General features: G+C 37.9%; 1 protein-coding gene and 1 long non-coding RNA gene across 2 annotated transcripts; both read right to left on the reverse strand.

Moving 5' to 3' along the window:
- Nucleotides 1-28,114: 28,114 nt before the first annotated feature.
- Nucleotides 28,115-105,645, reverse strand: LOC100667245 (putative serine protease K12H4.7). The gene is made up of 5 exons (XM_064287394.1): nucleotides 105,413-105,645; nucleotides 88,544-88,728; nucleotides 82,778-83,010; nucleotides 73,810-73,945; nucleotides 28,115-28,438 (listed from the first exon to the last, which is right to left on the reverse strand). Exons 1-5 carry the CDS (start codon nucleotides 105,581-105,583, stop codon nucleotides 28,396-28,398), a joined length of 768 nt encoding a protein of 255 aa, XP_064143464.1. The 5' UTR covers nucleotides 105,584-105,645; the 3' UTR covers nucleotides 28,115-28,395.
- Nucleotides 36,676-39,737, reverse strand: LOC135231525 (uncharacterized). The gene is made up of 3 exons (XR_010322223.1): nucleotides 39,671-39,737; nucleotides 38,395-38,485; nucleotides 36,676-36,740 (listed from the first exon to the last, which is right to left on the reverse strand). It is a non-coding gene; the product is annotated as an uncharacterized LOC135231525 (long non-coding RNA).
- Nucleotides 105,646-144,179: the final 38,534 nt, after the last annotated feature.

Genomic DNA, 144,179 nt, shown 5'->3' on the forward strand with positions numbered 1-144,179 from the left:
AGTACATAAATAAAACAAAAGCACCCATGATCTTACCAACTTACCCAGAAAAGATATTTGAAATCTCCAACACCCATTCCTAATAAATACTCTCAGCAAAATAGGAATAGAAGGGAAACTCCTTGACATAATTAAGGGGATTTATACAAAGACAACGGCCAACATCATTCTCAATGGAGAAAGATTGAATGCATTCTCCTTGAGAATAGGAACCAGACCAGGATGCCCTTTATCATCACTCTTATTTAGTATTGTGCAGGAGATCATAGTTAGAGTGCTAAGACAAGAAAAATTATTAAAGACCATCCAAATTGGTAAGGAAGAGGTAAAACTATCCTTATTTGCAGATGATATGACCTTGACCTTATACCCAGAAAACCCCAAAGAATTCAAAATAAAGCTACTGGAACTTACAGAAGATTTTGGCAAATTAGTAAGATACAAAATTAACAAAAATCAGATGGATTTCTCTACACCAACAAAGAGAAATTCAAAAAGGAAATAATTGGACCAATATCATTGAAAATAGCCCCCAGGAAAATAAAATACTTAGGAATAAATCTAACCAAGGATGTAAAAGAACTGTACAAAAAAAATTACAAAACACCATTGCAAGAAACCAAAAGAGATCCAAGGAAGTAGAAAAACATACCATGCTCATGGGTAGGAACACTCAACAATGTGAAAATGTCAATTCTACCCAAATCGATCTACAGATACAATGCATTCCTGATCCAAATTCAACAACATTTTTATCAAGAAGAATAAAAAAATCACCAACTTTATAGGGAAATGGAATAAGCCCTGGATAAGTAAAGCATTACTGAAGAAGAAGAACATAGTAGGAGGCCTCACAGTACCTGATCTTAGCAGTTATTACACAGCCACAGTAGTAAAAATAGGCTGGTACTGGTGCAACAACAGACACATAGACCAACAGGAGGGAACTCAGACCCCAGACGTAAATCCATCCATCTTTTAGCAGCTGATATTTGAGAAAGGCTCAAAATCTGTTAAATGGAGAAAAGTCAGTCTCATTAACAAATGGCACTGGCATACACGGTTATAAGTGTGTACAAAAATGAAACAGGGACCATACCTCACACCATAAACAAAAACTAACTCAAAATGGATCAAAGACCTAAATACAAAATCTAAAAGATATAGATCATGGAAGAAAAATGGCATTAGGACCCCTAAAGATGTCCTTATTTTTCCTTCCATGATCTTTATTTTTTTAGATTTTGTATTTAGGTCTTTAGGGGCCCTAATACATGGCATTCCCATGTGTCTATCACTTTGTCCTACTGTGGGGCTTGTGTGTTGTTGTGATGCTGAAAGCTATGCCACCGGTATTCAGACACCAACAGGATCACTCATGGCATACAGGTTTCAACTGAGCTTTCAGACCAAGACAGACTAGGAAGAAGAACCTGATGGTCTACTTCGGAAAAGAATTAACCAGTTAAGCCCTTATGAATAGCAGAGGAACGTTGTCTGATATAGTGCCAGAAGATGAGCCCTCCAGGTTGGAAGGCACTCAAAATACGACTTGGGAAGAGCTCCCTTCAAAAAGTAGAGTCGACCTTAATTTCTTGGATGGAGTCAAGCTTTGGGGATCTTCATTTGCTGATGTGGCAGGGCTCAAAATGAGAAGAAAGATTTGCAAACATCCAGGAATAATCAGAACCTGGAATATAAGAAGTGTGAGCCTAGGAAAATTGGAAATCACCAAAAACAAAATGGAATGCATAAACATTGATACCCTCTAGGTATTAGTGAGCTCAAATGTACTGGTATTGGTAATTTCAAATAGGACAATCGTATGGTCTACTATGCTGGGAATGACAACTTGAAGAGGAATGGTGTTGCTTTCATCATCAAAAAGAACATTTCAAGATCTATCCTCAAGTACAACGCTGTTCGTGATAGTATAATATCCATATGTCTACAAAAAAGAAGAGTTAATTTGACTATTATTTAAATTTTAACACCAAGACCTGAGTAGAGGCAACTGAAGATTTTTTACCAACTTCTGCAGTCTGAAATTGATCACACATACAATCAGGATGCACTGACAATTACTGGTGATTAGAATGTGAAAGTTGGAAAGAAAGAAGAAGGTTTTGTAGTTGGAAAATATGGCCTTGGTGTTAGAAACGATGCCTGAGATCACATGATACAATTTCGCAAGACCAATGACTTCTTCATTGCAAATACGTTTTTTCACCAACATAAACAGCTACTGTACACGTGGGCCTCACCAGACGGAAAACACAGGAATCTAATCGACTACATCTGTGAAAAGAGATGATGGAAGAGCTCAATACCATCAGGCAGAAAAAGACCAGGGGCCAACTGCAGAATTGACCATCAATTGCTTATATGCAATTTCAAGTTGAAACTGAAGGAAATTAGAACAAGTTCATGAGAGCTAAATTATCACCTTGAGTATATCCCACCTGAACTTAGAGACCATCTCAAGAATAGATCTGATGTGTTGAATACTGATGACTGAAGAATAGAGGAGTAGGGGAATGACGTCAAGGACATCATACATAAAGAAAGCAAGAAGTAATTAAAAAAGACAGCAAAGAAAGAAAAGACCAAAATGGATGTCAGAAGAGATTCTGAAACTTGCTCTGGAATACTGAGTAGCTAAAGCAAAAGAAAGAAATAGTGAAGTAAAAGAAGTGAACAGAAGATTTCAAAGAGTGGCTCGAGAAGACAAAGTAAAGTATTAATAGTGACATGTGCAAAGTGCTGGTGATATAAATCCAAAAGGGAAGACCAAGCTTGGCATTTCTCAAACTGAAAGAACTGAAGAAAAAACTCAAGTCTCGAGTTGCCATAGTGAAGGATTCCATGGACAAAATATTAAATGATGCATGAAGCATCAAAGATTATGGAAAGAATACACACAGTCATTATACCAAAAAGAATTGGCTGACATTCAACCATTTCAAGAGGTAGCATATGATAAGAAACTGAAGTTACTGTAGCAAGAAGTCAAAGCTACACTAAAGGCAATGGCGAAAACAAAGCTCCAGAAATTGACAGAATATCAACTGCAACAAATGTATCCAGTGCTGGAAGCAGTCATTTGTCTATGCCAGGATATTTGGAAGACAGCTACCTGACCAAATGACTGGAAAGGGTCCATGTTTATGCCCATTCCCAAGAAAGACGATCCAAACAAATGCAGAAATTATCTAACAATATCATTTATATCACATGAAAGTAAAATTTTGCTGAAGATCATTAAAAAGCAGCTGCAGTAGTATATCGACAGGGAACTGCCAGGAATTCAGGTTGGATTCAGAAGAGGACGTGGGACCAGGGATATCACTGCTAATGTCAGACAGATCCTGGCTGAAAGCAGAGAATACCAGAAAGATGTTTACCTGTGTTTTATTGACCATGCAAAGGCATTTGAACTTGTGGATTATAACAAATTATGCTTAACATTGCAAAGAATGGGAATTCCAGAACACTTAATTGTGCTCGTGAGGAATCTGTACATAGATCAAGAGGCAGTTGTTTGAACAGAACAAGGGGATACTGTGTGATATAAAGTCAGGAAAGGTGTGCATCAGGGTTATATCTTTTTGCCATACCTTTTCAATCTTTATGCTGAGAGATAATCTGGGAGGCTGGAGTGTATGAAGAACAATACTGCATCAGAATTGAAGGAAGACTCATTAACAGCCTTCGCTATGGAGGTGACACAACCTTGCTTGCTGAAAGTGAAGAGGACTTGAAGCACTTATTGATGATGATGAAAGACAACAACCTTCAGTATGGATTACACCTCAACATAAAGAAAAAAAGAAATTCTCACAACTGAACCAGCAAGCAACATCATGACAAATGGAGAAAAATTGAAGTTGTCAAGGATTTCATTTTACTTGGATCCACAATCAACACCCATGAAAGCAGCAGTCAAGAAATCAAGGAACACATTTTGTTGGGTAAATCTGCTGAGAAAGACCTCTTCAAAGTGTTGAAAAGCAAAGATGTCACCTTGAAGACTAAGGTGCACCTGACCCAAGCCAAGGTGTTTTCATTCGCATCTTATGCATGCAAAAGCTGGACAATGAATAAGAACACTGAAGAATTGACACCTTTGATTTGTGGTGTTGGTGAAGAATATTAAATATACTATGGCCTGCCAAGGTCAAAAACACAGTCTTGGGGGACATCAGAGTCAATTCACACAGCATAGTTCAGAAAGTAAATATTTTACGTCTCTCCTTGATGAGTAGTGTCTGGGATCTAAAATCTTGCAAGCGGTCATCTAAGATACAATTATTGATCCCATCCCACCCATAGCAAACAAGAATAAAGAAAACCAAAGACACGAGGAAAATTTTAGGCCAAAGGATTAAAGGACCACAAGGACCAGAGCCACCACCAGCCTGAAACCAGAAGAACAAGATGGTGCTTGGCTACCACCAATGACTGCTCTGACAGTTATCACAACACTGAGTCCCAGCTAAAGAGGGAGAAAAATGTAGAACAAAATTCAATTTCATGAAAAAGACCATACCTACTAGTCTGACAGAGACTGAAGCAACACCTGAGACTATGGCCCTGGGTACTCTGCTAAGCCAGAGCTGAAGCCATTCCTGAAACTCACTTTTCTTGAAAGATTCGATAGGCCAAAAAAAGAAAAAAGAAAAATTACACATGAGTCGTGCGCTTCTTAGTTCAATATAATATATGAGAAAAAATGGACAACTCCAGTCCAAAATCAAGACAAGAAGGCAGAAAGGGACAGAAACTGAATGAATGGACACAGGGGGCATGGGGTGGAGAGGAGGAGCATTCTGTCAAGTTGTGTGGATTGCAACCAAAGTCACAAAACAATAAGTATATAAATTTTTCAATGTGAAATTAACTTGCAACAAAAGTGATATGGGCCAGAACTCCCCACAAGGGGGTTGCTGGCCAATCCAGGATTTCCCTCTCAGAAAAGCATATGGGCAAGACTTCCTTATATGGGGGTCACTGGCAAACCTGGGATTTCTCCTGCAGAGGCCTCAATCCCACTCACCATTTTCTTGGACTCCAGGCAGGCTCACCAATAGTCCAGGAATGGACCAGTAACTGTGAAACTTGACTCCAAAAATGGAGGGTTCTGAGAGATGGAAGAAAGTTTTAGCCAAATCCAGTGTGGTGGTGAATGAGTTTATTAAGGCGCCTTACAGAAGAGGCAGTCCTAGGCGGTCACAGGACAACAGCAGATCTCTGCACTCCACAGTGAAAGGGTAGAGATTTTTAGGTGCAATGGACAATAGTGTTTACATGCCAGGGATTTATAGAAGACTGAAAACTGAAGTGAACTGGTGGAAAATACGAAGGCGCTCATACTTAGCCTTGCAAAGCCTGTTTCCCCTTCAGTTCACCAGCCAAATCTGGCTCTTAAAATCTGGCACATTTTCTCTCTTGTACTGTGGTAGGAGAAACCCCATTTCCCCCCAGCCGGGAAAACATACAGAAGTGGGGTTGGCCAGGTGCCCTATGGTGCCCACACGTGTGCAAGAGACAGAGACAGTTAGTATTGTTGTTAGGCAACATCAAATTGGTTCTAACTCATGATGTCCTTACGTGCAACAGAATGAAACACTGTCAGGTCCTGCACCATCCTCATAATCGTTGTTATGCTTCAGCCCATTGTTGAAGCCACTGTGTCAATCCAACTCATTGAGAGTCTTCTTTTTCACTGAACCTCTACTTTGCCAAGCATGATGTCCTTCTCCAGGGACTGGCCCCTCCTAATAACACACCCAATGTATGTGAGACTTAGTCTTGCCATCATTGCTTCTAAGGAGCATTCTGGTTGTGCTTCTTCCAAGACAGATTTTTTCATTCTTTTGGAAGTCCATGGTGTATTCAATATTCTTTGCCAATGTTATAACTCAAAGGTGTCAATTCTTCTTCAGTCTTCCTTATTCACTGTCTAGCTTTTACATGCATATGAAGCAATTGAAAAGGCCATGATTTAGGTAAAGTGCACATTAGTTATCAAGGTGATAGCTTCACTTTTTAATACTTTAAAAAGGTATTTTGCAGCAGATTTGCCCAATGCAATGCATCCTTTGATTAAGCTTATTTACTTCACCATTTTTTCCATTTGCTGTACCTGCTCTACATTCAAGATTAAGTTTCAGAGTCTATTCTGATATCCATTGTGGTCTTTTCTTTGCTGTTTGTTTAAATACTTTTTTCCCTTCTTAGTGTATCGTATCCTTGATGTCATTCCATAACTCATCTAGTCTTTGGTAAGTAGTGCACAATGTGTCAAATCTATTCTCGAGATGGTCTTCTTCTGACTGATGATATTGAGTTTCTTCGTTGTCTTCATCGTCAATTCGATTGCTGTATATTCCATTCATCCAAACCCACGTGTATTGTCACTGCTTATGATGATGCAAAAAATGTTTACAGTGAAGAAGTTTTTGGTCTTGCAAAATTCTGTCACATCATTTCTGGCATCTTTTCTATCTCCAAGGCCCTATTTTCCAGCTACACATGCTTCTCTATGTTTCCCATTTTTGTATTCCAATCACCAATAATTTCCAATGTATCTTGATTGCATGTTTGATCAATTTCAAACAGCAGAAGTAGGAGAAATGTTCAATTTCCTTATCTTTGGCATTTGTGTTTGGTAAGTATTTTCGAATAATAGTCATACTAACTGGTCCTCCTTTTAAGCATATGCATATTATCTTGGCACTGACAGCATTGCACTTCAGGATAGAAGATGAAATGTTCTTTTTGATTAAAATGCAATGATGTTCCTCTTCACTTTGTAATTCCTAGCATAAATAGACTACATAACTCTCCAATTCAAAATGACTGATACCAGTCCATTTTGGCTCACTATTGCCTAGGATAACAATATTTATGTGATTTTTATTAATTTCTTAAACCCACGGAAGCAAGAGTCATGAAACCAAATGACATATTTCAGTGGGCAAATCTGCTGGAAAAGACCTGTTTAAAGTGTTAAAAACAAAGGAGTCATCGTGAGAACTAAGGTGTGCCTGGCCCAAACCATGGTATTTTCAGTTTCTTCATATGCATGTTAAAGCTGGACAATGAATAAGGTAGACAGAAGAAGAACTGATGCCTTTGAATGATAGTGTTGGCAAAGAATATCGAATATTCCATAGACTGCCGGAAGAACAAAGACATTTGTCTTGGATGCAAAACAGTCAGAATGCTCCTTAGAAGTAAAGATGATGAGATTTCATTTCACATATTTTGGACATGTTATCAAGATGGACCAGTTCCTGGAGAAGGACTTTCTGATTTATAAATTACAGAGTGAGATAAAAAAGGGGAAGACCCACAACAAGGTGAATTGACACAGTGGCTGCAATGATGGCCTTAAACATACCAATAAGTGTAAGGATGCTGCATTACCATTTACTGTTTCATTCTGTTGTGCATAGGGTTTCTGTGAGTTAGAACCTAGTCAAAGGCAACCAACTATGACAAAAACAACAATGCATTTAAGAAAGTGGTCAATTGCAAATCATATGAATCATCGGGAAACGATGGCTCAAGCAAATGAGAAAAGTAAAAGGATGGAAAACCATAGTGACGACAAACTGAGAATAGAAATTCCTGACAAATAATTCAAAAGACTGTCATTTATGTTCCTCAAAGAAATCAAGAACACAAACACGCACACACAATCACACACACACACAAAGTAGAAGAACTCAAGAAAACTATATAAGAGCAAAATGACAAATTCAACAGAGAAATGGAAGGCATATAAAAACAATAAGTAGAAATTCAGAAGCTTAACATTAAGATACCAGAAATAAACTACCTTTTGGAAGCACACAGAAATGGAGTTGAAATAATGGAAGGAAGAATCATCGAAACAGAGGACAAATCCCGTGATACTAAATTGTTTGAGCACCAAGAAAAAATGATGGAAGAAAAATAAAGAAATCTTAATCTTTAAAGACTATGTGGAACACCATCAAGAAAAATAATATATGCACATTAGAAATCCCAAAAAGGTAAAAGAAAAAAAAAGTGTACAGGGTGAATTTTTGAAGTCATATTTGCAGAAAATTTCTCAAGTGTCATAAGAGGTGAGACAATTTCTATCCAAGGAGCTCAATGGGTGCCATAAGGGATAGACTTGAAATGAAATTCAACAACACATACTGTAAGAAATCTTTCCAGAACCAAAGATAAAGAAAGAATTTTGAAAGCAGTTCTTGAAGAGCAAAATATCATACGTAAAGGGACCTGAATAAGACTAAGCACCAATTTCTCATCAGAAACCGTGCAAACAAGAAGCCAATTGGATGACATATACAAAACTTAAAAAGAAACAACTGCCAACAGAGAATCACATATCCATTGTCTTTCAAAAACAAGGGCAGAATTAAGACATTCAAGACAAGCAGAAATTAGAGAATTTGTCACCACTACACCAGGGAGAGTTTTAGAAAGAAAATCAACATCAGGACTGCATCACAAAAGAAAAGTTGAAGAGATGGAGTAAACGTGGCACTATAGACGGAAGCCCAGCAAAGACCTGAAAAACTAAATAAAACAGAGATAAATGTCAGTCCTGGAACCCTAAGAGTCAAATGAAGAGATAAAGAACTCAGCGAAGCACCAGATTCACCATCTTGGATGCCTGTCAGAGATCAGCAGACAGGGAGTATGCAAAAGCAGGTTCACGGATCTACCGGTAGGAGACAGAGCACCCAGTAAACACTCATATACGCTTTCCCATACCCCACCCATCTCCCCCTTGCTCTACCTCTGCAACTTCCTAGCTGAGAGTGGTAGCTCAGCTTTCTGGGAAGTGCAGGTCTGTGCTGCATGGATTAGCCCTGCCCACATTGGAAATCAGCGGCCAGGGAGTATGGGAAAGCAGCTTCATGGAGCTCTAAACAGGAGACAGAACAACTGCTGGACCTGCCCTGCTGCACCATACCTGAGTGACTGGCCCTGATCATCGGAAAAGGAGGTGAGAAGTTTTGTGCACACAGAGAAGCAAAGAAAAAGAACACAGCCCACCTGCTTGCAACCAAATAAAACAAAAAAGAAACAGCTTTACAATCAATAAATGAATAAAATAACTACTGATTGTCCTGAAAACAGCAGACAATAACTAAACATAAAAAAGATAGGATTTGCCCAGTAGGCATCTAGAATAAAACACCAGATGACTTTCCAGTAGAAGAAAAGGCACTAGAACTACCTGATAGAGAATTCAAATCTCTAATATTCAGAATTATCCAAGAGTTGAAGTTAAAACCAGACAAACATGAGGAAAAAATAGAGAAACTTATGGAAAGTCACACAAACTCATAGAAAATAGTAAAAAAAAAAAAAAAAAAGGAACAATTGAGGAAAATAATACAGAAAAAAAAGGCCAAAAGAAATTCACAACTAGAAAACATACAAAAACAACAATGAGAAATCTGAAAGATAAACAAGATTTCTGAAATGGACAGTGTCACAGAAGGGCTGAGGAGTAGGTTTGAAATGATAGAAGACAAGATCAGAGAAATTGAAGACAAAAAATTGGATACAACTATCTTTGATGAAAAATCAGAAAAAAAGAATGAAGAAAAATGAAGAAATCCTGAGAATTGTGTGGGATACGATCCAAAGCAAAAGTGTGGGAGAGATCAGAGTTCCAAATCAGGTGCAGAAAGCAGAAAACATAGAGAGGATCATTAAAGAATTGCTGACAGAAAACATCCCTACTATTATGAAAGATCAAAAGTTGGAAGTCCAATATACTCAACAAACCCTGTATAGAATAGAACTCAATGAAAATCAACAAGGTAAATCATAATCACACATGCTAAAATCAAAGACAAAGAAAGAATCCTGACAGCAGCTGAAGGAAAACAAAAAGTTACATTAAGAGGAGAAAAATACTAAGATTTGATTATTTGGCAGAAACCATAAGGGCAAAAAGGCAATGGGTTACCATATATAAAGTTTTGAAATTAAAAAAAAAAAAAATGCAAACCAAGAGTTATATATAGTACAAAAGTCTCAGTCAAATATGATGGCAAAATTAGGACATTTCCAGATGAAATGAAATTAAGGGAATATGTAAAAACCAAACAAAACTTACCAGAATTATTAAAGGGAGTTCTACACTCTGAGAACAAATAACATCAGACTACAGCCTAAATCTAGGATGCAAGAGTGTACCAGCAAGATACCAACCCGGGACACGGCATCTGAAGGACTATCCAAAACCAAAAGAATTATATCAGGGAACCAGGGAGCTTAAACTGGAAATGAGAGCATCGTCAGAAAAATAAAAGAGGGAATAAACTGTGTAGGTATAGAACTATATAACGGAGAGAAAGGCAAGGCAATACCAAGTAATAATAGACTGGTTTAAACCTATGAAGATGAAGCTAAATTTCAAGGTAACAACAAAGAAAGTTAACAAACCTACCCTTCAAAATAAAGAAGAAAAACCTAAAGTCTCAGTAAAAAGAAAATCTCTAAAAACAAAATAAATGAAAAAAAAATTCACAAACAAAAGGAATTCAGCTCAGGCGAGTAAGATAAAAAAAGAAAATGTCAGCACCACACCAAAAAAAAAAAAAAAAAAAGCACCTCAAAGGACAGTAATAAACTGAATCCTGTTAATAACTCCATTGAATGTAAATGGCCTAAATGCAGTCATAAAGAGACAGAGAGTGACAGAATGGATTAAAAAAACAGGATCTGTCAATACTCTGTCTACAAGAGACACACCTTAGAAAAAAACACGAAAATTTATTAAAATTCAACGGACAGAAAAAAACTATACCAGGAAACAGCTACCAGAAAAAAAGCAGGAGTGGCAATACTAATCTCAGACAGAATAGCCTTTTTAAAAAAATCCACCATAATAGACAGAGAAGGGCACTATAGAATGATTAAAGGGGTGATCCATCATGAAGACGCTACCATAACATTTATGTATTCAAGGACAGGGCTCCAAAGTGCATAAAACAAATTCTAACAGCACTGAAGAGAGAAACTAACAGTTCCACAGTAATAGTAGGAGACTTCAACACACCACTCTTGGTTAAAGACAGTATATCTAGAAAGAAACTCAACAAAGATGCAGAGTTAAAAGGCACAGTCAGTCAATTTGACCTCATAGTCATATATAGAACATTGCACCCAACATCTACAAACTACGCATTCTTTTCCAATGCACATGGAATGTTCTACAGAATAGACTACATCTTAGGCCACAGAGCAACACTCGACAAAATACGAAACACTGAGGTGATACAAAGTATCTTCTCTGAACACAATACCATTAAGGTAGAAATTAACAAGAGGAAGAGCAAGGAAAAAGAAAAATAGTTACACGGAAACTTAATAACGCCCTGCTTAAAAATCACTGGGTAGTAGAAGAAATCAGAGATGGAATCAAATAATTCCTACAATCAAATTAGAATGAAAACTCATCATAGCAAAACCTTTGGGTCATAGCAAACGCAGTCCTCAGAAGTCAATTTATAGCGATAGATGCATACATCAAAAGAAAAATGAAAGAAAGAAGGAACAAAATGAAAACATTAGCTACACAACTCAAACAAATAAAAAGAGGACAACAGAAAAAGCCCACAGCCACAAGAAAAAGGAAATAATAAAGATCAGAGCAGAAATAAATGGACTAGAAAAACATTAGGAAAAAAAAAAAAAGACCAACAAAATCAACAAACCACTGCCCAAACTGACAAAATAAAAACAGGAGAGGACACAAAGACATCACAAAAAAGAAAATTACAGACCAATATCTGTCATGAATATAGATGCCAAAATTTTGAACAAAATTCTACCCAACAGAATTCATCATCATTTAAAAAAAATCATGCATTACGACCAAGGAAGACTCATACCAGGTATGCAAGGATGGTTCAATAGCAGAAAATCAATCAACATAATCCACCACATAAATAAAAGGAAAGAAATGAATCACATGATAATCTCAATCTACTCAGAAAAGGCATTCAACAAAGTCCAACACCCATTCCGGATAAAAACTCTCAATAAAATATGGATAGGAGGGAAACTCTTCAACACAGTAAACGGCATCTATGCAAAACCATCAGGCAACATCATTCTTAATGAAGAGAGGCTGAAAACATTCCCCTTGAGAACAGAAACAAGACAAGGATTCCTTTATTACCACTCTATCTAACAGTGTGCTGGAAGTCCTAGCTAGAGCAATAAGACAAGAAAAAGAAATAAAGGCCATCCAAACTGGTAATGAAGAAGTTAAACTGTCCCTATTTACAGATCAGATGCTACTATACACAGAAAACCCAAAAGACTCTATGAGACAACTACTGGAAGTAGTAGAAAGATTCAGCAAAATGCAAGATACGAGACAAGCGTACAAGAAATCATTTAAATTCCTATGCATCAATAAAGAGAACAATGAAAAGGAAATCAGAATAACAATACCATTTGTAATAGTTCCGTAAAACAATAAAATATTTAGGAATAAATCTAACCAGGGATGGAAAAGACTTATACAAAGAAAACTGTAAAACACTACTGCTAGAAACCAAAAGAGATTATACCTAAATGGAGAAACATACCATGCTCATGGGTAGGTAGACTCAACTCAGTGAAATTAACAATTCTACCTAAAGCAATATACAAATACAATGCAATCTCCATCCAAATGCCAACAACATTCTTTAAAGAGATGGCGAAACTAATCTTTAACTTTATATGGAAAGGGAAGGAGCCTGGGGTAAGTAAAGCAATATTAAAGAAGAAGAAAGTAGTAGGATTCACACTATCTGACCTCAGAACCTATTATACAGCTACTGTAGTCAAAACAGCCTGGTATGGTAGAAGGACAGATACACTGACAAATGGAACAGAATTGAGAACCCAGGTGTAAATCCATCCACCTATGGTCACCTGATCTTCCACAAGGGCACAAAGTCCATCAAATGGGGGGGAAAAAATGCAGCCTTTTTAACAAATTGTGCTGGCAAAACTAGATGTGCTTCTGCAAAAAAAAAAAACAAAAAAAAAAAACAGGGCCCATACCTCACACCACATACAAAAACTAATTCTAAATGGATCGAAGAGCTAAACACAAAGCCAAAAACTATAAAGTTAATAGAAGAAAAAATAGGATCAATGCTAGAGGTCCTCATACATGGCATTAACAGGATACCAACCATAATCAACAGCACACAAACTCCAGAAGATAAGGTAGATAACTGGGATCTTCTAAAAATTAAACACTGATGCTCATCAAAAGACTTCACCAAAAGAGTAAAAAGAGAACCCATAGACTGAGAAAAAAGTTGGATGTATTACATATGAGACAAGGTCAAATCTCTAAAACCTAGAAGAAATTCCAACACCTCTACAACAAAAAGACAAAAAATCCAATCAAAAAATAGGCAAAGGAAATGATCAGACACTTCAACAAAGAAGACATTCGAGTGGCCAACAGACACATGAGGAAACACTGGTGATCACAAGCCATTAAGCCCGTTGTCATCCCGTCAATTCTATCTCACAGGGCTCCCACAGGACACAGTAAAACTGCCCCATAGGGTTTCCAAGGAGCATCTAGTGAACTTGAGTGGGCGACCTTTTTGTTATCAGCTATAGCTCTTAACCACTAAACCACAAGGGTTTCCCAGTAGCCATTAGGGAAATGCAAATCAAAACCACAATGAGATACCATCTGACCCCTGCATTACTGACACAGATCAGAAAATTAAAAAAAAAAAAAAAAAAACCTAACAAAAGTCGGAGAGTTTGTTGAGAGATTGGAACCCTTATGCACTTCTGGTGGAAGTGTAAAATGATACAACCATTTTCAAAAACGATATGGTGCTCCTTTAGAAAGCTAGAAATAGAAATACCATATGATACAGCAACACCACTCCTAGGAATATATCCTAGAGAATGAGTCGTCACAAGTATAGAAATATGCACACACACGTTTATTGTAGCATTGTTCACAATAGTAAAAAGATGGAAACAGCCTAGACGCCTATCAACAGAAAAAAAAAAGGAATGGATAAACAAACCATGGTACATACGGCAAATGATAAAGAACAATGATGAATCTGTGAAGCATTTCACAACTTGGATGAATCTGGAGGATGTTATGCTGAGTGAAATAAGTCTATCACGAAAGGACAAATATTGTATGAGACCATTACTGTAAAAACACATGAAAATGTTTACACACAAAAAGAAACAATCTTTGATGGTTATGAGGGAGGGGAGGGGTGGGAATGGAAAAACACTAAATAGACAATAGATAAGTGCTAATTTGGTGAAGGGTAAGACACTACTCAATTCTGGGGAAGCCAGCACAATTTGCACAAGGCAAGGTCATAGAAGCTCCATAGACACATCCAAGCTCCCTGAGGGACCAAATTACTGGGCTGAGGGCTGTTGGGACCATGGTCTTAGGGAACATCTAGCTCAATCAGCATAACATAGTTTATTAAGTAAATGTTCTACACTCTACTTTGGTGAGTAGCATCTGGGGTCTTAAAAGTCTGTGAGTGGCCACCTAAGATACTCCTTTGGTTCACCCCGTCGAGAGCTAGGGAGAGTGAAGGAAGCTAAAGACACAAGGGAAAGATTAGTCCAAAAGACTAATGGAGCACGTCTACCACGGCTTATACCAGGCTGAGTCCAGTGCAACTCGATGGTGCCAGGCTACCATCACTAACTGTTCTGAGAGGGATCACAATAGAGGATTCCAGACAGACCTGGAGAAAAATGTAGAACAAAATTGTAACTGGTAATAAAATACCAGACTTACTGGCCTGACAGAAACTGGTGAAATCCTGAGAGTATTGCCTCCAGACACCACCGTTTTAGCTCAGTAATGAAGTCACTACTGAGGTTTACCTTTCAGCCAAAGATTAGAAAGGTCCATAAAACAAAACAAAACTACGGGGGCACAACAAACCAGGGGCAAGGCCTGAAAAGCAGGAATGTACAGGAAAGTTGGTAATAAGGAACCCAAGGTAGAACAGGGAGAGTGTTGACATGTCATGGGGTTGTTAACCAATGCCATAAAATAAGTTGTATACTAATTGTTTAATAAGAAACTAGTTTGCTCTGTAAACCTTCATCTAAAGTATAATTAAAAGAAAAGAAAAGGTAAGAAACACCCTAAGACCTCATCAGTGGATGAATGGATAAAAAAAAAATGTGCTGTATACTTACAATGCAATATATACAGCCATTAAGAATAATGACTCCAAAACATCTTATAACGTGGCTGTATATAAAGGACATTATGACAAGTTAAGTAAGTCAAGCATAAAAGCACAAATATTATATGATATCACTTGTATAAAGTGATAAAAATAGGTATAAATAGAAATATGCATTCTTTGGTGGTTACTAGGGTGGGAGGGAGAGGGAGAGGGAATCACTCTCTAGACAGCAGATACTTTTTAATAGTGATTTAGTGGAAACTATGCAAAAGCATTCAACTGTTTTGCATAAAAAAAAAATTTTATGCAAAAGCATGCAACTGTGTGGATCAGAACACATTATGGATTACATCACAAAGAATGGGAATTCTTGAACACTTGATTGTGTTTATGAGGAACCTGTACATAGATTAAGAAGCAGTGATTCTAACAGAAGGGGATACTTTGTGGCTTAAAGTTAGGAAAGGTGTGCGTGAGAGCCGTAACCTTTCATCATGCATATTCAATCTGTTTGCTGAACAAATAACCCGAGAAGTTGGACTATATGAAGGAGACGGGGGCATCAGGATTGGAGGAAGACTTATTAATAACCTGCAATATGCAGATGACACAACCTTGCTTGCTGGAACTGAAGAGGAGTTGAAGCACTTACTGATGAAGATCAAAGACCAGGGCCTTCAGTATGGATTACACCTCAAATAAAATATATAAAATAAAAAAAAAATCTGCATCTGGACCAATAAACAACAGCCTGGTAAACCGAGAAAAGATTGAAGTTGTTAAGAATTTCATTTTACTAGTATCCATAAATAGCTCCCATGGAAGCAGCAGTCAGGAAATGGAAAGAGGTTTTACATTCAGCAAATCTGCTGCAAAAGAATTCTTTAATGGGTTGAAATACAAAGATGTCATCTTGAAGACTAAAGTGCTCCTGACGTAAGCCATGGTGTTTTCAATTGGCTCATGTGCATGTGATAGCTGGATGATGAATGAGGAAGACTGAAGAAAAAATGACACCTTTGAATTGTGTTGTTGGAAAATATTGAATATACCATGGACTGCCAAAAGAAGGGTCAAAGCTGTCTTTGAAAATGTACAACCAGAATGGTCCTTAGACGCAGGGATGGCGAGACTAAGTCTCATATACCTTGGACATGTTATCAGGAAGGATCAGTTAGTTCCTGGAGAAGGACATGGTGCTTGGTAAAGCAGAAGGCCAGTGAAAAAGAGGAGGACCCTCAACAAGATGAATTGACACGGTGGCTAAAACAGTGGGGTCAAGTATAACAACAATTGTCAAGATGGCACCTGACTAGACAGTGTTTCCTTCTGTTTTATATAGGGTTGTTATTAGTCAGTACTAACTCGACAGCACCTAACAATAATGAGTACCTACAGAACACATTAGTTTCTCATTAAACAATTAATACACAAATTGTTTTGTGGCACTGGTTGCCAACTCTGGGATATGCCAACCCTCTCCCCTTCTCCACCCCAGATTCCCTGTTTCCATTCCTTCAGTTTTCCTGTCCTTTCATGCCTTCTCGTTTTTGCTTTTTGGCTGGCATGCTGATTAGTCTCATACATGATCGAACTATGAAGCATATCCCTGCCGGCCCTGTAGACATGTCTTATCTTTGGCTGAAAAGTGAGCCACTAGAGTGACTTCAGTTCTGAGTCAAAAGGGTGTCCTGGGGCTACTCAGTTGGCATAAATAACGTAGTCTATAAGGAAAATGTTCTACATCTGACCGTGGTCAGTAGCCACTGACGTCTTAAAGCCTTCAAGCAGCATCTAATGTACATCTACTGGTCCCATCCCAGCTGGAGCAAAGGAATATAAAGAAGACCAAAGACACAACAGAAAGGTTATTCTAAAAGACTAATGGACCACAACCGCCACCAGACTGAGCCCAGAACTACTAGATAGTGTTAGGTTATCACTACCAACTGCTTTGGAAGGGATCACAATAGAGGGTCCTGGACAGGCCTACAGAAAACTGTTGAACAAAATTCAAAGATGCCTGTTAAGTTTGGAGATGGGAAAGGCAACTCTGAATGTGTGTTATGTGGGCACAGCTTAATCAAGGTAAATGATGACAATAAGAAATACACAAATTATTAGTAAATGCTGTAACATGTATGATTTGGCAACAACAGCTATAACGACAAAGAAATGTATATATATATATATATATATATATGTATGCAGTTACATCAAACCAAAAAAAAGAAAAACCCGAAAAACAAACCCATTGCTGTCAAGCTGATTCTGAATCATAGCAATGCTATATGATGGAATAGAACTGCCCCATAGGGTTTCCGAGGAGTGGCTGGTGGATTTGAATGGCCAACCTTTTGGTTAGCAGCCATAGCACTGTGCCACAGGTGGTTACATAGGTAGATATATATCCATGTATGCATATAGCAAGATATATGCCTGTATATATGTGTGCACATATGTTTTTTTCTATATGTGTGCATATTTATCTATATTTGTAGACATCCAGGGAGCACTGGTAGCATATTGATAAAGCATTTGGCTGCTAATCAAAAGATCTGCGGTTCAAATGCCCCAGCTGCTCCTTGAAACACTTCGAGGAAGTTATACTCTGTCCTATAGGGTTGCTGCGAGTTGGCAACGACTTAATGGCAATGGGTTTGGTTTTCTTGGTCTTGGTAGGCAGAGATATACATGTGTTTGTGTGTGCTGCATGTAGATTAATATATATAACAAAGCACAAAGGGGGCACAGCCACAGACACCTCCCATATGTAACCAAACACCTCGCAGGATTGATTTACTGGGGTTTGAAGGTTTAGGACTGTACTCTCCTGGGACAATTTGATCCATGAGCAAAACATGATTCATGAAGTTTATAGCCTACATCCCAGTATGGTAAATAGTGTCTGGGATCTTAAAGGCTTGTGAGTGGCCATCTAAAATACAACTATCTGGTTTCTAGTTGTCTGAAGCAAAGGAGAAAGAAGAAAACTGAAGACTTAAAGGAGAAACTAGTCTATAGGACTAATTGCCTACAAGAACCAGGGCCTCATCTCTCCAGAGAACAGAAGACCTAAATGGTCCCCAGATACTACTACTGACCACTCTGACTGGGGATACAATAGATTGTTCCAAAAAGAATGGGAGAAAACTGCAGAAGAAAGTTCTAATTCTTAAAAAAAAAAAAAAGGCCAGATTTACTGGAGTAGTAGAAATTAGAGGAACCTCCAAGACATTTGCCCTGAGATAACCTTTAAATGATGAACTGAAACAACTCCCAGAGGTCACCTTTCAGCAAAACAGATTGGGTCATAAAATAATCAACGTCACTGGTGATAACTGTGTTCTTTAAAAAAACAAAAACTCTATGAGACCAAACAGCCAACTGTTACTCTAAAGCACAGATGAGAAAGTCAGAGGGGCAGGGAAGCTGGATTAATAGAAGTGGAATAACCTGAACAAAAATATTGAAAAGGTTGATACAATGTGAAAAATGTAACCAATGTCACAGAACAATATGTATAGAAAATTCTTAAATGGGAATCTAATTTGCTATGTAAACTCTCCCAAGTGGGATGCAGAATGTTTTCTTAATAGGTTTTTTTATGCCAATTGACTTAGATGTCCCCTAAAACCATGGTCCCCAAACCCCCACCCCTGCTACTCTGGCCTTCGAAGCATTCAGTCTATTCAGGAAACTTCTTTGCTTTTGGTTTAGCCCAATTGTGCTGACCTCCCCTGTGTTATGTGCTGTCTTTCCCTTCACCTAAAGTAGTTCTTATCTACAATCTGATTAGTGAATACCTCTCTCCCACCCTCTCTCCCTCCCCCATCTCGTAACCATCAAAGAATATTTTCTTCTCTGTTTAAACTATTTCTCCAGTTCTTATAATTGTGGTCTTAGATAATATTTGTCCTTTTGCAACTGACTAATTTTTCACTCAGCATAATGCCTTCCAGATTGCTCCATGTTATGAAATGTTTCACAGGTTCATCACTGTTCTTTATCCATGCAGAGTATTCCATTGTGTGAATATACCATAATGTATTTATCCATTCATCCGTTGATGGGCACCTTGGTTGCTTCCATCTTTTTGCTATTGTAAACAGTGCTGCAATAAAAATGAGTATGCATATATCTGTTCGTGTAAAGCTTTCTTATTTCTCTAGGATATATTCCAAGGAGTGGGATTAATGGATCATAAGGGAGTTCTGGAAACCCTGGTGGCACAGTGGTTAAGCGCTATGGCTGCTAACCAAAGGGTCAGCAGTTCGAATCTGCCAGGTGCTCCTTGGAAACTCTATGGGGCAGTTCTACTCTGTCCTGTAGGGTCGCTGTGAGTCAGAATCAACTCGACAGGCACTGGGTTTTGGTAAGGGAGTTCTATTTCTAGCTTTTTAGGGAAGCTCCAAATTAATCTTCAAAGTGGTTGTACTATTTTCCATTCCCACCAGCAGTATAAGTGTTCCAATCTCTGCACAGCCTATCCAACATTTATTATTTTGTGATTTTGGATTAATGCCATCCTTTTTGGAGTAAGATAAAATCTCATTGTAGTTTTGATTTGCATTTCCCTAATGGCTAATGATCGTCAGCATTTCCTCATGCATCTGCTAGCTGCCTGAATTTCTTTTTTAGTGAAGTGTCTGTTCATATGTTTTTCCCATTTTTTAATTGGGTTATTTGTTTTTTCGTAGTTGAGTTTTTGCAGTATCATGTAGATTTTAGAGATCAGGTGCTGATCGGAAATGTCATAGCTAAAAACTTTTTCCCCAGTGTGTTTAGGTAATCTTTTTACCCTTCTGGTGAAGTCTTTGGATGAGGATAGGTGTTTGATTTTTAGAAGCTCCCAGTTAACCAGTTTTTTCTTCTGCGTTGTTGGTAATGTTTTGTATACTAGTTATGATATGTATTAGGGCTCCTAAAGTTGTCCCTATTTTTTTCTTCTACCACCTTTATCGTTTTTTTATTTTATATTTAGGTCTTTGACCCATTTAGAGCTCGTTTTTGTGCATGGAGTGAGGTACACGTCTTGTTTTATTTCTTTTGCAGATGGATATCTACTTATGCCAGCACCATTTGTTAAAAAGACTGTCTTTTCTCCATTTAACTGTTTTGGGGCCTTTGTCAAATATCAGCTGCTAATATGTGGATGGATTTACGTCTTGATTCTATTCTTTGTTCCGTTGGTCTATCTACCTGTTGTTGTACCAGTACCAGGCTGTTTTGACTACTGTGGCAGTATAATAGGTTCTAAAATCAAGTATAGTAAGGCCTCCCACTTTGTTTTTCTTTTTCAGTAATGCTTTGCTTATCTGGGGTCTCTTTCCATTCCATATGAAGTTGATGATTTGTTTCTCCATCTCATTAAAAAATGTCATTGTAATTTGGATCAGAATTGCATTAAATCTATAGATTGCTTTTCGTAGAATAGACATTTTTATAATGTTAAATCTTCCTATCCATGAGCAAGGTATGTTTTTCCACTTATGTAGGTCTCTTTTGGTTTCTTGCAGAAGTGTTTTGTAGTTTTCTTTGTATAAGTCTTTTACATCTTTGGTAAGATTTATTCCTCAGTCTTTTATCTTCTTGGGGGCTACTGCAAATGATATTGATTTAGTGATTTCCTCTTTGATGTTCTTTTTGTTGGTGTAGAGAAATTCAACTGATTTTTGTGCATTTATCTTGTATCCCGAAACTCTGCTGAACTCTTCTATTAGTTTTAGTAGTTTTCTTGAGGATTCCTTAGGGTTTTCTGTGTATAAGATCATGTCATCTGCAAATAGAGATACTTTTACTTCTTCCTTGCCAATCTGGATGCCCTTTATTTCTTTATGTAGCCTAATCACTCTGGCTAGGACCTCCAGCACAATGTTGAATAAGAGTGGTGATAAAGGGCATCCTTGTCTGGTTCCCGATCTCAAAGGGAATGCTTTCAGGCTCTTTCTATTTAGGATGATGTTGGCTATTGGCTTTTTATAAATGCCCTTTATTATGTTGAGGAATTTTCCTTCTATTCCTATTTTGCTGACAGTTTTTATCGTGAATGAGTGGTGAACTTTGTCAAATGCCTTTTCTGCATCAATTGATAAAATCATGTGATTCTTGTCTTTTGCTTTATTTATATGATGGATTACATTAATTGTTTTTCTAATGTTGAACCATCCCTGCATACCTGGTATGAATCCCACTTGGCCATGGTGACTTACTTTTTTGACGTGATGTTGAATTCTACTGGGTAGAATTTTGTTGAGGATTTTTGCATCTAAGTTCATGAGGGATATAGGTCTGTAATTTTCTTTTTTTGTGCTGTCTTTACCTGGTTTTGGTATCAGGGATATGGTGGCTTCATAGAATGAGTTTGGGAGTATTCCCCTGTCCTTTTCTATGCTCTGAAATTCCTTAAGTAGTAGTGGTGTTAACTCTTCTCTGAAAGTTTGGTAGAACTCTGCAGTGAAGCTCTTCTGGCCGAGGCTTTTTTTTTTTTTTTTCCGGGGCGGGGGGGGAAGTTTTTTGATTACCTCTTCAATCTCTTCTTTTGTTATGGGTCTGTTTAGTTGTTCTACCTCTGTTTGTGTTAGATTAGGTAGGTGGTGTGTTTCTAGGAATTCATGCATTTCTTCTGGGTTTTCAAATTTGTTAGAGTACAATTTTTTCTGGGAATCTGATATGATTCTTTTAATTTCTGTTGGGTCTGTTGTAATATTGCCCACCTCATTTCTTATTCAGGTTATTTGCTTCCACTCCTGTTTATCATTTTGTTTCTTGACTACTGCTCCCATAGGCTTTGACAACTTCTGTCTTCTGTCTTTGGCTGGGTTCTTTAGAGAAGCAAATCCAGTAAAGCATATAAGCATATATAGAGAGAGATTTATATCAAGGAAATAGCTCATGTGATTGTAGAGGCTTGAATGCTCCACGTCTGTGGATAGGGATAGAGGCCTCTACTAAATCACACAGCTGCAGAAGCTGGCTAACCCAAGATCAGCAGGTAGGAGAGTAGAGCTCCTGCTCACAGGCTGTGAAGGTTGTTAAATCTCAAGAATCTTTTCTGATATCCATTTTGGTCTTTTCTCTCTTTGTTGTCTTTTTAAAGACCTCTTGCTTTTTTCGTGTATGATGTCCTTGATGTCCTTGCACAACTCATGTGGGTTTTTTTTTTTTTTATCAGTGTTCAATGTTTTTGAAATGGTCTCTAAATTCAGGTAGGATACACTCAAGATCGTAATTTGGCTTTGTGGGCGTGTTCTAATTTTATCCATGTACAAATTTAACTTTCATGTGAGCAATTGATGATCTGTTCCACAGGAGGCCCCTTGCCTTGATCCGACTGATGAAATTGAGCTTTTCCATCATCTCTTTCCACTGATCTTGTCAATTTGATTCCTCTGTATTTCTTCTGGGAAGGCCCATGTGTATAGTCAGTATGTATGTTGTTACAAAAAGGTATTTGTAATGAAATGATGCAAAATTCCATCATGCAATCTCCAGCTTCATTTCCATCACCATGGCCATGTTTTTGAAGCACTGATCCTTTTTCTGCATTCCAAACCCCAGTAATTATCTACGCATCTTGATTGCATTTTCGATCAATTTCAGACTTCAGAAGTAAGTGAAAATTTCCTCATCTTTGGCTTTATTGGTTGGTGTGTATATTTGAATGATACTAGTACTAACTGGTCTTCTTTGTAGGTGTATGGATGTTATATTACCACTGACCGCATTGTACTTCAGGATAGGTCTTGAATAGGATAGTTTTGTTTGATGATGAATGAGACACCATCCCTCTTCAATTAAAATTCCTGGCATAGTAGATCATATGATTGTCTGATTCAAAATGGCCAATACAAATCCATTTCAGCTTACTAATGCCTAGGATATCCTTTTTGGATGTCCTTTTTTGGATGACTTTTTGAATGACTTGAAATTTTTCTTCATACTTTGTACATTCCATGATCCTATGATTAGTGTATGTTTGCAGCTTTTTTTTTTTTTCCCATTTTAGTAATGCCACATCAGTAAATGAAGGTCCCCAAAAAAAACTGGACTCCTTTCATGTCATTAAGGTCAAGTCTACTTTAAGGAAGCAGCTCTTCCCCAGTCATCTTTTGAGTGCTTCCAACCTAAGGGGCTCATTTTCTGGCGCTGTGTGAAACACTGTTCTGCTACTAATCATAAGGTTTTCACTAGCCAGTTTTTTTTCAGAAGTAGACTGCCAGGTTCTTCTTCCTACTCTGTCTTAATCTGGAAGATTAGATGAAAGCTGAGCACCAATGGTGACCTTGCTTGTATTTGAAATACTGGTGACAAAGCTTCTAGTATCACAGCAACATTTGAGCCACCACAGAACAAAGTGTCAAGCACGTACTGGATATACATAAAAAAAAAAAAAAATACATACACATATGTAAATTCACTAGATATAGGCCATTTCTATATATTTAAGGAAGAAGCCTTGCTGTATAGTGGTTCAGCCTTTGGCTGCTAAATGAAAGGTCATCAATTCAAATCCACCACCTGCTCCCAGGGAGAAAGATGTGACAGTAGGCTTGTCTAAAGAGTATAGCCTTGGAAACCCTGTGGGGCAGATTTACTGTTTTTATAGCGTCACTGTGAGTCAAAATCTACTAGATGGCAATGGATTTAAATACCAAGTTATAGTCTATCCTCTTCAAGCACAGATTAACTTTTAGTACTCTTTGCCCTGAGAATTTGGAACAAAAGAAAAGGAAGTTTTGCTTCAAATGAGGACAAATAAGACTTAGTACAAATATGTCATCCAAAAGTCCAAGGAATTGGTTTAAAAAGAAATAAATAAAAAAAGTGAAATATTTGACTTCAAGTAAATCATATGCAATAGCAGAGTATCAGATATTTGAAATTAAGAAATTCCATGACTCAAAGATGGCTAATGCTGCCATTTAAATCTCCATATTGGTCTGTTCAAAATAAAAATTATGACATTTCTAGATGTTATAGATGATGTAAAGAGTGGATAAAAACAGTACAAAATGTGTCAGTTTGCATTATGCATTAGAATACGCTTATAATTCAGTATGAAATTCCAGAGCAAAAGCAGATTTGCAAAAGTTCACCAAATTATTTTCATTGCCAGTCAGTATAACATGTCTTAGTATCCACTACAATTAAGAAATTAATCCATCACAATTAATGACCACAACTTATTTGTTAATAAACCATTTTAAAACAATTTTAGGTTTACGTACAATTTGCAAAGATAATACAGAGATATCACATATAGTCCTCTCTTGAAGTTGTTTTAGGTGCCCTCAAGTTGGTCCTGAGTCACAGTGACCCGAAGTACCATAGAATGAAACACTGCCCGGCCTTCACCATCCTTACAATCATTATATTTGAGCCCCTTGTTGCAGCCATTGTGTCAATCCATCTCATTGAGGGTCTTCCTCTTTTCTGCTGGCCCTGTAATTTTCCAAGCATGATGTCCATCTCCAGGGACTGATCTCTCTTGACAACCTGTCCAAAGCATGTAAGATGCAGCCTCACCATCCTTGCTTCTAAGGAGCATTCTGGTTGTACTTCTTCCAAGGCAGATTTGTTTGTTGTTTTGGTAGTCCATGGTATATTCAATGTTCTCCAAGACCACAGTTTAAAGGCGTCAGTTCTTCTGTCTTCCTTATTCATTTTCCAGCTTTCTCATGCGTATAATGGAATTGAAAATACCATGACTTGGGTCAAGCTCACCTTAGTCTTCAAGGTGATATCTTTGTTTTTCAACAGTTGAAAGAAGTCCTTTGTGGCAGATTTGCCCAGTGTGATGCTTCTTTTGGTTTCTTGACTGCTGCTTCAGTGGATGTTGATTGTAGATCCAAGTAAAATGAAATCCTTGACAACTTCAACCTTTTCTCTATTTATCATGATGTGCCTTGTTGGTCCAATTATGAGAATTTTTATTTTCTTTATGTTGAGGTGTAATCCATACTGAGGGCTGTGGTCTTTGATCTTCATTACTAAGTGCTTCACGTCCACTTCACTTTCAGAAAGCAAGGTTGTGTCATTTGCATAATGCAAGTTTTTAGTGAGTTTTCTTCCAATCCTGATGCCCCATTCTTTTTCATATAGTCCAGCTTCTTAAATTATTTGCTCAGCATACAGATTGAATATATATGGTGAAAGGATACAACCCTGACACACACCTTTCCTGACTTTCAACCACTCAGTATCCACTTGTAATGTTGGAGCAACTGCCTCTTGATCTATGAACAGTTTCCTTATGAGCACAATTAAGTGTTCTGGAATTCCCATTCTTCATAATTTTATCCATAATTTATGGTCCACACAGTCGAATGTCTTTGCGTAGCCAATAAAACACAGTTAAACATCTTTCTGGTATTCTCTGCTTTCAGCCAGGATTTATCTGACATCAGCAATGATTTCCCTGGTTCCACATTCTCTTCTGAATCTGGCCTGAGTTTCTGGCAGTTCCGTTGATATACTGCTGCAGCCACTTTTGAATGATACTCAGCAAAATTTTAATTTAATGTGATTTTAATGATATTGTTCGATAATTTCCACATTTGGTTAGATAACTTTTCTTGGGAATAGGTATAAATATGGACCTCTTCCAGTTGTTTGGCCTGGTAGCTGTCTTCCAAATTTATTTTCATAGACGAGTGGGCACTTCCAGCACAGCATCTGTTTGTTGAAACATCTCAATTTATAGCCCGTCAATTCCTGGAGCCTTGTTTTTTTTGCAAACACTTTTAGTGCAGTTGGACATCTTTTTTCAGTACCATCGATTCCTGATCATATGTTACCTGTGGAAATGGTTGAACTTTTACTAATTCTTCTTGGTAAAATGGCTCTGGGTATTTCTTCTGTCTTCTTTTAATGCTTCCTCTGTCATTGAGTATTTTCCCCATAGAATCCTTCACTATTGCAAGTACACGGTTGAATTTTTTCTTCAGTTCTTTCAGATTGAGAAATGCCGAGTGTGTTCTTCCTTTTTGGTTTTCTATCTCCAGCTCTTTGCATATGTCATTATGATACTTTACTTTGTCTTCTTGGGCCACCCTTTGAAATCTTCTGTTCAGTTCTTTTACTTCATAATTTCTTCCTTTTTCTTTAGCTGCTTGACGTTTGACAGCAAGTTTCAGAGTCTCCTGTGGCATCCATCCTGGTCTTTTCTTTCTTCCCTGCCTTTTCGATGACATCTTCCTTTCTTCATGTATGATGTCCTTGATGTAATTCCACAACTCCTCTGGTCTTCGGGCCATTAGTGTTCAATGCATCAAATCTATTCTTGAGATGGTCTCTAAATTCAGGTGGTATATATTCAAGGTGGTATTTTGGCACTCGTGGACTTATTCTGATTTTCTTCAGTTTCAATTTGACCTTGTATATGAGCAATTGGTGGTCTGTTCCATATTTGGCCCCTGGCCTGGTTTTGACTGATGCTATTGAGCTTTTGCATCATCTCTTTATACAGATGTAGTTGACTTAATTCCTGAGTATTCCATCTGGTAAGGACCATGTGTATAGTTGTCATTTATGTTGGTGAAAAAAGGTATTTGCAATGGAGAAGTCATTGGTCTTACAAAATTCTATCATTCTATCTCCAGCATTGTTTCCGTCACAAAGGCCATATTTTCCAAATTCTCTTCCTCCTTCTTGTTTCCAACTTCCAAATTCCAATTGCCAGTAATTATCAATGCATTCTGATTGCATGTTCGATCAATTTTAGACTGCAGAAGTTGGTAAAAATCTTCAGTTTCTTCTTATTTAGCCTTAGTGGTTGGTGCATAAATTTGAATGATAGCCTTATTAACTGGTCTTCCTGGCAGATGTATAGATATTATCCTATCACTGAAATCATCCTTCAAGATGCTTCCAGCATCACAGCAACATGCAAGCCCCCACAGTAGACAAACTGACAGACATGAGGGAAACGCCTCACATGGTTCCCCCAAATATTAATAACTGATAATACATTCACCAAACTAAGAAACCAACATTAGCACATTAATTATAACTAAACTTCAATTGTATAGAGTAACTAAAAAGCTACTCAAGTAATGAGATCAATAACATCTCACTAAACAGAAAATAGATAAGTGGTAACTTTGGTGAGGCAGGAGGGGACAGGAAAACTGGTAATGGGAAACCCAAGGTTGAGAAAGGGAGAGAGTTGACAGTTCAAGGAGTTCAAAGTCAATGTTACAAAACAATATGTATATTATTTGCTTAATGAGAAACTGATTTGCCCTGTAAACCTCCATCTAAAGCTCAATAAAAATAATTTTAAAAAGAGAACATCTCATGCCCTTTTTTAAGGAAAGAAAAAAGATACCACCTTGACTAAATAATAATACTTTTGAAATAAGTAGACATGTATCACTATTTGGAGTTCTCTTCGGATGAATTGAAAATATTCTAATTTGGACAGGAGTTATAATGAAATCTCACATGAGAGCTATAATAATTTCCACATTGAGATTAACTTTAATTTATATTAGGCAGAACAGTGCCATTTTTTTAAGCACTAAGGGACTCCAGGAAAGGTTGGTTGGTGGAGCCAGTTTTTCCAAAGAGATTTTCATCTGCCTCAAGAATTTTTTTTCTTTTTTTTTTTACTTCCAAATTCACTCAAGTTGTGTCTATCCCTAAATTTCATTAACAAAGATAAGAATTTGTTATTTGGCAAAGTATTTTGTCTTGTTTATGTATTAATAGGTATCTAAAAGTAATCAAAACATTTATATTTGCATGTTATGAATAGCCTTTATTGAAAAGAATAAGAGTTGATGAAATAAGTTTGTTCTGGAAAACATAGATTGTATAGCTTCCATCCCCTGACAACCAACTGAAATTTTGTGCCTGGTACTCCAGCGTAATTATTTCTTGTGTGCTGGATGATCTGCTCCTTCTCAAGGTCACCAAGAAAGGAGGAACAAGATGATAGTCCATGAAAACAAAACCAACCTAAATCCTACAGAGAGGAATTAGGCTTTTGAGATTGCTCTAATTTCACCCTTGTAGGAGATTTAGCATTTGAGCAATAAAATGGGAGTCCACATTGCAGGTTCTGTTGCTCTTCTTTCTCAGAGAGATCTATTTCTTTAGCCATTTTCGTAGAATCCGGAAGATTTTTTCTAGTGCTTGAATTAGTTCAGCTGAATCAGTATCCTTTTGTTCGAACACATCTGCACAATGTACCCCACCTAAAAGGAGAAAGATAAATGTCAGAATACTTACATACCAAGCATCCAAAGACCAAATGTCCTTAACCCCCAGCTACATGTTAGACCCACTTTGAACCCTGTTCAAACAAACCAATACCTGACCCCATTCTTCAGAGGTTCTAATTTAATTCGTCTGGGGTGGAGGTAGGTAACAGCAACTTTCAAAAGCTGGTTAAAAGGTGATTAAAATGTGCAGCCATAATTGAGAAAGAGAATTAATTTACTAATATAATGGACTTTGAATCAAAGAAGTAAGCTCCTTTGTAGATTAAGGAATGGTAAATGCATGATATTTATTAAAATGAGTTATTGTTGATGTCTATGTAATCCTCTTGTGCTACAAATTAATGAATGGTTAAAGGTAGTAGATTTAGAGAGTAATGATTTTAGTTTCCTTTTTGTTCAATTCAAGTGTGATATAACTTAAGTTCCATCTGAAGAAGTTACACAGTGTGAATCTCAGTGAGTTTCATTTTAGAAAGCTTTCCCAGCAGTCTACTGGAGTTGCAGGGTACCAGGTCCAAGAGCAGACTGTTCAACTTTGAGACATTCTGCAACCTGGCTGTTATACATACAGTAAGCTTGAAATTGGTCTTGATGGGAATACTTACACCATGAAAATCAGCAGAGGCTAAAAAACTCAGTGTTTTTGTTTTTTGTTCACCTTGAGAAGAACGGATTGATAAACATATAACATGTAAGCATAAGATCAAACAGACAAAATTTGATGAGGACTTAAATATTTGTCAAATCCTTCATTTTGCAGATGTGGAAACTACATCTCAAACAGTTTAAGTGACTTGTTAAGAACATTGCTAAGGATTGAGCCCAGATCACCAGAAGATCTGTCACAGGCTGGAGTATATAGCAAATGCTGTCAAATTTGAGCTCAGGGTTTTACAAATAAGCATCCAACCAAAGCAAAAACATAACAAAATGGAAAAAAAAAATTTGCCTTAAAGTCCAACTCATGGTGACCCTATATATTTCAGAGCAGAACTGTGCTCCATAAGGTTTTCAATGGCATGATCTTTGGGAAGCAGATGGCCAGTTCTTTCTTCTGAGGCATCACCAACCTTTCAGTTAGTAGCTGAACACGTAACCACGTGCACCACTCAGGGATTCCAAGCATCCATCCATTCAGCATTATTTATTTTAGGGCAAGGTGTATTTGCTATTACCCACAAATTTCCTTGCTGTCGAGTCAATTCTGATTAATTGTAATCCTTCTGGAAAGAGTAGAACTGCCCCATAGGGTTTCCAGGGCTGTAATCTTTAAGGAAACAGACAACCGGATTTTTCTCTGCTGAGCAGCTAGTGGGTTTGAATGATGGCATTTTGGTTAGCAGTTGAGTGTTTAACCATTGCACCACCAGAATTCCTTATTTTTTCTTAAGACAGTGGAGTACTATTCACCCACTGAGAAAACAATAAGACAGACTTCTATATACTTAGATGGAGAGATCGCCAGTTAATACTGGTAAGAGAAACAGGGAAGGTATCAGACAGTGTATATATTATGCTACCTTTTTCTCAAATGGATGAGAATATATATGATAGTATTTGCCAAAAGCCGAAGCCCTGGTGGCACTGTGGTTAAAGCACTCTGCTGCTAACCAAATCTGGCAAGTTTGAAACCAGCAGCCATTCTGCTGAAAAATGATGTGGAAGTCTGCTTCTGTAAAGTTTTACAGATTTGAAATCATTTTGAGGAAGTCCTACTCTGTCCTAAAGGTCATTATGAGTTGGAATCAAATTTCTGGCTATGAGGTTTTTTTCATTTTGATTTGAAAAAAATAGAAATACTAGAAAGATGACCAAGAAACTAATAGAGATGGCTCCCTAACAGCTTAGGAGGGAAACAGGGCAGGAAATTTAAGCCTTCTATTTGTAGAGAAATAAGCAAAGCCCATCACAAATGACAGATGGTTACAAACTATGGAGTTTCCTATAAACATAAACAATTTCACGAAATTTCAAGTTCAGATTAGGTGACACCTGACTGTGATGAGATCAGGTAGAAATAAGACGTACTGTTATCGTTGTGAGCATAGATGAAAACAATGACACCCTGCATCCATAAGGAGTCCTGGTTGATGCAAATCATTTGCCCTGGCCTACTAACTGGAAGATTGGCAGTTCAAATCCACCAAGAAATGCCTTGGAAGAAAGAAATGGCAATCTACTCCCAGAAGATCACAGCCATTGAAAACCCTATGGAGCACAGCAGTACTCTGAAACACTTGGGGTCAACATAATTGGAAGCCAGAACTGGTTATTATTATACAGCCAAAGTAACAACCTATCCTTTTCTCCAGGCTGACATGCATAGCTACTACTTTTCTGCCTTGACAGCTCTAGCCCCTCTTTGTTCCTCCTGCCTGCTGAATAAAAATTATGATTATTGATCACTGAATTGCCTCAACTGACTTAAAGCACTTAATTTTGACCAATGGCCAAATCTGAACATGCCAGTATATGAAATGGTAGTTCTGATGCATACTGAAATTATGAATATCCAAGAATACATAAGGAAATTTTAAAAAAAGTAGGTGATTATACCAACTTGATTTTATTATCTAATATAAAGAGTCATAAAACTGTATTTTCAATGACCACAAAACACTAAGTGAACACAAGACCCATTAGAAATGGGATAATAAGAGATGCAGAAATGGAAGTGAAGTGGAAGAGGCATATTTCTCTAAAAAGTTTTGTTCAGTACTTCAAATTCTACTCTAGTTATAGATTTTTTTTTTTTTTTTTTTTTTCCGGCTAACGTGAAGAACCTGAAGATAAGACTTTGACATTCTTGCTGGGCTCTCTTAACTTCATTTCTATAATTTCTCATTCAGCAAGTAGTCTCTGAACATCAGCCATATAATAAACACCATGGATTCAAAAATGAGTAAGATCCATTCACAGCGATCTGGGAGATTGGTTCCTAGAGGATGAATCCTAAACTTCCCCTTTGCTTTCTCAATTCTGTCTAGACATCTGTGATCCAGGAAAGCTTTCTGTATAGTCGTTTGATCAATGTCTGTCTCACATGTATGATGAGTAGCTCCTAGGGGCAGTGACTGTGTACACCCTTACCCCCCTAGTGTCCAGCACAGCATCTACCACAAGTAGACCCTCCGTAAATACTTTTAAATGAATGAATTTGAGTACTCCATCTTACTAAGTTCCGTGAAAAATAAGGATTTACAATAGCTTTCTCAGGTTTTCAAGGCCTTTTTGAAATCATAAGAACTTATATCTCCAAAAATCTTGGAAGGCGGGTGGCACAATGGTTAAAGAACAAGACTTTTAGTGAGACTCCTTGACTTTGAATACTGGTCCTATTACTTATTACACTCGGAGTCTTAGTCTGGTTGTCTTAACCTCTGTATGAGTCCTCTGGTGGTAACATCAGAAAGGTTGGAGGTTCAAATTCATCCAGAGGTACAACAGAAGAAAGGCCTGACTATCTCTCCAGAATAGATCAGTGATTTAAAACTCTACGGAGCATAGTTCTACTGTGACACACATGGGATGCTAAGGAGTCAGGGACAACTAGACGGCAACAGCTTTATTAGTTTTAAGTTCCATTTTCTCATCTGTAAAATGCAAAGTGTGTTAACAATTACCCTTGATTTTTAGGAGGATATAATGAGATTACACTTGTAAAGTGTGACCTGCAGTGTTGAATGTGGTAGCCACCATGAGCTACATGTGGTTTTCTTGTCACCGTTACGTGCCGCTGACAAAGTTCTGACTCATAGTGATCCTGTGTACAACAGAAAGAAACATTGCCCTGTCCTGCGTCATCTTCACAATTGTTGTAATGTTTTAGCCCACTGTTGCAGCCACTGTGTCAGCCCATCTTGTTGAGGGTCATCCTCTTTTTTGCTGATACTCTACCAAGAATGATGTCCTTCTCTAGAGACTGGTGCCTCCTGATAACATGTCCAGAGTATGTAAGACAAAGTGTCACCATATTCGCTTCTAATAAGAATTCTGGCTATACTTCTCCAAGACAGATTTGCTCATTCTTCTGGCAGTGCAACGTATATTCAATACTATTAGACAACAACATAATCCAAAGGCATGGACTCTTCTTAGGTCTTCCTTATTCATTGTCTAGCTTTCACATGCATATGAGGCAAGTGAAAACACCATAGATTGGATCAGACATACCTTTGTCCTTAAAGAGAAAGCTATGATTTTTAACACTGTAGAGAGAGATTTTGTAGCAGATTTGCCCAATGCAATGCATCATTTGATTTCCTGACTTCTACTACCATGGGTGGTGATAGTGGATCCAAGTATAAAGAAATCCCTTACAACCTAAATCTTTACTCCATTTGTCAGGATGTTGCTTATAGATACAATTGTGAGTTTCCTTGTTTTCTTTATGTTGAGGTATATAATTCATATGGAAGGCTGTGGTCTTTGATCTTCATCAGTAAGTGCTTCAAGTTCTCTTCACTTTCAGCAAGCAAGGTTGTATCATCTGCATATCACAGTTTGTTAAGGAGCCTTTTTCCAATCCTTTTGCCTCATTCTTCATATGGTCCATGTGTGGGTATAGATCACTTGAAATATGGCTCATTCAAATTGATATGTGCCTTAAGTAAAATACACACTGGATTTTGAGTGCTTAGAATAAAAAAAAAGTAAAAATCATGTTAACTATCCTCTTATGTTAATTATATGTTAAAATGAAAATACTTTGAATACATTGTGTTAAATAAAATATATTCTCAAAACTAACTTCATTTTGTGTATGTTTGCATTTACTTGAAAATTTTATGTTCTTCAACTGTATAGCCCAAATTATACTTTTATTAAATAGCATTGGAAAAAATGGTGGCTAGCCCTGGTGGTGCATTGATTAAAGCACTTGGCTGTTAACCAAATGGTTGGAGGTTTAACTACCAGTGGCACCATGGATGAAAGAAGTGGGGTCTGGTTCCATAAAGATTTACAGCTTTGAAAACTCTCTAGGGCAGTTTTATTCTGTCCTGTATGGTTGCTATGAGTCAGAATCGACTTGATAGCAATGAGTTTGTTTTAGTTTTTGGTAGGTACAAATCAAATTGGATTCATTTAAAAAATAAGTAGAACCATTGTAAAATTTAGTGTTAGGCATTAATTCAGAAGTAGAATACAAAAGATTTGTGTTTGTATGTTAACATAGTTCTATGTATAAGAAGAGTTGTCTAGTGCCCTTGGTATATTATCATTGCCTATTCCAAGCTATTTATGTATTCTTTCTCAGAGTTACCAATCAGTAAGCAATTTTTACATGTCAGGCTCTATAAGAAATATTTTATACTTACCATTTTATTGAATAATATAGTCCTATAATTTGTGAATCTACCACCTGTCAGTTTGTCATCCTGTGGTGGCTTGCATGTTATTAAGATTCTGGAAGTTATGCCACAGATATTTAAAATACTAGCAGGGTCACCCATGGAGGACAGGTTTCAATGGAGCTTCCAGAGTATGACTAGAGAGAAAGACCTGATGATCTATTTGTAAAAGTAGCCAATGAAATCTCTATGGATCACAATAGAGTTATTGTCTGATATAGCACTGGAAGATGAGTCCCCTAGTTTGAAAGACAACACTAGACTCCAGAATACCAGTAATCATAATGGTTCTTTTGTACACGGCATTGCTATGAACTTTAGCCTACTTGATGGCAACTAGCCATAAAGTTTGTGATTAATATACGTAATGTGTAATACATAATGTCTTTTATTTCAAGACCAACTTCATGGTTTCTATTATGGCATTATACGTCACCCATGTTTGACTGTGAGAGAAATGGTAGTCAAAGGAAGTATACAGGAATTGTATGTTACCATGTCACAGCTAAAGTGAGCACCTCCTGCCTCGGTATATCCATGGGATTGTAACTCAGTTCTGAACATTATCTGATATGTGTTGGTGGGGAAAGCGCAAGGATACCTTCAGAGAGAGATCAGAAAACTAGAAAATCTTCTAACGTCTGATGTTTCTGAAAGCAACACTGATCCTTTAAACCTTAAAACTCCCTGACCTGCTCTGATGGAATAAGAACTTGCATTAATCATGTTTCTTCTCATTTGTCTTCATTAAGGCGTTGAAAATATCCTCCCACCTATCTCCTTGACATTTTAATTAATCTCTAACAGAATTATAATTTTCCATTAAGATGTGATCTCATCCTTGATATCTATGCAGAGGCAAGAAATGGGCAAGAACAAAGTATCAGTCTTGTTCCTGTTGGGATCACCTTTAGGCTGTGTCTACTTTACAATACAAGAAGGGACATGAGACTGTCTTGGTACTGAATTTGTAGTCACCAAGCCAAAAGGACCGAAACCATTACGAGGTTTGGAAAAGGCATTACCCTCCGCAGCAGGAATTCTTGTTAGGATCTCATCTCTGGGAGGTACCATAGCAATAGTGCCTTCGGTTTTCACTAGAAAACCAAAATGACCTCATCCAACTTCTTATAAGTTAGACTTTCAGGCAAAAATTGATTACTAGCAGCATATACACTATCACATACACTCATACATACACACACAATGTGAATGAGAGAAATTTCGGATTAGCTGGAGTGAGAATAGATGAAGGATACTGCTTGAATGTCTTTTGAACTATTGCAGGAGAAGATACAGAGAAGTTTAAGAGCCAGGTAACAGAAATTTGACAGTGTCCTTGATTTGGGTTGGATAATTGTAAGAATGGTTACTTCAATCCAGGAACTTTCTCAAATTCCTGCCTCTAAGACTATAAACCTACTGTGTTTTCCCTCATGCTTAAGTTACTTGCTCCTTTTACAGTAGAGCCACCTGTGAAGGCAGGTCTCCCGTGAGTTGCCCGACCCTTTCTTTTCCTGACTTCCTTTAGTATGACATCTTTCTCCTTAATCCTATTCCATTCAACAGTAGCTTTTTTTTTTCTCTTCCACTCCTCACGGTCAAGGTGTTTAAGATGGCTGTTTCTGTTTCTTCAATCCCTCTATTTCAATATGCTTTATCCTGACTTCTACTGACTCATCCAGAATAACACGCAATGAGAGTGGTCAAAGTGACTAAATCCAATGACATTTTTGACGTTTTCATATTAAATTTTGAGGGTTTTTAAGCCAAAAATCACGGTGAAGGCTTCTGTAAATGTTACGTTAGCATAATAAACAGCAGATTGTATTTTGCAGTGAAAATACTCATTTTATCCAGGACTATAGATAATTGATATTATTTTAAAACGAATTTCAGTAACCTCAGCAGGTAAAATGGATCACATGGAAAGATGGTGTGATCCAAGAAAGGTTACTAATGTAAGAATCAAGCTGTTGTGCTGGTGGGCACTGATTTATCTAGTGTTCAGAGCCTTTAGACAAAACAACTTCTTTTAATGAGCAATTACATTCACAAAAGAAAATGACCTTATATCACTTGATTATATGAAACCACACACACTTCTTATTTAAAAAAAAAAAGAAAACACATGGACAATAGTACTCAAATGGTTAATTTAACAGGCACATTAGACGTCTATGTTAATTACTACTTTTTAACGTGTTCTATTTTAGAAACCAGCCAGAAGTTGAAATACTAGTGAAGACTAAATGACCTACTTATCACCTGCTTAGAAGTATTTTCTGCTTTTTGTCAATAACAACATCAAAAGCAAATTATTAACGTTATTAATGGCTAACAGTCAAGTCTGCCCCAAACTCTTGGAGACCCCATACACAACAAAACTAAATGCTTCCTGGTCCTGTGCCATTTCTGTGATCAGTTGCAGATCAAACCATTGTGATCCCTAGGGCATTCATGGGCTGATTTCTATAAATAGATCATTTTAATCTGGAAGTTCCATTGAAAACTGTACATCATAAAACGCACAAACCTTTAAGGACAGGTTGGTAGTGGCTGTGCATTATGTGTATTGTCAGGGAATCCAAACCTGTTTCCCCACAATGAAGGCAAGAATTCAACCACTGAACCAATTTAGCCTCCTTCATTTGTTAGGCCGTGCTGATATACTTCATCCTATTTATAGGTCTTTGACTATTTACAATGTGTTACCTTTAATGAAGACAGCAGGCAAATCTTTACTGATATCCTTTGTGATTCCCAGAACATGCCAAGGATCAAAGGAACCACTGGAAAAGATGATTTTGCTTCCTGTCACGTTGAAGCCACCATAGTGCGCATTGGTGGACAAAACACCCATGTTCAGTGAATCATAATTGAACTGAGGGCCAAAGAAATCAGAACATTGTTGAACAAAATAACTGCAAAGAAAATGAGACACAATTTTAGGTGCTGGAAATCAGGGTTCAGGTACGTAGGAAAGACATCTACGCAAAGAGTGTGTGTTATTTATTTAGTTGTTTTGTTTTCCCCTGAGAATCTGAGTTACTTAAAATAGCTAAAGAAGGATTTCTTCAGTTTAAGAGAGAAATGTATCTATTGATGTAGCTAGCTAGCAAGCTGTCTTTCCAAGTCCAGCCTTTCCTCCTGTGAGGTCTTTGATTCAGTAAACACAGAGGAATGTGGCCAAAGACGTACTTGTCTGTTGGACTGTCCGTCAAGTTAATGCACCACCTTAGCAAGGAGGCTATAGAAACCACATGCTATGGTTTTCTGGAATCCACCCAGGGATTCAAAACAAAAAAGCAGAAAACACTGTTCTTTGTCTTCCCAATTCCATACTTGAACTTGGAGTAGTACCACTGTGGAAGGAAGGAAACTGAATGCACAGGCTGCCAGCCTGATAAAGAAGAACAGACTACAGAGGCAGTGAAAGTGAGAGACTACCTCCAATGCAGAGAGGCAGGCCCCAGAGCTACTGGAACCCACCCAATTCTAGTTGTTCTAGCCTGAGTGTTTAGAACATCAAACAGAGACTAAAAAAGGGGACCAATCAAAAGGAAGATTTCTCCTCCTGTGTCCTAGGAGCAAAAGCGATATGCAAAGAAACAAAGGGTTGAGAATGTAGATGGCCTTCTCTCCACACTGGTGGAATAGACACCAAAAGAAGTGAGGCTACAGTAGGTGTTTGCCCCAAAACAGGTACCTTCACCATAGACATCACTGTTAAAAAATATGGTCCACTTGACATAGGCTAAGTCCTAGCACTTTTCCTCATTAGAGAATTGGACCTTTGGATTTTGATAGGAGAAAATATAGACTTCATGTCCGGAATCATATCTTGCTCCACAAACCCAGTAAATATGAACAAAGGATCACAAAACAATGAAAATAAAGTTTACTAAGAGTTATCTGTCTTGCTTCATACAACTAGCAAAGCTTCACTAACCAAAATCCAAAAGTGATGGAGAACTTGCTTTCTTTAGTTGCAACTTTGCTGTTACCAATGACCCTTAATTAGATTTTTCAAATGAACACTGAAAGTATGTTCTTGGTTAAAAAGTGCTAGATAAAATGATCTTCTAATGCCAGCAGGTAAGACTGACGCTCCTAGTATATTTATTCTTATTCATGCTCTAAAGCCTATAGAGTGTTTTCTGGCTGCTATTAGTTAAGTCAGATTTGGAAATCTGAGATTTGGTTCTACATATATTATTGGAATTATTTTTGATTTCTCAAACTTCCATCTAAAATATTTCTACCTTAAGTTTTATCAATCTGAAATTCACCAGTATGATCAATTCAAGTCAGGAAAAAAAAAGGAAGAAGAAAGAAGGACGGAAAGAAGGAAGAAAATGAGGGAGGGAGGGAGGAAGGGAGGGAGGAAGGAAGGTAGAGAGGAAGGAAGGAAAGGAATGGAGGAAATGTAGACAGGAAGGGAGGAAAGGTAGACAGGAAGGGAGGAAAGGTAGACAGGAAGGAAGGAAAGGGAGGGAGGGAGAGAGGGAAGGAAGGAAGAAAAAACCTGCAATCATGGTTTCTAGTGACAAACAGAAGTCAAAACAGAACCTTTACCGGAGAGGCATCCCAGTGAAGGGCTGGTTCTTTGAATCCGTGGTGTGAAAGAACCCAAATTCAGTGCAACACTGGTAGAAGAATTGCCTGTCTAGAAAACAAAACATCAATTGATTTAACCAGAAATGATATTTTTGTCAATTACCAAATAAAAACTTAAAAGATTTCAGTACACAAATTTACATGATGTTCGTGACATTCTAAAACATATTTGATCTCATCATTATCTATACTTTTAGTCATATCCAACATTTCCAGAGCAAGACCTGAAACTCCGTCCAATGAGAAAGAGATTCTGGCAAGGTCCCCCCATGCTCCTAAAGGAATCCTATCTTTTTTCCTCAGGACCATCTTCTTGAGCACCTAGATTCTGTCCTTCTTTCCGCCCTCGATTTCCAGCTTCTACTGGAACACGCTCCATTCTGTCTGTATCTGCCTCTAGTTAACTCCCCTTCAGGATGTCACAGGCTCTTCTCCACAAAGTTTCTTGAAGAAAGGATGCATACGCAATGCCCTTGTGCCTCACCATCTCTACATCTTCAGTCGTGCTATAAGTACAAGTTCTCCCCCAGAGGTTACCAATATTGGTGGGATGATATAGACCAATTCATCAACTTGTGGATAATAACTGAGATGTTCAGTTTATTTAAAGTCTAGCAGCTATGTTAAGGATTCACGAGTCTTTGATCAATTTAGTTAAACATATTAAAAACTATTCACACTACAAATAGCTTGAAGTTGTAGTTACATTTGATGTTAAACAGGCTAATGATAGAGAGAGGGTTCCTGGGTGGTGCAAAGGATTTTTACTTGACTACTAACTTAAAGGTTGGCAATTTGAACCCATCCAGCAGTGCCACACAAGAAAGACCTGGTGATCTTGTCCTATAAAGATTACCGCCAAGAAAACCTAAGGTACATTTCTGTTCTATAACACATGTGGTTGCCATGAATCGAAATCCACTGGACGGCAACAGATTAGGTCATTTCAGAGTGCAACCACATTTGGAGAACTACTCTATATAGAATTTGGAGTGGTGTGAAGTATTTCATTGGCACCAGTGATGCTAGATTAGTGTTGAAAAGTACTAAGGGTCACGTTTCTGTGTTCTGCTTCTTGCAATCCTAAGCATTTGGTATGTCTGAATCTTTTACTAAAGTGGTTTAATCTGTGTATGTCCAACTCCTCTACTTATTCACTCTCTGTACCCATGCTTGAGGAAACCCTTTAGCCCTTGTTATTTTCACTTCTCATTTTCACCAGATAATACTTTACCTATTCCAGGATTGTCGTAGTTGATGGAAGAGTCCAAGTAGACTTCCAGTTTCCTTCTGTAATGTGCAGGAAAGCAAAGCAAATATTCATGCTTGTATATTAAACGTGCAATTCTAAGGTATCTATAGTATGGTGAACCCAGTGAGGTGTTAGTCATCGTGTCACAAAGTTCATCCATGCTGAATGAAATCTGTTCACCCTGCAAAAATCAAGATTCCAGTTATCCTTAAGACAATATACATGAGATGGCTTTCGGCTCCAAATGGAAAAAAGAGCTCCAAAATTATTTTCAATGCTTTAAGTGATTGCTTTCAATTCAAATAAGTTACAAATAGTCTTTGGTGACTTGGCCTAAAGATCAACTCCTGAAAACTATCAGCTCACTTGTATGGGTTTGCAGAGTCTACTAGAAGCGAGTCAACCTCCTTTGTGCAAGATACATATCTCATAAAAGCACTTGGTTTAACAAAGACTTTTGTATTCAGGTAGCTATTTTGTTTGGAATTGGTAACAAATAAGCAAGCTTTGATTTAGCATGCAGTATCTTGCCAGATCAATGCTAGAAACTGTGGGAGGTGTAAAAGGTGAGTGCCAAGGATCTAGCCTAAGAAGACAAGATACATAAAATATGAAAACAGTAATAAGTGACTCCGGGATTTCTGAGAGAGTTTTGTGAGGACTAAAATCATGAGAAAAGCTTCTTGAGGAGGTAGGAATTGATGTGGACCTGGAAGATGGTATAAGGTTTAAATAAACAGAAGTAGAGTGCATTTGTATGATTTTGTTAATATGAAGTATCTCGAATAGACACAGGTGTAGAGATAAGGGTTTAATAGTGTTTAAAGGCAAAGGGAAAGAAAAAGGGGAGAATAATTATTTAGGTAACACAGAGTTGTTGTTTAGGGGGATGGAAAATTTGGCAATGCATATTGGTGATGGTTGCACAACATGCTTAATGTTATTGTTTTTTACTGAATTGTACATTTGAGAAATATTGAGATCCAAGTGTTAGGTTTTTATATTTTTATAATAATAAAAATTAAAAAAAAAAAAAAAACTAGCATTCATTTTAGGCAAGGGGAACAACATGTCTGAAGAAGTGGTGGCAAGGATGTGCAACGTCTATGAGGATGATGAGTAAGCCTGGTTGTGTGACACTGAATTAGCTACTTAACTGTCTGAGCCTTAGTTTGCTCATGTGCTCCATGTAGACAATAAGAAAAAGCTACTGAGAATAACCGATAAGTTTCCTGAGAGCATTAAATGAAAGCAGTCCTTAGGATAATGTCTGGAACAAAAGTCTTTCAATAAGAAGCAGCATTGTTTTCATTATAATTATTATATTTCTTCCTCCATTTTTCTTTTTTTAATTGTGGTAAGGGTATAGGAATTAGAACATATGCCATTTCTGTCATCTACATATACATATAATTAACATTTATTAATTACAATTACCACGTTCAATAAAACAGTTTTTTTGTTTTAGTCAAGAAAACTAAAACAAAACAAAACTGGAAATATCTATTTATTGTAGAATGTGGTCAGATATAGACCTCTTACATTTTTATTGATTATCATTTTCAGAGTGTTCAAGGTCTGTGTAGAAAAGCTTTTAAAGGAACAATAACAGTTTTCATTTCAAATATGCCACCTATTAAGAACCACAAAAGTTTTAACGTGGATGAAGGTCAAATCTGTTGGCAGAATTATACTTCCCGATTGACACTTAGTGAATTGTCTGTGGATTTAGGAATCTCTAATGCCATTTTTTTTTTTTTTTAATGCCATACTTGGAGTTCCTGGGTATTGCAAATGGTTAACAGGCTCAGCTGCTAACTACAAGGCTAGAGATTCAAGTCCACGCAGGGGTGTCTCAGAAGAAGGGTTTAGCAATGTACTTCCAAAGAATCATCTAACGGAAACTCTGTGGGTACAACACTACAGTGACACACACAGAGACACTATGAGTTGGATCGACATGACAGGAACTAGTTGATTAAACCCTACATTTGTACAGGAGATCTGAAGCTGGACACCAACACAGAAAGGGTTGCTAGAGAAAATGAGTGTGAGAAAGGAAACATAAAAAAAAAAAAAATCAAACCCAGTGCCGTCGAGTCGATTCCGACTTACGGCTACCCTATAGGACAGAGGGAAACCCTGGTGGCGTAGTGGTTAAGTGCTACAGCTGCTAACCAAAAGGTCAGCAGTTCAAATCCGCCAGGCGCTCCTTGGAAACTCTATGGGGCAGTTCTACTCTGTCCTATAGGGTGGCTATGAGTCGGAATCGACTCGACGGCAGTGGATTTGTTTTTTTTTTTTGGTTTTTATAGGACAGAGTAGAACTGCCCCATAGAGTTTCCAAGGCGCACCTGGCAGATTCGAACTGCCGACCCTTTGGTTAGCAGCTGTAGCACTTTACCACCAGGCCTCCAGGGTTTCCAAAGGAAACATATTTACTCTTTATTATCTCATTTTTCTCACTTTTCATAGGACTTTCTTATTGTAGGATTATGGGGAGGGGTAAAGAGAGCCCTGGTGGTGCAGTGGTTAAGAGCTCTTCTGCCAACCAAAAGGTCTGCGTTTCAAATTCACCAGCCATTCTTCAGAAACCTTGTTGGGTGTTCTACTCTGTCTTATACGGTTGCTATAATTTAGAACTGATTGAACGTCAATGGGTTTGACTTTCTGTCTTTTTTTTTTTTTAAGGATGGACATTTGCAGTTAGTATGGACGACAGAGTCTTAAATTCCACTTAAATTCCGTAAGAATCTCATGAAGACCTGATGCCTGCTTCCCACTCTAGAGGTTTGGCAGTGAGGACAAGGAATCTGCATTTTTACCATGCCTTTCAGGTAATGTGCTGCAAATTGGTCCTCATCACAATTTTAGAAATTCTAGTAGAGCTGAACCCTCTTAGATGCTAATATTGAAAGAAGAAACTACTTTCTCCATGTGGTCTATACAGTGGCATTTCAGGGGATTTGGCTTGATTTGGCATAGCTGTTGAAAGGCCTGTTAAAAGACGGAACAGATTTGCAGTGTTTGCTTGAGTAAGGGAAAAAGCCTTGAAAAATCCATAATTTCCTGAGCGACATCTGAGTTCATGGCCTCACATTAGGTATCAAGGGATTAATACATATTCCTCTTTTCTACTAGGTTCTTCAAAGGGCAAATATAAATATCAAATTTCTTACTAGAGTTGTATGTTAGTTCAGCAGAAAAAAAAAAAAAATATGTATTTCAATCCACTTACCTTCCCCTATAGCATATAAAATTTTTCAAAATCTAAGTTTAGTGTATTATCAGAAAAAAAAAACAACTGGATTTTTGCATAAGACAATTCTATGCTGTAAAGGTTTTAAATGTGTAGTTGCCAATCCACATATTTCTAAGAATGTTCTAATATTTCAGTCATGAAGCAAAAGGTAGAATAAAGTCTCTTATAAACAACAATAACCTTGGAAATGTAAAAAGACAAAAAAAACACATTAAGGGTCTATCCTTGACAAAGCCATATCCAGTCGCTTCATAACTCAAAGCACACCTCAAAATATTAGCAGGTGTTATTCATTAAAATCACCAAGCCAACAGGTACTGAGGGAAAGAGCCTGCCTTGTGAAGATTTAAGTTTCAATTTTAGTGAGCACATGAGCTTCCTTTAAAGGTTCTTTCAGGAAGACACTATACTGCCATCACCTGCAAAACAGTCTTGCATCTTGGCTCTGCCTCATTTTGTCTGTGTGACTGTAGGCCAATCACTTGGCCTTTCTGAGGATCAGGGTCCATATCTTTAAATGTGGATATAACAATGCCCACCTACAAGAGTATATTAGAGTAATTGAGATAAAGAACACGCATGTGTCCTATAATATCCTATGCATCATTAAAAAAATGATCATAGTTGTGATCATTAAATGTGATATTTTCCATGACAGAATTAACATTTAATTTAGGAAAAAGAAAGAAAGAAGAAAGGGAAAAAGGAAGGAGGGAAGAAGAAAAAAAAAGCCATGAGGATAAATTTGTTAACTTAATTTGCAATCTTTTTTAAAAAGAAGTTAATAAAATGTAATGTTGGGAATGTATATATTATTACAGTAGTCAACATATAGGTTTTATTCAGAGAAACTCACACTGAAATTCTGATCACCCCTCAGTAGACTTGGGTCTTTGGGCAAGTGATTTCAAACTTGGGCTCTTCATTTGTAATATAGGACTAAAATAGAGATACTGTAAGAATTTCTAGTAGAAAAAATATACATTACTTAGTATAAGGTCTGGGGCAGGTTAAGCCCTTGGCCTGTGGAAGTTGTTATTACTATCATTATCTCATTATTATTGTTATTATTCGTTAACAATATGGAATAAGTCATGGCCCTTGGATGCTCATTTCTAGGCAAACTTATTTTGGTACAAGTCCTTATATTTGCAAACGATCAAACTGCATGATCTTGGGCTGACAAAACAACTACCAGCCTCAAAAGTAACCTCTAAGCTGTTTTCCAGACCATTGGGGGCTAGCCATATCATATTTGGCTTCTAGGTCCTGGAATGTTTGTTATCTTTGCTGAGAGTTCCTGACACCCAAGTTGGAGACCAAGCATACCAGCTACAAAGTCAGGAAATTCTCCAGTGTGCTGAGTAGAAAGGAAATTAACACTTACACATTAAATCACAGACAAATATCTGTACGTATTATTTTAATTCTGGTGAAAAGTGGGCATAGCATACCCTTTTAAAGATTAAAAAAATGTCTATAGAATAAATAAGCATTAATTATTAAGTAATAAAAAAAAACTCATGCATGATCTCCAAATTAGAAAACAGATATACAAATCACAAGCCCCGTCTTTCCTTAAACGATCCTTTAGAAATAATCAAGAATTTTCTCCACAAATAATTCCAAATATGATAGGGAAGAAAGCCTGACCCTCATCCCTTCTGTGTGACTAAAATTTCCAGGTGTGGAGGAGGGTGGGTACCAGAAATTCGATGTGGATGGTTCTGTTATTTTAGGCCCTTAGTAATTGTTTTCGGGGAAAGAAGCCAGTGGAAGTTTCTGCTCCCCAGCCTGACCTCGTTATTCCCAAAGTGTTTTGCCAAGAATTAGGGGCAGCTCCCTTCCAACAAGGTCTTCAGCTTTCAGTGGATTCTGAACTCAAGTGGTCTTAGGTTTCTTAATCACTAAACCAAAAAAAAAAAAACTCTAATTCATTCAAAGTCAGCCATAATTACAATTTCTATTTTTCCCTTCATAGAAAGATGATTTTCTAACAAGACTTTAAGGTCTAATTAAAAATATATGTATATTTTCTTTGCTAGATATTCGACATATACTATTATTGAATGCCTATTTTGAATTGAATTTTGTCCCTCCAAATGTCAGGTTGCAGTCTTAACCCATGATTTCCGTGAACATGAGCTCATTTGGAAATAGTGTCTTAGAAGATGTTATCAGATAAGTTAACATGATATCCTAGTAAAAAAAAAAAAAAAAAAATGGGTGAGTCCTAATCCAATATGAGTGGTATCTTATAAAAGAGGGGAATAGCCACAGACAGACAGACATGTAATAATGAAGGGGAAAGAGAAACGTAATGATGGCCCTATGATGAGGCTGCAATCCAAGGAATGCCTAAGGTTACCAGAAGCTGAGAGAGATTAGAAGGGATCTCTCCTAGAGCCTTCAGAGAGTACACGGCCCAGGTGACACCTTGAATTTGGGCTTCTAGCCTACAGAACAGTGAGACACTAAGTTTATGTGGGTTATAGCCACCCGCTTTGTGATACTTTGTTAAGGTAGTACAAGGAAACTACTACAATACCCCATGATGTAGATGCATTAGGCCCAAGAGCTTTGGAGCTAGTAGTACCCACTTCATGTGATATTCTGCTATGAGTCACATAGATAACAAGAAAAAGAGACTGTGGAGGAGGGGCATGCAGATCAATCTTGACCCAAAACAATGTTCCTTCTCTGGATAAAAAAGAAAAACTAAATGGGAGCCAGGCAGACTCTCTGTTCTAAAGAAGGGTATGATCTAGCAGCAGGAATGTGCCCACAGAGCACCAAATGAGGTGGGAAAAAAAAATACATATACAACAAGATCACACATAAAATGCTGGGAACGGGGAGCAGTGGTTAAAAATAAATAAATAAAAAATGTTTCTATCACCTTGATGTAATCAGGGGAGATTTCATGGGCGGTGGCTTTTGAAATGCACTTAATGTATTTTCAGGGTATCAAGGATGGGGGGCATTCCAGAAGACTAGAGTAATACGAGGGGAAATGTTCATGTGAATACAAGAACAGCTAATTGTAGAATTTGGCTAGAACGTGGAAAACCTGGTAGCTTAGTGGTTAAGTGCTACAGCTGCTAACCAAGGTGTTGGCAGTTCAGATCTGCAAGGTGCTTCTTAGAAACTCTGTGGGGCAGTTCTACTCTGACCTATAGGGCCCCTATGAGTTAGAATAAACTGGACAGCAGTGGGATTGTTTTTTGTTGTTGTTGTTGGCTAGAACATAATTCATGAACTTTGGAAGATTGGGATTTGTTATAATAGCAGACTAAACACTTTTTGTAGGAGTTCATTCTGTTGATGAAAAAGAGTTTCTTAAGGGTTCTTTAGAAAGAGAGGCAGCGAGATAAGGGGTGTGTTTTAGGAAGATTAACCTAAAATTTGGTATACAAAGAACTGGATTGTGGGCAGACAGAAGGCTGGAAGACAGATCAGAAACCATTAAGAATCAGACTGAGAGTAAGGGAGGGCTAACAGCGAAGGAGGGCATGGCCATAGCTGTATACCTTTACCAATCTTTCCAGCCACATAGCACCGTGCTGGCACTAAACTGGCCCTCAGTGTGGGAGGATGGAAACAAGGTAGGATGAAAGAAACAGTGTTACAAGGAGGTAGGGAGATGGTGCAGGAAGGAGGAAAAATATGAGAGACATTTTCATTTTGCCTTTGGAAACTTGTGTGCAATATTCTCAACTCATAATTATGAAGCCCCACCCCCCAAAAAAGCAAAAAAAAGTGTATGCAAATTTGGTGAGATCCAAGTAAGATCTGTAGTCTAGCTAACTGTACTGCACCAATATCAATTGGTTTTTATAATGTACTGTATTTACCTAAGATGCTAAAGCTGTTGCTGTCGAGTCCACTCCGACTCATAGCGACCCTATGTAAGATGCTAATATTGGTTAAAGGTGGATGAAAGGAACATGAGACTTCTCAGTATACTTTTTGTAATCCCTTGTGAGTCCATATTTAGTTCAAAATAAAAAAGATATAAAAAAAAATCAATGCAAGTCATGAACCGATTTATCCCCTTGTTCTACCAGATGTCTGTCCTTACTCTTTTTTGCAGTTAAACTGGCTGGGTTAAAACACGGTGATCTGGGAGGTGAGGCTGCCTTAGTTAGGTACCCCAGTCTCTGGAAATGTTCCTTAATTTCTGGCATTCCTCAAAAAAAACTTTCCCTAATCTTCCCAAAAAGTTGTGATTTTTTTCCAAATATATCAAACTTTACAAGTTTTCCTTTTCAAAATCTATCTTACTCCATGACCCAGTGGATCAAAAGAGTTAGAAATGTTATCATCTGCATATTCAAATTTTCTTTTAAATTTCCTGCTTCTGAGAGTTATTCAAAGTATCGAAATTCACCCTGTCTTTTTCTTCAATCCACACAAGAAATAATTTCATTTTTTTCTATTTGCTTATAATTCTTATTATCAAATAGGTCAGACTCAGAGTACCTCCTACTTAATGGGGCAGCTTTCTAAAATTTTGGAAATGAAAAATTTTATTGAAATAGTTGTATTCTCTCCTACAGTGTACCCATTATTCCATTTTTAAAGAGTTTCCCAGTGTATTTAGAATAAAAGATGAGTAAGATGAGGAAGATGTAGCATGTTGATAATTCGATAGCTGACATGCTTCATCATTTAGTTTGATTCTCACAATGGAAAATTTTATGTATTGTTTGAATTGTTAAAAATACACCCACACCATGGGTGTTTTTCTCTGCAACTAATTTATGACACGTAGACAACTGGTAAATACCTACTTGAGCTTTACTTTCTTCATATGTTCTCCTCCCCTCTTTTTCCTTCATTTTTTTTTTTTTTACCTTATCGTTCTTTTTATTCTCATTATACTGAACAGCAATCTTTACAGGAAACATCAGAAGATCTAGAAAAGTGGCTTTGTCCATTGCAGAGTAAAGTTTCATAGGTTTACATAACCTAGGGGAAAAACAGAAGGAAGTTCCATTTCAATTCAACATCAAAACCCAAATGTAGGAAATAATCCAAACTGAATTAATACTAGCTAGATTTCTTCAGAACATTTAAACTGTGGAAGGAGAAATAAATTATGGTCCCTACTTTAATTTTTCAAAATATGTCTACAAAAATAATTCCATCCAACATTTATGTAACTCTACTGTTATCAAAATTCTTTCATTTAAATCAATGCATTGTACCACAAAAATCCTAAGAGCATTCGGAGACAGTGGCTTTCTTTGAAAAGCTAATATTGCAGAAGACTCATTTTTTAAGGGATATGTCTCTATAATATACAATAATTTGAGATTAAAATGATATTTGATGCTCTTCCCAATCACACTAACAATATACTTATATTGATCCCATTTCTACACTACTACACACACACATGCACATATTACACATATTATACATTTTTATACACAGTACATATTAGCAGGTAACTAACTTTGAAATAGAGATACAGAGAAATTCTAAGATTATAGGGAAGAATCACAAGGGTTATCCATTTTGCCTCTGAGACTTTATTCTGCCTAACCCAGTCATACATCTCAAGTCTGCTAGCCAGTTATGTTATGGCCCTAGTCCTTTGAACTCTTCTTTGCCTTTCTGAGAACCTTTGGCTTCATAGCACTGAACTCCATTACATCTCTAATCCAAAGACTTGCTGTTTACCAGTACTCTATTGTGTTTGAAACTTGGCCTTTCCCTGTGGCTATTACCATGGCACAGAGTTCTGAAGGAATTCCTTATCCAGCTCCAGCCTTTGGAAAAAAGCCATATGTCTAAGCCCATCTCTTCTGTTAGTGACAGCTGGAGACATAGTGCCCACCAGTGTGGGTTAAATTATGAAGAAAGGAGAAAGGTCTAAGTGCCAGAAACCTACTAAACATGCCGTGAGGACTGGAAACTCCTACTTGTGGACAGAAGATGATCCAAAGCTCAATGACATTATTTATGTCAAAGCAATTTATGCCAAAGAAGAATGAACAGAAGGATGTGGCTGCCTCTTGTGGGATTTATACATCCAGATTCAATAAAAATGAATTTCAATCTGAGAATTAGAGGGAAATGTATAGTTCCATATGAGCAAAGGGAAGGGGGAAGACAACATTCATAACATTTCACCCCTCTCAAAAAAGCAGGCCTGTGGCACAATGTTTAAGCTCAGGACTGCGAACTGAAAAACTCAAGGGCTCAAACTTATCAGCTGTTCTTCGGGAGAAAAGCTCCGGCAATTTGTTCTCTTAAAGACTGCATCCCAGCAAAGGAGAATGAAGAACACCAAAAACACAAGGAAAATATTAGCCCAAGACACGGAATGGGCCACTAAACCAGAGGCTCCATCAGCCTGAGGCCAGAAGAACTAGATGGTGCCTGGCTACCACCAATGACCAACCTGATAGGGAACACAACAGACAGTCCCTGATGGAGCAGGAGAAAACTAGGGTGCAGAAATCAAATTCTATTAAAAAGACTAGACTTAATGGTCTGACTGGGACAGGGGGAACCCCAGAAGATATGGCCCCAGACTCTCTGTTATTCCAGAGCCAACTCTTCAGACAAAGATTAGACTTGACTATAACACATAAAGTGATACTCGTAAAGAGTGTGCTTCTTAGCTCAAGTAGATATATGAGACTAAATGGGCAGCTCCTATCCAGAGGCAAGGTGAAAAGGCAGGAAGTTATAGGAGCTGGTTGAATGAACATGCAAAATCCAGGGTGAAAAGGAGAATTGTGCTGTCACATTATAGGGGGAGCAACTAGGGTCATGTAACAATGTGTGTATAAATTTTTGCATAAGAAACTCACTTGAGCTGTAAACTTTCACTTAAAATGCAATATTAATTAAACAAGAAAAGAAATTGCATCCCAGGAAACCCCCTATAGGACAGTTCTTTCTGTCTTACAGGATTACCATGAGGGGGAATTGATTTGATAGCACACAACAACAACAGTAACAACCTCCCAAATAGGGGAAATCTGGAAAAGGAGTGGGTGCTGCCTTTGTAAATAAAGCGTCAGGAGGAGGGATGAGAGGTCATTGCATCCTAAGATGATAACCTTCCCAAGTAGCAGAAATCTTCAGAGACTATGAGTCTCATGATGAGAATTCTATCATTTTGAGATCATTGACAGACCCAGCACAGATGATTAATTTGTCCACAGTCTGGTCCCCCATCTTCTGAAACCCTCCCCAGTGTACATACAGAATTGTGCCAAAAATCAAGACATATTAATGGAAAAAAAAAAAAAAAAACCTTCCCTTCCACCTTCTGTTGGACAAGCCAAGCACCAGTTTGCAAATGATCAGCAAGTATTGTACGTGTCTGTCAGTTTGTCATACTGTGGGAGCTTGTGTGTTGCTGTCATTCTGGAAGCTATGCCACCGGTGTTCAGAGAGCAGCAGGGTCACCCATGGAGGACAGGTTTCAGCTGAGCTTCCAGACTAAGACAGACTAGGAAGAAGGACCCAGCAGTCTACTTCTGAAAAGCATTAGACCCTGAAAACTTTATGAATAGCAGGAGAACATTGATATAGTGCTGGACGATGATCCCCCCAGGTTGGAAGGCACTCAAACGGAGACTGGGGAAGAGCTGCCTCCTCAAAGTAGAGTTGGGACCTTCATTTCCTGATGTGGCACGACTCTAAATGAGAAGAAAGAGCTGCAATCATCCATTAATAATTGGAACCTGGAATGTACGAAGTACAAATCTAGGAAAAATGGGAATCATCAAAAATGAAATGGAATGCATAAACATCAATATCCTAGGCATTAGTGAGCTGAAATGGACTGGTATGGGCCATTTTGAATCGGACAATCATAGAGTCTACTATGCTGGGAATGACAGCTCAAAGAGGAATGGTGTTGCATTCACTGTCAAAAAGAACATTTCAAGATATATCCTGAAGTACAATGCTGTCAGTGATAGGATAATATCCATATGCCTACAAGGAAGACCAGTTAATATGACTATTATTCAAATTTACGCACCAACTGCTAGGGCCAAAAAGGAAGAAATAGAAGATTTTTATCAGCTGCTGCAGTCTGAAATTGATCGAACATGCAATCAAGATGCACTGATAATTACTGGCGATTGAGATGCAAAAGTTGGAAACGAAGAAGGATCAGTAGTTGGAAAATATGGCCTTGGTGATAGAAACAATGCAGGAGATCGAATGATAGAATTTTGCAAGACCAATGACTTCTTCATTGCAAATACCTTCTTTCACCAACATAAACGGCAACTATACACATGGACCTTGCCAGATGGAACACACAGAAATCAAATTGACTACATCTGTGGAAAGAGACGATGGAAAAGCTCAATATCATCAGTCAGAACAAGGCCAGGGGCCGACTGTGGAACAGACCATCAATTGCTCATATGCAAGTTCAAGCTGAAACTGAAGAAAATCTGACCAAGTCCAACAGAGCCAAATTATGACCTTGAGTATATCCCACCCGAATTTAGAGACCACTTCAAGAATAGATTTGACGTATCGAACACTAGTGACCGAAGACAAGACGAGTTGTGAAATGACATCAAGGACATCATCCATGAAGAAAGCAAGAGGTCACTGAAAAGACAGGAAAAAAGAAAAGACCAAGAGGGATGTCAGAGGAGACTCTGAAACTTGCTTTTGAGCGTTAAGCAGCTAAAACAAAAGGAAGAATTGATGAAGTAAAGGAACTGAACAGAAGATTTCAAAGGGCCTCTGGAGAAGACAAAGTATTATAATGACATGTGCAAAGAGCTAGAGATGGAAAACCAAAAGGAAAGAACATGCTCAGCGTTTCTCAAGCTGAAAGAACTGAAGAAAAAAGTCAAGCATCAAGTTGCAATAGTGAGGGATTCCATGGGGAAAACATTAAATGATGCAGGAAGCATCAAAAGAAGATGGAAGGAATACACAGAGTCATTATACCAAAAAGGATTAGTCGATATTCAACCATTTCAAGAGGTGGGATATGATCAGGAACCGATGGTACTGAAGGAAGAAGTCCAAGCTGCTCTGAAGGCATTGGCAAAAACAAGGCTCCAGGAATTGATGGAATATCAATTGAGATGTTTCAACAAACAGATGCAGTGCTGGAGGTGCTCACTCGTCTATGCCAAAAAATATGGAAGACAGCTTCCCAGCCAACTGATTGGAAGAGATCCATATTTATGCCTATTCCCAAGAAAGGTAATCCAACCAAATTGGAAATTATAGAACAATATCATTAATATCACACACAAGCAAAATTCTGCTGAAGATCATTCACAAACGGCTGCAACAGTATATCGACAGGGAACTGCCAGGAATTCAGGCCAGTTTCAGAAGAGGACGTGGAACCAGGGATATCATTGCTGATGTCAGATGCATCCTGGCTGAAAGCAGAGAATACCAGAAGAATGTTTACCTGTGTTTTATTGATTATGCAAAGGCATTCGACTGTGTGAATCGTAACAAACTATGGATAACACTGCAAAGAATGGGAATTCCAGAGCACTTAATTGTGCTCACGAGGAACCTTTACATAGATCAAGAGGCAGTTGTTCAGACAGAACAAGAGGATAGTGATTGGTTTAAAGTCAGGAAAGGTGTGCGTCAGGGTTGTATTCTTTCACCATACCTATTTAATCTGTATGCTGAACAAATAATAGGAGAAGCTGGAATACATGAAGAAGAATGAGGCATCAAGATTGGAGGAAGATTCATTAACAACCTGCGTTATGCAGATGACACAACCTTGCTTGCTGAAGGTGAAGAGGACTTAAAGCACTTAATAATGAAGAACAAAGATCACAGTCTTCAATATGGATTACACCTCAACGTAAAAAAAAACAAAAATCCTCACAACTGGACCACTGAGCAACATCATGATAAATGGAGAAAAGATTGAAGTTGTGAAGGATTTCATTTTACTTGGATCCACAATCAACAGCCGTGGAAGCAGCAGTCAAGAAATCAAAAGACGTACTGCATTGGGCAAATCTCCTGCAAAGGACCTCTTCAAAGTGTTGAAGAACAAAGATTTCACCCTGAAAACTAAGGTCCGCCTGACCCAAGCAATGGTATTTTCAGTCGCATCATATGTATGTGAAAGCTGGACAATGAATAAGGAAGACTGAAGAAGAGTTGACGCCTTTGAATTGTGGTGTTGGTGAAGAATATTGAATATACCATGGACTGACAAAAGAACGAACAAATCTGTCTTAGAAGAAGTACAATCAGAATGCTCCTTAGAAGCAAGGATGGCGAGACTGCGCCTTACATACTTTGGACATGTTGTCAGGAGGGATCAGTCCCTGGAGAAGGACGTCATACTTGGCAGAGTACAGGGTCAGCGGAAAAGAGGAAGTCCCTCAACGAGGTGGATTGACACAGTGGCTGCAAGAATGAGCTCAAGCATAACAACGATTATAAGGATGGCGCAGGACCGGGCAGTGTTTCTTTCTGTTGTGCATAGGGTGACTATGAGTCGGAACCGACTCGACGGCATCTAACAACAACAATACGAAGGAGATCACAACTGTGAAAAATTCATGGGTTATAAACCTAGACTCTGATGAAGACTATCACGTTTTCTCTGGAAAATGAGCATGTTCACTCACGTAGAATTTTATACACTTTCAAGATTTCAGGAATTTTTTTTGAGAATTTTTGTATAACTAAATTGCCTTGAAAAAGGTTAAAATTCATGGAAAAATAGGAAATCCTTAGGGTGAAATTCAGAATACTTAAAAAAAAATAGGTTAATTGAAAGTGAAAATAGGAAAAAATTAATAACAAAATGAAAGCCAAGTATAATAGTTTTAGTAAAATAGCAAAATCACATTGGACCCCACTTGAAATGGAAAAGTAATCTTGGAAAGTTAAATGCTACTCAAGGGTGCAATAGAAAGACTCCAAATGGTAGGGTGGGGTGGTGGTGGAAAGCTACCCTTTATGAAATACAGAATGAATATGAAGAAGCTGCACTGACTATGCAAACAACCAAAATACAACTTCAAATTGCACGAAGAAACTTGGTCACTTTACCCAAGAGAGCACATGTAGATACCAAGTAATTGTGATAGAATCAGAAAAATAAAACCAGAAATAAAATGCAAATTGTAGGACAAACAGAGCCAAACCCTAAGTTATTTGAATATGTGAAGAATGGGAGACAAACTATTGGGATGGTGGTCTTCTATATTTCTTCTTAATAAATAGCAAGAAAAGTCTCATAAGAACTTACATCTGAATGAGGATAGATATTTTAAATTTCCTAGCAGTAAATTTTAATAATAATGATAATAGTCATAATATTACTAATATGTCATTATAACACACAATGTTCGATGGCATGATCATGAAATTTTGTATTCACTCCTTCATTCACTGCTTCAACAGTAATTGTCTAGTGTTTTAGTGGGCATCTTAAATTGTCAATACATATAAAGTTCTCCATAAAAACTGTCTGTAAATATTTTGATTGTTATCAGAGATTTCTGCTTATACAGCATCCATTCCCCCAACTCTGGTAAGAGAACCCCTTTTTTATCTTTGGAAATCATTCTCATTCTTCTTTTAACCCATGTGGGTCAGGAGGGACTTACATCTTCTCTTAGTTTCTGGAATGTCTCCTGACCATGACTAAGGCAGTCAGGAAACCACACTTCTAAGCTAAGGTGGTACATTCATGGGTAGCCCATGTCCCGCGATGACCAATGAAAGCTCTGTTTGGGATAATTGCTAAAACAATCTCTTTCTAAGGCTAGAGGTACCAAGCATCAGATAAGTCTGGAGCAATCAGTACGATCTTGGCCCCCGCATGAGTAGAATATAACTACAATAAAAGCAACAAAAGGTGAAATCATCCTAAGGCCATGAATGGAGTCCAGGGACCCAACTAAGATGAAAATAAGCACTCAACTCTATCTCTGGACTTTTTGGTTAGCTGAGTCACTGATCCCTTTTTCATAAATAAGGTTAGGTGAGTTGTATTTCTGTTGCTTGAAACCCACTGTCCTGGCCATGTGTATAATACGTATTAGAGAGATACTCGTTTCTAATACATATAGAGTCCATGCCCTCATGGAGCAGACAGTCTACTGAAGACGATTGGCCTTAACAATCCATTATGAGTGCATTGAATATACTATAAGTATATCCCACCTGGTGTGAGATGTACCAACAAGTACATCTCACCTGGTCTGAGAGATCTGGGAGACTTCCCCAAGGAAGAGACGTTATGAGACATGAAGGATGAAAAGGAGTTAATCTAGGTTAAACAGGTGACATTGAAAAAACAAAATCTTTGCACACATACAAAATTCCATACAAAATCTTTCCTCCATACACTGTATAAACAGCAGTTTTGACTTTTGTTTTACAACAGGTAGTACCAGAAATGGAAAGTTAAGGATACACACAACAGAGGAATGAATGATCCCGCAGACTAAATAGACCTGTGAGATATGTTAGTTTCTGTAAACATGCATGAGGTGAGGGCTAAAGTAACTGTAGAAATTGTTCATGAATGCACAACAGCAAACATTTTCCAGTGATGGCTGTTCTGGGGGAAATGATAGTAGGGGAGCAGTTTAGATGGGAGGGCTATTCTGCTGAAGGCTTGAGGTGTAAGCAATTCCAAAGACTGAAAAATACATTTTGATCTTAGAAAAGTAAGATAAGCTTCTAGATACCATTTTTTTCAATCTATTACATAACAGTTAAAACTAGATGGTCTCTAAAATCCCATCCACAAATTAAATTCTAGAGAAGTGCCTTTACTCTAGTTTGTCAAAGTTTAATGTTGACATGTGAAAGTATCATTCAGATACTTATCAAGTACTACCATACCACGTTCATATTTCACTGGGGTCTTGGTGCTGATTATTCCCCATTTGTAAGAGTATGAACCATTCTAGAGAACTTGATATTTAAAGAAAAATAGAACTAAAGTCCATGTTTTACAACAAAGAACATAGAGTATTGGCACAGTGTTGTGCTTTTAAAAATGAGGCATCACTTCCAAGCTTTTCAATGAAATGTTTCTAGATTGAGAAATCATGAGAAATTAAATTAAGTGCATGAGGTATGACTATAAAATAACATGTTTGCTTTCAAAATAGACACAGGAAATGGGCATGATGTCCTAAAAGCAGAGCCCTTGGTGAATGACCCTCTTATCCCAGACATGCCTACTCAGCCATAAGCAAAGTATTATCAGAAACTGTTTTTGTAAAATTGCATTTAGAATGATTGGTTCTTTCTTTTGACTGCCCTTAACGGTGAGAAAATTGGTCCTTTGGATGAGTTTAGAAACAATGAAATGTTGCTTATTGAATTGGGAGATGCTGTGCTATCTATATTTTTACAATAATTAACAAACATTACTAGCTCTAAGGCTTCAAGTCAGGTGAATAAAGTGAGTGCATAAGCTGTAGAATTCTACCTTAATATGAAACATGATGCAGTGCTTTGGCTGTTGTGTGCTCAAACGTAGTCTAGGGAAATTCCAAATAAGATCTAAAAAATCAGTTTCAAACATGACACCAAAATGAGAGTAAAAGAGTCATCTGCTAGGTGGACTGCTAAAAAACACACACCCAGTTCTGACTGATGCATAGATAATTTTTAGTTATCTAATATACTGAATAGAATATATCTAAGGATTAAAATTGACAACCCTTCTTGTAATTCTCTATGAAGTCGTCATTCCAAAATATTTCGAAGCCTCTCTCAAGAGCCCTACACTTTGCTCTATGCATAATGGGCACTCAGAGACAAACTAGAATTGGTAATAATAAAGTGAGGCAGAAGCAAATAAGGAATAGAACCAATACTTGAGATTACATTTTTATTATGGAGCCCTATGTAGAGACCTTGTTTCATCTTGAACTTGCAAATGAGCAATTGATGGTCTATTCTGCAGTTAGCCCCTTGCCTTGTTCTGACTGATGATATTGAGCTTTTCCATTGTCTCTTTGGACAGATGTAGTCAACTGGATTCCTGTGTAGTCCATCTGGTGAGGTCCATGCATAGAGTCGCTGTTTATGTTGGTGAAAAAAGATATTTGCAATGAAGTCCTTGGTCTTGAAAAATTCTATCATGCAATCTCCAGCATCATTTCTATCACTAAGGCCCTATGTTCCAACTACTGATCCTTCTTTGCTTCCAACTTTCACATTCCAATCACCAGTAATTATCAATGCAGTCTGATTGCATGTTCTATCAATTTCAGACTGCAGAAGTTGGTAAAAATCTTCATTTTCTTCATCTTTGGCCTTAGTGGATAGTGCAAAAACTTGAATAATAGTAAGATTAACTGGTCTTCCTTGTAGGAATATGGATATTATCCTTTCACTGACAAGGTAGTACTTCAGGACAGATCTTGAAATGTTCTTTTTGATGAACAATGCAATGCCATTCCTGTTCAAGTTGTCATTCCCAGCACAGTAGACCATAAGACTGGATGATTCAAAATGGCCTATAGCAGTCCATTTCAGTTCACTAATGCCTAGGATATTGATGTTTATACGTTCCATTTCATTTTTGACAATTTCCAGTTTTTATAGTTTCATACTCCATACATTCATATTCCGATTATTAATGCACATTTGTGATGTTTATTTCCATTTTGCTCACAAGCAAGTTCAAGGTGAAGCTGAAGAAAATTAGAACAAGTTGACAAGAGCCAAAGTATGACCTTGAGCATATCTCACCTGAATTTATAGATCATATCAAGAAGAGGATTGACATGTTGAACACTAATGACTGAAGACCAGAAGAGTTATGGAATGACATTGACGATATCATACATGAAAAAGGGAAGGAGTCATTAAAAAGCCAGGAAAGAAAGACCAAAATGGATATCAGAAGAGACTCTGAGACACTTGCTCTTGAATGTTCAGTAGCTAAAACAAAAGGAATAAATGATGATGTAAATAATTGAACAGAAGTTTTTGAAGGGCAGCTTGAGAAGAGAAAGCAAAATATTATAATGACAAGTTCAAATAGCTGGAGATAGAAAACAAAAAGGGAAGAACGTGTTCCGTATTTCCCAAGTTGAAAGAACTGAAGAAAAAATTCAAGCCTCTACTTGCAATAGTGAAGGATTCTATGGATAAAATACTAAATGACTCAGGAAGCATCAAGACAAGATGGAAGGGATATATACAGTCATTATACCAAAAAGAATTGGTCAACAGTCCATCATTTCAAGAGGTAGCATATGATCAGGTACTGATGGTACTGAAGGAAAATATCCAAGCTACTCTGAAGGCATTGTATAAAAACAAGTCTCCAGGAATTGACAGAATATCAATTGAGATGTTTCAAAAAACGAATGCAGTACTGGAAGTGCTCACTCATCTATGCCGAAAAATTTGGAAGACAGCTGCCTGGCCAGTTAAATGGAAGAGATTCATATTTATTCTTATCCCCAAGAAAGGTGATTCAACAAAAAGCTGAAATTATCAAGCAATATCATTAATATCACACACAAATAAACTTTCACTGACATTCATTCAAAAGTGGCTGCAGCAGTGTATTGACAGCGAACTGCCAGAAATTCAGGCCCAAACCACAAGAAGATGTATAACCAAGGATATCATTGGTGATATTAGATGGATCTTAGCTGAAAGCAGAGAATAGCAGAAAGATGTTTGTGTGTGTTTTATTGACTACAAAAAAGTATGAGACTGTGTGGATCAAAATAAATTATGGATAACATTGGCAAGAATGTGGATTCCAGAACACTTAATTGTGCTCAGGAGGAACCCCTACATAGATCAAGAGACAGTTGTTTGGACAGAACAAGGGGATACTGTGAGGTTTAACCGTCAGAAAAGTTTTGCATCTGGGTTCTATCCTTTCACCATACCTATTCAGTCTGTATGCTCAGCAAATAATCTGAGAAGCTGGACTCTATGAAGAAGAACTGGGCATGAGGATTGGTGGAAGACTCATTAACAACCGGCATTATGCAGATGACACTACAATGCTTGCTGAAAGTGAAGAGCACATGAAACATTAATGCAGATCAAAGACCACAGCCTTCAGTAAGGATTACACTTCAACATAAGAAAAAAAAAAGAAAACCTCACAACTGGACCAATGAGCAACATCATGGTAAATGGAGAAAAGGTTGAATTTGTCAAGGATTACATTTTACTTGGATCCACAGTCAACACCCATGGAATCAGCAGTCAAGAAATCAAAAGACGCATTGCATTGGGCAGGTACACTGCAAAAGACCTCTTTAGAGTGTTGGAAAGCAAAGAAGTCACCTTGAAGATGAAGGTGCATTCAACCCAAGCCATGATATTTTCAATCACATCAGAGGCTTGTGAAAGCTGATGATGAATAAGGAAGACAGAAGAATTGATGGCTTTGAATTGTGGCATTGACAAAGAATATTGAATATACTATGGACTGCCAAAAAAGGAACAAATCTGTCTTGAAAGAAGTACAACCAGAATGGTTCTTAGAAGCAAGGATAGCGAGACTAAGTCTTACATACTTTGAACATATTGTCAGGTGACATCTGTCCCTGGAGAAGGACATCAAGCTTGGTAAAATACAGGGTCAACGAAAAAGAGGTGGGCCATCAACGAGATGGATTGACACAGTGGTTGCAACGATAGGCCCAAGCACAAAAATGATTTTAGGCATGGTACACTACTGGGCAGTGTTTCTTCTTCTGTGCATAGGTTCACTATGAGTAATAACCAACTCGATGGCACCTAACAAGAATAAGAACATATAGAGACCATCTGGCAATATATTTTGACAACAGCTTACAAAGACAAGACCAGAAAGATTGGTCTTTCTGGAAATAAAACTTAATTCATGGAAAGATTTTGTAAAAATAAAGGAATCAAACTGAATATATCCCATGTATAAAAAGCCAAAACCAAACCCATTGCCGTCCAGTAGATTTCAACTCGTAATGACCCTACAGGAAAGACTACAACTTCCCCACATGATTTCCATGGAGGGCCTGGTAGATTCAAACTGCTGACTTTTTGATTAGCAGACACCCTCTTAACCACTACCAGAGTTTTCATTCCATATATAAGAGGTCAGAAAAGTTTCCTAAACTGTTATTTAGAGTGACCACTTTCAATAATCCACAAATTCTTATTACACCTCAGGTACAAACAAAAGATCTATAAGAATTTAAGAAATCTAGCTGTGTATCTTTTCTGAGTGTTTGCTGCCATTAATCTACAAGTAAATTAATATTATTCAATTCCCACTTTAGTTAGAAATATATTTATGCACTTGGGAGAAAAGAGACTTAGTCAATTTAATTCACCTGTAATAAAAATTCCAAGAACTCACAAGTTTTCAGTTTTTAAAAATATAATAAAAATAAGATATTTAAGTATCCTAGATTTCCAAACTTTTTTAGGAAATACTCAAAGGGCAACAAGAAACAAAAAAAATTCTGAATGATTTTAAGTGCAGAAGGTGTTTGGAGCATAAGACTGGTAATATACATTACAGTTAAATTTTTCAGAACATATGTGTGGGCTGAGGTAAATTAGAACCCATATAAAAATCATAAAATGGAAGGAGAGAAAAGAGAACCGTCAAAATGACCACATCTTATCATTAGCAGAAATCTCCCAAGAATACTTGAGAATTCACATATTTCCTCTGGCCAAGGTATTTAATTCCCCCTGCAGAAGTAGCTCTTAACCACCATACAATCAGGGCTACAACTTCCACTTCCAAACCAACCAAACCCAGTGCCGTTGAGTCGATTCCGACTCATAGCAAACCTATAGGACAGAGTAGAACTGCCCCATAGAGTTTCCAAGGAGCACCTGGTGGATTCAAACTGCTGACCCTTTGGTTAGCAGCCATAGCACTTAACCACTACAGCACCAGGGTTTCCAACTTCCACTTAGGAGAATTTAAATGCTCTCAAATAGAATTCACATCAGATCAGAAGCCATCTACAAATATTTCTCTAAATTTAACTGTTTCAATCAGATAATCACATGGTCTACTACGCCAGCTATGACAACTTGAAGAGGAATGGCATTGAATTCATCGTCAAAAAGAATATTTCACTATCTCTTCTGAAGTACAACACTGCCAGTGATAGGATAATATCCATATGCCTATAAGGAAGAAGAGTTGATATCAGTTACACACCAACAACTAAGGCCAATTAAATTGAAGACTTTTAACAACCTACGCTGTCTGAAATTTATGGAAGATTCAATCAAGATGAACTGATAATTACTGGGGGTTGTAATCCATGAGTTAGAAAGAAAAAAGAAGGTTCTGTAGTTAGAAAACACAGCCTTGGTGATAGAAATGATGCCAGAGATCACATGATAGAACTTTGCAAGAACATTGCCAATACGTTTTTTTCAACAACGTAAATGGCGGCTGTACACGTGGACCTCATCAGGTATGAATACACAGGAATCAGATCTACTACATCTGTGGAAAGAGACCATGGAAAAGCTCAGTATCATTAGTCAGAACAAAGTCAGGGGCTAACTGCAGAGCAGGCCATCTATTGCTCGTTTGCAAGTTCAAATTGAAGCTGAATAAAATTAGAACAAGTCCACAAGAGCCAAAGAATGACCTTGAATACATCCCATCTGAATTCGGAGACCATCATAGATTTGAGAAATTTAACAGTAATGACTGAAAACCAGATGAGTTGTGGAGTGAGTAATGACTTCATACATGACGAAAGCAAGAGGTCATTAAAAAGGGAGAAAAGAAAGAAAAGACTAAAATGGTTGTCCAAAGAGACTGAAACTTGCTTTTGAAAGTTAAATAGCTAAAGCAAATGGGAGAAATGATAAAGTAAAAGAGCTGAACAGAAAATTTCAAAGAGCAGATCTGGAAGACAAAGTACAGTATTATAATGACACGTGGAGTTAGAAACCAAAAGGGAAGAAGATGTTAGGCATTTCTGAAGCTGAAAGAACTGAAGAAAAAATTTGCATCTTGAGTTGAAAGATTCTATGAGAAAAATATTAAACGATGCAGGAAGCATCAAAAGAAGTTGGAAGGATTACACAGTCACTATACCAAAAAGAACTGGTGGACGCGCAACCATTTCAGGACGAAGCATAGGATCAGAAACTGGTGGTACTGAAGGAAGAGGCCCAAGCTTCATTGAAGGAATTGGTGAAAAACCAGACTCCAGGAATTGACGGAATACCAATTTAGATTTTTTAACAAATGGATGCAGTGTTGGAAGTGCCCACTCATCTATGCCAAGAAATTTGGAAGACAACTATTTGGCCAATCAATTGAAAGAGATCCATATATATGCCTTTTCCCATGGAAGGGGCTCCAATTGAATTTATAAATTATTGAACAATATCATTAACATCACACATAAGTAAAATTTTACTGAAGATCATTCAAAAGCAGCTGCAGCAGTACAATGACAGGGAACTGTCTGAAATTCAAGCTGGATTCAGAAGAGGATGTGGAATCAGGGGTATCATTGTTGATGTCAGCTGGATCTGGGCTGAAAGCAGACAATGCCGTAAAGATGTTTACCTGTACTTTACATGTTAAGCAAAGAATTTCCACCCTGTGGATCATAACAAATTACAGGAAGCATTGCAAAGAATGGGAATTCCAGAACATGCAATTGAGCTCATGTGGAACCTGTACATTGACCAAGAGGCAGATGGTTGAACAGAACAATTGCATACTTCATGGTTTAAAATCAGGAAAGGTGTTCCTTAAGGTTTTATCCTTTCACGATATTTATTCAATCTCTATGTTAATCAAATAATATGAGAAACTGGACTATATGAAGAAGAACATGGCATCAGGATTGGAGGAAGACTCATTAACAACCTGCGTTATGCAGATGACAAAAAAGTACTTGCTGAAAGTGAAAAGGACTTGAAGCACTTACTGATAAATATCAAAGACTACAGCCTCAGTATGGATTACGCCTTAACATAAAACATAAATTCTCACAACTGGAACAATAAGCAACAACTTGATAAATGGAGAAAAGTTTGGAGCTGTCAAGAATTTCATTTTATTTGGATCCACAATCAACACCCATAGAAGCAATGGTCAAGAAATCAAAGGACACATTGGACTGGGCAAATCTGAGGCATATGACCTCTTTAAAGTTTTGAAAAGCAAAGATGTCACCTTGAAGACCAAGGTCTACCTGACCCAAGCCATGGTGTTTTCAATTGCCTCATATGCATGTGAAAGTTGGGCAAAGAATAAGGAAGACCAAAGAGTTCACACCTTTGAATTATGGTGTTGATGAAGAATACTGAATATAGCATAAAATGCCAAGAAAAAATGAACATATTTGTCTTGAAAAATATACAGACCAATTTCTCCTTAAAAGCAAGAATGGTGAGACACCATCTCACATATTTGGGACCTGTTATCAGGCGGAATCAATCCCTGGAGAAGTACATCATGACTGTAAAAGCAGGGGGTTAGTGAAAAAGGGGAGAACCCTCAAGGAGATGGATTGTTTCAGTACTGCAACAACAGGGCTCATGCATAACAAGGGGATGTCTGAGGAGCAGGCAGCTTTGCATTCCTTTGTGCACAGGATTGCCAGGAATTAGGGGCATAATAACAACAGCTAATAGGAAAAACAACACCCTCACTTCTCCAAGCCTCCCTGGCCTTGGCTTCATAACAGGGAGGAGAATTATATCTCCAGGATTATTATGGGGATGGCTTATTAGGACAATGCTAGGCACATAGATGTCTGCTATTACTTTAGTAAAGAGGTAGAATTTAATCAAGGGTTTATGATGGATAGAATCTGAGTAGGGTGAAAAGAAAGAAGGTTCCAGAATGGGGAGCAACATGTGAACAAAACCAGAGGCAGAAATGAGATGCAGTGTAGAGAATACCTCTGCCAAAATTTTCAAACTTTTTACCAATTGTACTAAGAAGATTCAAAAATTACATGATGAATATTTTCCGTATTTAACCAGAGGAAGAATACAGATCCCCAGTCCTGTTCCCTTCAAGAATCTTTTTTTTTAATAATTTTTTTTATTTTTTTTATAATTCTTATTGTGCTTTAAGTGAGAGTTTACAAATCAAGTCAGTCTCTCACATAAAAACTTATATACACCTTGCTACATACTCCCAATTACTCTCCCCCCAATGAGACAGCCCACTACTTCCTTCCACTCTCTCTGTTCGTGTCCATTTTGCCAACTTCTAAGCCCCTCTACCCTCCCATCTCCCCTCCAGGCAGGAGGTGCCAACATAGTCTTGAGTGTCTGCCTGATCCAAGTAGCTCACTCCTCACCAGCATCCCTCTCCTACCCATTGTTCACTCCAATCCATGTCCGACGAGCTGGTTTCTGGAATGGTTCCTTTCCTGGGCCAACAAAAGGTCTGGGGGCCATGACCACTGAGGTCCTTCTAGTATCAGTCAGATCATTAAGTCTGGCCTTTTTATGAGAATTTGGGATCTGCATCCCACTGTTCCCCTGCTTCCTCAGGGGTCCTCTGCTGTGTTCCCTGTCAGGGCAGTCATCGGTTGTGGCTGGGTACCATCCAGAACTTCTGGTCTCAGGATAATGTAGTCTCTGGTTCATGTAGCCCTTTCTGTCTCTTGGGCTCTTTATTACCTTGTGTCCTTGGTGTTCTTCATTCTCCTTTGATCCAGGTGGGTTGAGACTCATTGATGGCATCTTAGATGACTGCTGGCTAGCATTTAAGACCCCAGATGCCACTATTAAAAGTGGCATGCAGAATGTTTTCTTTTAATAGATTTTATTATGCCAATTGACTTAGATGTCCCCTGAAACCATGGTCCCCAAACCCCTGTTCCTGCTTCGCTAACCTTCGAAGCATTCAGTTTATTCAGGAAACTTCTTTGCTTTTGGTTTAGTCCAGTTGTGCTGACCTCCACTGTACTAAGTGCTGTCCCTCCCTTTACCTAAAGTAGTTCTTATCTACCATCTAATTAGTAAATATCCCTCTCCCACCCAGCCTCCCTCCCCACTCTCGTAACCACAAAAGAATGTGTTCTTCTCAGCTTAAACTATTTCTCAAGATCTAATAACCCACTGCCATTGAGTCGATTCCAACTCATAGCGACTCTATAGGACAGAGTAGAACTGCCCCATAGAGTTTCCAAGGATCTAATAATAGTGGTCTTATACAATATTTGTCCTTTTGCAACTGACTAATTTCACTAGCATAATGTCTTCCAGGTTCCTCCATGTTATGAAATGTTCCACAGATTCATCACTGTTCTTTATTGATTAGTAGTATTCCATTGTGTGAATATACCATAATTTATTTATCCATTCATTCGTTGATGGGCACCTTGGTTGCTTCCATGTTTTTGCTATTGTAAACAGTGCTGCAATAAACATGGGGTGCATACATATGTTCGTGTAAAGGCTCTTATTTTTCTAGGATATATTCCGAGGAGTGGGATTGCTGGGGCTTATGGTAGTTCTACTTGTAGCTTTTTAAGGAAGTGCCAAATCGATTTCTAAAGTGGTTGTACCATTTTACATTCTGACTAGCAGTGTAAAAGTGTTCCAATCTCTCCACAGCCTCTCCAACATTTATTATTTGTGTTTTTTGGATCAATGCCAGCCTTGATTCAGTGAGATGGAATCTCATTGTAGTTTTGATTTGCATTTCTCTAATGGCCAATGATCCAAAACATTTCCTCATGTATCTGTTAGCTGCCAGAATGTCTTCTTTAGTGAAGTGCGTGTTCATATCCTTTGCCCATTTTTTAATTGGGTTTTTTGTCTTTTTGTGGCTCAGTTTTAGCAGAATCATGTAGATTTTAGAGATCAGGTACTGGTCAGAGATGTTGTAGCTGAAAATTTTTTTTCCCAGTCTGTAGGTGGTCTTTTTACTCTTTTGGTAAAGTCTTTAGATGAGCATAGGTGTTTGATTTTTAATAGCTCCCAGTTATCTGGTTTCTCTTCATCATTTTTAGTAATGTTTTGTATTCTGTTTATGCCATGTATTAGGGCTCCTAACATTGTCCCTATGTTTTCTTCCGTGATCTTTATCGTTTTAGACTTAATGTTTAGGTCTTTTATCCATTTGGAGTTAGTTTTTGTGCATGGTGTGAGGTATGGGTCCTGTTTCTTTTTTTTGGACATAGATACCCAGTTACGCCAGCACCATTTGTTAAAAAGGCTATCTTTTCCCCAGTTAACTGACACTGGGCCTTTGTCAAATATCAGCTGCTGATATGTGGATGGATTTATACCTGGGTTCTCAATTCTGTTCCATTGGTCTATGTGTCTGTTGTTGTACCAGTACCAGGCTGTTTTGACTGCTGTGATGGTATAATATGCTCCAAAATCAGGAAGAGCGAGGCCTCCTACTTTGTTCCTCTTTTTCATTAATGCTTTACTTATCTGAGGCTCCTTTCCCTTCCATATGAAGTTGGTGATTTGTTTCTCCATCTCATTAAAAAATGTCATTCGAATTTTGATCCGAGTTGCATTGTATATATACCAAACCCAACCCAGTGCTATCGATAGATAGGATAGACATTTTTACAATGTTAAGTCTTCCTATCCATAAGCAAGGTATGTTTTTCCACTTACCTAGGTCCCTTCTGGCTTCTTGGAGTAGTACCTTACAGTTTTCTTTGTATAGGTCTTTTATGTGTCTCTGGTTAGATTTATTCCTAAGTATTTTATCTTCTTTGGGGTTACTGTGAATGGTATTGATTTGTTGATTTCCTCTTCCATGTTCTTTTTGTTGGTGTAGAGGAATCCAACCCATTTTTGTATTTTTATCTTGTAACCTGATACTCTGCTGAACTCTTCTATTCGTTTCAGTCGTGTTTTTTTTGAGGATTCTTTAGGGCTTTCTGTGTATAAGATCATGTCATCTGCAAACAGAGATACTTTTACTTCTTCCTTACCAATCTGGATGCCCTTTATTTCTTTATCCAGCCTATTTGCTCTTGCTAGGACCTCCAGCACAATGTTGAATAAGAGTGGTGTTAAGGGGCATCCTTGTTTGCTTCCCGTTCTTAAGGGGAATGTTTTTAGATTCTTTCAATTAAGGATGACGTTGGCTGTGGGCTTTGTATAAATGCCCTTTATTATGTTGAGGAATTTTCCTTCTATTCCTATTTTTCTGAGAGTTTTTATGATGAATGGGTGTTGGACTTTGTCAAATGGGTTTCCTGCATCAATTGATAAAATCATGTGATTCTTGTCTTTTGTTTTATTTATATGGTGGATTACATTAATTGTTTTTCTAATATTGAGCCATCCTTGCATACCTGGTATAAATCCCACTTGGTCGTGGTGGATTATTTTTTGATATGTTGTGGAGTTCTATTGGCTAGAATTTTGTTGAGGATTTTTGTATCTATGTTCTTGAGGGATATAGGTCTGTAATTTGCTCTTTTTGTGGTGTCTTTTTTTTTTACCTGGTTTTGGTATCAGGGATATGGTGTCTTCATAGAATGAGTTAGGTAGTATTCCATTATTTTCTATGCTTTGAAATACCTTTAGTAGTAGTGGTGTTAAGTCTTATCTGAAAGTTTGGTAGAGCTCTGCAGTGAAGCCCTCAGGACCAGGTTTTTTTTTTGGGGGGGGGTAGTTTTTTGATTACCTTTTCAATCCCTTTTTTTGTTATGGGTCTATTTAGTTGTTCTGCTTCTGTTTGTGTTAGTTTAGGTACGTAACGTGTTTCGAGGAATTCATCCATTTCTTCTCGGTTTGCAAATTTGTTAGAGTACAATTTTTCATAGCAATCTGATAGGATTCTTTTAATTTCAGTTGGGTCTGTAGTGATATGGCCCATCTCATTTCTTATTTGGGTTATTTGTTTCCTTTCTGGTATTTCTTTAGTCTGTCTGGCCAATGGTTTATCAATTTTGTTGATTTTTTCAAAGAACCAGCTTTTGGCCTTGTTAACACTTTCAATTGTTTTTCTGTTCTCTAATTCATTTAATTCTTCTCTGATTTTTATTATTCATTTTCTTCTGGTGCCGGATGATTTCTTTTGTTGCTCTTTTTCTATTTGTTCAAGTTGTAGGGACAGTTTCTGATTTTGGCTCTTTCTTCTTTTTGTATGTGTGCATCTATTGATATTAATTGACCTCTGAGCACTGCTTTTGCTGTGTCCCAAAGGTTCTGATAGGAAGTGTTTTCATTCTCATTGCATTCTATGAATTTATTTATTCCCTCCTTAATATCTTCTATAACACAGTCTTCTTTGAGCAGAGTATTGTTCAGTTTCCAAGTATTTGATTTCTTTTCCCTGCTTTTTCTGTTATTGGTTTCTACTTTTACGGCCTTATGGTCTGAGAAGATGCTTTGTAATATTTCGATGTTTTAGATCCTGCAAAGGCTTGTTTTATGACCTCATATGTAGTCTATTGTAGAATGCTCCCTGTGCACTAGAAAAGAAGGTATACTTTGCAGCTGTTGGAAGGAGTGTTCTGTATAAATCTATGAGATCAGGTTGGTTGATTGTGGCATTCAGGTCTTCTGTGTCTTTATTGAGCTTATTACTGGATGTCCTGTCCTTCACCGAAAGTGGTGAGTTGAAGACTCCTCCTATAATTGTGGAGGTGTCTATCTCACTTTTCAATTCTGTTAGAGTTTGTTTTATGTATCTTGCAGCCCTGTCATTGGGTGCATAAATATTTAATATGTTTATATCTTCCTGGTAAATTCTCCCTTTAGTCATTATGCAGTGCCCTTCTTTATCCTTTCTGGTAGATTTAACTTTAAAGTCTATTTTGTCAGAAATTAATATTGCCACTCCTGCTCTTTTTCAATTGTTGTTTGCTTGATATGTTTTTTTCCATCCTTTGAGTTTTAGCTTATTTGTGTCTCTAAGTCTAAGGTGTGTCTCTTGCATGCAGCATATAGACGGATCGTGTTTTTTTTTATCCAGTCTGCGACTCTCTGTCTCTTTATTGGTGCATTTAGACTATTTACATTCAGCATAATTATAGATAAGTATGAGTTTAGTGATGTCATTTTGATACCTTTTTTTGTGTTGTTGACAATTTCATTTTTCCACTTACTTTTCTGTGCTGTTTTTCTTTGTAAATTTTGTGTTCCTATTTTCATAGTAGTTGAATTTATTTTTGCTGACTTGTTATGTTTATCTTGGTTTTTATTTTGAATTATGGAATTGTTAGACCTCTTTGTGGTTACCTTAATATTTCCCCCTTTTTTTTTCTAAATAAAAACCTAACTTGTGTTTTCCTATATCGCCTGGGTTTCCTCTCCGTATGGATGGCCTATGCCTCCGATATTTAGACCCTCTTTTTTTATTATTGTAATCTTTTACATAATGACATCAATGATTTCCTGTTTTGAGCATTTTTTTTAATTAATCTTATTTTGTTTTTGTGATTTCCCCATATGACTTGATATCAGGATGTTATGTTCTGTGACCTTGTGTTGTGATGGTATCTGATAATATTGATTTTCTGACCAAAAAATTTGCTTTAGTAATTCTTGTAGCTTTGGTTTGATTTTTGCAAATTTTCTAAGCTTGGGTTTATCTGTACATGTCTTAATTTCACCTTCATATTTGAGAGAGAGTTTTACTGAGTATATTATTCTTGGTTGGCAGTTTTTCTCCTTCAGAGCTCTATATATGTCATCCCATTGCTTTCTTGCCTGCATGTTTTCTGTCTAGGAGTCCAAACATTTTCTTATTGATTCTCTCTTGTAGGTGACTTTTTGTTTATCCCTGGCTACTTTTAAATTTTCCTCTTTATCTTTGGTTTTGGCAAGTTTGGTGATAATATTTCTTGGGGATTTTCTTTTGGGATCTATCTTGTATGGGCTTTGATGAGCATCTTGGGTCGATGTACTTTCATCTTTTTTCAATGCCAGGGAAGTTTTCTGCCAATAGATCTTCAGCTATACTCTCTGTATTTTCTGTTACCCCTCCCTATTCTGGAACCCCAATCACATGCAAGTTATTCTTCTTGATAGAGTCTCACATGATTCTTAGGGTTTCTTCATTTTTTTTTTTAATTCTTTTATCTGCTTTTTCTTCAACTGCATTGGTGTTAATTACCTTATCCTCCAGCTCTCCCACTCTGCTTTCCAATTCCTCGATTCTGCTCTTCTGACTTCCTATTGAGTTCTCTAATTCTGTAATTTCATTGTTAATCTTTTGGATTCCTGAATGCTGTCTATCTATGGATTCTTGAAGCTTATTAATTTTTTCACTATGTTCTTGAATAATCTTTTTGATTTCTTCAACTGCTTTATCAGTGTGTTCCTTGGCTTTTCTGTAGATTGCCTTATTTCAAGAAACCCTGGTGGCATAGTAGTTAAGTGATATAGCTGTTAACCAAAGGGTCGGCAGTTCAAATCCGCCAGGCGCGGCAGTTCTACTCTGTCCTATAGGGTCACTATGAGTCGGAAGCGACTCGATGGCACTGGGTTTTTTGGTGGGCCTTGTTTCATTTCTGAGGTCATCCCTGATGTCTTGAATCATTCTGTATATTAGTTTTTTTATATTTTACATCTGGCAATTCCAGGAATGTATCTTCATTTGGGAAAGATTTTGATTCATTGATTTGGGGGGTTGTAGAAGCAATCATGGTCTGCTTCTTTATGTGATTTGATATCGACTGCTGTGTCTGAGCCATCTATAAGTTATTGTAATGATTTATTTTATATTTGCTTACTGAGTCTTATTTTCTTTTTTTGTTTTGTTTCAGTACACCCAGATGGGCTACTAAAGTGCACTAACTTAATTGTTGGAGCCTTTGAATCACTTATGTCCTGTTACCAGCTGGTTTGTGCTGCTACCCATTATATGAGCCTATGAGTCCATTCACTATTCTTGAGTAGAATCAGCTCATGTGTCCTGATGGTGGGTCACCTAGTGTGTGGTGTAGGCTCTCCCCTACTATCATAGAGGAGTAGTAGTGATGGTTGTATGCACCGGTTTCTAGTAGTGGCAGCAGGTCACACTCCAAGGAGGCAGGATGCTGACAGCCTTCCCCCATATGCCAGTGAGGAAGGAGCATCTGTGTTCTCTAGAGCGCTCAGGTGGTTGGGCTCTGCAGCTATACCTTAGACACCCAATGCTTGTACCTCTAAAAATTGGTAGGTGCCACTATCCTCAGACCACTTTAGCAGGTGGTTAGGTGGTGTGGATGGAGCCTTAGACCTCAGTTCCCTGCTGCAGATCAGTGAGGTCTCTGTTTAATAGGTAGAGTGGTATCAGACTTCCAAAACTTGCCTTTCCAGTGCTCAGCTACACAAATTACAGTCATATTTCTAAAAGAATTGCCTTCGCATTAAAATAGCCACCTGGTTCCATGTAGGGGTGAAAGCCAAAGACTGTGGATCTCTTATGCATGGATGCTGCTAGATCTGTACTGTTATTCCAGTTTAGAGAAATCAGGAAAGGATTTTTAACCTGATTGTTAATTGCTGCTTTTCCAGGCCAGGAGAATGGGTTAGGGGAAAAAAAAAACCCACAAAGCAGTTTAGTCTCTGGCCCAGGGTATTCCAGTGTTAATGAGGTTGGCCAGGGCAGGGAGGGGAGGGATCAGATAGATAAGAGAGAGTAAAATAAACTCACTTATCTTGTTTGGTGAGGACTGTTTTATCTGAGATTCTGGAGGGGTGTGTAGCCTGTGGCTGGGTCCTTGCAGAGATTGTCCCAGTGGTTAGCACTGTGTCCTTGCTTGCCTTGTCTCAGGAAGCCACGATCATCTCCACAGCTCTGGCCCAAGGCTCCACAAGGTTTTAGGTTTGGGGCACATCTTGCCAGGCTCTGGAACTGGTCTCTTTGTCTGAGTGTGATTTGTCCTTCCCCTGAGGGCTCAGGGCTGGGGTGTGGTATGCTGGGTTCCAGTACTGGTCGGTGCCCCAGTGAGTGGATTCTCATTCCCCTGAGGGCTCAGGGCTGGGGCATGGCTCACCAGCCTCTGGGACTGCTGTCTCCTTCAGTGCGCATATTTTCACTCCCCTGTCACTGAGGTCGATTCCCTAGTTCTGAGTTTGATGGTCAGGGTTCGTAGATTGCCATGTATGTAATCAATTCACTTGTATTTCTGAGTCTTTGTTGCAAGAGGAGTATGTGGGAGCTTCTGCCAGTCAGCCATCTTGGTCTCACCCTCCCTTCAAGATTCTTATTCATTAAGTCTAGAGAGATTTATAGGTTGGATATGAGTTGGAATCGACTTCATGGCAGTGGGCTTAGGTAAATATAGCCAGAATGTTCCTTAGATTCAAAGGTGATGAGGCTTCATCTTGCTTATTGTGGACATGTAATCGGAGGGACCAATCTTTAGAGAAGAACATTATGTTTGGTAAAGAAGAGGATTAATGACAAAAAGGAAGACTCTCAAGAAGATGGATTGATACACTGACTATAGCAATGATTGTGAAGATGGCACAGGACTGGAGAATGTTTTCTTCTGTTATACATAGGGTCACTCTAGGTCAGAGCCAAATCTAGGCACCTAATACTAACAACAAGGAGAGGCCCAGAACCTGAATATGAAAAAACACTACATATTTGTGGGTCATGTAGGTTACAATAAGCCTACTATTTGTAATGCTGTAGCTATTCCATGAGTCTATGAAAACATATTTTAACATACATGTTTGACTCTAATTTTTTTTTTAAGTTTCAGTAACTCAAAAAGTACTTCCACTACTACCATGGAAATCTCTACTCCAGATCATAAACAACAATGGTTTCCTTATTTCTTGTTTTTGTTGTTGTTGCTGTTAGGTCCAGTTGGTTCTGAACAATTTCTACCCTATTTACAACAGAATGAAACACTGCCCAACCCTGAGCCATCCTCACAATTGTTGTTATGCTCGAGCCCACTGTTGCAGTCCTGTGTCATCCTATCTCTTTGAGGGTCTTCTTCTTTTTCACTAACCCTCTACTTACCCAAGTATGATGGCCTTTTCCAGTGACTGGTCCCTCCTGATGACATGTACAAAGTATGTGAGAGGAGCATTCTGGCTGTACTTCTTCCAAAAGAGATTGGTTCATTCTTCTTGCCAAGCACAGTATAATCAGTATTCTTTGCCATCACCAACATTCAAAGACATCAATTCATTTTCAATCTTCCTTCTTCATTGTCCAACTCTCACATGCATATGAGGCTTTTGAAAGCACCATGGCTTGGGTCAGGATAACCTTGGTCTTTAATGTGACATCTTTGCTTTTTAAATTTCTGAAGAAATAATTTCCACGTAAGTTGCCCAATGCAATGCAATACAATGCAGTGCAATGCAATGCAGTGCAGTGCAATTCAATGCATGTGTCTTAGTCATCTGGTGCTCCCATAATAGAATACCAGAAGTGGGTGGATTTAACAAAGAGAAATTTATTTCCTCATAGTAAAGTAGGCTAAAAGTCCAAATTTAAGGTGCAGCTCCCATTTCTCTATCAGCTCTGGAAGAAGGTCCTTGTCCTCAGTCTTCCCATGGTTGAGGAACTTCTTAGGCACAGGGATCCCAGGTCCAGAGGACACGCTCTGCTCTTGGCTGCTTTCTTGCGGTATGAGGTCCCCAACTCTCTGCTTGCTTCCTTTTCCTTTTATCTCTTGAGAGAGAAAATGTTGTGCAGGACACACCCCAGGGAATCTCCTTTTGCCTTGGATAAGGTAGGTGACCTGGGTGAGGGTGGTGTTACAGTCTCACCCTAATCCTTTAACATAAAATTACAATCACAGAATGGAGAACAACCACAGAATACTGGGAATCAGGGCCTAACCAAGTTGTTAGACACATTTTGGGGGGGACATAATTCAGTCCATGAAAGCATGTAAGAAAATGACATAAATAATGTAACTTCAAGTAAATACCAGAATATATTTAGACACAGACTCCCTCACAGGCAAATCAATCCACTTACTTGAAATCATTTTCAAGTTTTCCGTAGTATCTTGGAAGGTTCAGCATCTTCACAATTTGACCAAAAGCCTCTTTCACTGCCTGAAAACAGTTGCTGTTATGAGTGGCCAGAGATCTTTGAACAATTTCAAGGTACTCTAAGAAAAAAAAAAAAAAAAAAGTTGCATTCAGCAATATTTAACTGTAAGTATTAAAAAAAATTGTTTTTAATTTATAAAATAGAGTTCTTCAAGTTTGCAATTACCTCCATTTTATCACAAAGTTAAACTTCAAAATTAACAGATTTTCTCAGAATGCCAAGGAATGTCACTAGTAAACACAGACTTATGACTATGCTTCATAAATCCTGATCAATTAATGAACTGGGGTGTGGATTTACACTTTCAAGTAGGTAGGTAAAAAGGTGCCTCAAATTTACACATTTCAAATTTCTTGTACCAGATGATATTCTATCAAGGATACAGAAACATGAACTGTTTATATGTGAAAATTTCAAATATTTAAGGAAAGTTATCTGGAATGTATCTCTTTTTTTGATGAGGTAGGTTTTTTTTTTTGTTTTTTGATAAAGAAACTTAAGCACAAATTTTACACTTTATTCATTTTAATAGGAACATGTATGCAGAAGCCCAAATTGGCATTGAAGAGTTTTTATCCACTTTGAAAAATCCTAATGCCATTAACTATAAAGGGTTTATCATAAAGTCAGGTAAAACTAAAACCAAACCTGTTGTCATAGAGTCAATTTCAACTTAAAGCAGTCCTATAGGACAGTAGAACTGCCCCATAGAATTTCCAAGAAGCAACTGGTGGATTCAAACTGCCGACATTTGGTTCTCAGCCATAGCTCTTAACCACTATGGCACCAGGGTCAGGTAGCAGGAAAAGAATGAAAGACAACTTCAAAATAGGTAAGTTTTGGCAGGACCCAACATAGTGCTATATATGGAAGCACCACACTGTTCCTCTACAGCAAAGATCTGAAAAACTAAGTAAAACAGAGACAAATGTCAATCCTGTAACCCTAGAGCATTAAATGAAGAGATAAAGAACTCAGCCCAGCACCAAATGGAATAATAAACTGACAGAGAACATAGAGCTAGGAATGATATGCTCAGAGGTCCCTTCAGCTAATGCACAGATCCTCCATCTTGGAATCCTGTCAGAGATTGGCAGACTGGGAGCACAGGAAAGCAGGTTCACATTGCTCCAAGCAGGAGACAGAACACCTGGTAACCAGAGATATATGCTTTCCCATCCTGCATCATTCTGTCCCCTGCTTGACCTCCCCAGGTTCATAGCTTGCTACAGTAGTTTGATCAGTCGGGAAGCACAGGGTCTGTACCACCTGGATTCACCCCACCCACTTCAGAGATTGGCAGACAGGGAGTATGGGAAAGCAGCTTCCTTGAGCTCCCAGCAGGAGACAGAGCACTGGGTGACCAGCAATACACACTTACCCACCCTACCTTCTTCCCCCTTGCTCAGCCTCCTTTCTTTCCCTCTGGCTGCAGTCTCTTGGTTGGGAGGCACTGCCTTCAACCTCATGTCACTTGGATTCACCCCACCCACAATTTCCAGCTCTCTGAGTACCATTTGTTTGTTGCTAGTGTTGCTTTTATTTGCTTCTTTTGGTTTTTTCCATGCCTTTCACCACCTTGCCCTCCTTTCTCTCAAACACCTAGATCCATATGTAATCTTTGCTTCTTCTTGAAACCCGTGAAGAGCTGCTTGGCAGGAGAACTTCTTCCCCAGGCTGCACTGCCATGCTGTTGGGATCCCTGGTTTTTGTTTGTTTTTGTTTTGTCTTATTTTATTCTGTTTTGTTTGTTTTTCTTTTTGTGGCTTGGGACCCCTTCTCACCAGGGTGTACTGCGCAACTTGGGAGCCACTTCCCTGGTCTACTAAGCTGCATCACTGGAATCCCTGGGGGAATTTCTTTTCTCTTTTTTCCTTTTCTTCATATCTCAGTTCCTCATCTCTCTATACTTACATTCTTTTCCTGTCCCCTGAATACCTGGCACTGTGTGACATCTCTACCCCTTCTAGTGAGGCTGTACTGCATTTCATGGGAGTCACTTCTCTGGTCTCTCAGACACACCAGTGGAGACCCTGGGGGCTTTGGTGCTTTATTTCTGGTTATTAATTAATTTATTATGATGTTTTTCTTTTAACCTTTTCCTTTTTTTTTTTTTAAATCCATTTATCAGTTTCTCATCTTTCCACTCCAGTGGCAAACTCCTTTAGCACTTTTTTTTGTTTGATCCTGTTTCTGTCTTCTCTCTCTCCTCTTTCCCCTACCCATCTTAGCTCCACAAATCACAACCTCCCCTCTCCATCCTGGCTATTGGCACTGTGAACTCAACAGCACACATCAGAACAGCACAGGCCCTGCCCACCAGAACCTACCCTGGACTGATTGCCAGCCTGCCCTGTCAGCCCTAGTACATGCCACAAAAAAAAAAAAAAAAACCATTCCAGACCTTCTCCTTCAGCTAGACCTGTCCTGCCTCTTTGTAGCTGAGCTAGTGGCCATGTTCACTGGACAAGGAGGTGAAAAGTGTCTTACCCACAGAGAAGCAAACAACGAAGAATGCACAGCCTGCCTGCTCAGGCAAAACCAAATAAAACAAAAATGCAGGATGAAACAAACGAATCTATAATCAATAAATAAAAAAAAAAAAATAAGTAGGGAAAGACCTGAAGACAGCAGACAATATCAAAACATATTAAAAAAAGAAAAGAAAGAACAGGATAGCTCCATTAGTTGTCTAAATTAAAACACCACATGACCTTCCAGTAGAAGAAAAGGCACTAGAACTACCTGATGGAGAATTCACATCTTGAATGTTTGGAGCTATCCAAGAGTTGAAGTAAAAAGCAGACAAAAATGAGGGAAAAAAATCAACAAAATTTGTAGAAAAGGCAGATGAATTCTGTAAAAATGTAGACCAAAAAATAGATGAAATTAAGTAAAATAATAAAGGAACAAAATTCCAAAATAAATTCACAACTAGAAATCCTACAAAAACAACAATTAGAAATCAAAAAGATAAACTACAAGATTTCAGAAATGGACAGTGTCATAGATGGACTGAGGAGCAGGTTTGAAACAATGGAAGACAGGATCAGTGAAATTGAAGACAAACACTTGGCTACAACTCTGTTTGATGAAAAATCAGAAGAAAGAATGAATAAAAAGAAGAAACTCTGAGAATTAAAATTATGTGGTATAAAATCAAAAGCAAAAATTTCAAGCAATCAAAGTTCCAGAGCAGGGGGAGAAAACAGAAGAAACAGAAAGGATCATTGAATAATTGCCGACAGAAAACTTCTCTAATATCATGAAAGATGAAAAGCTGACTCTCCAAGAAGCTCAATGAACCCCTTATAAATAGACCCAAAAATTAATCACCGAGTTCATACAGTAATCACACCCACCAAAACCAAAGACAAAGATTGTACCAGCCAGTTACCAACCTAGGAAATATACTCTCAATGACTATCCAAAACCGAAAGAATTACAACAGGGAACCAGAGAGGTTAATCTGTCAGAACAATAAAGAGAGGGAATAAACAATGTAAGTATAGAACTTTGTAATGGAGAGGAAGTTAATGTATAGACTGGTTCAAACCTGAGGATGTAAGGGTAAATTTCAAGGTAACCACAAAGAAAGTTAACAAATCTAGTCACCAATATAAAGAAGAAAAACATAAACTCTCAGTAAAACCAAATCTACAAAAAGAGAAGAAATGAGAAAGAAAAAAAAAATCCGCAAACAAAAGGACTTCAGCACGTGAGAAGAAGAGGAACAAAGAAAAGATCAGCATGAAAAAAAATTACAAAATGATAGCAATAAAATCACACCTATCAATAAGTATACTGAATGTAAATGGCCTAAACGCATCCAGAAAGTGGCAAAGAGTGACAGAATGGATTAAAAAAAAAAAAAGGACCCACCAATCTACTGTCTACAAGATGCACGCTTTATAAAGAAACATGTAAATTTATAAAACCAAACAATGGAAAAAATACATATCAAGCAAACAATTACCAAAAAAGAGCCAGAGTAGAAAACTAATCTCACGTAAAATAGCATTTAAAACAAAATCCACCATAAAAGACAAAGAAGGGCACTATATAAATGATTAAAGGGACAATTCATTATGACCACAATGCCATCAAGGTAGATATTAACAACAAGAAGAGTAAGGGAAAAAGTTCAATTACATGGAAACTTAAAATTTGCTTAAAACCCATCCAGTAATTGAAAAAATCAGAGATAGATAAAAAATTCCTAGTATCAATCAAGAATAAAAACACATCATACCAAAACGTTTAAGACACAGCAAAGGCAGTCATCTGAGGTCACTTTATAACAATATATGCACCCACTAAAAAAGAAGAAAGGGATAAAATCAAAACATTAGCTACACAACTCAAACAAACAGAAAGAGAACAGAAAAGAAGCCCACAGCTACAAGAAGAAAGTAGAGAATAAAGTTAGAGCAGAAATACATGAAACAGAGAATAGAAAAACAATAGAATACAAAAACCAAAACCAAAAGTTGGTTCTTCGTAAGGATCAACAAAATTGGCAAACCACTTGCCTAAGCGAAAAAAGACAAACAAGAGAAAATGCAAATAACTCAAATAAGAAATAAAATGGGGGATATTACAACAGAGCCAAATGAAGTAAAAAGGATCATGACAGATTATTATGAAAAACTATACTCCAACAAATTTGAAAACCTTGACGAAATGGACAAATTCCTAGAGAAACACTACCTACCAAAAATAACACAAAATAATGTTGAAAATCAGAACAGACCCATAACAGAGAAGAGATTGAAAAAGTAATTTAAAAACTCCAACAAATAGAAAGCCCTGGCCCAGATGGTTTCACTGGATAATTCTAGCAAACATTCAGAGAAGAGCTTACACCAGGACTAACTACTCAAACTATTTCAGAACATAGAAAAGGAAGTGACACTTCCAAATTTATTCTATGAAGCCAGATAGCCCTGATATCCAAACCAGGCAAATACACACACACACACACACACACACACACAGAACATTACAGACCAATATCTCTCATAAACATAGATGCAAAAATTCTCAACAGAATTCTAGCCAATAGAATTCAACATCATATAAAAAAAATAGATCGCAACCAAGTAGGATTCATACCAATTATACAAGGATGATTCAACATTAGGAAATCAATCAATGCTATCCATCACATAAATACAAGGAAAGAAACGAATCACGTGAACATCTCAATGGACACACAAAAGGCATTTGACAAAGTCCAACACCTGTTCCTGATAAACACTCTCAATAAAATAGATATTGGTAAGCAATGTCATACCACAATGTGTGTACTAACTGTTTGATGAGAATGCTACTTTGTTCTGTAAACCTTCAACTAAAGTGCAATAAAAAAAAAGAAGAAAATGGGTAGAGGAAGGAAATTTCTCAACATAATAAAGAGCATCAATGTAAAAGAAACAGTAAACATCATTCTTAACAGAGAGAGGGTGAAAACATTCACCTTGAGAACAGGAAGAAGATAAGGATGGCCTTCATCACTACTCCAATTTAGCATTGTGTTGGAAGTCTTAGCTAGAGCAATAAGGCAACAAAAAGAAATCAAGTGCATCCAAGTTGGAAATAAAGAAGTTAAACTGTCCCTGTTTATGGATGATATGATTCTATACATAGAAAACCCAAAAGATTCCAAGAGACAACTACTAGATCTAGTAGAAAGATTAAGAACAGTAACAGAATACCAGATAAACATACAAAAGTCAGTTCGATTTCTATACCCCAATACAGAGAGCAATGCAAAGGAAAGCAGGAAAGCAATACCATTTCAAAGAGCCCTAAAAAATAAAATATTTAGAAATAAATCTAACCAGAGACGGAAAAGGCCTATACAAAGAAAACTGCAAAACACTACAGCAGGAAACCACAAGAGACATACATAAATGGAAAAACGTACCGTGCTTATGGATAGGTAGATTTAACATTGTGAAAATAAAAATTTTTCAGCAAAGTGATTTACCAATACAAGGCAATTCTAACACAAATAACTACAACACTATTTAAAGCATCAAAAAATGAATCATTAACTTTATATGGAAAGGGAAGAGGTCCTGGATAAGTAAAGCACTATTGAAGATGAAGAATGAAGTAGGAGGACTCGCACTACCTGACCTCAGAATCTACTACACAGCTACAGTAGTAAAAACAGCTTGGTACTGGTATGAAAACAGATATATTGGCCATTTGGAACAGAATTGAGAACCCAGATGTAAATCCATCCACCTATGGTCAACGGACCTTGGAAGAGAGCCCAAAGTTCGTAAAATGGGGAGAATACAGTCTTTTTAACAAATGGTGCTGGCAAAACTGGATGTCCATCTACAAAAAACTGAAACAGGATCCATACCTCACACCATACACACACACACACACAAAATTCAAAATGGATCAACGACCTAAATATAAAGCCAAAAACTATAAAGTGCATAGAAGAAAAAATGGAATCAACACTAGAGACCCTAATACATGGCATTAACATGATACAAACCATAACCAACAACACACAAACTCCAGAATATAAGCTAGATTACTGGGGTCTTCTAAAAATTAAAAACTTAATGCTCATCAAAAGGATTCACCACAAAAGTAAAACAAGAACCTACTGATTGGGAAACAGTTTTGGGCTGTTACAAACTGAAGGTCTAATCTCTAAAATATACAGGAAAATCCAACACCTCTACAAAAAAAAAGATAATCCAATTTAAAAATAGGCAAAGGAAATGAACAGACATTTCATGAAAAAGATATTTGAGGGGCCAACAGATACATGAGGAAATGCTCATGATCACTAGCCATTAGAGAAATACATATCAAAACACATTGAAATACCATCTCACCCCAACAATACTGGCACAAACCAAAAAAAACAGGAAATAACAAATGTTGGAAAGGCTGCAGGGAGATCAAAACTCTTATGCACTGCTGGTGGGAATGCAAAATGATATCACCGTTTTGCAAAAAGATATGGAGCTTTCTTAGAGAGGTAGAAACAGAAATACCAAATGATCCAGCAATCCAACTCCTAGAATACATCCTAGAGAAATGAGTCGTCACACAAATAGGCAGGTGCACGTCCATGTTCATTGCAGCATTGATCACAATAGTAAAAAGATGGAAACAACCTAGATGCCCATCAACAGAGGAATGGATAAATAAACTATAGTACATATACACAATGGAGTATTATGCAATGATAAAGACCAATGATGAATCTGTGAATCTTGTCATAACATGGATGAATCGGTAGGGCTCTATGCTGGGTAAAACGAGCCATCACAAAAGGCAAATATTGTAGGAGACCACTACTGTAAAAACTCACGAAATTTTAAACACGAAAAGAGACAATCTTTGATGGTTATGAAGGAGTGGAGGGTGGGGATGGAAAAACATAGACAATAGGTAAGTGGTAACTTTGGTGAAGGGTAAGACAGTGCACAATAATGGGGAAGCCAGAAAAACTCATACAAGATCATGGAAGCTCCATAGACACATCAAAACTCCCTTAGGGATCTAGTTGCCAAACTGATGGCTGTGGGCACCAGGTTCTCAGGGAACATCCAGCTTAATTGGCATAACACAGTTTATAAAGAAAATGTTCTACATTCTACATTGTGAGTAGCATCTGGGATCTTAAATCCTGTGAGCAGCCATACAAGATACTCCACTGATATTGCCCCTTCATGAGCAAGGGAGAAGGAAGAAAACTAAAGATATAAGGGCAGTATTAGTCCAAAGGACTAATGGACCACATCTGCCCTGACTTCCAGCAGACTGAGTCCAGTACAAATATCTGGTACCTGGCTACCACCACTGACTGCTCTGACTGGGGTCACAATAAAGGGTCTGGGACAGAGCTGGCAAAAAATGTAAAACAAAATTCTGACTCACATAAAAGACCAGACTTACTGGCCTGTAAAGACTGTAGAAACTTCGAGAGTATGGTCCCTGGACATCCTTTTAGCTCAGTAATGAAATCACTCCTGAGGTTCACCCTTCAGCCAAAGACTAAAAAATATAAAACAAAATGAGACTAAAGGGGCACAACAGCCCAGGCACAAAGATGAGAAGACAGGAAGGGATAGGAAAGCAGGTAATAGGGAACCCAAGATGGAGAAGGGAGTGTCTTGACATGTCATGGGGTTGGTAACCAAAGTCATAAAACAATATGTGTACTAACTGTTTAATAAGAAACTAGTTTGTTCTCTAAACCTTCATCTAAAGAACAACAAAAAGAAGTTAAAATATTAAAAAAGAATAGGTAAGTTTTGTCATTTAAAAAAAGAACTTTTTTTACTTTTTTGGAAAAAGCTAAATCATAAATTCTTTCACTATTACATCAAAAACTATGACTTTTCACTTCATTTGCACCAATTATGAAGCTGTCACCAATCATATAGCTGCAGATATTGATACCAGCTATCAACAGTAGGTAGCATAGTAATCTCTCATGGACCCTATTATATGGGGAGGAAGATAGAGTCAAGTCTAGTTGGGTGATGCTATGTTATTGGACCATGCTTGGTTAATTTATCAGTAACTTATAGATGCTTTTGCTATTTTATATATATACATGGACATATATAATATACATAATATATATAGACATATATATGCATACATGTGCCATAAATGCCAAACCTGTTACCACCATGTAGATTCCAACTCATGGTGACCTCATATGTGTCAAAGTTGAACTATGCTCCATAGGGTTCTCAATGACTGATTTTTCAGAAGTAGGTTACCAGACTTTGCTTCCAAGGTGCCCCTGCATGGACTTGAACATCTGACCATTTGATTATCAGTCCAGATTGTTAACCATTAGTGCCACCCAGGGACTCCCATATATAGGTGGACTTACCATAAAAATTAGCTTTTGCTTGGATCGGTGCACTGCTGCCCACTGCTGCAGCAAACAATTCAGGGTGTTTTATTCTCGACCACACTGCAAGGGAGCCAGCAGAAGAGCAGCCAAATGCAACCCACTTATTTTCGGTGAGTCCCATTTTTTCTGCTATTTGAGTTCGGAAGTTCGCAATGTCAGCCAAAGCTTGCCTGCTGCTGAGGTACTGGAGGCTGGCAGTACTCAGATCTCTACAATGAAAGCATAAAAACACTCTGTGACAACAAAGCAGAGAATGTGTGGCTTAACATCAGATTTACTATAAAGTAAAAATGAATATTATGAAAACATGTTGAATATTTATATCAGGTCCAACTTGAAATTTCAGTTAGCATAACCTGGTTGACAGTGACAAAGAAATGCAGGAACTAGCAATAATTGCTATCATTTGTCTCATTGTAGTTATTTCATTTCCTCTTGTCACCACTCTGAAGGAGATTCAAATGCCTGTCACTACCCATATCGTTTTTATCTTTTGCATTCCAATCACTAGTAATTTTCAGTGCTGCCTGATTGCATGTTTGATCACTTTTGAAATGTGAAAGTTAGAAACAAAGCTGAAGGATCTGTAGTTGGAAAACATGACCTTGGTAATAGCAACAAAGCTGGAGATTGCACAATGGAAGTTTGCAAGACAAATGACTTCTTCATTGCCAATATCTGTTTCCACCAACATAAATGGTGACTACACACATGGACCATGCCAAACGGAATATACAGGAATCAAATCAGCTACATCTGTGGAAAGACACAATGGAAAAACTCAATATCATCATTCAGAACAAGGCCAGGAGTTGACTGTGAATCAGACCAGGAATTCTTCATATGCAAGTTCAGTTTGAAACTGAGGGAAATGAGAACAAGTCCACGAAAGCTAAAATACAGCCTTGAGTATATCCCACTTGAACTGAGAGACCATCTCAAGGATAGATTTCACATGTTGAACACTAATGACCAAAGACCAGGCAACTTATGGAATGACATCAGGGACATCACACATGAAGAAAGCAAGAGGAAATTGAAAACAAAACAAAACAAAAAGACCAAAATTGATGTCAGAAGAGATTCTGAAATCTATCTTTTCTTGAATGTTGAGTAGCAAAAGCAAAGGGAAGAAATGATGAAATGAAAAAGCTGAAGCAAAGATTTCAAAATGTTTGAGAAGGCAAAGGATTATAATGACATGTGCGAACCCTGGAGTTAGAAAACAAAGAGAAAGAACATGCTCAGCATTTCTCAAGCTGAAAGAACTCAAGAAAAAATTCAAGCCTCAAGTTACAATACTGAAGAATTCTACAGGGAAAATATTGAATGATGCAAGAGACACTAAAAGAAGATGGAAGGAATACACAGAGCCAGTATACCAAAAAAATTGGTCGACATTCAACCATAGACACATCCAAACTGTTTTAGGGACCGAATTGCTGGGCTGAATGCTATGGGGACCATGGTCTCTGGGAACATCTAGCTCAATTGACATAACATAGTTTATAAAGAAAATGTACTACAGCCTGCTTTGGTGTGCATCCTCAGAGTTCTTAAAACCCTGTGAGTGGCAATCTAGGATGTTCCACTGGTCTCAACCCTTCAGGAGCAAGGAAGAATGAAGAAAACTAAAGAGACAAGGGAAATATTAATCCAAAGGGCTAATGGGCCACATCTGCACCAGGATAAGTCCAGTAGAACTAGATGGTTACAAGCTAACACCACTGACTGCTCTGACAGTGATCACAAAAGAGGGTCCTGGACAGACATGGAAAAAACTGTAGAAGAAAATTCTAACTCAAAAAGAAAGACCAGACTGGCTGGCCTGACCGAGAATGGAGAAACCCTGAGAGTATGGCCCTGGGACACTTTTTCAGCTCAGGAATGAGGTCATCCCTGAGGTTCAAAATTCAGCCAAACATTGGACAGGCCCATAAAACAATAAGAGACGAAAGTGGCACAGCAGCCCAAGAGCAAGGACTAGAAGGCATAAGGGACCAGGAAACCTGGTAATGGGAAGGGGGGGAGATTTCAAAGAACTCAAGAAGACAAAGTATCATGATACATGCGCAAAGCCCTGGACATAGAAAACCAAAAGGAAAGAACGCACTCAGCATTTCTCAAGCTAAAAGAACTGAAGAAAAAATTCAAGGCCTGAGTTCACGTATTGAAGTTTTCTACGAGGAAAATATTAAACAACACAGGAAGAATCAAAAGAAGATGTAAGGAATACATGGAGTCCTAAAACAAAAAGAACTGGTTGACATCCAACCATTTCAGAACATAGCAAATGATCAGGAAGTGATGGTACTGAGGAAGAGGTTCACGCTGCACTAAAGGCATTTGTGAAAAATAAGTCTCCAGGAATTGAAAGAACACCAACTGAGATATTACAACAAACTAATGCAGTGCTGAAAATGCTCACTTGTCTATACCAAGAAATTTTGAAGATAGCTACTCGGTCAACAACAACAGGCTGGATGTAAACCATATTTATACCAATTTCCAAGAAAGGTGAACCAACTGAATGTGGAAAATATCAAACAATATCACTAATATCAAGGTGGCATCTTTGCTCTTCAACACTTTAAAGATGTCAACTTGAAGACTAAGGTCTGCCTGACCAAAGCCATGGTATTTTCAATCACATCATATGCATGTGAAAGCTGGACAATGAATAAGGAAGACCGAAGAAGAATTGACACCTTTGAAAATGGTGTTGGTGAAGAATATTGAATATACCATGGACTGCCAAAAGAACAAACAAATCTGCCTTAGAAGAACTACAACCAGAATGTTCCTTAGAAGTAAGGATGACAAGACTGCATCTTACATACTTTGGACATGTTGTCAGGAGGGATCAGTCCGTGGAGAAGGACATCGTGCTTGGCAGAGTACAGGGTCAGCAGAAAAGAGGAAGACCCTCAATGAGGTGTATTGGCACAGTGGCTGCAACAATGAGCTCAAGCATAACAATGATTGTAAGGATGGCTCAGGACAGGGCAGTGTTTTGCTCTGTTGTGCACAGGGTCGCTATGAGTCCGAACCATACTGACGGCACATAACAACAACAACATCACTAATATCACATGCAAATAAAATTTTGCTGAAGATCATTCAAAAGTGTCTGTAGCAGTGTATCAATAGAAAACTGCCAGAAATTCAAGCCAGATATAGAAGAGGGCTTGGAACCAGATAAGGTATGCCTGACCCAAGTAATGGTGCTTTCAATCTTCTCAAATTCGTGTGAAATCTAGAAAATGAATAAGTAAGACCGAAGAAGAATTGACACATTTGAACTGTGGTGTTTGCGAAGAATATCGAATATACAATGGTCTACCAAAACAATGAACAAATCTGTCTTGGAAGAAATACAACTAGAATGATTCTTAGAAGAAATGATGGTGAGACTATGTCTCATATACTTTGGACATGTTGTCAGGAGGGAACAATTTCTAGAGAAGGACATCAGGCTTTGTAAAATACAGGGTCAGCAGAAAAGGGAGGACCCTCAATGAGATGGATTCACACAGTGGCTGCAACAATGGGCTCAATCATAGTAATGATTGTGAGGAAGGTATAGGACTGGGTGGTGTTTCCTTCTGTTGCATACAGGGTCCGTATGAGTTGGAACCAACTCATTGGCACCTAGGAACAGGAAATACCCATATGATCTAATTTCTTCAGCCACCAGACTGAACCACAATTATCACATTATTACCCAGACTCAGAGAGGAGCCCATTTTTGAAAGGGCTAAAATATCTGTGATTTAATTGTTTGGAAAGCTTTACAAAAATACATGTTAAATTGTGCTGATGCTGTTTTTCATCCTTTCTCCTTTTCTGCTACATGTAGACAAAGCACCATTTTAAGCTAAGGTTCTCAGTCATAACAAAACTAAATAAAATGTTGAAATTTATTTTTCAATGATGTATCTTTCATAGTATGGTTTCCTATAAACCTGGGATGTTCTTAATCCTTGTTGCTAAAGAAAAAATTCTCCCTCCTCCTGCCCCTCATGATGCTGTAATTATGAATTTAACACTAGACAAAGGACATAGAATATGCACAAAAAGAAACACTAACGGTCCACAAATTTTTGAAAATGATTAGCCCTTTCTATTATCAAAGTAACACAAATATGAGTATTTTTCCCCTCCTTTCAAACTAGCAAGATTTATTTTAGTACTCAGTGTTGGCATGGATGTGATAAGACAGGCTCTATACTGAACTACTTGTGGAGGTATGGACTAGTAGAAACATTCAGAAAGCAATTTGTCCTCATGTAATAAGTACATCAAGAGGCAAAATGTTTACTTTGGCTCAGCATTTCTACTAAAAAGCTACAGCAGAACCTGTTAATTTTCCCCTTATATTTACTTTTCCTTTTATCTTTATATAATCAGAGCCCTGGATTTCAGCTGGGCACATGGCTGCCCAGAATAAACACTATATAATTATCCTACCCTTCCACTCAGATGTGGACTTACTGATTAATGATCAAGCCAATGGGATATAACTGGAAACATGTAGATAAGATTTATGGAAATGCTCTATCATAGATTTCACCCCACTTTCTAAAAGCAAATTCTCAGATCCTTAGACTCTCCCCAAATTTGCTTACTCAATGTCCAAAACCTATTGTAGGTTCTTCGTTCTAACGCCCAGCTTACTGAAATATACCACATGAAGTTAATTCGGGTAGGAAACAAGTTATTTGCTATAGTTATTTGCTAAAACACGGGTTATTCTATCCCTGAACAATTTATTTCTTATGACGAATTAGTAAGGAAATCTCAGACTTAAAACTATTTGTAGACTATCACAGTGTCATTTACACACACACATGCAAATCAAAGTTCACAATGAAGAAATGAAGAATTGATGGAATTATTGGAGTGTCACCACACTACAAAAAGTTAAGTTGACATGCAATTCGAAAATCCCATTTGCGGAGTCATTGTTAGACAGAAGGCTATGAAACCTTCAGTAAGTATCAGTCTGTCATGATAAAAGTTAAAACTTTGACTCAAAAAAAAAAGGTATCATTTTACTGACACCAATCTCACTCTCAGGCTTATAAGAGGCAATCCTTCTTAGTGTAATGATAGTAAAAGATTCTGACATTAAATTGGATTTTTCAGAACCTTTCAAGAACTTTTTAAACTTCATTCTATTTGCTTGACTTCATAAAATGAATAGTTTATAATTTTAAGCAAGTAAGTTAAAAATATATCTTTCTACCGAGGGAAAAAAATAGTAGGAGGCAAGAATAAGCTATTGAGGCAAAAACAGTTCTCATTCTTGCTTCTTGCTCTGCCACTGCAGGCTGAAATTTAATGTAATACCCAGTTATGTTTGATGAGTGGTTTTAACAAAATGGTCACCATTTTTCCACTAGGAGGATAATTTTCATGGTATAAAATTCTATTGGAGTAGGAAAAAAAAAAAAGGAAGTATGCCATTTTGTTTAAACATGTTCAGGAAAATAAAAGTTTTAAAATGAAATTGTAGTACATGAGGAATACATTTTTTAAAGGAAATTTCATATGCACCTTTTTATCAAAAACGTTCCTAACCTCAACCTCTATGGAGTTTTTCTTTCTTATCATTCGAATTTTTAAATATTTGGCTTCTTCAAAGAGGAGCATATTTAGACTTAACATTACCTGAATGATAAAGAGACAGAAGAGTAACCACAAGAAGAACAATCACAAAAAAGACTAGTTTAGACTTACCCTGTTGGTTGGCTGTATCCATAAAACCTGTGTTCCAGAAGTAAGAAGAGCGCGCCCAATCTCTGAGCATATGTAACCCAGGTTTTATTTATTGATAGCCAGGATTCACTGGCAGTCCACACCCCTCCAACCATCAGAAAGACTGGCCCTCCAGGTTTGTAGAAGGCATCATTAATGAAATATCTCTGGAAAAAAAATATTCTTGTAAGTTACTAATTCACCAGCCCTTGTAATTTGTTTTTTGTTTCTGATAATTGAATGGCAGCATGATTTGATTTATCAGATTTGAATTATAATTCTGAGAACAACGAAAGCAACCCGTTGCCGTTGAATGGATTCCGACTCATAGAAACCCTATAGGGCAGAGAAGAACTGCCTTATAGGGTTTCTAGGGAGTCCCTGGTGGATACAAACTGCTGACCTTTTCGATAGTTGCCACAGCTCTTAACCAGTACACTACCAGGTTTTCCATGATTTTGAGATCCCATTTAAATCAGTGTCATAGCTCAAGTCACTGTGCCTACATGCTGGACAAATTAATGTTTTGCTTTTGGTGGTAAAGCAGACCCAACACCAAATCGGCCATTTCAACCATTTTCAAGTGTGCAATCCAGTGGTATAAACTGCACCCTCAATGTGCAACCATCACTACGATTTGTTTACATTTCAGATTTAGAATGTGAGATTCCTGTTTGATTTTATACTTGTAGCTATTTTCTTTTACTTTGAAAGTTCAGGTTCTAACATTAATATAATTATTTATTTGCTTTATGCAAATAATATATAGCGTAACAAGAGCAATATTTAAAAGAACTCTGGTGTTGCAGCGGATAAGTGCAAGGCTTCTAGCTGAATGGTTGGTGGTTCAAACCCACCACCTGCCCCTGGGGATAAATGGAAGCCAACAGTCACATTTTTCTCTCAAGGAGTGCCTGCTAGATTTGAACCACTGACCTTTCAGTTAGCAGCTTCACCCTTAACCACTGCACCATGAGGGCTCCTTCCCATAAATATTACAGTCCAGGAAACACTGAGGGTCAGTTTTACTCTTATCCTGTATGGTTGCTGTGAGTTGGAATCAACATGATGGTATGCAGAAAGAACAATATTAAGAGAGTATGGGTGGCTTCAGTGCTGAGTTAGAAAGGGAACCTGCGGTAGAAGGGAGTGCGCTGACACATTGTGGGAATTGAATCCAATGCCACAAACAATTTGTGCATAATTTTTGAGTGAGAAACTAATTTTCTCTCTAAACTTTCACCTAAAATGCAAATAATAAAAAGAGTGACAGCATCATTATTGAAAACTGATTTCCTTTCTAATGTTTCTGTGTGTATGTATACTTAGAATTTACTCTACAAGAGATACAAAGTCAAAGTACTGAGCTATCTAGTCACTGAAGATAATTCTATCTAGTTGAGCCAAAGATATAATAGACAATTAACTTGTTTATTTTTTCATTTTATGTTCAATTTTTAACTGTTTTATTGGAAATATTTACATGGTTCCAAAGCTAAATCTTCAAAGCAAAGTATATTCACAAAAACTGGGGTCATTTTATTTCCAAAAGCTTTTATCTCCATCTCATGTATGTAACCATTTTTACTCTTTATTCTTCCATTATTTTGTAAAACATATATATATATAATTTTTCTACCATTTGTTAAGGTGCCATTCTGCTATTTTCACTCAATATCGTATCATGGAGATAATTACATAGCAATATATCAAGACTTTGAAATATTCCTTATTCTCTTTTACAATTACATTTTATTTTCAAGCATAGAGATATCTTAATAATTAAACTAGTATTCTATTGAACATTTGATTTATTTCCCATCTGCTCTCTTTCTAAATGTTGCTGAAATCTATAGTTTGCACATGTAACTTTTCATAGATTTGCTAGTGTATCCTTGAGACAGATGCCTGAAAGAAAAACAAACAAAAAAACAAAAAATATTGCCGTCGAGTTGATTCCTACTCATAGCAACCCTATAGGACAGAGTAGAATCCTCCCATAGAGTTTCCAAAAAGTGCCTGGTGTTTCGAATGACAACATTTTGATTAGCAGCTGTAGCTCTTAACCACTATGCCTTCAGGGTTTCCCAAAGAGGGTATAATTTTACTAAATATTGCTAAATTCTCTCTATAACGTTTGCACCATTTAGCCATTCCTAAGTACTATGTATGAGAGTGCCTGTTAACCAATAGCCTAGCCAACAGAGTAGATTCTCAGGCTAGAAAAATGGTATCAGTAAGCAGTTCATAACTGTGACCAAAGTTTCTCCTAAGCATTCAAGAATTCAAAACAAAATCAACTCTCTGTAAAAGAGAGTAGAACACTTAAAGAAAAAAAAAAATACATAAAGAGACGAAAACTATAGTGGTCATGCTCAAAATATAAGTAGAGGGAAAAATAAACGTATTATAGAAATAACAATTATTCACAGACATGAAGAATCTAGAGGTCAAGCTAGAGAAGAATTAGTAGAAATAAATGGAAAAGTATTTAAGTTGAATTAGAGACAAAATTAGAACTACCTGAATGTAATTGACTAGAGACACTCAACACATGTGTAATTAGTGACTTCAAAGAAGAAAAATAAATGTATAGACTAGGAAAAATATATTATTAAAAAATATTACACAGTAAACAGACCGTGTCTCAGGAAAAACTGGTATCAATTTGTCAGTATCAACATGTGTCCCAAAACCCAAAGCCCATACCCAATCCCGGCAAGTTGATTCCAACCCACAGTGACCCTACAGGACAGAGTAGAACTGCTCCATAGGGTTTCCAAGGACTAGATGATGGAGTCAAGCTGCAAGCTCTTAACCATGTGCCACCAGAGATCCAGATAAGTCCCAGGAAACTGTATTTACTCCAAAGAAAAAGAAAGAATCCTTCAGGCCTTAAGGCAAAAAGTCCCAAGTAAGAAGGTTTATATTTTGCTGGACTCTACATGCTATATGTTGTTGTTGTTGTTAGGTGCCGTTGAGTCGGTTCTGACTCATAGCGACCCTATGCACAACAGAAAAAAACACTGCCCGGTCCTGAGCCATTCTCACAATCATTGTTATCTTTGAGCCCATTGTTGCAGCCACTGTGTCAATCAACCTCTTTGAGGGTCTTCCTCTTTTCAGCTGACCCTGTACTTTGCCAAGCATGATGTCCTTCTCCATGGACTGATCCCTCCTGACAACATGTCCAAAATATGTAAGACGCAGTCTCGCCATCCTTGTTTCTAAGGAACATTCTGGTTGTGCTTCCTCCAAGACAGATTTATTGGTTCTTCTGTCAGTCCATGGCATATTCAACATTCTTTGCCAACACCACAATTCAAAGGCATCAAGTCTTCTTCAGTTTTCCTTATTCATTGTCCAGCTTTCACATGCATATGATGCGATTGAAAATACCATGGCTTGGGTCAGGTGCACCTTAGTCTTCAGGGTGACATCTTTGCTCTTCAACACTTTAAAGAGGTACTTTGTGGCAGATTTACCCAATGCAACGCGCCTTTTGGATGCTGCTTTCGTGGCTGTTGATAGTGGATCCAAGTAAAATGAAATCCTTGACAACTTCAATCTTTTCTCCGTTTATCATGATGTTACTCTTTGGTCCAGTTGTGAAGATTTTTGTTTTCTTTATGTTGAGGTGCAATCCATACTGAAGTCTGTGGTCTTTGGTCTTCATTAGTAAGTGCTTCAAGTCCTCTTCACTTTCAGCAAGCAAGGTTGTGGCACCTGAATAATGCATGTTGTTGATGAGTCTTCCTCCAATCCTGGTGCCCCGTTCTTCTTCATATAGCCCAGCTGCTGGGATTATTTGTTCAGCATACAGATTTAATAGGTATGGTGAAAGAATACAACCCTGGTGCACAACTTTCCTGACTTTAAACCAATCAGTATCCCCTTGTTCTTTCTGAACAACTTCCTCTTGATCTAAGTACAGGCTCCTCATGAGCACAATTAAGTATTCTGGAATTCACATTCTTTGCAACATTATCCATAATTTGTTATGATCCACACAGTTGAATGCCGTTGCCCAGACGATAAAACACAGGTAAACATCCTTCTGGTATTCTCTGCTTTCAGCCAGGATCCATCTGACATCAGCAATGATATCCCTGGTTCCACGTCCTCTTCTGAAACCAGCCTGAATTTCTGGCAATTCCCTGTGGATATACTGCTGGAGATGTTTTTGAATGATCTTCAGCAAAATTTTGCTTGCGTGTGATATTATTGATATTGCTCTATAATTTCCACATTTGTTTGAATCACCTTTCTTAGGAATAGGCATAAATATAGATCTCTCCCAGTCATTTGGCCAGGAAGCTGTCTTCCATATTTCTTGGCGTAGACGAGTGAGCACCTCCAGCACTGCATCTGTTTGTTGAAATATCTCAATTGATATTCCACCAATTCCTGGAGCCTTGTTTTCAGCCAATGCCTTCAGAACAGCTTGGACTTCTTCCTTCAGTACCATTGGTTCCTGATCATATGCTACCTTTTGAAATGGTTGAGCATTGGCTAATTCTTTTTGGTATAATGACTCTGTATTCCTTCCATTTTCTTTTGATGCTGTCTGTGTCATTTAATATTTTCCCCATAGAATCCTTCACTATTGCAATTTGAGGCTTAATTTTTTTCTTCAGTTCTTTCAGTTTGAGAAACGCCGAGTGTGTTCTTCCCTTTTGGTTTTCCATTTTCAGCTCTTTGCACATGTCATTATAAAACTTTACTTTGTCTTCTCGAGACGCCCTTTGAAATCTTCAGTTCTTTTGCTTCATCAATTTTGCCTTGTGCTTTAGCTGCTTGTCGTTTGAGAGCAAGTTTCAGAGTCTCCTCCAACATCTATCTTGGTCTTTTCTTTCTCTCTTGTCTTTTCAATGACCTCTTGCTTTCTACATGTATGATGTCCTTGATATCATTCCACATCTCATCCGGTCTTTGGTCACCAGTGTTTAATGCATCAAACCTATTCTTCAGATGGTCTCTAAATTCAGGTGGAATATACTCAAGGTCATATTTTGGCTCTTGTGGACTTGTTCTGATTTTCATCAGTCTCAGCTTGAACTTGCAGATGAGCAACTGATGGTCTGTTCCACAGTCGGCCCCTGGCCTTGTTCTGACTGATGATATGGAGCTTTTCTGTAATCTCTTTCCACAGATATAGTCAATTTGATTTGTGTGTGTTCCATCTGGCGAGGTCCATGTGTATAGTCGCCATTTATGTGGGTGAAAGAAGGCATTTGCAATGAAGAAGTTGTTGGTCTTGCAAAATTCTGTCAATTGATCTCCAAAATTGTTTCTATCACCAAGGCCATATTTTCCAACTATCAATAGTTCTTTGTTTCTAACTTTCACATTAAAATCACCAGTAATTATCAATGCATCTTAATTGCATGTTTGATCAAGTTCAGACTGCAGCAGCTGATAAAAATCTTCTATTTCTTCCTCTTTGGCTCTAGTGGTTGGTGCGTAAATTTGAATAATAGTCATATTAATGGGTCTTCCTTGTAGTGGTATGGATATTATCCTATCACTGACAGCATTGTACTTCAGGATATATCTTGAAATGTTCTTTTTGACGATGAATGTAATACCATTGCTCTTGAAGTTGTCATTCCCAGCATAGTAGACTATATGATTGTCCAATTCAAAATGGCCAATACCAGTCCATTTCAGTTCATTAATGCCTAGGATATCGATGTTTATGTGTTCCATTTCATTTTTGACGATTTTTAATTTTTCGAATTCATACTTTGTACATTCCAGGTTCTGATTATTAATGGATGTTTGCAGCTGTTTCTTCTCATTTTGAGTAGTGCCACATCAGCAAATGAAGGTTCTGGAAGCTTAGTCCATCCACGTCATTAAGGTCGACTCTACTTTGAGGAGGCAGCTCTTCCCCAGTCATCTTTTGAGTGACTTCCAACCTGGGGGGGCTCATCTTCCAGCACTATATCAGACAATGTTTTTCCTGCTATTCACATGGTTTTCACTGGCTAATACTTTTCAGAAGTAGACTACTGGGTCCTTCTTCCTAGTCTATCTTAGTCTGGAAGCTCAGCTGAAACCTGTTTTCCGTGGATGACCCTGCTGGTATCTGAATACTGGCATAGCTTCCAGCATCACAGCAACATGCAAGCCTCCACAGTACAACAAACTAACACACAAACTGTTGTATGAGAGTTTAACTGAGGGAAGAAAACTGACAAGCAATAATTGTATACTTAACCATTCAGATATCACACAAGTAGTAAAATTTCCAGAGTGTAATTGTTAAGCCCTTCTATAATAATCAATCTAACAAAGGAATAGGGAGTGAAAAATTTACCTATTTACATACAACATTAAGCCTAAAACAACCAACAAGCTATGGTATTGAACAGAATGAAATGTTACAAAATATGAAAATTTAAAACATGCTGATCAAAAGCAGAAATCTACAGTATAGAATTTCAAATTCTCGTGAAATGTACAATTACTGGATTCACCAGAAGAAAACAAATAATAAAAATTAGAGCTGAATTAGAATTAGATGAATTAGAGAACAGAAAGATAGTTGAAAGAATTAACAAAGCCAAAAGCTGGTTCTTTGAAAAAATTAACAAATTGATAAACCATTGGCCAGACTGACTAAAGAAACACAGGAAAGGAAACAACCCGAATAAGAAATGAGATGGGCCATATCACAACAGACCCAACTGAAATTAAAAGAATCATATCAGATTATTATGAAAAATTGTACTCTAACAAATTTGCAAACCTAGAAGAAATGGATGAATTCCTAGGAAAACACTACCTACCTAAACTAACACAATCTGAAGTAGAACATCTAAATAGACCCATAACAAAAAAAAGAGATTGAAAAACAAGAAAAAAAAAAAAAAAACTCACAAGAAAAAAAAAGCCCTGGCCTGGATGTTTTCACTGCAGAGTTCTACCAAACTTTCAGAGAAGAGTTAACACCACTATTACTGAAGGTATTTCAAAGCATAGAAAATGATGGAATACTACCTAACTCATTCTATGAAGACACCATATCCCTGATACCAAAACCAGGTAAAGACACCACAAAAAAAGAAAATTACAGACCTATATCCCTCATGAACATGGATGCAAAAATCCTCAACAAAATTCTAGCCAATAGAATTCAACAACATATCAAAAAAATAATCCACCACGATCAAGTGAGATTTATACCAGGTATGCAAAGTTGGTTTAATATTAGCAAAAGCATTAATGTAATCCACCATATAAATAAAACAAAAGACAAAAACCACATGATCTTATCAACTGATGCAGAAAAGGCAATTAACAAAGTCCAACACCCATTCATGATAAAAACTCTCAGCAAAATAGGAATAGAAGGAAAATTCCTCAACATAATAAAGGGCATCTATACAAAGCCAACAACCAACATCATTCTAAATGGAGAGAGCCTGAACGCATTTCCCTTGAGAATGGGAACCAGACAAGGATGCCCTTTACCACCGCTCTAATTCAACATTGTCGTAGAGGTCCTAGCCAGAGCAATTAGGCTAGACAAAGAAATAAAGGGTATCCAGAATGGCAAGGAGGAAATAAAATTATCTCTATTTGCAGATGACATGATCTTATACACAGAAAACCCTAAGGAATCCTCCAGAAAACTACTGAAACTAATAGAAGAGTTTGGCAGAGTCTCAGGTTATAAAATAAACATACAAAAATCACTTGGAGAGGCGGACCCAAGATGGCGGACTAGGCAGACGCTACCTCGGATCCCTCTTACAACAAAGACATGGAAAAACAAGTGAATCGATCACATACATAACAATCTACGAACCCTGAACAACAAACACAGATTTAGAGACGGAGAACGAACTAATACGGGGAAGCAGCGATTGTTTTCAGAGCCTGGAGCCAGCGTAACAGTCAGGTACGGCACAAGCACAGAGAGCTGCTCCACCCCCCTGAACTAACCCGGGAAGGGGGACCAGCTGGTTCGGCGGGCGGCGTGGGACGCAGCTGGTAGGAGAAGTCCCCGGGAGGCAATGACTGGTCTTGGAACGGGGAGAGCAGCGTCCCAGCCAGGGAACCATCCCGCCGGGACTTGGACTGGACGCAGGCGGCTTCATTAACATCTGAATAGCCTGAGCCAGAGGGAGAACTCTGATAGGGATCTGACTGCATTTTTTTTTAGCGGATTTTCTGGAAAAACTAGTTTCCCAGTGATGGCTCGGAGACAACAATCCATATCAAACCACTTAAAGAAGCAGACCATGACAGCTTCTCCAAGCCCCCAAACAAAAGAATCAAAATCTTCCCCAAATGAAGATACAATCCTGGAATTATCAGATATAGAATATAAAAAACTAATTTACAGAATGCTTCAAGACATCACAAATGAAATAAGGCAAACTGCAGAAAAAGCCAAGGAACACACTGATAAAACTGTTGAAGAACTCAAAAAGATTATTCAAGAACATAGTGGAAAAATTTATAAGTTGCAAGAATCCATAGAGAGATAGCATGTAGAAATCCATAAGATTAACAATAAAAGTACAGAATTAGACAATGCAATAGGAAGTCAGAGGAGCAGACTCGAGCAATTAGAATGCAGACTGGGACATCTGGAGGACCAGAGAATCAACACCAACATAGCTGAAAAAAATCAGATAAAAGAATTAAAAAAAATGAAGAAACCCTAAGAATCATGTGGGACTCTATCAAGAAGGATAACCTGCGGGTGATTGGAGTCCCAGAACAGGGAGGGGGGACAGAAAACACAGAGAAAATAGTTGAAGAACTCCTGACAGAAAACTTCCCTGACATCATGAAAGACGAAAGGATATCTATCCAAGATGCTCATCGAACCCCATTTAAGATTGATCCAAAAAGAAAAACACCAAGACATATTATCATCAAACTCACCAAAACCAAAGATAAACAGAAAATTTTAAAAGCAGCCAGGGAGAAAAGAAAGGTTTCCTTCAAGGGAGAATCAGTAAGAATATGTTCTGACTACTCAGCAGAAACCATGCAGGCAAGAAGGGAATGGGACGACATATACAGAACACTGAAGGAGAAAAACTGCCAGCCAAGGATCATATATCCAGCAAAACTCTCTCTGAAGTATGAAGGCGAAATTAAGATATTTACAGGCAAACACAAGTTTAGAGAATTTGCAAAAACCAAACCAAAGCTACAAGAAATACTAAAGGATATTGTTTGGTCAGAGAACCAATAATATCAGATATCAGCACAACACAAGGTCACAAAACAGAACGTCCTGATATTAACTCAAATAGGGAAAGCACAAAAACAAACAAATTAAGATTAATTAAAAAAAAAATACACATAACAGGGAATCATGGAAGTCAATAGGTAAAAGATCACAATAATCAAAAAGAGGGACTAAATACAGGAGGCATTGAACTGCCAGATGGAGAGTGATACAAGGCGATATAGAACAACACAAGTTAGGTTTTTACTTAGAAAAAATAGGGGTAAATAATAAGGTAACCACAAAAAGGTATAACAACTCTATAACTCAAGATAAAAACCAAGAAAAACGTAGCGACTCAACTAACATAAAGTCAAACACTATGAAAATGAGGATCTCACAATTTACTAAGAAAAACGCCTCAGCACAAAAAAGTATGTGGAAAAATGAAATTGTCAACAACACACATAAAAAGGCATCAAAATGACAGCACTAAAAACTTATTTATCTATAATTACGCTGAATGTATATGGACTAAATACACCAATAAAGAGACAGAGAGTCACAGACTGGATAAAGAAACACGATCCATCTATATGCTGCCTACAAGAGACACACCTTAGACTTAGAGACACAAACAAACTAAAAGTCAAAGGATGGAAAAAAGTATATCAAGCAAAGAATAAGCAAAAAAGAAGAGGAGTAGCAATATTAATTTCTGACAAAATAGACTTTAGAGTTAAATCCACCACAAAGGATAAAGAAGGACACTATATAATGATAAAAGGGACAATTGATCAGGAAGACATAACCATATTAAATATTTATGCACCCAATGACAGGGCTGCAAGATACATAAATCAAATTTTAACAGAATTGAAAAGTGAGATAGACACCTCCACAATTATAGTAGGAGACTTCAACACACCACTTTCGGAGAAGGACAGGACATCCAGTAAGAAGCTCAATAGAGACACGGAAGATCTAATTACAACAATCAACCAACTTGACCTCATTGACTTATACAGAACTCTCCACCCAACTGCTGCAAAATATACTTTTTTTTCTAGCGCACATGGAACGTTCTCTAGAATAGACCACATATTAGGTCATAAAACAAACGTTTGCAGAGTCCAAAACATCGAAATATTACAAAGCATCTTCTCAGACCACAAGGCAATAAAACTAGAGATCAATAACAGAAAAACTAGGGAAAAGAAATCAAATACTTGGAAAATGAACAATACCCTCCTGAAAAAAGACTGTGTTAAAGAAGACATTAAGGAGGGAATAAGGAAATTCTTAGAAAGCAACGAGAATGAAAATACTTCCTATCAAAACCTCTGGGACACAGCAAAAGCAGTGCTCAGAGGCCAATTTGTATCGATAAATGCATACATACAAAAAGAAGAAAGAGCCAAAATCAGAGAACTGTCCCTACAACTTGAACAAATAGAAACTGAGCAAGAAAAGAATCCATCAGGCACCAGAAGAAAACAAATAATAAAAATTAGAGCTCAACTAAATGAATTAGAGAACAGAAAAACAATTGAAAGAATTAACAAAGCCAAAAGCTGGTTCTTTGAAAAAATTAACAAAATTGATAAACCATTGGCTAGACTGACTAAAGAAATACAGGAAACAAATAACCCGAATAAGAAACGAGAAGGACCACATCACAACAGAACCAAATGAAATCAAAAGAATCATTTCAGATTATTATGAAAAATTGCACTCTAACAAATTTGCAAACCTAGAAGAAATGGATGAATTCCTGGAAAAACACTACCTACCTAAACTAACACATTCAGAAGTAGAACAACTAAATAGACCCATAACAAAAAAAGAGATTGAAACGGTAATCAAAAAACTCCCAACAAAAAAAAGCCCTGGCCCGGACGGCTTCACTGCAGAGTTCTACCAAACTTTCAGAGAAGAGTTAACACCACTACTTCTGAAGGTATTCCAAAGCATAGAAAATGACGGAATACTACCCAACTCATTCTATGAAGCCACCATCTCCCTGATACCAAAACCAGGTAAAGACATTACAAAAAAAGAAAATTATAGACCTATATCCCTCATGAACATAGATGCAAAAATCCTCAACAAAATTCTAGCCAATAGAATCCAACAACACGTCAAAAAAATAATTCACCCTGATCAAGTGGGATTTATACCAGGTATGCAAGGCTGGTTTAATATCAGAAAAACCATTAATGTAATCCATCACATAAATAAAACAAAAGACAAAAACCACATGATCTTATCAATTGATGCAGAAAAGGCATTGACAAAGTCCAACACCCATTTATGATAAAAACTCTTACCAAAATAGGAATTGAAGGAAAATTCCTCAACATAATAAAGGGCATCTATGCAAAGCCAACAGCCAATATCACTCTAAATGGAGAGAACCTGAAAGCATTTCCCTTGAGAATGGGAACCAGACAAGGATGCCCTTTATCACCGCTCTTATTCAACATCGTGCTGGAAGTCCTAGCCAGGGCAATTAGGCTAGACAAAGAAATAAAAGGTATCCGGATTGGCAAGGAGGAAGTAAAGTTATCACTATTTGCAGATGACATGATCTTATACACAGAAAACCCTAAGGAATCCTCCAGAAAACTACTGAAACTAATAGAAGAGTTTGGCAGAGTCTCAGGTTATAAAATAAACATACAAAAATCACTTGGATTCCTCTACATCAACAAAAAGAACACCGAAGAGGAAATAACCAAATCAATACCATTCACAGTAGCTCCCAAGAAGATAAGATACTTAGGAATAAATCTTACCAAGGATGTAAAAGACCTATACAAAGAAAACTACAAAGCTCTACTACAAGAAATTCAAAAGGATATACTTAAGTGGAAAAACATACCTTGCTCATGGATAGGAAGACTTAACATAGTAAAAATGTCTATTCTACCAAAAGCCATCTATACATACAATGCACCTCCAATCCAAATTCCAATGACATTTTTAATGTGATGGAGAAACAAATCACCAACTGCATATGGAAGGGAAAGAAGGCCCGGATAAGTAAAGCATTACTGAAAAAGAAGAAGAAAGTGGGAAGCCTCACTCTACCTGATTTTAGAACCTATTATTCAGCCACAGTAGTCAAAACAGCCTGGTCCTGGTACAACAGCAGGCACATAGACCAATGGAACAGTATTGAGAACCGAGATATAAATCCATCCACATATGAGCAGCTGATATTTGAGAAAGGTCCAGTGTCAGTTAACTGGGGAAAAGATAGTCTTTTTAACAAATGGTGCTGGCATAACTGGATATCCATTTGCAAAAAAATGAAACAGGACCCATACCTCACACCATGCACAAAAACTAACTCCAAGTGGATCAAAGGCCTAAACATAAAGACTAAAATGATAAAGTTCATGGAAGAAAAAACAGGGACAACTCTAGGAGTCCTAATACAAGGCATAAACAGAATACAAAACATTACCAAAAATGACGAAGAGAAACCAGATAACTGGGAACTCCTAAAAATCAAACACCTATGCTCATCTAAAGACTTCACCAAAAGATTAAAAAGACCACCTACAGACTGGGAAAGAATTTTCAGCTATGACATCTCTGACCAGCACCTGATCTCTAAAATCTATATGATTCTGTTAAAACTCAACCACAAAAAGACAAACAACGCAATAAAAAACTGGGCACGGGATATGAACACGCACTTCACTAAAGAAGATATTCAGGCAGCTAACAGATACATGAGAAAATGCTCTCGATCATTAGCCATTAGAGAAATGCAGATTAAAACTATGATGAGATTCCATCTCACTCCAACAAGGCTGGCATTAATCCAAAAATCACAAAATAATAAATGTTAGAGAGGCTGCGGAGAGATTGGAACTCTTATACACTGCTGGTGGGAAGGTAAAATGGCACAACCACTTTGGAAATCTATCTGGCATTTTCTTAAAAATTTAGAAATAGAACTACCACACAACCCAGAAATCCCACTCCTTGGAATATACCCTAGAGAAATAAGAGCTTTTACAGGAACAGATTTATGCACACCCATGTTTATTGCAGCACTGTTTACAATAGCAAAAACCTGGAAGCAACAAAGGTGTCCATTGTTGGATGAATGGTCAAATAAATTATGGTATATTCACACAACGGAATACTACACATCGATAAAGAACAGTGACGAATCTGTGTAACGTTTCATAACATGGAGGAACCTGGAAGGCATTATGCTGAGTGAAATTAGTCAGTTGCAAAAGGACAAATATTGTATAAGACCACTCTTATAAGTTCTTGAGAAATAGTATAAACTGAGAAGAACACATTCTTTTGTGGTTACGAGAAGGGGGAGGGAGGCAGGTTGCGAAAGGGTTATTTACTGATTAATTAGTAGATAAAAACTACTTTAGGTGAAGGGAAGAGCAATACTTAATACAGGGATGGTCAGCTCAAATGGATTGGACCAAAAGCAAAAAAGTTTCTGGGATAAACTGAATGCTTCAAAGGTCAGTGGAGCAAGGGTGGGGGTTTGGGGACTATGGCTTAAGGGGACTTCTAAGTCAATTGGCAAAATAAATTCCATTTTGAAAACATTCTGCATCCCACTTTGAAGTGTGGCATCTGGGGTCTTAAATGCTAACAAGCGGCCATCTAGGATGCATCAATTGGTCTCAACCCACCTGGATCAAAGGAGAATGAATAACACCAAGGTCACACGATAACTATGAGTCCAAGAGACAGAAAGGCCCACGTGAACCAGAGACTTACATCATCCTGAGACCAGAAGAACTAGATGGTGCCCGGCCACAACCAATGACTGCCCTGACAGGGAGTGCAACAGAGAACCCCTGAGGGAGCAGGAGAGCAGTGGGATGCAGACCCTAAATTCTCATAAAAAGACCAGACTTAACGGTCTGACTGAGACTAGAAGAATCCTGGTGGTCATGGTCCCCAAACCTTCTGTTGGCCCAGGACAAGAACCATTCCCAAAGACAACTAATCAGACATGGAAGGGACTGGACAATGGGTTGGAGAGAGATGCTGATGAAGAGTGAGCTACTTGTATTAGGTGGACACTTGAGACTGTGTTAGCATCTCCTGTCTGGAGGGGAGATGGGAGGGTGGAGAGGGTTAGAAACTGGCAAAACCATCATGAAAGGAGAGACTGGAAGGATGAAGTGGGCTGACTCATTAGGGGGAGAGTAAATGGGAGTATGTAGTAAGGTGTATATAGGCTTATGTGTGACAGACTGACTTGATTTGTAAACTTTCACTTAAAGCACAATAAAAATTATTCAAAAAAAAACATGCTGATCAAAAGCAGCAATCTGCAGAACAGAATTTCAAATCCTCGTGAAATGTAGAGTTACTGGATTCATGGAGGCCAGATGAACTCTTGAAATATTTGCTCTGATATAATCCTTAAACCTCAAACCAAAAATATCCCCTGAAGTCTTCTTAAAACCAAATAATAATTTAGCTTGACTACTAAAGTATGTGGTCCTTGAAAGTTGTGCTCTTGAAGTTCTATGTACATGGAAGAAAATTTACAAAAGAAACCCTAAACATTAGATAGGAATCTTAGGGTGGAGTGAATTCATGTTAATGGAGGAGGAACAAACCAGAAAAGGAGGGTGGGAATGGTTGCACAACACGAAGAATGGAATCAATGTCACTAAATTAGACCTGTAGAAACTGTTGAACTGGACTATGTTTGACCGTTTATACTCTGAACCCCAACAAAATACATAAAATAAATTACAAACAAAACAAGAAACATCTGGCTATAATATCACTAACAAAATAGAAAAGTAAAGGAGCAAAGATGGGAAGTTACATGCAAAAGGAAGGATTTGGTCTTTTATAAAATCATAAAGAGAAGCTCTAATAATAATAATGTTTTGTTGTTGTTCCTAGGTGCTGTGGAGTTAGTTCTGTCTCCCAGTGACCCCATGTACCAGAGAACAAAACACAGCCCTTTCCCGTGTCATCCTCACAATCATTGCTATGTTTGAACCCATTGTTGCAGTCCCTGTGTCAATCCATCCTGTTGAGGATCTGTCATTCTTTCCCTGACCCTCTAACAAGCCTGATGTTTGTCTCCAGGGACTTGTCCTGGCCAATAACATATCCAAAGCACCTGTGCCAAAATCTCCCCACTCTTGCTTTTAAGGAGTCTTCTGGCTCTACTTTTTCCAAGACACATTTTTTCTGTCTTGGAAAGTATATATTGTCCAATGTAATACATACTTTCATGCCTTGACTGCTGCTTCCATGGCTGTTGACTGTGGATTCTAGTAAAATGAAATCCTTGGTAACTTCAGACTTTTCTCAATTTATCATGAAGCTGCTTATTGGTGCAGTTGTGGGATTTTTTTTTTCTTTATATTGAGGTATAATCCATACTTAAGGCTGTAGTCTTTGCTCTGATCATTATTTGCTTCAAACCCTCTTTGCTTTCTTAAGCACGCTTGTGTCACCTACAGGTTGTTAATGAGTCTTCCTCCACACAACCAGTCAATCTGAGTTTGTTGAAATATCTTTTTTTGTCAGTTCGACTTTGGACCATTTAAATATATAATTATGAAATTATATCAAAATTTAAAACACAAATTTTAAATATAATAAAGTAAAATAAATCTACATAAATGGTATCTGATTAGCACATAACCACACAGAAAGGACCAATTCTGAGTGACTGAGAAGTCAGTAATAATCAATCTCATGGACAGACTACAAAGTAAATTTTTAAAATTTTTTTTAGTAATTATATTGCTGGTGGCAGTTTTTGTATTATAATTCTGAGACTGCTGTGTAATATGAGGTAAAGAAAATAAGTGAGTGTGCAATTTTCTAAATCCATCATTCTTAATGCCCTTTTAAAATCTGGTAAATAAAGAGAATGAGTAAACCATTTATACTGTCTTTCCAGTACAAATCGTGTCACTATGTAGCCAAATAATGCATAATGGAAATTACTTTTATACTCATATTCTAGCTAATAAATGAAGAATGAAGAAAATTAATATTATTATTTTGCAACCCCCACCCCCATATAAATAATTAGATCTAAGCATTGGGCATCAACAATTTCTTCCATAACAAGAATTAAAAAAAAAAAAAAAAAATTCAGGCATTTCATATCTCTACATAAAAGAACTTGCCAATATAAGGTGAACTTCCTCCTATAGATTTTGATCAATTCTATAGATCCAGCAACAGATTTGTATAAAATCTATGTGACCTCGAAAGCAAACAAACAAAAATAACAGAAAATTTTCCTTCATAACTTCATTGATGGCATGTTAACCCAGTGAAATGTCCTGAAACAAAAAAACCAAACCTGTTGTCACAAAATCAATTCTGATTCCTGGTGTGTCAGTGAGTGTCAGAGAAGTGCTATGCTCCATAGAGTTTTCAAGACTGTGAGCTTTCAGAAAGAGATCAACAGGTCTTTTTTCCAAAGTGCTCCTAGCTGGGTTTGAACCACCAACTTTGATGTTAGTTCAGTACTTAACCATTTGGACCACCCAGGGCCTGAAAACCTTCCCCATGTCTTCTATACCTCCCAGATTTCTGCAGCACCCGCCTCAAGACTTTAAGCTCATACCATCCCCTACTTGTCTTCATGTGCCCTAGTCATAATTTTTTACCTGTGGCCATAACCGTGTAAAAGTTTTGCTAAAATGGTCCAATTTTTGCTGGAAGGAAAAATTAGGGTACATCACTTTTGTCTGATGGGCACCACGAGTCCGTCTCCAGAGAAAACTCTGAGCAGAAGAACAGAAGAGCAGCAGCAGCAGCCACCCAAGAGCTTGGGCCATGGTCGTGTTGTGGGAACAAGCTTCCACCGTTTGGACTATTTCTACTGCAATTGCTCCCCACCCTAGAGAAAGAATGACTGCCGTCAGTAGTGGATCTAGGCCCCTGGGGCTACATGATGATATCTTTCTCTAGAAATGTGGGTAGTACCATCATCCCCACCTCCTGAGACTATGAGGACATTCAAGTAGAAAAGGTCAAATGGGGGAAGGGAAATGATGCCTATTAGTGACTTTTCATCCCGCATACTTGGGTGAAAACCCTGGGCAAGTGGTGCCCAGGGCTGCAAGAACCACCAAATGTGAGGGCCCAGGGTAAGAGTGCAAGATATTGAGAAACTCATCCTGTACTGAATGATTTCCTTGTTTTTGCTTCCTTGTTCCTTGTGGAGTCTTCTAGTAGGACTCCAAGACCACACACATAGAATGAGCAGGTATAAATCCAAATTCCAAATGATGAGACAGTGTTGTGCAGAAACCTAAGCATTTGAAGCTCTGGTTGCAGTTTCACTCTCCTGTCCCCTCTACTTCTTTGTAGAACTGGTGCTGCTATTGTTGTCTCATTCTAATCTCCATCAATACCACCATCATCACCCCTTTTTCAGTGTCACCACTGTCATGAACATATTCTGAGATGCCCAAAACCTGCTGACCTCCTGGAGAGGTAAGGAGTCACCATGGCTTTTCTGCCTTGGAATGTCTTGTAGTAGAGTTAAGAATGGAACATCAGTACAGGAAATTGAAAGAAGAGAGGACTGCATAGAAGTAATGGTCTGGGAGGGCTTTAAGTCAACATATGTCTATGCCATTATAGAACTGGGGTGTGTTAAATGGTACACGGATTTACATACAGGTGGGATCTTAGAACGGTGTCTTTAGTTCTCAATGGCATTCTTATATGCCTAGAGCGCAAAGAATAACTGACACCACTGGCTTGGATGGGTTTGAAGCTTTAACTCAGGGTACCTTAGGTATAACAGAACAAAACATTGCCTGGTCCTGCACCATTCACATAATTGTTACTGTCTTTGAGTTCATTGTTGCTGTCACATGTCACTCTATATCACGGAGGCTTTCAACTTAATTTTGCTGACCCTCTATTTTACCAAACATGATGTCCTTTTCTAGAAATTGGTCTTTCCTGATTACATGTCCACTCGAAGTGTGACAAAATCTTGTCATCCTCTGTGGCTTCTGAGGAGCATGCTTCTTTAGCCTTATGTTTTATGAGTTCACTATTATTTTAAGTATATGGAAGAGCAGCACTTACAGTATAAGCTTCAGTCCTGTTCCTTTGCCACTTATTCAAGACCTCCTAGATATATAACTGGACATAAAGACCCCCCCCCGCAGTTGTTGTTGTTATTAGGTGCCATCAGATCAGTTCTGACTCATGACCACCCTAGGCAGAACAGAAGGAAACACTGCCCAGTTCTGAGCCATCATCACAGTCTTTGCTATGTGTGAGCCCATTTTTGCAACCACTGTGTCAACCCATCTCGTTGAGAGTCTTCCTCATTTTCACTGACCCCTCTTCTTTACCAATCATGATGTCCTTCTCCAGGAACTGGTCCCTCCTGATGAATTGTTCAAAGTTCCTGAGATGAAGTTTCACCATCCTCACTTCCAAAGAGCCCTATGGGTGTGTTTATTGCAAGACAGACTTGTTAGTTCTTCTGAAAGTCCATAGTATATTCAGTGTTCTTGACCAACACAAAAATTCAAAGGCATCAATACTTTGTCAGTCTTCCTTATTCATTCTCCAGTTTTTGCATATATGTGAGGTGACTGACAATACCGTGGCTTAGGTCACGCACACCTTAGTCCTCAGAATGACAGCTGTGATTTTCAACACATCAAAGAGTCCTTTTGCAACATAATTGTCCAGTGTAATGCATTGTTGGATTTCTTGACTGCTGCTTCAATGAGTGTTTACTGTGGATCCCTGCAGAGAAATATGTAGATTAAGAGCATCAATAAATTCTTTCTCCTTAAGGAACCCTGACCCTACTAGTATTTGATTGTATCATGGGGCAGTAAATACTTTGCATCGTTTTCGTCCTGTTTCCACACATGCTCATAGACTCACAGAAACATTTGAGAACTGGTCACAAGGAATTTTCTTGTCCAAGTCCTTTAGTTCTTTCCAGTGAAAATCTCAAGTTTGTGTATCTATTTTTTTTAATTGGGCTTTAAGTGAAAGTTTAAAATTTAAGTCAGTTTCTCATAGAAAAACTTGAACACAGTGTTATGTGACTCTAGTTGCTCTCCCTACTAAGTGACAGCACACTTCACCTCTCCGCTCTGTATTTTCCTTGTCCATTCAACCAGCTCCTGTCCCCTTCTGCCTTTTCATCTCACCTCCAGACAGCATTTCCCCATTTAGTTTCATGCATCTACTTGAGCCAAGAAGCACACTCTTCAACAGTATCATTTAATATCTTACAGTCCAGTCTAATCTTTGTCTGAAGAATTGGCATCAGGAATGGTTTTAGTTTTGTGATAACAGAAAGTCTGGGGACGATGACCTCTGGGGTCCCTCCAGTCTCACTGAGACCATCAAGCCTGGCCTATTTAGCAGAAATTGAGTTCTGAACCCAACTTATAGACTGCTCCATCTGGGACTCTCTGTTGTGTTCCCTGTCAGGGTGATCATTGGTGGTACCCAGGCACCATCTAGTTCTTCCTGTCTCAGGCTGATGGAATCTCTGGTTTATTTGGCCTTCTCTGTCTCTTAGTCTCATATTTTTCATATGTCTTTGGAATTCATCATTCTACTTTGCTCCAGGTGGGTTTGGACAAACTGATGCATCTTAGATGGCTGCTTGCTAGCTTTTAAGACCCCAGATGCCACTCACCATTGTGGAATGCAGAACATTTTCTTAATAAACTTTGTTATGCCGATTGACCTAGATGTCCCCTGAAACTATGGTCCCCAGACTCCTGCCCCTGCTACTTTGTCCTTAAAAGTGTTTGGTTGTATTCAGGAAATGTCTTAGCTTTTGTTTAGTCCAGTTTTGCTGACTTCACCTGAATTGTGTGTTGTTCTTCCCTTCACCTAAAATAATTCTTGTCTACTGTCTAGTTAGTGAATACCGCTCACACTCCCTCCCCACACTAGTAACCATCAAAGAATGTTTTCTTCTGTGTTTATACCTTTTCTTGAGTTCTTATAGTAGTGGTCCCATAGAATATTTGTCCTTTTGCAACTGACTAATTTCACTCAGCATAATGCATTCCAGATTCCTCCATGTTATGAGATGTTTCTCAGATTCGTCACTGTTTTTTATCATTGCATAGCATTCCCTTGTGTGAATATAATCATAATTTATTTATCCTTTCATCCCTTGATAGATTCCTAGGTTGTTTCTATCTTTTTACTATTGTAAACAGTGCTGCAATGAACATGGGTGTGGGCGTATCTATTTCTGGGACAGCTCTTACTTCCCTAGGATATATTCCAAGGAGCGGGATTGCTGGATCATATGGTACTTCTATTTCTAGCTTTTTAAGGAAGCTCAAAATCAGTTTCCTATGTGGTTGTACCATTTTACATTCCCACCAGGAGTGTATAAGTGACCCACTCTCCACAGCCTCTCCAAAATTTATTATTTTGTGTTTTCTTGATTAACGCCAGCCTTGTTGAGATGAGATGGTATCACATTGTAGTCTTAATTTGCTTTTCTTAAAAGCTCATGATCATAAGCATTTCCTCATTTATCTGTCAGCTGCCTTAATGTCTTCTTTGGCAAAGTGCCTGTTCATATCTTTTGCCTATTTTTTAATTGTGTTTTTTGTCTTTTTGTTGTTGAGGTTTTGCAGTATCTTGTAGATTTTGGAGATTAGACACTGATTGGATTTGTGCTGGCCCACATATTTTTTCCCAGTCTACAGGTTGTGTTTTGGAAACACTGTTGGCATATTGGTTAAGCGCTTTGGCTGCTAACCAAAGGGTCAGCAGTTCAAATCCACCAGGCACTCCTTGGAAACTCTATTGGGCAGTTCTACTGTGTCCTATAGGGTCACTATGAGTCAGAATCGACTCGAAGGCACTGAGTTTGGTTTTGGTTTTGGTTAGGTTGTGTTTTTGCTCTTTCGATGAAGTTTTTGGATGAGAGTTCAGTGTTTTATTTTTAGAAGCTCCCAGTTATCTAGTTTCTCTATTGGTGTTTGTGCATTATTAGCAATCTTTTGTATTTCTATTAGGGCTCCTAGGGTTGTCCCTACTTTTTCTTCCATGTTCTTCATCATATTAGATTTTATATTTAGGTCTTTAATACATTTTGAGTTAGTTTTTCCTCATGGTGCAAGGTATGGATCTTGTTTCACTTTTATATGGATGGATATCCAGTTATTCCATCACGATTTGTTAAAGAGATTGTCTTTTCCCCAATTGAGGACTTCGGGCCTTTGTCACATATCAGTTGCTTATAGTGGAGAATTATCATCTGGAATCTCAATTCTGTTCCACTGATCTATGTATCTGTTTTTGTATTAGTACCAGGCTGTTTTGACTACCATGGTGGTATAATATGTTCTAAAATCAGGCAGTGTGAGACTTCCCACTTTGTTTTTCTTCTTCAGTAATGGATTATTTACCCAAGGTCTCTTCCCTTTCCATATAAAGTTGGTGATTTGCTTCTCAATCCCATTAAAAAATGCCATTGTAATTTGGATTGGGTTTGCTTTGTATCTATAGATTGCTATAGAAGCTTCATTTGCCTGGAAGTGTCATAGTTTTGCCATCATATTGAGAGACAGCTTTGCTGGATATATAATTCTTACTGGAAATTTTGTTTTTCCTTTAAGGGTTTATATATGTTGTCCCATTGCCTTCTTGCCTGGTTGGTTGCTGCTGAGTAGTCCCAGCTTAGTCTTATTGACTCTCCTTTGTAGGTGACTTTTTGTTTATCCCTAGTTACTCTTAAAATTCTCTCTTTATCTTTCATTTTGGCAAGTTGAATTATAATATGCCTTGGTGACATTATTTTGGAGCCTATATTGTGTGAAGTTCAATAAGAATATTGAATAGATATCTTGCAGGGTCTCAGGGAAGTTTTCTGCCAAGAAATCTTCAACATTTCTCTCTGTATTTTCTGTTCCCCCCCTCTTCTGATACTCCAATCACTCATGTTATTCCTCTTAATAGGGTCCCACATAATTCTCAGAGTCTCTCCATTTTTTAAAAATTCTTTTATCTGATCTTTCCTCAAATATGTTGATGTCAAGTGCTTTATCTTCAGTCTCAGTAATTCTGACTTGCATTGCCTCAATTCTGCTCTTATGAGTTCCTACTCTATTGTCTAATTCTGAAATTTTATTTTTAATCTTCAGCATGTTTATTTGATGTCTCTCTATTGATTCTTGCAGCCTATGAAATTTTTCATTTTGCTTTTGTCTAATCTGTTAAGTTCCTCTAATGATTTTTCTGTGCTTCCTTGGTTTAGTCTGCTATTTGCCTGATGTCCTTCTTGAACTCTTGAAGAATTCTATATATTAACCTGTTGTATTCTACCTCTGGTAATTCCAGGAAGTATTTTCATACAGAAGATTTCTTTTTCTTTCTTTTGGGAGATTTCTGAAGCCATTGTGGCCTGCCTGTTTACATGATTTCATATTGACTATTTTCTCTGAGCCATCAGTAAGTTATTATACTTATTTATTTTATGTTTGCTTACTGCGTCTTAGCTTTTGTTTTGTGTTTATATATCTAAATAGGCTGCTCAAGTGAACTGGTTTGATTATTGTAGCCTTTAAAGATCTAACTTCCTGCCAACAGGTTGTTATTGCTCTTATTTGGTATGTGAGCCCAGAAGTCCGTTTATTTTTCTTGTATGGATTCAGCTCAGATGTCCAGATAGTCAGTCACCAAGTGTGTGGTTCGAGCTCTCATCTACAGCGCTAGATGAGCAGGAGTAATTGGTATGGGCTCAGGTATTTCAGTTCAGTAGTGAGGTCATACACTGATCAAAGCTGGTGGCTGACAACCACCCCTGAGTGTCTGTAAGGAAAGTGTGTCTATGTTCTCTAGAGTGTGTAGGTGGGTATGTTTTGCATCTGGACTATGAGAAGCCAATGTTGTTGGCTGTAAGGACCTGGAGTCACCACTTACTCTTGTACCTCAGTCACTGGTAACTAGGTGTCTTTGGTGGAGCCACCAGTCCTCAGGCCCCTGATGTGGGTAGGTGAGCACCCTGCTTAATTGGCAGGGTGGTGTCAAATGACATGAATTTTCTTCTGCACCATATAGCTAAAACAGATGAAGTTAGACTTCAGTTATATACCCAGTTGTTCCATGCTAATGAGGGCCTATGCTGTTGTAATGGGCCTACACAAGTCTATGTAGGGGCGAACACATTCAAAGTCCATGGACCCTTTATGCCTATGCCTAGGCAAAGGTGCTGTTTCTGTCCTGAGTTCCCAGATTAGGGCTGCCAGGAGATTAATTTTTCCCTGTTTGTCAATTTGTTTCCACTCCAGGGTTGGGAGAATGTCTCAGGGTGAGCGCAGGGTTCTTTTCCCTGCCCTGATGATGCAGCCTGTTGGACCCAGTGCAGAGCAGGAAGGGAGCAGACAAGTGAGTGAGAGAATTTTCCTAAAGGGGTGTTTTTGGATTGTGGTAGGGAAAGCCAGGTACTTATTTGCTGAATGTGGGCTGCTTCTGGCTTTTCCTGGAGGGTTGAGCAGACCCTCTGACATTTGGCTTCCACCTATGTGGAAAACAGTCCTGAATGCCTCTGCATGCCTCACCGCACTTGAAGCCACAGTGGGATTGGCCTACAGGGTGCTGGTTCCAGCTGAGTCAGGTCTGGTAACTCCTCACTACTTCTGAACCAGTTCTCCCTTCCCCTGCCTCTCAGTCCAATTCCTCAACTTTGTCTTTGATGTTCAGGAATCCTGGATTAACTTGTTTTGTTTGGGTCTTTGTTTTAAAAGGGGCCCCAGGGAGCTTCTGACTACTTCACTGTCTTGGATCCACCTCCACAAATATATTTGTTAAACAACATAAACAGTGAATACAGATGTCAACCTCACCAGATGGAATAAGTAGGAATCAAATCTACTTAATCTGTGAAAAGAGACAATGGAAAAGCTCAAAACCATCAGTCAAAAAAAGGTCAGGGGAGGACTTCAGAAAAGACAATCAATTACTCATATGCAAGTTCAAATTGAAGCCAAAGAAAATTAGAACATGTCCATAAGAGCCAAAGTTCAAACTTGAGTATGTCCCACCTGAATTTAGAGACCATCTCAAAAAGAGATTTCACCTGTTGAACACTAATGACCTAAGACCAAACCAGTTGTGGAATGACATCAAGGAAGTCATACGTGATGAAAGCTAGAGGTCATTGAAAAGACAGGAAAGAAAGAAAAGATCAAGATGGATGTCAGAGGAGACTCTGAAACTTGCTCTTGAATGTCAAGTAGTTAAAGCAAATGGAAGAAATGATGAAGTAAAAGAGCTGAAAAGATTTCAAAAGGAGGCTTGATAAGAAAAAGTATCATGATATGTGCAAAGACCTGGAGTTAGAAAACCAAAAGTGAGGAATACTCTCGACATTTCCCTAGCTGAAAGAACTGAAGAAAAAATACAAACCCGAGTTGCAATATTGAAGAATTCTTTGGAAAAAATATTAAATGACACAGGAGCCATGAGAAGATGGAAGGAGTACACAGACTCACTATGCCAAAAAGAATTAGTATATCTATGCTCAACCATATATACATATATACATAGATATATGCTCATAGCGTTGCTATGAGTCGGAATCAACTCGATGGCACTGGGTTTTTGTGGGTATGCTCAACCATGTCAGCAGATGGCATATCATCAGGCAACAATGGCACTGATGAAGAAGTCCAACCTGCACTGAAGACATTGGTGAAAAACAAGGCTTCAAAAATTGATGGAAAACCAATTGAGATGTTTCAACAAACAGATGCAGCAATGGAAGTGCTCTTTTGTATGCCAAGAATTTGGAAGACAGCTACCTGGCCAATCAACTGGAAAAGATCCAGACTTTTCTGTATTCCCAAGAAAGGTTATCCAACCAAAAGTAGAAATTATCAAACAATATCATTAATATCGCAGACAGTAAAATTTTGCTGAAGATCTTTCAAAAGCGATTGCGATAGTACATTGACATTTAACTGTCAGAAATTCAAGCTGGATTCAGAAGGGGACATGGATCCAGGGCCATCATTGCTGATGTCAAATGGATCCTGGCTGAAAACAGAGAATACTAGAGAGATGTTTACCTGTGTTTTATTGAGTATGCAAAGGCGTTAGACTATGTGGATCGTACTATTACGGATAACACTGCTAAGAAAGGGAATTACAGAACACTGAATTGTGCCCATGAGAAACCTATACATAGATCAAGGGACAGTCATTTGAATAGATCCAGCTGATAATACATAGTTCAATGTCTGGAACATTGTGTGTCAGGGTTACATGTTTTGCCATAATTATTAAATCTGCATGCTGAGCTAAAAACAGGGAAGCTAGACTACACGAAGAAAGAGGGGCCAAAGAATTGGAGGACATCTCAGTAACAACCTGCATTACATAAAAGATATAATCTTGTTTGCTGTATATGAAGAACACTTGAAATACCCATGAAGATCAAGGATTATGGCCTTCAGTATGGATTATACATCAACATAAAATAAATAAAAATCCTACTAACTGTAACAGTAAACAACATTATGATAAAGAAAATAGTGAAGTTGTATGGTATTTAATTTTACTGTGATCCACTATCAAGAATACTTCTGGAAGCAAAAGTCAGGACGTCAAATAAATAAATAAATTGTTCTGCATTTTACTTTGATGAGTAGCGTCTGAGGAGTTGAAAACCTGTGAGTGCCCATCTAAGGCGCTCCAGTGGTCTACCCCTTCAGGAACAAGGGAAAATAAAGTAAACTAAATACACGAAGGAGAGATTAGTCCAAAGGACTTATAGGCCACAACTACCATGGCATTCACCAGACTGATTCCAGTACAATGGATGGTGCCTGGCTACCACCACTGACTGCTCTGACAGGGATCACAATAGAGTGTCCCCAGCTGGAAAATAATGTAGAACACAATTTTAACTCAATATATATATATATATCAGGCTTACTGGCCTGACAGAAACTGGAGAAGCCCTGAGAGTATGGCCCCCAGACACCGTTTTAGCTCAGTAATGAAGTCACTCTGGAGGTTCACCTTTTAGCCAAAGGTTAGACAAAACCATAGGACAAAACGAGACTGTAGGGGTATACCAGCCCAAGGGCAAGGACTAGAAGGTAGGAGGGGTTGGGAAAGCTGGTAATATGGAACCCAATTTTGAGAAGGGAGATGACCGCAGCCATGGTGTATTCAATAGCCTCACATGCATGTAAAAGCTGGACAATGAATAAGCAAGACCAAAGAAGAATTTATGTCTTTGAATTATGGTGTTGGTGAAGAATATTGAATATACCATGGACTGACAAATAAACAACAAAATCTGTCTTGGAAGAAGTACTGCCAGAATATTCCTTAAAAGCAAGAATGGTGAGGCTATGTCTCACGTACTTTGGACATGTTATCAGGATGAATCCGTCCATGAAATGAACATCATGCTTGGTAAAATAGAGGATCAGCGAAAAAGAAGAAGACCCTCAAGGAGATGAATTGACACAGTGGCTGCAACAATGGTCTCAAACATAACTAGGATTGTGAGGATGGCTCAGGACCAGGCAGTGTTTTGTTCAGTTTTACATGGGGTTGCTATGAGCCAGAACCTACTAGATGGCAACTAACAACAACAACACATTAATATTAATTCCCAGTTAGCGTTCTAGATTAATGAGGCATCTGTACTGGTGGCAGATTCCTAGCTGTGTGTTAATTGTTCCTTTAATTTTTTTTTTTTCCTTTAATTGTTGGGCTTAAAGGAAATTTTCAAAAACAAGAATTGTTGTTGTTGTTGTTAGGTGCCGTCGAGTCAGTTCTGACTCATAGCGACCCTATGCACAACAGAACGATACACTGCCCAATCCTGTGCCATCCTTATAATCGTTGTTATGCTTGAGCTCATTGTTGCAGCCACTGTGTTAATCCACCTCGTTGAGGGTCTTCCTCTTTTCCACTGACCCTGTACTCTGCCAAGCATGATGTCCTTCTCTAGGGACTGATCCCTCCTAACAACATGTCCAAAGTATGTAAGACGCAGTTTCGCCATCCTTGCCTCTAAGGAGCATTCTGGCCTCACTTCTTTTAAGGCGGATTTGTTCGTTCTTTTGGCAGTCCATGGTATATTCAATATTCTTTGCCCACACTACAATTCAAAAGAGTCAACTCTTCTTCGGTCTTCCTTATTCATTGTCCAGCTTTCACATGCATATGATGTGATTGAAAATACCATGGCTTGGGTCAGGTGCACCTTAGTCTTCAGGGTGACATCTTTGCTCTTCAACAAGAATTAGCCTCCTCTTTTCCTGTTTAATTAAAATTAGTTTAGTGCTTATCTAGAACTTCCTTTTAAAAAAAAATTTATTGTGGTTTAAGTGAAAGTTTACAAATCATGTCAGTTTCTCATACAAAAATTTATATAAACCTTGCTGTATACTCCTATGAGTATATACTCCTGATTGCTCTCACCCTAATAAGACAGCCTGCTCCTTCCCTCCACTCTCTCTTTTCCTGTCCATTCCAACAGCTTTGGGCCCCCTCTACCCTCTCATCTCCCCTTGAGATAGGACATGCCAACATAGTCTCAAGTGTCAATCTGAGATGCTCATTCTTCACCAGCATCTTTTTCTATCCCATTGTCCAGTCCAATCTCTGTCTGAAGAGTTGGCTTTGGGAATGGTTCCTATCCTGGGCTAACAGAAGGCCTGGGGGTCATAACTACTGGGATCCTTCTATTCTCGGTCCAACCATTAAGTCTGGTCTTTTTACGAGAATTTGGGATCTGCATCCCACTGATCTCCTGCTTCCTCAGGGGTTCTCTGTTGTGTTTCCTGTCAGAACAGTCATTGGTTGTAGCCAGGCACCATCTAGTTCTTCTAATCTCAGGCTGATGTAGTAAGTGATTTATGTGGCCCTTTCTGTCTCTTGGGCTCGTAATTATCTTGTGTCCTTGCTTGGTGTTCTTCACTCTCCTTTGATCATGTGAGTTGAGAACAATTAATGCATCTTAGATGGTCGCTTGCTAGCATTTAAGACCCCAGACACCACGCTCCAAAGTGGGATGCAGAATGTTTTCTTAATAGATTTTATTATGGCAATTGACATAGATGTCCCTTGAAACCATGGTCCCCAAACCCCTATTCCTGCTTCGCTAACCTTCGAAGCATTCAGTTTATTCAGGAAACTTCTTTGCTTTTGATTTTGTCTGACTTCTCCTGTACTGTGTGTTATCTTTCCCTTTACCTAAAGTAGATCTTATCTACTACCTAACTAGTGAATACCCCTCCCCCTCCCCTCTCCCTCCCCCCTCTTGTAATCATCAAAGAATATTTTCTTCTCTATTTAAAATATTTCTCAAGTTCTTATATAAGTGGTCTTATACATTATTTGCCCTTTTGCAACTGAGTAATTTCACTCAGCATAATGCCTTCCAGATTCCACCATGTTATGAAATGTTTCACAGATTCATCACTGTTCTTTATTGAATATACTGTAATTTATTTATCCATTCATCCATCGAGGGGCACCTTGATTGCTTCCACCTTTTTACTATGGTAAACAGTGCTGCAATGAACATGTGTATGCATGTATCTGTTCATTTTAAGGCTCTTATTTCTCTAGGATATATTCCAAAGAGTGAGATTGCTGGATAGTATGGTAATTCTATTTCTAGCTTCCTAAGGAATCACGAAATCAATTTCCAAAGTCTTTGTACCATTTTCCACTCCCACCAGCAGTTTATAAGTGTTCCAGTCTCTCCACAACCTCTCCAACATTTATTATTTTGTGTTTTTTGGATTAATGCCAGCCTTGTTGGAGTGAGATGAAATCTCATTGTAGTTTTGATTTGCATTTTGCTAATGGCTAATGATAGTGAGCATTTCTTCATATATCTCTTAGCCAACTGAATGTTTTCTTTAGTGAAGTGTCTGTTCATATCTTTTGCCCATTTTTTAACTGGGTTATTTGTCTTTTTGTAGTTGAATTTTTGCAGTGTCATGTGATTTTAGAGATCAGGTGCTGATCGGAACTGTCATAGCTAAAACCTTTTTCCAGTCTATAGGTAATCTTTTTACTTTTTTGTTGAAGCCTTTGGATAAGCATAGGTGTTTGATTTTTAGGAGCTCCCAGTATCTAGTTTCTCTTCTGCATTGTTAGTAATGTTTTGTGTGCTGTTTATGCCATGTATTAAGGCTCCTAACATTGTCTCTCTTTTTTCTTCCATGATCTTTATCATTTTAGATTTTATATCTAGGTCTTTGATCCATTTTGATTTAGTTTTTGTGCATGGTGTGAGGTATGGGTCTTGTTTCATTTCTTTTTCAGGTGAATATCCAGTTATACCAGCACCATTTGTTAAAAAGACTGTTTTGTCCACATTTAACTGATTTGGGGCCTTTGGCATACATGAAGTGCTCATATATGGATAGGTTTATGTCTGAATTCTCAATTCTGTTCCAATGGTCTTTGTATCTGTTTTTGTACCAGTACCACGCTATTTTGACTACTGTGGAGGTACAATAGGTTCTATAATCAGATAAAGTAATTCCTCCCCCTTTGTTCTTTTTTTCAGTAATGCTTTTCTTATCCAGGGTGCCTTTCCATTCCATATGAAGTTGGTGATTTGTTTCTCCATCTCATTACAAAATGACCTTGGAATTTGGATGGGAATTACGTTAAATCTTTTGGTAGAATAGACATTTTTACAATGTTAAGTCTTCCTATCCATGAGCAAGGTAGGTTTTTCCACTTACATAGGTCTCTTTTGGTTTCTTGTGGAAGCGTTTTGTAGTTTTCTTTGTATAAGTCTTTTACATCTCAGGTAAGATTTATTACTAAGTATTTTATCTTCTTGGTGGCCACCGTAAATGGTATTGATTTAGTGATTTCCTCTTCGATATTCTTTTTATATATATATATAGGAATCCAAATTATTTTTGTGTGTTTTTCTTGTATCCTGATATTCTGTTGAACTCTTCTATTAGTTTCAGTAGTTTTCTTGAGGATTCCTTAGGTTTTTCTGTGTATAAGATCATGTCATCTACAAATAGAGATACTTCTACTTCTTCCTTGCCAATCTAGAAGCACTTTATTTCTTCACCTAACCTAATTGCTCTGGCTAGGACCTCCAGCACAATGTTGAATAAGAGTGTTGATAAAGGGCATCCTTGTCTGGTTCCGATCTCAAGTGGAATGCTTTCAGGCTCACTCCATTTAGGATGATGTTGGCTATTGGCTTTGTATATATGCCCTTTATTATGTTGAGGAATTTTCCTTCTATTCCTATTTTGCTGACAGTTTTTTTCATGAATGGGTGTTGAACATTGTCAAATGCCTTTTCTGCATCAATTGATAAAATCAGGTGATTCTTGTCTTTTGTTTTATTTATATGATAAAAAAAATGATGGATGGCATTAATTGTTTTTCTAATGTTGAACCATCCCTGCATACCTGGTATGAATCCCACTTGGTCACAGTGAATTATTTTTTTTTGTTGTTGTTTTGAAATGTTGTTGAATTGCATTAGCTAGGATTTTGTTGAGGATTTTTGCATCTAAGCTCACGAGGGATATAGGTCTATAATTTTCTTTTTTTGTGGTATCTTTAGCTGGTTTTGGTATCAAGGATATGCTGCCTTCGTAGAATAAGTTTGGGAGTATTCTACCCTTTTCTATGCTCTGAATCACATTTAGAAGTAGTAGTGTTAACTCTTCTCTGAAGGTTTGGTAGAAATCTGCAGTGAAGCCATCCAGGCCAGAGCTTTTTTTGTCTGGGAGTTTTTTGATAACCTTTACAATCTCTTCTTTGGTTATTGGTGTATTTAGTTATTTTTACTTCTTTTTGTGTTAGTTTAGGTTAGTAGTGTGTTTGTAAGAATTCACTCATTTCTTCTAGGTTTTCAAGTTTGTTAGAGTACAATTTTTCATAGTAATCTGATATGGGCAATCTGATATCATTCTTTTAATTTCAGTTGGGTCTGTTGTAATATAGCCCATCTTATTTCTTATTTGGGTTATTTGCTTCCTTTCCTGTTTTTCTTTTGTCGGTTTAACCAATGGTTTTTCAATTTTATTATTTTTTTTGAAAGAACCAGCTCTTGGTCTTGTTAAGTCTTTCAATTGCTTTTCTGTTTTTTATTTCATTTAATTCTGCTCTAATTTTTATTACTTGCTTTCTTCTGGTGCCTGTGGGTTTCTTTTGTTGCTCTCTTTCTATTTGTTCAAGTTGTAGGGATAACTCTTTCATTTTGGCCCTATCTTCTTTTTGAATGTGTGCTTTTATTTAAATAAATTGACCTCCAAGCACTGCTTTCGCTGTGTCCCAAATGTTCAGATAGGAAGGGTTTTCATTCTCATTGGATTCTATGAATATCTTTATTCCATCTTTAATGTCTTCTATAATCCAGTCTTTTTTGAGCAGGGTATTGTTCAGTTTCCAAGTGTTTGATTACTTTTCCCTGCTTTTTCTGTTTTTGTTTTCTACTTTTATGGTCTTATGTTCAGAGAAGGTGCTTTGTAATATTTCAGTGTTTTGGATTCTGCAAAGGCTTGCTTTATGACCTAATATGTGGTCTATTCTAGAGAATGTTCCATGTGGAATAGAAAAGAAAGTATACTTGGTTGCTGCTGGGTAGGGTGTTCTGTATATGTCTATGAGGTCGAGTTGATTGACTGTGGCATTTAGATCTTCTGTGTCTTTATTGAGTTTTTTTCCGGATGTCCTGTCCTTCACCAAAAGTGGTGCGTTGAAGTCTCCTACTGTTATTGTGGAGCTATCTCACTTTTCAATGCTGATAGAGTTTGTTTTATGTATCTTGCAGCACTGTCGTTGGGTGCATAAATATTTAATATGGTTATATTTTCTTGGTATATTGTCCTTTTAATCATTATATAGTGTCCTTTTTATCCTTTATGGTGAATTTAACTTTAAAGTCTATTTTGTCAGAAATTAATATTTCCACTCCTGCTCTTTTTTGATTGTTGTTTGCTTGCTATAATTTTTCCATCCTTTGAGTTTTTTGTTTTTTGTGTGTGTGTGTCTAAGTCTTAGGTGTGTCTCTTACAGGCAGCATATAGACGGATCATGTTTTTTAACCCATTCTGCCACTCTCTTTTTATTGGTGCATTTAGGCCATTTACATTCAGTGTAATTATGGATAGGCATGAATATAGTGTTATCATTTTGATGTGTGTGTGTATTGTTCACGGTTTCTTTTTCCCACTTAATTTTTAGTGCTGAGTAGTTTATCGTCATGTATGGTCATTTCCTCATGCTCGTTGTTGATGTAGTTTCTGCTGAGTCTCTATTTTTTTCTTGTATTTTATTTTGATGTGTAAGGTAGTTTGTTTCCTTTGTGGTTACTTTAATATTTTCCCCTTTCTAAATTTAAACCTAACTTTATTTTTTTATATCACCTTGTCTTCTTCTCCATATGAAAGATTTATGACTACATTGCTTAGTCCCTCTTTATTGTTTTAATGTTGTCTTCTTCTACATAATAACATCGCTGTTTCCCTGTTATGAGCTTTTTTTTTTTAAATCTTGATTTATTTTTTGATTTTTCTGTGTGGTTGACATCTGATTGCTCTGTCCAGTGTTTTAGAGTTAGGTTGATACCTGATATTATTGATTTTCTAACCAAAGAACTCCCTTTAGTTTAGTATTTCTTGTAGTTTTGGTTTGGTTTTTATGAATTCCCTAAACTTTGTTTATCTGGAAATGTCCTAAATTCACCTTCATTTTTCAGAGACAGTTTTGCCAGATGTAGGATTCTTGGCTGGCATTTTTTTCCATCAGTGCTTTATATAAGTCATCCCATTCTCTTCCTGTCTCCATGGTTTCTGCTGAGTAGTCCGACCTTAGTTTTATTGACTCTCCTTTGTAGGTGACTTTTTGTTTATCCCTAGCTGTTCTTAAAATTCTCTGTTTACCTTTGGTTTTGGCAAGTTTGATGGCAATATGTCTTGGTGACTTTCTTTTAACATCTACCTTATGTGGGGTTTGATAAGCATCTTGGATAGATATCTTTCACAATATCAGGGAAGTTTTCTGCCAACAAATCTTCAACAATTCTCTCAGTATTTTCTGTTACCCCTTCCAGTTCTGGTACTCCAATCACTCGTAGGTTAATTCTTTGATAGAGTCTCACATAATTCTTAAGGTTTATTTATTTTTTATTTTTAATTCTTTTCTCTGATTTTTCTTCAACTATATTGGTGTCAAGTTCTTTATCTTCATGTTCACAGATTCTGCCTTCCACTTGCTCAGTTCTTTTCCTCTGACTTTCTATTGAGTTGTCTGCTTCTGTAATTTTATTGTTAATCTACTGAATTTCTAATAGCTGCCTGTCTATGGATTTTTCCAGCTTATTAAATTTTTCATTATGTTCATGAATAATCTTTTTAATTTCTTTACCTTCTTTATCTGGGTGTTCATTGACTTGTTCTGCATATTGCCTCATTTCCTTCCTGATGTCTTGAAGGTTTCTGTATATTAATCTTTTGTATTCTGCATCCAGTAATTCCAGGAAGGCACTTTCATCTAGAATATCACTTCATTCATTGTTTTGAGAGCTTGTAGAGGCGATCATGCTCTGTTTCTTTATGTAACTTGATATTGACTGTTGTCTCTGAGTCATCTATAAATTATTACATTATTTTATTTTAGGTTTGCTTACTGTGTGATGGCTTCTTGCTTTGTTTTGATATGCCCAAATGCATTGATTGAGTGAGCTAGCTTGATTATTATCAACTTTGAAGCTCTGACATCCTGTCAGCAGACGGCTAGATCTGTTATCAGGCATATCATCTAGGACCCCACTCACTTTCCTTGTATAAATTTAATTCAGGTGTCCAGGTACCTCATCATCAAGTGTGTGGTACCGGCTCTGTTCTACAGTCTTAGAGGGGAAGGGGTGATTGGACCAGGTACTGTTATCCGGTTGGAACAGGGGATCATGTTCTCAACAAGGCAGGGGTCTGAGAATCATCCCCCAAGTATCTCTGAGGAAAGCGTGTCCCTCTTCCGTAGAGTATACAGGTGGGTGGTTTCTGCAGACAGGCCATGAGCAGCCAATTTTTGGTTGTAAGGACTGGGAGGTACCAGCTATCCTTGGAACCCTGTCACAGACGACTGGGTAACCTGAGTGGAGCTACCAGTCCTTAGGCCCCTCACGTGGGTTAGTGAGGACGCTGTTTAATAGTCAAAGCAATGTCAAACATCAAACACCCACCTCTCCGCCTCACAGCTGAAACAGTTGTAGTCTGCCAACAAGGGCCTATTCTCCTGAAATAGGCCCACACAGGTCCATGCAGAGGGGAAAGGTATTCAAAGTCCACAGTCCTCTCTAAGGCCGGGAGGATGGCTATATGTGCTGAACAGGGCCTACCTCATGCCCATTGAAACCAACAGCCCCTGAATCCAGTTTGGGGGCGGGGGGAGGGGGTCAAATACACGCAAGTACTTAGCTTTTGCTGAGAGCTCCGTTCTTCCCTGGTTCCGGAGTTGTGAGTAGGCTGTGTGGCTGGCTGCTTCTCCCTGAGGAAACTGCAGCAAACACTACCACCACCCTGCTGCCACCCGCTGCTCCTGGGAATGGTGCCTGAGGGCTTCCATTAATTCAGTTATGGTAATTTATGTCCACTTCTGAACTGTCTCTTCCTCCCCCTGCCCATCAGTTTGTTTTCTAAATTTTCATTTTATGTTCAGGGCTCCAAGATTGTCATAAATATGCTCATTTCACTTGTTTTTTTTGGGTCTTTGTTGTAAGAATGCTCGCCGGAAGCGTCTGCCTATTCCGCCATCTTGGCCCAGACTCCTGAAAGAACTTCCTTTTTGATGGCTCACCACATCAAGGCCAAATAAAGGAAACACAAATGACTCATTGCTGTGAAGTAGATTCCAACTCATACAGGTCATATATTACAAAGGAGAACTGCCAAGGGGTTTCCAAGGCTGCAATCTTTACAATAAAAGAGTGTTACATCTTTCTTTCTCAGAGCAGCTTGGGGGTTTGAACTGCAGACCTTTCAGTTATTAGCCAAGCTTTTAACCACTGCATTATCATATTTATACATATATATTAAGGAGCTCATAATACAGCTAAGAAACCTGAAAAATGAAGCCTGGCAAATGTAAAAAAATAACAAGGATAAGCAGCCAGAAGCAAAAGTCAGCTCTGAAAGGCTACACCACACAGGAACTTAGCCTTGACCTCTCTACCTCTGCTGCCCATACTGTTACTTCCAGCTTCAGAAAGAGCCGCTGCCTCTGAGTCTTTCATTATTATTTCCAAATTCACTATCCGAAAAGCAGAGAACAGTTTGGGTAAGTGGGGAGTATGTCCTCAGCCCTTGATGCTAGAGGAGGAGAGAAGGGAAGTATCTCGCATTTTTAGCTCTTGACATAGGGAGTAACCTCTGCACTCCTCTCTCCCCTACTCACATAGGACAAATTTCCTGAGCATGAAAAAGGAGGAAAAACAAGATTCAGGGAAAAGAACAAAACATGCCTGATTTGCAAAAAAAAAAAAAATTTTTTTTTTTTTTTTTTTAGTGGAGGGACATGTGAAAGGAGCAGTCTTGATTTCACACTCTAAGGTGGATTAGTGAGAGATTTATGACAGAGGGAAAGCAATACAGATATTTACACATAGGTAAAGAGTCCTACTGAAAAGAATCTTTTCTTTTTTTTTAGATTTGTGATTTAGATTACTGCAGAAAACAAGAAAAATAAAATATAAATTCTCCATGATAGGTATATAAAATGGACAATTATTTACAATGGGTCTGTAACTTGAATTAAGCACAGTACATGCACCCAGGAATTCAAACAGCTGCCTTCATCACAGAAAGAATGATGTTATTGAGACAACAAAGTATAGCTGCATCACCTGGTCTACGGAAATCTAGCCCTCTGACAGCCTTCTCTTTGAGCATCACCTTCTGAAATTCTAGGAGTCTGGAGGCTTCCTATACCAGACTGCAAGCTTCCGGTGTCAAGAATATGATTTAGTGTGAATGAGAAACCTGATCACATCAAAAGTAATTTTACATCACCATTAACATTGAATAATGTGTCTAGTTACCCCCAAGAAGAAGAGAACAGAAAAGAGGAGAGGGAAGCATTGACAGCTGTATTATACCTAGAGATAGGGCCAGCTTTCTCAAGAAGAGACCAGTGTAGCTGCTCAGGGCACCATGCTCCAAAGGGGCACCCTGGTGCTTGGAGTTTAATGTCCTGTAGTCCCTTGCTGTCTTAAAATTCTTAATAATTTTATCTTTGAATTTGTGTGCATTCTGATGGTAGCTCTCTGCCACAAATTAGGTGGATCCAGTCTCCCACTAGCACAAACACCTGTCTGGAATTGGTTAATTTTCAATTCCTCTCCCACCCTGATCAAAACACACACCCTGGGCTTTTATGAGTGTCTGTGCTCACCCCCAAAGTATCCTCATGGCAAGCGATCAAAACATTAAATTGCAAATTAAAAAAAAAACATGATAATAGGTCTAGAGGGACCAAAGAAGAAAGGAAAAAGTTTTCCTATTTCTTTTTGAATAAGAAGCCCATCATTTTCATTTTCACTGAGCTCAGAAAATTATGTAGCCAGGTCTGTATAAAGCTGGTAGGAAAGCAAGGAAAAGTGCAGCCTCTGGCTGGAGACAGCAGCGGGGAGAGTGGACATTGAGGGCAAATCACACTCCAGGACACAGACAGTGTGGAAGGATTGACATTTTGCTTTGGCTATCCAAGTAGTGGGAACTTTTGCTTTGTCCTACACAGAGCTGTGAATTAATTAAGCAATATATTTAAAAGTAAGTGTAATGTGCCACACACTGGCCAATGTTCTGGAACTGTTTAAATGGGTTGATGAATGTCTATAAAAGAGACCTTTGTCCTGAACTTCAGTGATGGGAAGCTAGCTTGAAAGACCTAGGGGGTGAATGTTCCAGGCTGAAAGGGAAAAGCTTTGAGGAGGAAACATCTTTGACTAGTGGTGGTTTCATGGTGACTTGTGCACAGAAGGAGTTTCATAAAATAATGACCATGTCCTCTGATATATAACTGAAGAAACATGTCCTCTCTTCTGGTCTTAAAGCGAAAACTAATCTACTTAGTCACAGGCTTGGCCAAACCCTAATGGATACTATCATTTCCTTTGCCCATTGGAGAGCACTGATAGGCTGTTGAATACTAGCTGTATCCTGCACTCAATACCAGCAGCGAATATGAAGAAACTCTAAGTACTACCAGCTTTACCCAAAATACCATTGAGAATAAACATTCCATTAAACAAACCTAGTTTAATCCTCTCTTGTATGGTATGCTTCCTCAGAACAAACACTGAAGAACACAGATTTCAGGTTCTTTGGGATCTGGGAGTGAGCAAAAGACACTTGCTCTCAAGAATGTGACAAATGCTATGAGTGGGACAAATCAGTCCCACCATCATTGATTTTAAGGAGCATTCAGATTTTATCTCCTCTAAGGCTGGTATATTCCTTTTTTTTGTCTGAGGTTTCATGGGGGAAGGGTTGGTGACCAGAGCCGAGAATCTCTATATCCAAGAGCAACAATTAAGTAGCAGCCTCAAAAGAAATCTTAATACTCTAAGACTCAGGCTTTTGTGTATAAGTTTTTCAAATTCTTCCTTAGCAATTGGGAGACTATTAAAACATTACTTAAAATCAATATCATCTATGCTCAAAAAAAGACCAAATTTCTCCCTCAATTAATTTGCATAAAGAAAAAGAAGAATATAGAAGTCATAGAGACATTTGGCAGTTTTTAATTTTCCAGTTCTAAGAAGCAATAAAATTTGAAACTTCCAAGGTGAGTAACCAGAACTCTTATAAAGTCTTATTCTCACTCTATGCTTGACGATTCTGAGGATTTAACTGTCTAATTCCATCCCTGCATTCCAGAAATACAAAAAACTGGAGTCAAAGGGTCAATAGGCTTATGTTCACTACATCCTTCTCCTTTACTGTCTTTTCTGCAGACATGCTGGCATGTAAGAAGTTAGATAGTTTTGAAAGCATTCTTCTTGAGCCTGGCAATATAGTGAAAGGTATAGAAATGACAGGGGTTACCATATCTGCAGGTGTGGAAAGGAAACTGCCTAGTTTATCACTCAGGAGAGGCCCCACATGTACTAAGAAACTGTGGTAAGCAGAATAATGATTGCCAAAAGTGTCCATGTCTCAATTCCCAGAATCCATGAATATGCTAGGTTATGTTGCAAAAAAGAATTAAGTTTATAGAAAGAGTTAAGTTTGGAAATCCTTCTTACCTTATGGTATTTAACTCCAAAAGTTTTTCTCTAATCTTAGTGATTTTTAAACTACATTTTCTCTGATGAACTATTTTTGCACTCTACCTTGGCCACTCACTCCATGGACTTGTCAACACCAGGTGCTGTATCTCTTCTGAAACTCAAACATTCCCATTTTCAACCATAAGCTTTCATCATGTCGTATCATCTGTAGGCTTCACCTGCAAAATACTTGGTTAATTGTGTGTTGTTGTTACCCTAAAAACTAGGCAGGTAGGCACACAGACACACACACACCACACACACAAAATCCCTGTGCCCCACCTCCTCAAAAATGACAGGGAAACGGAAAGAAATGGTTCTAAACTCCCCCATATCTAATAACTTCAATTTATCATGGAAACTTCTTGAGGGCAGAGATGGTACTTTGACGAAACAAACAAAAAGATGATAATAAAGGATTATGGATAGTTTAATAAGAGGCTAAGTGTGCTCCAGCAAATCGTGCCTAGCCTGAATTGGAAAATGCATGGATATTTTGCATTGTTTGAAAAAATATATATGCTTTATTTGCCTCTTTAGTGTAGCTCTTGTTTATAAATTGGGATTTTCAATTTACATGTCAAGAACATTTTTCGTAAGCAAGTATGAAATGAAATATCTCAATAATGCCAACAATTAAGGTGGAGTATGCCAATACATCCATTCTCATATATTGAATCATTGATGTTTCCAGCCATCCGGAGGTTGATATAAAAAAGGAGAGAGCTTAAGAAAATGGATTTTAATTTTATGTATCTTACTGTGAATTTTCACACTTTCATCTGTAATAATTTCCCCTTAATTTTTCACCAGATTAGAAATGGCCTATCTGGTAAATATAGTTCTATATTTAAATATGGAAATAAAATACATTCATGGTCTCTCAAAAGAAACAAAGATGTCACTTTAAAGATTAACGTGCACCTGATCCAAGCCGTAGTGTTTTCAATTTTCTCATATGAAGGCAAAGGCTGGACAATGAAAAAGGAAGACCTGAGAAGAACTGATGCCTTTGAATTATGGCGTTGGATAAGAATATTAAATATATCATGGACTGCCAAAAGAAGGAACGAATCTGTCTTGGAAGAAGTAGAACCAGAATGCTCCTCAGAAGTAAGGATGGTGGGCATGATATCAAGAGGGATCACTCTCCAAAGAAGGACATTATGCTTGGTAAAGTAGAGGGTCAGCAAAAAAGAGGAAGTCTCTTGTTGAAATGAAATGACACAGTGACTGCAACAATGGGCTCAAGCATAAAAACAATTGTGAGGATGGCACAGGACTGGGCAGTGTTTCCTTCTGTTATGTGTAAGATCGTTATGAGCTGGAACTGACTCAAAGGCACCTAACAACAATAAGATGGTCTCCAGAGGCAAACAGAATTCAATACAGAGCCTTTGCCTCACAGGGAACCCAGAGAAGGGCTGGTGCTTTGAATTTGTGCTGTGGTAGATCCAGGACTACAGTCTTGGAAATAGATTTGGCATTTTCCTTTAGACAGCATCATAAAATTATTTCTATCTATTACCTAGACAAAAATATTAAGAAGCTTTGATGTGTGCCAAGCACATTGAGACTAAAGTACTTCTTGTTCTCCTGTCAACTTTCCAACTGCTTTCTACATTTTACATTTCCATTTGTACATTTGATAGGAATATGTAACATAACTAGTTGATACTAATGCATGTTGAAACTGTAGCCCATCCAACACTCCGGGACATGTATATATATATACACATACTATGCATTTACTACACAAAACTCTATGCATGCGGGTGTACCTGAATGAGTTGTGTGCTAACATACTTGTTGATTTGACTTGTAAAATTGCCTTCACTATCAGAAGCTGAAATCCATGGGCAGTGCAAAAAGCTAAGTGCTGGCTGACTAACGAAAAGTTGATTGTTCAAACCTACCCAGATCATCCTTGGAAGAAAGGCCTGGCAATCTGCTTCCAAAAGTTCTCAGACTTCAAAACTGTAAGGAGCACAGTATTACTCTGCAAAACGTGGAGTCACCACTAATCAGAATCAACTAAACAACAACTGATTTGTGTTTTTTAGTTTTGAGAATCAAAGGAGTCCCTGGGTGGTGAAAACATTTAAAATGCTAGGCTGCTATCCAAAATTTTGGGGATGCTTATCCACCCATGTTGTTATTAGGTGCCTTTGAGTTGGTTCTGGCTCATCACAACCCTATGTAAAAAGGAACAAAACACTGCATAGTCCTGCATCATCCTCATAATGGTATTTATGCTTGTGCTCATTGCTACAGCCAGTGTATCGAACCATCTTGTTGAGGGTTTTCCACTTTTTTGATGACCCTCGACTTTACCAAGCATGATGTCCTTCTTCAGGTACTGATCAATCCTGATAACGTGTCCAAAATATTTGAAACATAGTCTCACCATCCTTATTTCTAAGGAACATTCTGTGTGTGCTTACTTCTTCCAAGACAGATTTGTTGGTTCTTTTGGAATTCCATGGTATATTCAATATTCTTTGCCAATAGAATTCAAAGGTGACAATTCTTATTTTGTCTTCCTTATTCATTGTATAGCTTTCACATGCATATGAGGCAGTTGAAAACACCACGGCTTGGGTCAGGCACAATCTAGACTTCAAGGTGACATCTTTAATTTTCCACACTTTAAAGAGGACCTTTGCAGCAGATTTGCCCAGTGCAACGCATCATTTGAATTCTTGACTGCTGCTTCCATAGGTGTTGATCATGGTTCTAAATAAAATGAAATCCTTGACAACTTCAAACTTTTCTCCCTTTATCCTGATGTTTCTTAACGGTCCAGTTGTGAGGATTTTTGTTCTCTTTATGTTGAGGTATAGTCCATATTCAACTGCTCTGCTCTTTGATCTTCATCAGTAAGTGCTTCAAGTCCTCTTCACTTTCAGTAAGCAAGGTCGCATCATTTGTATAACACATGTTGATAAACAGCTTTCCTCTAATCTTCATGGCCTGTTCTTCTTCATACAGTCCAGCTTCTCGGAGTATTTGCTCAGCATACAGATTGAATAGGTATGGTGAAAGGATAAAACCTTGATGCACAAGTTTCCTGACTTGAAAGCACGTATTATCCCCTTGTTCTGTTCAAATGACTACCTCTTGACCCATGTACAGGTTACTCATGAGAACAAGGAAGTGTTCGAAAGTTTGTATTCTTTGCAATGTTATCCATAATTTGTTATGATCCACAGAGTCAAATGCCTTTGCATACATAGTCAACAAAACACAGGTAAATAGCTTTCTGGTATTCTCTGTTTTCAGCCAGGATTCATTTGACACATACAATGATATCCTTGGTTCCATGTCATCTTCTGAATCTGGCTTGACTTTCTGGCAGTTCCCTATTGATATATTACTGCAGCTGCCTCTAAATGATATTTAGCAAAATTTGAATTGCATTTGATATTAACGATATTGTTTGATATATCCCACATTTGAAATTTATGCATACAACAGACCAATTCCAAACACAAAATCCATTGGAATAGAAACAGGATCTGTGTCAAAATGAATAAGCTGAGCGTTCTAAACCAGGTCAGATGGGGAGCAAGCTTTAATGGGCAATAGGGTGTTAGAAGGGGTTATGGGGAATTGGTGCTTTCAGTTCTTCCCAACAATCTCTGTATTCTTACATGAAGATTTTGCGATGGTTGAGCACTCAGCTGCTAACCAAAATGTTGGTAGTTTAAACACACCAGAAGCACCTCAAAAGAAAGTCGTGGTGATCTGCTTCTGAAAGGTCAAAACCTTGAAAACTCGATGGAGTGCAGTTCTACTCTGCATACATGGGATTGTCATGAGTTGGAACCAGCTGGAAGGCAACTGGTTAACTGGTCGACTCTAATTCCAACCCAAGAGATAATTACTGATAACAATTTGGTATCTATTCCTTCAGCAGAATATCTTCCTATGCATCTGCTAATGGAAAATGAATCTGTATACTACATAAGCACTTACAATTTAATAGGGGTAACATGCCATAACATTGTTTCATACTTAGGATCGAATGCCTAAAACAGTAAAAGGTTATTTTCTCTTGCAAGTTTCCTTTTCACATTTCTTGTAATGAAAACCTATTAAAATATTAAAGAAAGCTAACACATGAAAACACAAGGCTAAACCGTAAAATAATCCAAATGAAAATCATACTTCTGTAAAACCTTAAGTGAGAAAGGCAAATGTGTTTCCATAATGATAACATGTTTTTTATATTAAAATTTTTACTTTGTACCAGGCTTTATTTTGACAAATTTATAGGGATTAGCTATTTTAATCAGCAATCAGGAAATCTATGTAGCAGAAAGCACAGAGACATTTAGAGCCTGTTGAGAGTACACCTACTCCTCACTTATTGACTATCTGACATTTCACATTTATGACAACAAAGGTCTTCATGTAAGAATGCAGAGATTGTTGGGAAGAACTGAAAGCGTTATCTTGTCCGTAAACGCTTATAGCGCCCTATTGACTGTTAAGGCTTGTTCTGCACCTCACCTGACTTAGAACACTCAGATTATTTGTTTGGACCCAGATTCTTTTTCTATCCCAATGGATTTTGTGTTTGGAACTGGTCTGTTGTTTTTAATCCTAGGTGTTTCTCCAAGGACTTGGTTCACTCCTTTGCCTCTCAATCTTCTCTTACTCCCCTCTCTAGCATCAACCCCATGATGGGAACCCAACCAATCCAGTTTAAAGGGAATAGCTTTTCTGATAATGTGGGCAAATTAATGGGGAATAAGAAGGGTTGAAACAGGACAATCTTCAGCATTTACTCTTTATGTAAATGCCTAAAGCCTGGAGAATGCCTATATGAAGTAAAAATACTTCCTCTTGTTCAAAACACAACCTAGGGACGGTTATACCATTTAGATGCCAGAACTGAAATCATATAAAGATGAAAGAACAAACGGCACTCCCTTGTATTGTATTTGGACATCCAGATTGTACAAAAATGTCATCAACAAGTATTAGAGCTGCAGGCAAATAGAGAACAACAAGAGTAATGGGATGACTTAATCATTAATCTCCCAAAGTAATAAACAATAAGGGGAAAGGGTGGAGATCTGCACTGCAGACAAAGTTTGGTGACAGGGGATGGATCAAGGGGAGGGAGGCCTGAATTTGCAGGGGGCCTCCAAAGACTGTCAAATCTGCTTCAATCTGGAAAGTCTGCCCCAGGAGCAGATTCTCCAGAAAAAAAGGCAAGTTTGCTGACAACCAGGGTTCCCTTCAGAAATTTACCCCACAAAAGACATAGCACTGGGCAAAGTTCAAGACACAGTGATCAAAAAAATCTTACCACTCAGCATTTTCAGAGAATTCAAAGGTCAGGTAACAAATGTTCCTCAAGTATTCGTGGTCAGTAGATCTTTTGCAACTATCTTTTCTACACCTTTTCTAGGTCACAAACTATGTGAAGACAGAGAAAGAGATTAGAGTTATGCTGCCAGAAGCCAAGGGCTGCCTAGAACTACCAGAAGCTGGAATTGGCAAGGAAGGGTTCCCCACTACAGCCTTCAGAAAGAGCATGGCTCTGCTGACGTGGTTATTTTGAACTTTTATTCATAGGAGATGTGAGAGAGTACATTTTTTGTTGCTTTATGCAACCAAATTTGTGGTAATTTGTGTGGCTGCTCTAACAAACTAGTATAGCAACTTTGTTGAAAAATACATATTTTTAAGGAAAGAACATTGTTTCATCTGTTAATTAGGCACAGGATCATTTCTAAACATTTCTTTGGAATATAAAATCAAAGCATTGTACATTCTAGGTCAGGATACCTTCAGGTTGCTGTTACCAGACATAGAAAATTAGAGGCCTAATGCTAGACTTTAGGGAAATACTTATAGCAAATCTTTGAATAGTGAGAGAAAAAATAGCTTATACCAAATTGAAACAAACAAAAAATCAGAACTAAAAGCCACGAGCCTTTAAAATAAATCTTGTCCTGACACAAAAAGCAAAAACAACAAAAGAAAAACTAAACTGAACTCCATCAAAATAAATCTTGTGCATCAAGGAAAAATATAAAGAAAGTGAAAAGACAATCTACTCACAAAACGGAAGAAAACATGTGGAAACCATATGTCAGATAACAGCTTATTATTTAGAGTATATAAAGAATTTCACAACTCAACAACAAAAAGACACACAATCCAATTAATAAATAGGCAAGGACGTGAATAAACGTTTCTCCAAAGAAGACATAAATAGTGCAACAGGAACATGCAAAGATGCTTATCAGTAAAAAAAAAAATTTTTTTTTTTTTTTAGTCTTTAGAAAAATGCACATCAAAGCACAATGGCATATCATTTCACATACAGTAGGACAGCTATTATTGAAAAAAAAGAAAGAAAAGAAAAATTGTTGATGAGGATATGGAGAAATTGGAACATTTGTGCTCTGTTGGTGAGAATGTAAAATGGAGCAGCTGCTGTCTAAAATACTTTGGTGATTCCTCAAAAAAAAAAAAAAAACACAAAATTATCATGTGACCCAGCTATTCCACTACTACATACAATACCCAAAAGAATAGAGATTCGAACATATACTTGTACTCCGATGTTCATACCAGCGTTATTCAAACAGCCCAAAGGTGAAAAAAACCGAAGTGACCATCAACTGATGAATGGATAAACTAAATGTGTTATAGATTGTTGTTGTTAGGTGTTGTTGAGTCATTTCTGACTCATAGTGACCGTGCGCACAACAGAATGAAACACTCCCCAGTACTGCACCATCCTTTCAATCATTATGTTTGAGCTAATTGTTGCAGCCACTATGTCAGCCCACCTTGTTCAGAGTCTTCCTCTTTCCCGCTGATGCTGTGCTTTGCCAAGTGTGATGTCTTTCTCCAGGGACTAACCCCTCCTGACAACATGTCCAAAGTCTCGCCATCCTGTGTTACAGATACACAATGGAATATTATTCAGCCATAAGAAGAAATGAATTTCCAGTATATGCCACTACATGAATGAACCGTGAAAATACTGTGCTAAGTGAAACGAGTCAGACACAGAAAAACAAATATTGTATGAACCCACTTACAGGAAATATTTAGAATAGATAAATGCATTGAGGGAAAAGTAGATGAGTGATTACCAGGACCATGAGGAGAGACGTCAAAAGGGAGGTAAAATTAAACAAACAAACTATTGTTCCAGACATATGTAGAATGTGAACTTTAATGGGTGCTGGGGAAGGAAGGATTACCTTAGGGCGCACAGAAATGGTTGGGCTTGACACACACGTCCATTATCTTGATTTGGGTGATGACATCTTCACATATGTAAGAAAAAAAAAAAAGAAATCTGCCTAGAATGGTGATTATGGCATGAAGGCAGCATTAGTATTGAAATAGTTTGATGTATAAAATCATTATGTTTCCCCAGGAAGAATGATATTAGGTCAATATATTTACTGAAGAAAAAGGAAGAAAAAATATATATATGCACGTCCAGGAAAAAGAACACTAAATCTGAAGGCTACATGTGATGCAGAATGGCTGAGGTGAACATGTGAGGAAAAGAGGAGAGAAACAACCATGCAGGGAATGGTTATGGGGTGGAGGAAAATGAGGGTAGACCGGCTGACATAATTCATGCACCACCAAGAGCTTTTAAATGTAGACCAAACCCACTTATATTTGTAGTGGAATCTCAGGGAAAAATGTGATTGGCCCACTTTGGTTCATATGCTTTTCCTGGGGCAAGGAAAGAGGGTAGTATTTTCAAACTTGACTACATTTCAGAATCACTCAGGTAGTTCTAAAAAATGCTTATGCTCAAAATAACAACCCAAGCCAATTAAATCAGAATTTCTGAGAGTATCCTACCTAAACTATACAAAGTGAGAAATAGGCAAATCTGTAAAGAAAGGGTTAGAGGTTGTTATTATCAGAGAATTTGAAAGAAAATTTGGACCAAAGGAGAAGACAGTCCAGGTTTGGGTAATAGGCAGGCGGTGGTGTCAAGAGGTAGTCCAGGTATGGGAAGGGTAAAGGTGAAAGGAGTTAGGAAATTACCCAGGCATGGGTAATGAGGTAGGAGAAGTCAGAAAAAAAACAAAACAATAAATCTTATCCTTAATTTTGTGACTTTTCAAAAACAAGTTTTCTCATATGAATCTCCTCAGAAGTCATGGCGCCACCCTCTCCTCAGGATAAGTCACTGTGGCATCAACTAATAATAATAATTACACTAATAATAACCTACTTGTCTTGGATTTCTTTTCAAAATAGCTTTCTTTACAAACATATTTGGAAATGCCCCTTCTTCCTAGATGATTCACCATTCCATTTATTCCAAAGACAACTCAAAAGGGGGCTTTAGGATGAAAGAATCTAGAACATCAATTTTTCATTGATGATTTATCTTCAGAAAAGAAAAAAAGTACATATTAATTCAAAGCACATCCAGTATTAAGCAATTTTAGACAAAGTTAACTTATTAAATATGCTTCACAAAGCTGGCTTCCTTTTGTTTCACTTTCTTGTTTATGTTCTCTAAGTGTATCAGGGAATTCACTGTTGGGGTCTCCTGGGACATTCAGTCTGCTAGTTTCCCCCTGAATGCCAAGCACAGCAGAGAGGGATCCAAATTACCTTGGCTTCCTGAATCCAAGCTCCAAAGTTTAAATCAAATCCCATATTTGAGTTGGGATCTGATTCAGTGTTTAGATATCCTTCACATTAGTAGATTCCAGATTTCCACAGAATAAAATTCATTCCAAATAAAGCAAAAGGTGTGATTTTGGGGAGCTAGATTCACTGTCTGCTATTCATTATAACTCTTCACTATCACTATTCACTGGTGATTGGAATGTGACAGTCGGAAAAAAAGAAGAAGGATCAGTAGTTGTAAAATATGGCCTTGGTAGTCGACTCGATGGCACTGAGTTAATAGAAACAATGCTGGAGATCGAATGATTGAATTTTGCAAGACCAACAACTTCTTCATTGCAAATACCTTCTTTCACTAACACTAACGGCTACTGTATACATGGACCTTGCCAGATGGAACACACAGAAATCAAATTGACTACACCTGTGGAAAGAGACAATGGAAAAACTCAATATCATCAGTCAGAACAAGGCCAGGGGCTGACTGAGGAACAGACCATCAATTGCTCATATGCAAGTTCAAGCTGAAACTGAAGAAAGTCTTAGTGATTCCACAAGAGCCAAAATATGACCCTGGGTACGTCACATCTGAATTTAGAGACCACCTGAAGAATAGATTTGATGCTTTGAACACTAGTGACCAAAAACCATACGAGTTGTGGAATGACATTAAGGACATCATCCATGAAGAAAGCAAGAGGTCATTGAAAAGAGAGGAAACATAGAAAAGACCAAGATAGATGTCAGAGGAGACTCTGAAATTTGCTTTCGAATGTTGAGCAGCTGAAGCAAAAGGAAGAATTCATGAAGTAAAAGAACTGAACAGAAGATTTCAAAGGGCAGCTGGAGAAGAGAAAGTACTATAATGACATGTGTAAAGTGCTGGAGATGGAAAGACAGAAGAGAAGAACACGTTCGGCGTTTCTCAAGCTGAAAGAACTGAAGGAAAAAATCAAGGCTCGAGTTACAATACTGAAGGATTCTATGAGGAAAACATTAAACGATGCAGGAAGCATTAAAAGAAGATGGAAGGAATACACAGAGTCATTACATCAAAAAGAATCAGTCAATGTTCAACCATTTCAACACCTAGCATACGATCAAGAACCAATGGTACTAAAGGAAGAAGTCCAAGCTACTCTGAAGGTATAAGCGAAAAACAAGGCTCCAGGAATTGATGGAATATCAATTGAGATGTTTCAACAAACAGATGCAACGCTGGAGGTGTTTACTCATCTATGGCAAGAAATATGGAAGACATCTTCCTGGCCAACTGACTGGAAGAGATCCATATTTATGCCTCTTCCCAAGAAAGGTGATCCAACCGAATGTGGTAATTATAGAACAATATCATTAATATCACACACAAACAAAATTCTGCTGAAGATCATTCAAAAACGGCAGCAGCAGTATATTGACAGGGAACTGCCAGAAATTCAGGCCAGCTTCAGAAGAGGATGTGGAACCAGGGATATCATTGCTGATGTCAGATGGATCCTGGCTGAAAGCAGAAAATACAAGAAAGTTATTTACCTGTGTTTTATTGACTATGCAAAGGCATTCGACAGTGTGGATCATAACAAATTATGGATTAAAAAAAAAAAGAATTCCAGAACACTTAATTGTGCTCATGAGGAACCTTTACATAGACCAAGAGCCAGTTGTTCCCACAGAACAAGGGGATACTGATTGGTTTAAAGTCAGGAAAGGTTTGCGTCAGGGTTGTATTCTCTCACCATACCTATTCAATCTGTATGCTGAACAAATAATCTGAGAAGCTGGACTATATGAAGAAGAATGGGGCATTAGGGCTAGAGGAAGACTGATTAACAACCTGTGTAATGCAAATGACACAACCTTGCTTGCTGAAAGTGAAAAGGACTTGAAGCACTTACTAATGAAGATCAAAGACCACAGCCTTCAGTATGGATTGCACCTCAACATAAAGAAAACAAAAACTCTCACAACTGGACCAATGAGCAACATCATGATAAACGGAGAAAAGATTGAAGTTGTCAAGGATTTCATTTTACCTGGATCCACAATCAACAGCCATGGAAGCAGCAGTCAAGAAATCAAAAGATACATTGCATCTGGTAAATGTGCTGCAAAGGACCTCTTTAAAGTGTTGAAGAGCAAAAATGTCACCTTGAAGACTAAGGTGTGCCTGACCCAAGCCATGGTATTTTCAATCACATTATATTCATGTGAAAGCTGTGCAATGAATAAGGAAGACCTAAGAAGAATTGATGCCTTTGAATTGTGGTGTTGGCAAAGAATATTGAATATACCATAGACCGCCCAAAGAATGAGAAAATCTGTCATAGAAGAAATACAACCAGAATGCTCCTTAGAAACAAGGATAGTGAGACTGTGTCTTAAATACTTTGGACATGTTGTCAGGAGGGATCAGTCCCTGGAGAAGGACATCATGCTTGGCAGAGTACAGGGTCATTAGAAAAGAGGAAGACCCTCAATGAGGTGGATTGACACAGTGTCTACAACAATGAGCTCAAGCATAACAATGATTGTGAGGATGGTTCAGGACCAGGCAGTGTTTCATTCTGTTGTGCATGGGGTCACTATGAGTCAGAACCAACTTGATGTCACCTAACATCAACAACAGATTCACTATAATGAATTTTTTAATTTGTTATAAATTTGCTTCCTAAACGCACTTTTGTTCATTGTGCACACAATGACAAACTCACGGTTTTAGTTTCATGTCTTTTACAGAGTTGAACTAAATGCCCCTTGGCCTTGATTGCAATCTTTACCCCAATCGGCTCTGAAATGGACAAATTTTTCTCTAAGATCACTGCTATGTCCAACTCTAATGAGTCCGTGAGATATTAGGCACTGTGTAGCCAGAGGAGACTAAGAGTGGTGGCAGGGTTTTTATAACATATAAAATACAACCCATACCTGACTGAGAAGGACTCCATACCCTGCCCTGTCTAACCACCCCTGGCTGAGAGCAACTTCATTCTCTTCCCTGTTTACCACCATTGGCCAAGTGGGACGCTGTGGCCTGCCCTACTGAACCCCTCCCCAGCTGAGCAACTTACCATACCCACAACTGAAAAAGAAAAATATCCAACCAAGTGACAGCACCAAACCACACACAAGAAAAATAACCAAAAATATCATACACATACAAAGACAAAAACAGCTGAACAAAACAAATTAAAATGATACAAAGGGAAGTAGACAATATAAAAAGAAGAGAAATAGCTAAGCTCTAGATAAATAAAAACTCGACAGCAGTGGGCAGATAAATAAAAATAAATGTAAAACAACACAAAAAAGGCACACAGACATAAAATCAATAAAGAAATACATAAACAAATACAATAGAACAATTGTATTATAACAAATTATGGATAATATTTTGAAAAATACATATTCCAGAACACTTAACTGTAGTCAAGAGGAACCTGTACATAGAACAAGATGCAATTACTTGAATAGAATAATTTGATATTATGTGGTTTAATATCAAGAAAGGCCTGAGGGCCAAGATGGCAGAATAGACAGACGCTTCAGGTGAGCCCTCTTTACAACAAAGGCCGGAAAAAAACAAGTGAAATGAGTATATTTGTGACAAACTGGGAGCCCTGAGGATCAAAGGCAAGCTTAGACAATGAACTGGGGGCAGGGGAGGAAGAGACCATTCAGAAGTGGAGAGGAGCAAATGGACCTGAATCGCGGGGAGCCCTCAGGCACCATTCCCGGAGCGGCAGCAGTGGAGGGCTGGTACTAGCGTTCCACTGCAGTCCTCAGGGAGAAGCAGCCAGCCACATAGCCTACTCACATCGCTGGAACCTGAGGAGAATGATGCTTATGGCAAAAGCTAAGTATTTCCGTATGTTTTAACACACACTCCAAACCCCGAGTCGGGGCTGAATCCCAGGGCCTGAGATAGGCCCTGTTGAGCACCTAGAGCCATCCTCCCGGTCTTGGGGAAGGAAAAAATTTGCAATTGGGGGAAAAAGATAATTTGCTAGCTCCATTAACCAGGCGAGCTCAAGACAGAAGTGGCTCCTGTCTAGCCATAAATAAACCATTGGTGGACCTTGAGCACCATTTCCTTCTGCATGGACCTGTGTGGGCCTATTTTGGGAAAATGAGTCCTTGTTGGCAAACTGCAACCATTTCAGCTTTGTGGTGGAGAGGTGGGTGTTTGAAGTTTGACATTGCTTTGCCTGTTAGACAAGGTCCTCACCTACCCACAACAGGGACCTAGGGACTGGTAGCTCCATTCAGGTCAACCAGGCATCCACGACAGGGGTCCAAAGAAACTGGTACCTCCCAGTCCTTATAACCAAAAACTTTGGGTGCCCATGGTCCTTCTGCAGAACCTGCGCACTCTAGGGAACAGGGATGCGTTTTCCTCAGAGACACTCGGGAGTCTGCTCTCAGCCCCCTGCCTCGTTCAGAGCGTTACATCCTGCTGCAATCAGATACCGGTATATACGCCAATCATCCCTGCCTCTCTAAGACTGTAGGACAGAGCCTATACCACACACTTGATGATCAACTACCTGGAAACCTGAGCTGAATTCGCACAAGAAAACTGAATGGACTCCTAGACTGATATACCTGATAATAGCACTAGCCAGCTGGGGACAGGACATCAGAGCTCCACAGGTGAAAATAATCAAGCTAGCTCACTGAAGCAACCCATAGAGGTATAACAAAACAAAACAAAGCAAGCAGCTAGGACACAGTAAGCAAGCATAAACTAATACAATAACTTAGAGATGGCTCAGAGACAACAGTCAATATCAAATCACATAAAGAAACAGATCATGATCACCTCAACAGGCTCTCAAAACAAAGAATCCAGGGATCTTCTAGATGAAAGTGCATTCCTGGAATTACCAGAGCCAGAATACAAAAGTTTAATATACAGAACCCTTCAAGACATCAGGAAACAAATGAGATGATTCGCAGAACAAGCCAAGGAACACACAGATAAAGCAATTGAAGAAATTAGAAAGATTTTTCAAGAACATAATGAAGAGTTTAATAAGCTGGAAAAATCCATAGACAGACGGCAATCAGAAATTCAGAAAATTAACAATTACAGAATTAGAAGGACAACTCAATAGAAAGAGGAACAGAACTGAGCAAGTAGAAGCTAGAATTTCTGAACTTGAAAATACATCGCTCGGCACTAATATATTTCAAGAAAAATCAGATAAAAGAATTAAAAAAAATGAAGAAACCTTAAGAATCATGTGGGACTCTATCAAAAGAAATAACCTACGAGTGATTGGAGTACCAGAACATGGAGGGATAACAGAAAATACAGAGAGAATCATTAAGATTTGGTGGCAGAAAAATTCCCCTGATATTGTGAAAGATGAGAAGATATCTATCCAAGATGCTCATCGAACCCCACATAAGGTGGATGTTAAAAGAGAGTCACCAAACATATTATAATCAAACTTGTCAAAACCAAAGATAAACAGAGAATTTTAAGAACAGCTATGGATAAACAAAAGTCACCTACAAAGGAGAGTCAGTAGGATTAAGATCAGACTACTCGGCAGAAACCGTGGAGGCAGGAAGGTAATGGGATGACTTATTTAAAGCATTGATGGAAAAAAACGCCAGCCAAGAATCATGCATCTAGCAAAGCTGTCTCTGAAATATGAAGATGAAGTTAGGACATTTCCAGAAAAATAAAAGTTTAGGGAATTTGTAAAAATCAAACCAAAACTACAAGAAATACTAAAGGGAGTTCTTTGGTTAGAAAATCAATAACATCAGGTATCAACCTAAGACTAGAACACTGTACAGAGCAACGAGAAGTCAACCCAGACAAGGAAATCCAAAAGAATAAAGAAAGATTATATACATATATATATAAAAAAAAAGCTCCGAACAGGGTAACAGCAATGTTCTTATATAAAAGAAGACAACATAAAAATAATAAACAGGGACTGAGAAATGTAATCATACACTTTCCATATGGAGAAGAAGATATGGCGATACAAAGAAATAAAAGTTAGTTTTAAAATTAGAAAAAAAGGGGTAAATAAGGTAACCACAAAGGAGGCAAAAGATCCTACTCATTAAAATAAAATACAAGGAAAAAATAGAGACTCAGCAGAAACAAAATCAACAACAACAAATATAAGGAAAGGACAATATATAAAGAAAATCTCAGCATATACAATCAAGTGGGAAAAAGAAACTGTCAACACAAAAAAAGACATCAAAATGAAAGCACTAAATTCATACCTATCCATAATTACCATGAATGTAAATGGACTAAATGCACCAATAAACAGACAGAAAGTGGAAGAATGGATTAAAAAACAAGATCTGTCTATTTGCTGCCTACAAGAGACACACCTTAGACTTAGAGACACAAACTAAAACTCAAAAGATGGAAAAAAATATATCGAGTAAACAACAATCAAAAAAGAGCAGGAGTGCAACATCACTCTAAATGGAGAGAGTCTGAAAGCATTTCCCTTGAGAACGGGAACCAGACAAGGATGCCCTTTATCACCGCTCTTATTCAACATTGTGCTAGAGGTCCTAGCCAGAGCAATTAGGCTAGACAAAGAAATAAAGGGCATCCAGATTGGCAAGGAGGAAGTAAAATTATCTCTATTTGCAGATGACATGATCTTATACGCAGAAAACCCTAAGGAATCCTCCAGAAAACTACTGAAACTAATAGAAGAGTTTGGCAGAGTCTCAGGTTATAAGATAAACACACAAAAGTCACTTGGATTCCTCTACATCAACAAACAGAACATCAAAGAGGAAATCACCAAATCAATACCATTCACAGTAGCCCCCAAGAAGATAAAATACTTAGGAATAAATCTTACCAAAGATGTAACAGACCTATATAAAGAAACCTACAAAGCACTACTGCAAGAAACTAAAAAAAACCTACTTAAGTGGAAAAACATACCTTGCTCATGGATAGGAACACTTAACATAGTAAAAATGTCTATTCTACCAAAAGCCATCTATACATACAAGGCACTTCCGATCCACATTCCAATGACATTGTTTAATGTGATGGAGAAACAAATCACCAACTGCATATGGAAGGGAAAGAAGCCTCGGATAAGTAAAGCATTACTGAAAAAGAAGAAGAAAGTGGGAGGCCTCACTCTACCTGATTTTAGAACATATTATACAACCACAGCAGTCAAAACAGCCTGGTACTGGTACAACAACAGGCACATAGACCAATGGAACAGAATTGAGAACCCAGATATAAATCCACCCACGTATGAGCAGCTGATATTTGACAAAGGCCCAGTGTCAGTTAATTGGGGGAATGATAGTGTTTTTAACAAATGGTGCTGGCATAACTGGATATCCACTTGCAAAAAAATGAAACAGGACCCATACCTCACACCATGCACAAAAACTAACTCCAAGTGGATCAAAGACCTAAACATAAAGACTAAAATGATAAAGATCATGGAAGAAAAAATAGGGACAACCTTAGGAGCCCTAATACAAGGCATAAACAGAATACAAAACATTACCAAAAATGATGAAGAGAAACCCGATAACTGCGAGCTCCTAAAAATCAAACACTTATGCTCAGCTAAAGACTTCACCAAAAGAGTAAAAAGACCACCTACAGACTGGGAAAGAATTTTCAGCTATGACATCTCCGACCAGCTCCTGATCTCTAAAATCTATATGATTCTGTAAAAACTCAACCACAAAAAGACAAACAACCCAATCAAGAAGTGGGCAAAGGATATGAACACGCACTTCACTAAAGAAGATATTCAGGCAGCTAACAGATACATGAGAAAATGCTCTCAAGCATTAGCCATTACAGAAATGCAAATGCAAACTACGATGAGATTCCATCTCACTCCAACAAGGCTGGCATTAATCCAAAAACCACAAAATAATAAATGTTGGAGAGGCTGCGGAGAGATTGGAACTCTTATACACTGCTGGTGGGAATGTAAAATGGTACAACCACTTTAGAAATCTATATGGCGTTTTCTTAAAAAGCTAGAAATAGAACTACCATACAACCCAGAAATCCCACTCCTTGGAATATACCCTAGAGAAATAAGAGCCTTCACACAAACAGATACATGCACACCCATGTTTATTGGAGCTCTGTTTACAATAGCAAAAAGCTGGAAGCAATCAAGGTGTCCATCAACGGATGAATGGGTAAATAAATTGTGGTATATTCACACAGTGGAATACTATGCATCAATAAAGAACAGTTATGAATCTGTGAAATGTTTCATAACATGAAGGAACCTGGAAGGCATTATGCTGAGTGAAATTAGTCAGAGGCAAAAGGACAAATATTGTATAAGACCACTATTATAAGATCTTGAGAAATAGTATAAACTGAGAAGAACACATACTTTTGTGGTTACGAGGGAGGGAGGGAGGGTGGGAGAGGGTTATTTACTGATTAGTTAGTAGATAAGAACTACTTTAGGTGAAGGGAA

Source organism: Loxodonta africana, chromosome 6 (assembly GCF_030014295.1).
Source record: "Loxodonta africana isolate mLoxAfr1 chromosome 6, mLoxAfr1.hap2, whole genome shotgun sequence".
Taxonomy (NCBI): domain Eukaryota; kingdom Metazoa; phylum Chordata; class Mammalia; order Proboscidea; family Elephantidae; genus Loxodonta; species Loxodonta africana.

Excerpts from the sequence above, each read along its gene's own strand:
- LOC100667245 (XM_064287394.1), bottom strand. The coding sequence starts at position 105,583 with ATGGCCCAAGCTCTTGGGTGGCTGCTGCTGCTGCTCTTCTGTTCTTCT. Across the intron at positions 73,946-82,777 it reads AGCAAAAGCTAATTTTTATG|AGTACCTTGAAATTGTTCAA; the intron begins GTAAGTCCACCT and ends TTTTTTTCTTAG. Across the intron at positions 28,439-73,809 it reads AAACTTGAAAATGATTTCAA|GTGGGGTACATTGTGCAGAT; the intron begins GTAAGTGGATTG and ends TTCTCCTTTTAG.